A 127,700-nucleotide genomic window follows, 5' to 3' on the forward strand; every position below is an offset into this window, starting at 1 on the left:
TGAGGTGCTACTGTGAGGCGTTAGGCTGTTGGAACATCCATTTATACCTTTTCTCGCGCAGTTAAACTATATCTATAACAGTCTTCGCGTTTCATCAACTGAAAATGATAGCATGATTATGTTTGGTTGTAATGCTTCAGTGTGCCTTTAGTTTACGACCTAATCTAGGTGAATGGGTGGCCTTTATTTTACGACATAAACTAGGTGAATGGGTGGCCAGTGTCCAAGGCGCTGCAAACAAATCTTGATGGACACGTGATCTTGGACACGTGATCGCGTTCCGGTCCGCTAGACTTTGTTTCAAGGTTATTCAATAAGGAAATCGGTGCTTACGACTTCAAATTCAACGATATAAACTGTTTCATTGGTTTTGTTTTATGAAAGACACGATCATGTTTATTGGCCGGGATAGTCTGAGACTTGCATCGGCTCGAATTTAGTTTCACGATTTGTCAATACGATATCCGTAGTACTTTTCACCACCAAGAGGAAATATACCCTACAACAGAGACGGGCATCACTGATATTTATACTCTCTGGTTACGTACAGAGATGATTAATTGTGGCTCTGATATATTTTATGTCGTTTTATTGATAATTGACATTTTGACTATTAGTAATTATATTTGCTTTAAAAACTTCAAGACTGATTGATGCATCACCCACGCTACTATTGTGGTAAAACCTTCGCACAGATTTATATGGAATTGTATGTGCAACTCCTGCATATTTTGACCCGGTCCATTGCACAAGTACCCAGTATCCTGCCCTTTTCTAAATATATAATAGGGTTTTGAGACTCAAGGTACACGTAATTATTGCACAACGGAAGTAATTCACCAGGTGTACAATAACCTTTGGCAATATGTATGTCATTTGAATTAAAAGGAAATACCACACGTATATGCTCATTATGCTCTGAATGGAACATAATTGATTTTTAGAGTCTTCTTAAGCTTCTGAACGTAATTTCAGTCACAGTTCTCCAAGAAAAAACATTCTCTGTTTCATTTACGCTATTTCAATGCTTGGTACTTTATCTTTGGATAATTGCTCCTGGGAATATAAAATCATTAACTGCTATAGGATAGTGAAAAAAGCAGACAGCAATTTCCGCTGGTTTATTGCCTCAGTTACGTACCACCACGCAATTGCATCCCAGATGCAAGTCGCTGACTATAACGGAAACAGCAACTAAAAAATTTTACGTTCAAAATCGCAGAACAAAAAAAATACGAATCGATACCATTGGTCAGGATTCCTGTTTCATTTTCCACTTAATACCCTGCCGGTGTCGCAACCAAATCTCATTACTCTCACCCACGCAACTGGGTCCACTCCTGTGATGAAGATGAGTTGTATGTTCACATGGGTAGTCAAGCGCAATAACCAATTCTACACTAACTGGCAATACATTGTGTCAACAATAACGTTTGTGTTCTTATGTAAGCAATGTCATGGGAAATGGTGGATGCTTTGTTCAAGGCATAAATCACCTTCAACAGAGTAAATGTCCGTCATGAAGTCAGGGCCGGCAATGTGTAAACTACATTATGATTTCATTGCTTTGGTACCCTAGTATCACACGGCAGGGCTGCTAGGTCTGACGATGCAGGAGTCCGGTGTCTAATGCCATTTTGTCTGGAATTATTGTCCCTTCAAATGTCTGATGTTTGTACTCTACTTTACATCTAGGAAGGCAGACAGAAATGCTGTCCACATGAAGCTACCTTTTAATGTGTACATCTCATTTGATTGCCTCGTAACACTTCGTAAGTAGAGTGACTGACTGAGTATGTTTTACGCCGCTTTTAGCAATATCACAACAGGGGACACCAGAAATGGGCTTCACGCATTGTACCCATGTGGGGAATCGAACCCGGGTATTCGGCGTGACGAACGAACGCTTCAACCACTGAGTCGCTTCAAAATTATCAAGCGAGTCACATACTGTGTCAAATGACTCATTTCAATACTTATGTCAGCTCCCAACAACACAAGTTAAATAGATATTCTATATTTCCTCCATACTATAAATATTCCAGTATACGTGATAAATACAGGCGTTACATCAAGAACAAAGTCAGCGATGGTTGAAATCAACAGAAGCAATTATTCATAAACATTGTTATTACAATGACATTCACGTTCTTTGTTTGGGCGGAAGAATATCTGGTTCAGACGTTTGCTCGGTGATGCTGATGACACGGGTTCGATTTCCCACACGGGCCTAATGTATGAAGCCCATTTCTGATGTCCCCTGTCGTGATATTCTTGGCATATTTATAAAAGCGGCGAAAATCCAACTCACCCTTTATGTGGTGAAAATCATCTGCTGCCAAACGTGTTTCAAACGAAGAGGCTGTGTAGCTCAAAGCATCAGAGATGAAAAATGTATTACATCCGACTTCCCAAGGTTCTGCAGGTTGGTCAGATTAAATAAATCACGAATTCTATTTAAAAGAGGGGGGTGGGGGCGCTCGTTCTTGGATGTTGATTTGACAAAACACAAAATCATACTTAGCAACCCAGTTGACGTTTGTACCCCACTGATGTTCTTCAGAGTACACAGGGGATGATCCTATGCGTGCAAGCCGAGCAATATCAGCAAGCGTTTCAGGTTCCAGTAAGTCCCAATCACCTCTTCGCCGTTACCAGATCTGATACAAATATACCCAGACAGTGATAATCTGGCCTATTTCTAGCAATTACTATGGGTGTTCGTCAAGGGATGCCTTGCATTTTCTTACAGAAATATCGTGGTGATGTTTCTAACATTTCATATTCTTGCCCATACATACATAAAATATTCATTTCCTCACCGATTTCTATCAAATATGAAATATATATTAATCATACCATATGAAAAACAATAAACGGTTGCAAAAATCTTTTTCCTATTTTCAAAAAGTATTGTCCAAACAGTTATTCGCACCCCTGTGGCTTGTACACTATTGCTGTGTCTCTTACTTAATGAGAAGGACTTCCAAAACATGTGTTGTTTGTGCTTAACAGTGTTGCATTTAGCTGAATGTGTTGCTATGATGGCTAATTAGGGGTGTTGTTGACAATACAAATTCAAGTCGCTAGCGTGTGCAGTTCGTTTCCATCTTAAGAGTACAAGGTGTCACCTATTATTTGTGATAATATTTCGCAATGTATGACTAACCGGATAGTTGTAATAAGATTGCAGTGTAATTCTATTTACCTCTGAGGTCCCATGTGCGTTAACAAAGACATAATCAGTGCGCTAATTACCTTATCAAAATATGTCAAATGAATTTGTGTCTACAGTAATAGAATCCATTGATAACGTTTTCCGGTTGACAGGATTGACCATTTTGTTCCCGATTTAGTTTCAGAGATTCTGTTGATCAAACGTTGGATTAAGAAATATGGATGATGTCTCAGACGTTCATGGATTGTGCATTGACATTTGCGCCTCCTGTGTTACAGTATGCCAGGTAGAAATGCTACGAGAAACGTTATGGGATCTTAGGCTTACGTGAGTTTTGTGTAACAGGACCCACACTTTCAAAAATTTCAATGGCTTTTTCACATACTTTTACTATCACAGGTTTCACTATTACTATCACAGACGTGACAGATTTCACAGAAACCGGCATTTTGAAAGACTTCACTTATACTGCCACTGGTTTCACTATTACTATCACAGACCTCTGGTATCACAGAAACCGTTTTTTTCCAAAGATTTCACTTTTACTACCACTGGTTTCACTATTACTATGACAGACGCGACTGGTATCACAGAAACCGGTATTTTCAAAGATTTCACTTTTACTACCACTGGTTTCACTATTACTATCACAGACCTGACGGGTATCACAGAAACCGTTTTTTCCAAAGGTTTCACTTTTACTACCACTGGTTTCACTTTTACTACTACCGGTTCACTATTACCATCACAAACCTGACAGGTGTCATAGATACCGTCTTATTCATAGATTTCACTTCCAAACTGCTGGTTTCACTATTGCTATTACAGACCTGTTTGGTTTTAGAGAAACGGGCAGTTTCACAGATTTCACTTTTAGTATTGCTTGTTCTACTCGTAAGTCTTTAATGTCAATAGTAGTATCTCTAACCGGTGAAGATGCAATCCCGGTTTATACAATATTGCAAACGGCGCCGTTAATTTTACGTTTCTTTCTCATCAAAAAGAGTCTGTTTAGTATGAACAATTCCACGTGTCCAGACAATAGTCTTGTGTGACTGTATTTCTTATTGGAACAGGCAGTGATATTGCATTTCTCAGGAAGTCATTGTCCGCAAGTCTGGTGTATCGATGGCTGTACGTCAATATAACGAGAGATGTTACCATAATCCCTAGAGGTGTTGGAAAGTCAAAGACAATATTGCCAGTCTCTCAAGCGATTTTACAAATAGGGATAACTGTCAAACCTCATAGCAACGGTTTCACTGTTAATTACAAGTACATGCTTCAAAGAAAATGCTGACTGAGACATTTTTTCACGAAAGACTAAAAACTGTGCACTTCAAGATTACCAGAGTTTCAAGAATTATGCACTTTCAGTTTACTGAAGTATGTACAGCGTACTGAGGTGGTAACAAAGATCATAGCTTTCACGTAGGAAGCGTCGTATGGTACTTGGTACGAATTATTTAACTATCCTCCTGTGGTATTACTGAAAGACCAGGTAATGAGTGAGTGAGTGAGTTGGGGTTGGAGCCACATTCCAGCATTATCACAGCAGGAGACACCATTGCAGCCATGAGGGGAATCGACCCCGGTCATCGGTGTGACGAGGGAAAGCTTTACCCACTTGGCATTCCAACCGTCCAGAGGCTGAGTTGCACTGAAATGTAGGATGGTGTAAAGAAGCAAGTGATATAAATAGAGCACGATGAAATTAATTGTGTGCACTCGAACATCTTGAAGTATCGCACCAATCAAACCATACGTTCCAGTGAACATTGGCGTGTCATTTGTTGTTGTAACTAATGTCCGTTTTGGAACTATTTTGTCGTTGTTTCTATAAACAGCATGCCATCTGGCCTTTTCTATCCAAATGTCACGGTTTTTGCTTCTTCGTCCGCAAATGCTCAATTTGTTGAGAAATCATACGAGTATAAGAGCGTTTGTTTCTGCCTTACAAATACTAAAGACAAGGGCTGTTGTAAAGGAGAGAATTCTATTTCGGTCCCAGTTAAAACATGTAGTTTCTTTTTGGAAAGGTATTTGTTCACACTACCAATTTTAGTTCACGATACCAGAAGGCTATCGATATTTAAGTGACAATTTTTGTAACACCTTGTTCTAAACACCATCGCTCCCAGAATACCAAATGAAAAGTCCCTGACCACCGTTAACTAGAAAATGAGGCAAGTAAAAGCATCCGAGTATGGTTTTACACCGCCTTTAGCAATATTCCAGCAATACCACGGCGGGGAACAGCATTGGGTTTCACACACTACTCATGTGGGGAATCGAACCTGGGTCTTCAGCGTGACGAGCGAACACTGAGACTACTAGGCTAACCATTGTCCGTCAGAGAAAAGATAGTGCATGAAGTAGCACCGCATGAATTTGAGAAAGGAAACAGAGGGCATATGTCAGAATGTGTTTAAGGGTTAAAGAAAATCACGTCTGAGGTAATTTGCTTGACCACACACATACACCAGACAGTATAATGGTTAAGGTGGTTAAGATCAGAAATTTACCACTAAGTATGCCATGCACGGTGGGAGCGTTACTCTCCTGGGTCAAGCAACATATATTCACAAACAATAGTTGCAGTTTGTCTGAGTGGCCGTTGTTACCTTCTTGGGCAGGAGACGCGTACCTACTTCCCTAACATCTTGATTTGACAGGCCTCTTTGATTCTATCATAGTTGCGTCAGTGGAAATGGCTATTTCACCATCATTCAACAATCATCGATAAACCAGCAGCTCGCGTTGTTTATCCACATACCATCAATTTACGTATTCCTTAAATACACATTTAAGCATACACAAAGCAGCACTTTCAGTTATGTGTGTGTACGTCCATTTACCAACACATTAGATAATATTTGCACACATTCATATAGCAACACCCTGTGCGTGCATGACTGTTCATATACCAACACTTTATATGTGTACGTTGTGTGTGTGCACATTCAATATTATTTGTACACATTCATAAAGCAGCACGTTCTCTTCTACGTCCCTAAACTACTACCAAGGTCCTGTCATCGCCACCCCACCCGTTCTTTTAAGAAACCTACAGGCCTTATTAAGAACATTTCAAACAGACTTTATTAACTTATACCGATAACATACATGAACTTCATTCTTTTCCCTAATCATACAAGTTACATTATGTTTCCTTTTAAATTCTTCGCCGCTCAAAACAGGTCTCTAGCATTTTCTCCAGAAAGTTGTGTATTGCCTTGGAGAGCTTGATTCAGCACCCAGCGAGACAAATAATGTCCACTCGTCCAGCTGAACAACATCAAGTCATTGCGCTGTGACAAAGCAGCCGTGATGGCTGTTTTCCCCGTCACTGTTCTTATTCGGAAACTGCAATTTTCCACTGGCCTCTAGTTCTGCGTATTCCTTCTGTCTACGCTTTCGAGAAACATAATTTTTGACGTCTGTGATAAGTCCCCGGATGTAATATGATGACACATGAATTTCCGCTTGTCGTTTCGCTATCTTCTTTGACAGTACGCAAAAACCATTCCCGAAATAAGTACGTTTTTTGCCTTTTAGATTAATCAAGAACTTAATAGTGAAGAACGCTCCTGTTATCGAAATGATTCTTGCTGACCAAGGTTCCTCTGTTAGAATCAATATTTTGTTGTCGGTAAATTTCTGCACCATTTTTTATTCCTGTTTTTATATCTCTGTCGTGCTTTGTGGAAACGTTATATCTTATCGGTGGTTTGTTAGAGCCCGGCGATGGCAAATACCACAATATGCATGATGTACAACGGTCTTTCACTAGTAGTAGTAGTAGTAGTAGTAGTAGTAGTAGTAGTAGTAGTAGTAGCAGCAGCAGCGGAGGAGGAGGAAGACGAAGATTAGGGGTAAACGCCGTCTTCGCTTCCATGGTACATGTACAGGTGCCGTAGAATATGATAATCGTAACATTGTCTAGATAGTCCCGTATACATTCTCAGACTCATCGATGTGACCTTTAGTTAATCCATTTAGATCGTATATCATTGAATTTTTTGTCATCTTTGACAATAATATGATTGACAAGAATCATGAGATACATAGCCAATATGCGGACTTCGCCTGCGAAATGTCACGTTCGCGTCCCAAGTACCATGTTGTACGAGTCCTTTTGTTCGAGGTGCCTTAGCTTTGCTATCTTTCAGTCCCTGACCTGACTCTGGGAGAGTGCCCTGATTGGCTCCCAAGAACAAAGCTCTCCTCAGTAAAGCAGAAATGCTGGAGAATCTCCTTATTCTCTAAAACGTCTTGGGTGGCTTTGATTTTGCATCGTCCCCTGGGCAAAGCTCCATTCTGGATTGACTGAAAGGGGGACTTTGGTCCTGAGCTGACAATGACCCTGATCTGCCTGGAAGGCCAGGATAACGGTACCCTATTTGATAGATTAGGGGGAGGGGGTGGGGGTGGGAGGGGTGGAATATTATTATAAATGACGACACTAAAATCCATTCAACTTTCGATTCGAAATTATTTCCGACAGATGCGAAAAATATTTCACATGAAAGGTTTTTAGGTTTCAAGAATAGAGATTTCAATCATTTACCCACAGGGTGGTTTCTTTGATCTTTAACAGACTCTGGCTGGAGAACATTTACGAAGAATAATAGGTTTTGATCAACATGTGTTTGTTGTTTAACTCCGCACTCAGCAATTTTCCATTTATTTGGCGGGGGTTTATAGATAATCGAGCATGGACCGGACAATCCAATGATAGACATCATGGGCGATGTTATATGTCATCCACGGCAGCGCGATTAGCCACCCGATAGTGTAAGTCGTCTCTTACCTTCAATGTTGCAAGGTACCTAAACGGCGCTCAAGAACAGTATTTAACGAGACTGACCTGGTCTGGAATGAAGACTAATGTGAACGAACAAGTCACGGAGTGGTCTTTAATAGTTTGGGCAATAAATCTTAAAGGTCACTGCGGTGGACATTAATAATTAGCTCTGAACATTAACATGGAGAATCGAACATACCGTCTTAAACAGCGCTGCTTCGACCGTACTAAGCCTTTTCATCTTGGATTAATATCCGATGACCACAAACCGACATCGACAACTATGTTTTGAGGACACGGTTTGTGTTGTTGTGAGTGAGTTGCGTTTTGCGCAGCACTCAGCAATATTCCAGCTGTATGGCGACGGTCTGTAAACAATCGAGTTTTTACCAGACAATTCAGCGATCAACAGCATGAGCATCGATCTATGCAAATGTGTCTCTTTTCGCGACAGGTATGGGTTATGGAAGACCAATTCTAACCCGGGTCTATCTTTCACCTGTAAGTTGAACGACAAATCCGTGCTGCATAATCCATTATTACACATGCAAAATATTTTTTCTGCTACAGAAAATAAATTAATGTAACAATAGTAGCAATTACTTGACACAGGTGGCTACATTATTGCGCTCGGTAATATCTTCATCGTCTGTCCAACCTGCTCTGAGACTATTCCCTCTTTGTCAATACACTGCGGGTGTTTCACAGACAGACATATGTTAAACGCCGGTCTTTTTCCGATTTTTAAATGATCTCAGAGTGTATTTTGATAGAGGTTAATTTTTCAAGGCATAAAATCATTTTTGCTGGTATACACTGACCAGCAAATGAAACGCAACTATGTTTTTTTTTTATTCAAACAGAAAAAATGAATAGGAATGCTTATTTTTTAGATTTCAGCATACTGCTGCGTTCATATTTAATCAAATAATGGAAACGTATAGATTACGTTCCGCACAATTAACTGTCTTCGCAATAAAATCATTTATCCACATGGTAATTCGCAACTCATGATATTTAAGAACAGTTGGAGTGAGTGAGTATTGTTCTACGCAGCTTTTAGCAATAGCTTATAAGTTGTATATAAACTGATGCACCCCAGCATACCCTCTTATGTTTGGAAACGGTATAAGAAACGGTATAAGAACCCATACCGAAACGTCGCGGTTGGTAAAATACTCGTTAACTAAAAGTTAATCGTCCATGAAGTCGCTGAAGGACCATTAATAAAACTAACTTTGGCATTTTTCGGTAAAAAGGAAAATAGCTGTGACAATTAAATGGGTGCATCTTTCAAAATTAGTGATGCAAGTAAGTGTTCGTGAGATCATAGTTGTCTTCTGCTCGGATGAAAGACTTTATTAATAAAGAATTAATAACTATTGTTACGGTTAATAATTTGCCGTGACAAAAGATGTATGAAATCCCCCCCCAGTAAACAGCAAAACAAACACTGACAAGTCTAAAATATTCAATATTATGTACTGAGCAAACAAGAACAAGATACAAAGATTCACAATAGAAGTTTCTAGTACAATGCTAATGTTTACCAAGGGAAAACACACCAAAGGGAGGCAACTCTAAAGCGCTACCTTAAAGGCATGCCGTCAAAACACAATTACCGTGATACGAAAGGTGATCCATAATAACTATCATTCAAAACTCTAAACATTATGACCAAAAATAACTATCACTTAATCAATAATAATACAAATTACAGAAAATACACTATCGTAACACTATCGAATAACAAAAAATCGCCATTTAACAGTGCAGAGCGGCGTCTGGTGTGTTTTGTTTCTTTGTGTAAGAAAAAAACTTGACTCGATCCAGTGACTGCATTCGGCGCAGTCAACCCTTACAGTGAACCTCAGTTGTATGGTCTTCGTTTATTCTGGGTTAAGATGTCATGTGTCATCAAGGTCAGCGGTCAAGGTCCGCGAGTCTGACCACCTCATCCCATTAGTAGCCTCTTACGACAAGCATGGGATGCTTATCACCAGTTCTAACCCAGATCTTCATTGGTCTCAGCAAGTGTGATACACGGCAACCCTAAATCTATATATAATGATCGACCCTTCCTCTGAATTTGCAGCAGTTTTGTAAGTCAAATAATGCTTGTGTACTTACAAATGTCATGAGTGACATGGTCTTATCAAGTTTTGCCACAACAGATTGCCTTTCCCTGACGTCAGTCGTCTTTACTGTGTTTAAGTAAAGTAATTATAGTCTACTTTCCTGATATTTTGCGGAAGATTTTAGTATATGGATACAATTAAATGTTATTTTTGCCCTATCAGGCCTTCAAGACATGTTCCATTCTACGCACCCAGTAATTGATAAGGTAGCCCTCTCTTGGTTTATCTAATCACTTCAATCTATCTTTTCTTGCGACGTTTCCTCGTTAAACAGTCACGTCCACGCTATAATGGGTAAACTAAACCTTGTTAAGCATAATTAAACACCACGATGGACGTCAGATGGCTTTATGAGGAGAAATATATACATGTTGCTTATGACTGACCTAAATTGACGGTTTGACAAGCCCTCATTATAAGTAAAGTCATGGTGTGAAAGGAGAGGGTGTCGTGACCAGCTGTGAAGTCACAGACTCACCAGAATGATTTGTTTATCAAGGTCCCTCATTTTTCTCCGGAGGCAGGGCATATATTTTATGGGGAGAAACAGGAGAAGGCGCTCCTTGTCAGGGGTTCAGTTTTCTTTTTTTAAAAGCGAACTTCAAGTAAGTAACCTTTCCTGACTAATTTTCTACTTGACCAGATTTTATGACACAATGTTTGATGTTAATGTTTACCTGAGTTTTTATCGAAGAGTGATAAATTTCAAAGAACGATAGCTCTAAATTCCTATTATTGAGAAATGTAATAGCTACATTATTAGCAGATATGAAATGTAATCCAAGTTTATTTGCGGTTTGAAACCATAAGTGGAAATTATCTAGTAGTCCACGAATAAGTAAGATATCATTATTTGATTGCCCGAAATGAAAACCGACTTGCCCCGGGTGTCGGACGATGGGATTTTTGAACCCCTGCTTGTTTGTTTGTTTCTGTTTGTGTCAAGAGTAACGCTTTTCTCAACAAAATTCCAGGTATGTGATGTCTGTGAATAGTCAGTAAGTAATGTTTTACGCCGCTTTCAGCAATATTCCAGTAGTATCACCGCGGGGAACGCCAGAAATCGGCTTCACACATTGTATCCATATGAAGAATCAAACCCATGATTTTTTGCTTAACCACTCGTCCTATCCCCCCCCCAGTTTTTTTTAACATACAACCGAGCCGGACTAGTCACGTGTGAGTGATAACGTGAGTATCATTCCACCAGGGAGACGTTAACAGGTTGTAGATTATCCCTGATTCTACGCATTTTGAACACGATGACAAACATTAACCTGTTACCGATCCTCACAACCTGATTTAGTTAGTCGCATCTAATCACAAACATTGGTCGCTGAAGATCCTTTATAATCCGAGACGTCAGTAGTTTAACAGGTGGCCCGTGTAGCAGAAGCCACGATACAGAAATTAAAAGAATTTAGTCTTTGATCATTTCTCTTTACTGAGTAGGTCCCATCATGACTCGTCGTACCAAGACATGTTATAAGCCATTGGTTTGTGTGATCCAGATTAATAACGAAGCCGGGTGTTGTGCCCTTCTACACAATGCCTATGATGAAGTCACATAAGCTCCACCCACTCATGAATATTTATTATTTGTGTGCACTTAAGACCATTCTGCGTTCAAGGTCAGAACAGCTTTGTTTAAACAGTCGTGTCCACTAGATTACCACCCTTCATTAATTCTTTGTGAAGGTGTCCACTAGATTATCCTGTCCACTAGATTATCCTGTCCACTAGATTACCACCCATCATTAATTCTTTGTGAAGGTGTCCACTAGATTATCCTGTCCATTAGATTATCGCCCTTCATTAATTCTTTGTGAATGTGTCCACTAGATTATCCTGTCCACTAGATTATTGTGTCCACTAGATTATCCTGCCCACTAGATTGCCACCCTTCATTAATTCTTCATGAACGTGTCCACTAGATTATCCTGTCCAGTAGATTATCCTGTCCAGTAGATTATCCTGTCCACTAGATTATCGCCCTTCATTAATTCTTTGTGAAGGTGTCCACTAGATTATCCTGTCCACTAGATTATCCTGTCCACTAGATTATCCTGTCCAGTAGATTATCCTGTCCACTAGATTATCGCCCTTCATTAATTCTTTGTGAATGTGTCCACTAGATTATCCTGTCCACTAGATTATTGTGTCCACTAGATTATCCTGCCCACTAGATTGCCACCCTTCATTAATTCTTCATGAACGTGTCCACTAGATTATCCTGTCCAGTAGATTATCCTGTCCACTAGATTATCGCCCTTCATTAATTCTTTGTGAAGGTGTCCACTAGATTATCCTGTCCACTAGATTATCGCCCTTCATTAATTCTTTGTGAAGGTGTCCACTAGATTATCCTGTCCACTAGATTATCCTGTCCAGTAGATTATCCCCCCTCATTAATTCTTTGTGAAGGTGTCCACTAGATTCTCCTGTCCACTAGATTATCGCCCTTCATTAATTCTTTGTGAACCTGTCCACCAGATTATTGTGTCCACTTGATTATCACCTTTCATTAAACCTTTGTGAACGTGACATACCGCTATCCTGTTTTTTGTTTTCATTTTATTAAAATGGTTTATCAACACTGAAAATAACATGCTTGTTCCGCCAGTCGATCACATTTAGTCAATCACTGTTCGTAACTCATAAAAGATTAAATTTGATTCAGCAAGCGACAGTTGGATACATACTGGACAAAAATAGGGATATATGCAAATTTTGAAATTTTGGATCATGATCTATTTATTCATTGGCACACTGATTAAGTACCAATCATAAAATTACCAATATCCCTAACTTATTTAGTCCAGTATAGTTTGTAACGTTCCTGCTATATTGGTCAAAAGAAAATATAAGTGGGTTTGTCATTGCGTGAAGGCAAATGATTACATTGCAGATCAATTTGGACACATCTAAACTTTATAACTTAATCCATCTCATGAAAAGAAATTCCTTTTAAATCCGTTAAGCACAGTACAATCCGAGCATATGTTGCCATGTCCCGTTGTCTGAGTCTGTCAATGCAGCTGTCGAGTCTTTGTTGATAGAAAGTCAATAGTCCCTTAACATTGTCACTTTTTATATGTTTACACGAGGAACAAACATTAAAGAAGTTAAACCACGACTGACGATGTGACAGTCTTTGAACAAGTGATGAGATGGAAATAACATTCAAGAAACAGGTATTGACTAAAAACACAGTTTGTAAGTTATACGCATTACGCTTCTTTCAGGACAAATGCCAATCTAGTTATTTCTCTTGGTATAATGTCCATCTATGCATCGTGTATACTGAACAGCAAAAAGAAATGCAACACTGGCTTTTGTAAATTTAAATAGACGGCATAAACATTAAGTCTTACTCTTATGAGATCATTTTTTCGGAAATTGCAAATTTACAAAAAAATTATGTATTTATTTATTTTATTTAAATTTTTTTTGGGGGTGGGGGTAGGGGAGCTGTTCAGTATAGACCTCGATATATGGTGTAATGCCCACATATGTTGCTAGATATATGGTGTATGTGTACATGCCGTACTTCTCGACATTTGGTGGGTGAGTGAGATGGGTTTTCGCCCCTTTCAGCAGCATTCCAGCAATATCACAGCAGGGGACACCAGAAATGACCTTCACATACTGTACCCATGTGTCAAATCGAACCCAGGTATTCGGCGTGACGGCTCAACGCTTTAACCACTGGGCTTCCCCAGTGCCCTGAGATTTAGTGTATCTCGTTAAACTGAATGTCTCGACATGTGGTGTAACTTGAAATACTGAACATTATGCATCTTGCGATGTGGATATCCCGTTCTTTGTGTATCTCGACATATTGAGTATCCATGAGTGTCGAGAATCTCGACCATATCACCATATTGTGTGTCTCGTCTTATTTTCCCCTTATTTTTTCAGGGCGATGGCCCGAATCAACCACCTCACTTCCTCAGCATTTTCAAGAAAAGGGTCCATCATGTTTCACAGCTATGTCATGATCTAACACTGCGTCTCTTAAAATGTTTAATAACTACTGGTGTGTTTTCAGACAATGTACCTATTCCTCTATGGTACAGTAAATAGTGAGTGAGTCTAATTTTACGCCCCTTTTTGGAATATTCCAACAGTTTCCCAACGGGGGACACAAGGAATGGTCTTCACACATAGTTCCCATGATGGGAATCGAACCCAGGTGTTTAGCGTGATGAGCGACCGCTTGAACCACAAGGCTACCTCACCGGAATCTTGAGGATAGAGCGTTTGTCCGAGGTTGGATCTCGGTCGCGTCAATCCAAAAGACGTCAAACGATAGTACTTCTTGTTATCCTGTATAACACGCACCTGTTAATCCCCGATATCCAGTAAATACTGGCATTATCTGTAAATCTGGTCACATTGATTTAATAGACCTTTAAGTGTGTGGGGTCAATATTTCGAACATTGTGGAGATCAATAACGCTTAAAATCTGTGAGTTTCGTTCCGTCTGTCAAATTATTTACAGCCCAACTCAGCCATGATTAAATATAAATCACTAACGTACTGTGAGCAATGGTCACGTGACAGTGGGTTTGGTTTTACACCTTTTGGAGACAACTGTACAGCGATAGAGAACAGGCAACTTATTTTTTATATATTTGTTTTTAATCAAAATCCTATTTCCAATTTTATGACGTATAATTTGAAAAAAATCCCTTTATCATCATGTACGTCTCTTACACTCGAAACGGTGACGTGATTGAATTATTTCTTGTAATTCTAAACATTGCTGTGTCCCATTGTGCTCGACCCTCGCGCCAAGAGGTTTAATAATGAAAGAACCCCTTCCGTCGGAACATCAAATGCATCGCGTTCCCTCAATTTACCTGATCTGTAGGAGTGAGTGAGTTTAGTTTTACGCTGCACTCAGCAATATTACAGCTATATGTCGGCGGTCTGTAAATAATCGAGTCTGGACCAGACAATCCAATGATCAACAACATGAGCATCTATCTGAGCAATTGGGAACCGATGACATATGCCAACCAAGTCAGCAAGCCTGACCACCCGATCCCGTTAGTCGCCTCTTACGACAAGCATAGACGCCTTTTATGGCAAGCATGGGTTGCTGAAGTCCTATTCTACCCTGGGACCTTCACGTGTACTGATCTGTAGGAAGTGAGATCATATGATTGATATAGCATATTAGTGATATGTGTTATAGAATGGAACTGCAGTGTAATGTGATTACACGATGCCATTTAGAAAGTGGTCAAATGCAACATATGTCATATTTGGGATTTCACTTAATCAGTAAAGTACAAAATCTAGTACTTTTTTGGTCGAGTCCCATCCGTGATTCGAACCCGCACCCTCAGAGTCAGGCACCTAATCGCCAGCACACAAAGTCAGTCGCCTAGCCCGCTCAGTCATCGCGACTTCCATGTGGAAAGTGAAATCCCAAATATGACGTTTTGTGAAGTATATATTGACTGGAACTGATTAAAAATTGATTGGTTGTTTCCGAAAATATTTACTCATCATTTGTAACGATGCTGACCTGCACTGGAACCCAACAATGTTGGGGTTTGTGAACATTGTTGGCGACGGTTTTATGAAATTTGTTTCTTTTCTGAAAATGTTTGCTAAAGTTTCATATGTAATTGTAATATACTTGACAAATAGAGTTCTACCAAACTGATATTTTGAAACACGTTGAATATACTGACAAGTCATTTTTTATCGTACTGTTATCCCCAAAAGTACCAAAAAGAACCTGACTTGTTCTCACCAACATCATGCATGCACGTCTGTAACTTTGACGTCATAGAGGCGATTACACGCCATTGACCACTGTTTACATTTACATTTATCTCCATGACAACACAGTGCTTTCAGATGTCCTCGGTGTGATGAAGACACCAAATCGGGTAGCATGTTCCCTTGAGGTGTAGTATTTCATCTGTGATAAATAACAAGAGTCATTACTCTCAACGTCGAAACGAAAACGATAACTTAACGAGATGAGAGGCTTGGAGACGGGATAACAGCTGAACTGACATATCCGACTGGACATGACACTTTGTGTTCCTTGCTTTTTCCGGTGATTCATCGTAACCCTGAATGAGCCACTGAAACGTCAACTCGAAGCTCTTGCTCTCCCATAACAGCTCACTGAAGTACGGTATTGCTAAAACGCTCTTAACTAAAAGGTGGATATAATGATCTATGCTACCACTGAAACATGGAGCATTATTACGAAAACGCTCATACCGAACTGTCGATGTGACGAGTTTTACATATATATTCTATTTCAATGCGTACAAATATAGTTATAACGAAAATAGTGATCACTTTAGTTCGTTATAGGTCTAGTGTACTGTACTGTATAAAAACATGCACGTTACTTAGGAGGGCGTTCCCCTATATGCAAATTGAGGTCATTTGTCAGGTCATGGCTCATCTAATACTTGTCAAGCAGTATAACTGTTTTTTCTAAGTCCCGGAACAAGCAAACATGCCCTGCACACCCTTTCACCCTAAGTAACGTAGTAAAAGCGTAAAAAAAATCAAGCATTTCGAAAGACTGTTAGGTTTTGCCGTAGGAAGCTGTAATATATCAATAAGATAGCAAACCCGCCGATTTCTATTGAGACAAAAAACGTCATAAAAGACGCAAAAATTAAGGGATTGAATGCCGTTAATATTATATTGGTTTTTATTCACAGGAGGTGACTATCCGCACCGACAAAATTAAGCGTACTTGTTGAAGCATACGGTGGCGCCGGTGGGGAAATGAATTAATACATTGCACCGTGTCAAATTGAAACTTGTTTATGCATCATATTTGGAGCATCAGGCATCAGTCTGGTAATGGTGACGTGGCCTGTCATGGAGTGGGAGAAAGAGAAGGAATTAAACACGCCAAAACCAATTTGCCCATCGTGCCTGTCTATCTTCAGGACGACTGCATGCAAAACTCACTTGAGTGTGGTGCACTATCACGTGAGAGTGGTGTTTTTGTCTGATAAGACATACTATGGGCCATACATAAGTATGCGTGTGCTGCTCCAGTGTTAAGTGAAAAGTCGGGTTTCGAGTGTGTGGAGTGTAAAATGGTGATTTGAGCAATCCTCCTTTCACATCAAGACAGGTGACGAAGTAAGCCGAAAGTGACACCGGTCCTAGACGTTCATGAGATAAGAAGAGCATAGTCAAACCTAGAAAACTAATCAGGCTACATGTGCGATTCAAACTCACAGTGACTATGCATTTAACTATGCAAATATGTTTGAGTGGCGTTTCTAGAAAATGGATATGCCTTTCAGCACGTTCAGGCACAATTAAAGAAAGGTGTTAAAACTCATCTTTACCAGAGGAATTTATATTCCGGTGATATGATTTGACTACAATGAACATGATCAAAGTTAAGGGGGGATATGGGCGGAAGTCTTTCCCAAGCATAGTCGCCTTTTGGGACAAGCATGGGTTGTTGATGACCTTAACAGACCCTGGATCTCCAGTTAACAATGTTGTTCCTTCACCACTGTATCTGCGACCTTTCAAAGAATTTGAAATTATTAAGTACTCACCTCTCTTCTGTTATGGCAATTGTCCCATATACTTCTCTGATGTTTAAATGAGACAAAGTAATCCGCCCATTACTTGAATCAGGAGCAACAAATGCGAGATTTGTCGCAAATCTGTGGCGAATGTTTCGTCAAAATATGAACGGAGATACTCCAAGTGACTTGACAGAGCGAGCTTGTGCAGCACGTGCAAAATCGAAAGGCCTGGTCCGTCACCTGGAACATACACACGTTCATATCGTGAAGTTCATTCAGTGTTTGGATAGAGAGATAATTGCACGTTTGATAGGTGTTCGGGCAGCTGGGCCCATTAACACCTTACCTGTCATAAAGGGTTGTTAATTTATAAAGTCGTAAATCTGTCACACGCTTCAATATATCAGCAAGAATATGACATACTGAACATTACTGCGAGTGATATTTCGTGAACACAACAGACCAATCAAGGAGAAGTAAATATTTAGAGATGTAAAAGATTCCATGAACGCCTTACGGTTATTTACATATTTTGGGCAATACAGTAAGTAATAGGCCACATTGTCTAGCTGATTACACACTGTGCAATTTACAGAAATATCGTAATTAATACAATTTAGATAGGCACCAAGACCACAATGCGCAATGCGAAGTCTGGTTAAAATCACCTCTTCTGTGGGGGTACTTCTGCAAATTTTGACTTGTAAGTTGCAAAAGGCTCGATGTCATAAAGATAGCGTCCTTTTAAAGATGAGGCCCATCTTTGTTGCCATTGTGTCTGAGCATGGATCAGAGTTTGGAGTTCAAGACATCTTCTTACCATAAAGAGAAACGTTTGACAGTCACAAATTTAAAAGGCTAAAACAAAACCTTGAAAATCACATTTTTTTTAAACAAAAATCTCAACAATTTTTGGAAGTGTATTGATGAATGGTTATACACATAATGATGCACATATAATAATAAAACGCTACATATAAATGGTTTTACACGTATGTCACTGAATGAATAAACACACTGTTACATACAATGACGAATGGATAGACAACCTTTCAAAGAAATTACGCATGTGATTGACGGGCGGAAGAAAGAATATACCAGCTTGACGGAATTCTGAAAGAAATCTGGACCATTTCCATACAAAATCTCGAATTATCAATTAGGCTCTTCCCAGAAACATGTCTTCACTTATTTTATTATATTTTACAAAAGCCCTAAAATATGGATATTTGGACTAACATGAAGAACCCTGGTTTATGTGAGAGTGAGTCTAATTTCACGCCGCTATTAACAATATTCCAGCAATATCACGTCGGGAGACACCAGAAAAGGGTTTCTCATATTGTGCCCTCATACTGGGGTAGTGAAGAGGAGGAGGCGTAGGAAGGAGTGTTGACGTGGCCTAGTAGCTGAATCAAGCTAATTAGGGATGTTCCACAAGTAAGTGAAGAATCAGCCCTCTTTTGATAATATATAGATTACTTTAATAATCAACGTCTTTACCTGCATTAAAATTCAGAACTACTAATCATTGGTTACCAGCTGGGATTGGTCCTGGGCCGAACATTTCCTCTGCGACCAGCAATGCCGACACAAAGTTTCTGTAGCCCAATTAAAACAGTTTTATTGTTTATGTGCATGTGGGTTTTTTCTCCTGGCAAACATATAATCGAATATGAGGGCCAGAAAATGTGGAAATACATGGTTTGACAACCATAAAAACGTAAGGCATCTTTCGTTATGTGATCAAACAAGTCATCAAACGACGAGTTTTAACTTCTATCCTAACTATCTCAACAACTGAACTAATATACATTCGAAGAGAAATGTTAGACGAAAGACTGCCTGACTGCTTTATACATAGCGCCTAATGACAAGCACTTGTGCATGCTGTCGGGACTGTCATTCACCGCTCCTTAAATCTGGTTTGATTATCATATACAGCATTTGTCAGAACCATATCCGTGCTTGGGGCTTCCACCACAAGTGCATCACCTACGGTCTTCTCTTACAGTGCTGAGAGACCATGTAGCAATGTTTCCAACAAAAAAAATGTTTATGGTTAAACGTTATCATACGGGTCTTCCGTGGAAGCCATGAGCACGATTGTCGTGCTTGAGAATCACAATCTATAGCCGGTTCGAATCTGTGACTTGAACGGACAGTCATAGGATTCTGGCACAGATACAGACCGTCCCTTATGGTTTTATTTATTTCATTGTTTTGTTTTCACAACCCTGAACTTATATACCGAAAACAGATACAAAACATGCTGAGTGCATATAACTGGTTCAAAATATCTATCATTGCTCAGTTACAGTAAAATCACCTTACAAATTTCTAAACCATGATTATCCAGAAAGTGTTTGGCAAAGACACAGAGGGCTCTTGAAGCCACTTGGTCAGAATAAATGTCAATATCTGTGTGACCACCATGAGCATCAGCTTGCAGTGGTGACCCATAGAAGAAAGGGGATGTCGAATACTGCCTTGAGGAATGTTTGGATACTTTTGCTGAAGGGCTGTGTGCAATATCTGGAGTGTCTGAGGGGGCGTATTACGTTGGTGTAAGCGTCGATCAAGAGTATTCCATGAAAGTTCAGTGGGGGAAAAATCGGGTGATTGAGAAGGCCAAGGTAACACCTGAACATTGTTTTGCTTGAGAAAATACTGTCAAACACGTGCAACGTGAGGTCAAGCATTATCATGCTCCAAAGATCAACTTTTGATGAAGGGCGACGTGACGTTGAACGGGCTTCAGGCTAAAAGTATGGCTTCCCATAGCTAATTGCGCCTTGTCTGGTCAGAGATTCGGTGGGTTGGTGTGTGTCGTAAACAATTTATGCAATGAAGAAAACATTTTATAGAGTAAAACTTGTCAACGATGGACAATATAACTACATGTATTAGAATATCACAGAAAAGAATATAAAACTATCATGTAAAACTAAACATTTTAATTAAAGAAACTACACAGTATAAAACACGGGCTCCAGACCGCCAACAACTGCAGGCAGATCACCATGCTCCAGATCATGTAGTGCGGGAACGGAGATGTCTCATCCTGGGCGGGGGTGGTAACTCAAGATCGACCGGACCTGGCTCTGTCTTCTTGTACTGGGTCCATAGATTTGAGATGGTCTGTCTGGACCCGCTGAAGTGGCTTGCACCTTTAATGCTGCGATGCTCGTTCTTGTAACGGCTGATTGCGTTGTATCGTTGAATTTTTGTCAGTCTTGTCATTCTCTTGTCTTCTGTACTAGCTTAGGGCAATGCATGTGGAGTACCACTGATGATTTCTAAAGCCTACAGTCATATGCTTTAACTCAATGTGATTTCATGATGCATGTCGCATTTCGTGTAGGGTGCGTTTTAGCGATTCACTACAGACGTGAGTGTAACTTTACTTTTTTGGTCAAAGCTTCTCTTTTCAAACGTTTTGTCGTCGGCAACCATTCCCCACACGCTGGAATTCAACATGGTTTGTGTCAAATATTTTCCTAAAATTCAATTTTATCCTAATGACAATTTCTCTCTTTTCTTCTTTTCTGTTTTTCTTGGTCAAACTTTTGAGACTGAACGGACATGAATTAAAACTAAAGACTATAATCTATACCTAGATTAGTTTTCTTTGTGTTATACATTTCGGTATAGCTTCTTATACAGGCTGACCCGTGAAGATCCGGAGTAGATAAGGTCCTCAGCATCCCATGCTTGCCACAAAAGGCGACTGAAGGGATCGGGTGGTCAGGCTCGCTGACGTGGTTAACACGTGTCATCGGTACCCAATTGCTCAGATCGATGCGCATGCTGTTGATCACCAGATTGTCTGGTCCAGACTCGATTATTTACAGACCGCCGCCACATCGCTGGAATATTGCTGGGTACGGCGTAAAACTCACTCACTCACTCACTCACTTTTGTGACGGTTTATAGGCTTTTATAACATATATACATATCCTTCAAAGCGTTAAAAGAAGTAATATCGAAACGTAGCTACTGTGCAAATAAATAAGTTGATAGGTCATAAACCTTTGTATCTCTCTCTCGGTAGGTAATTTTACACATGAATGAACAATGTCGTGCCAATGTGCACTTGTCAGAGGGGTATGCAAAGTAGTGATCAAGACTATACGTTGTCCGACTTCCATGTTTGGATTCGATCGCCTACTTTAAAAGTTGGTGATAAGGTGCCCCAGTCTGAGAGTATGGGTTTGAATCCCAATAGGACTCTAGAAAATACAATCCCCACTATCATATATCTAGAATTATCCATGTGGTATCAATGGAACCCGCGAAGATCCGGGTTACAATTGATCTTCCGTTGCTTGTCGTATGGGGTGATTAACGACATCAGGGATCGTAAACTTGGTTGGAACACGTCCTCGTATCCCATTTGTGCAGATCGCTGCTCATGCAGTTGATCGCTGGATTGTCCCGAGTATTTACAAACCAATGCCTTATAGCTGGAATATTGCTAAATGCGCCGTAAAACTAAACTCACTCAGTCACCAACGGACATAGAAGACGTAGATATGATCGCAGTGAAATATAATACAATAATATAGAATACTTCACCGTTACTTTAACCTATACAGTGTCCCTTGAAATAGACACGACTTTGTCGATCAGTTTGACTTATTAATTATGTTTCCATGGTGCAGACAATTGTACAAAAACTGTCTAATTCACAGAGAAGACAATAACCGGACACCATATGGATCTGGATAATATGATCAATTCAAATATGGATGAAGTAATAACATGAAAGAAACAGCGTTATCAAAGTATTTTGTTCTATACATGTTGCACATTATTCTTTGTGTCATCACGTGAAACTTCCGGGCTTGGAGGATGGATGAAATATGAGGATGATAAATGGTAATATCCTCTGACAACTAAACATATTTTCCAAGCAAAATCCCAGAAAACCTTCCGCCATTATATAACATGCATTATGATCAGGTAATATTACTTGTGGAATTCATTAATCATATTTATCTACAATATGGTTTCTAGTTGGTAGGGAAACTTCTCAAAGTGGTAGTGTGTGTCCCTGGTGGAATGGGGTTTTAGGGTAGCTGTACATCGGTCTTCTGGGTGGATTGAAGTAGCTGGGTGTCTTCCTGGTGCAATGGGGTGTAGGGTAAAATGATTTCATTTAATTTACTTAAATATATATTGGACACCAGCGATTTTCTTTGACCTTTACTTTTCATTTAAATATGCTACTTTAATTTGTTTCGAAATGACCCGACAGCTTAGCAATGATAGTTTTTAAAGTACATTTTATATAACGATAAGTGCAGTTTGTTTATTTTAAGATTCAAGGACGTTTGGCTGTCGTTCCTTTAAAAATCGGTCAGTGATTACGTCATGAAATGAAACGAAAACTTAAGAGGGCGTTTTTCTTAAATAATAAATACGAGAAAAGGAACGCGTGTTTCACTTTTGTCAGGGATAAAAAGCTTTCTAACGGAATTTGTCCAAGAAAACAAAACATAAAAAAGAATTTAGTTTACCATATTTTAAGCTGTACCTGTAAACAGTTGTGAGTCGGTTAGTTTTTATTAGTATGCCCAACAGCGAATAATAAGTGTAAATATACACTCACAGTGTGCATTCGTGGAATGTACTATCATTCAAAAAAGATAAAAGGATGTTTAGCAGGACACAATCAATCCGAAACACCTTTGGCGTACTGTATTGTAGAATCTGAGTTAGAAATATTGATAACAGCGGCGTATAAAGTCACCGCACATCAGTACAACGGCCGTCAACGACTCCATATGATTTAAAGCTTCGGCGTTTTTCACACTGTTCATATTGGCTTAGATCCTACTCCACTAACACTCTATGGTGTGATCATTTTGATGAGTCTCAGAAACTCTGATCCCGAATCAGAACACGCACACACATCACCACCACCAACAATAATAATAATAACAACAACCCCATCGGAGTTCATACTGAATTATAGTCACCTTTGAACCACATGACACATTTTCATTGGTTAACGAGCTGAGATAATAGTCTTGTCGCGTGGTGCTTCTCCGTACGATCCGTATCGTGATACGGCATTGTCGACATTTTGTGCATAACATGTAGCCATAACCGTGATGGTAAGTTGTCTGACGTTGTTCAATAGGTCACTAAAAACCCGTAAACAACTAATCCAAGTCATTTATGTTACAAGTAGAGCTCAATAGATACAGAACAACTACCCATCAACCAAGTACCTACTACTCACCCTCAACAAGTTATGTATGTTTTGTGTCAAAAATACAAGAGACAAATGTGATAAGACACTTGTCACTGATATATGTAAAAACAACCCGAATATCGATATAAAATTACACGAACTGTGTATCGTATCGTGCAAGGCTTGCCAACGATGCACCGGTGAAACGTGACATCCCTAATAGATACTCAGCATATGTTCGTCTCCAATCAGCTAACTCAGTAGCACTGGAATCCTTTCAGTATTATTAGATTCATTTCCGTTCAAAATTTTCTGATACCTGCATGGTCACTTCATGGAATTAAATAGGAAATTATTTTGAGGCCCATCGTTCTCTAATGTGAAGGGTCAGTCATACCGTGGCATTTTAGGTCTGTCTGCTTCCATGCGCTGCATACTTCCTCATGTCAGTGGAGGAGATTCAAACTGGTAATTATCAGTTCTGACCTTGGTGGCTCCGCCGCGAAACCTTTCTTGCAGCTTACTTAATCACATCCAATGATGCAGATGTTAAAGAGACGCTAAGTAGTGCTTGGTCAGGAGAAGCTGTGCGATCATCCCTAGGCATCTTAATGAGGCACGACTAAAATGGGGAATTTTACAGCCGCTTTGTAGTGCATGAAGGGTGAGTGAGTGTGGTAGGATTTGACGTTGAACAGTATTTTTGATATGAGCGTAAATAGAATACGAGGTCTCGCGAGAGTTCATTCAAGATAGCTGCTGTTCTAGTCATTGCGTGTCCCCAGGGTAATGATTTTGCTCATAAGTAGCTGTCAATGATATGGACTGTTTGTTCGTTTGTGTGTTTTTTAATGCCGATTTCAGCTATATTCCAGTTATATGGTGGCGATCTGTAAATACTCGAGCCTGGAGCAGACAATCCAGTGATCAGCATGATGAGCATCGACCTGCGGAATTGAGATACAAGTGTCAACCAAGTAAGCGAGCCTGGCCACCCGATCCCGTTGCTGGCGTTGCTGAAATGAACCCATTACGTGGGTTTGCTGAAAACCAATTCTGCCCAGGATATATATTTACGGGTTGAGATGGGGTGAGATGGTAGACTGATAACATCAGTTTTAAAGGTGTTTCATGGACGCAAGTTCTTAATCGGAACTGTACTTTTGACTTTTGACATCTATTTCCTTTTGCCTGCGGAAAAGGTTTCGAACCATTTGTTTATCTGATTTCACGGTCTTTATTGAGTAATGGCTGGGTTAAAGAAACATTTCATATGGTAAACTCTCCGAACATGGAATATTCCGTGCACTACTCTAATGAGAAAAAACACAATGTTTATCGACATAGTGAAATACAAACTTTTTAAAGCTCTCATAAATGGCACTGTCTGAATGTTGGGGAAAGATGAAATCGACATGTTCAAATACACATTGATCAAACTTTGAAACTTAATGAAAGTGCCGATAGACACGAAGTGTTTTTAAATCAAGGATCTTTAATAATTCTTTAAAATTTCCCTGATTAACACGTTCTTTTCGCATCACTGCGAATGTTCAATTTCGCTTTCACTTAATGTTTTTCACTAAATATTCCTAATATTTCTTGCACCCTCTACCTTTTCTTATGTAAAATCTTCATGGTTCTGATGTAAAGGGATTTGTTCTATTTGTTTTTCATAGTTATCGATTTTGAACACGCTTAAGTTCTCATTACTGTTATAGAACATGCATACTCACCAAATTGCCTTAAGCAGTTCTCTTCCGCAAATTCATCACATTGAAAGCGTGTCATCTGCCATTCAGAAACTCATTCACAAATTTAGCATTTTAACATGGTCATTCGTCCATTTGTGTTGCTCATATATAATTCCCCTACATTCGGTGCAGTAGCAATAAATGCATAACAGTAAATAGTAAATACTAAATGCATAAATGCATCTGTCCACAAACGACAAATGTTACTTCATTTAGTTTATTAAGAGTTTAGTTCCATCTTGGGTGGGTGAAAAGTTTCATTTGGAATAAATATATCAAGTGAATTTTTTAAATCTTTATCTTTAAATGCTTGGGAGGCCAGAGGTATTCATCTATTCATCCACAAGTTCTCGTGTTTTCCCTTGGAAATACAGAGAAGCACTTGCATTGAAAATTTAGGATTTGGATGTGTTTAACATGGAGTAACGTATACCTCCTTCATAAAACGTCGTCATATTGGTATCCACTTCCTTTATTTCATATTTAGACTTTCTTTCAACCATTCGGTTTTGTTACGTCGAAATTAAACACAAACGAGAAAAACGGGCTTTGATACCAGTCTGGTTTATGATATTTGCTTGAAAACAGTTTTGACATTGTCCATGACATTTTACTGTTTTTCAAAGTCCATTTGGAATCTCATTAAGGTATGTCTATCGTCGTTTTGAGGCAGATTTTTTATCCATTTGATATAATTGCTGTCTCGCGTGCAAATTGTGTTGAAACAAATGCAAGGTCAAGTTCTGTAAGTCCTTTCACTTTTCTATGCACACATGCGAAAATTGAATGGAGAAAGAGTATCGCCTTGTCTACACCCAGTGTATTGGGAATGTGAAACACTCGAAAATAAAGATACCAATCGCTTTCCTGTAAATAAACACAATATTAACCGAAGACAAAAACATCATTTGCACAAATAAATAAATGGAAGGGTTTCAGTACGTGTCAAAAGTCAACATTTCAACACTGAGCAGATGACGTGCTGTCGAAGATAAAGACGGATCTCTCTTCCTGGAGGTGTTGTCAGTTTACGTCATTGGGGTCAAGCTCCCGACAGCAACCCTCGTGCGACTTCTACTGGCAACAGCAATCATCGATCCATCCGGACACAGGAACGTAAACTCTGAACAGGGTTAATAACTCGACTACATTCCTTCCTTCTCCAACCATCCTGCACTATATCGGTGAAAGTGGTGGCCTCAGTATTTTGCCACAGTTTGATTATTACATTATATAAAGAAGATTTTATGTTATGAACTTTTTTTTATGTACTTTTAAGGGATTGCAATAACCAATAAATATTCCAACACCAGCTTACAACCGCACCTACCTACATCAGTCTACGCCCTTACTTTCAGAGAATTAAGATACCAGAAAATGCGATAAGACTCTCTCAGTCAATTCTGGTATCAGCGCGTTGTAGGATTTTTCAGATCTTTCTAAGTGCAAGTCTAATTACAGCTTACTCTCACTGAATATCACATTTCAATGCATTACACCTGTAACTTTTCCATAAATATCGATAAATCAGACAATATAGCCCGATACAAGCACCTACCATATCGTCGATAGTCTGTTACGATTCACATACGTAGTCAGTACAACACACAATATCCCTTCAAGAAATTATGAATGCAATTCACCTTTCGTGATGTCTTCAACAGAATATTTACAAACATCGTTAAAGACTTGTTTTTGCTTGGCTCTGGCATGTTGTGTATCAAATTGTGATATGCACAATATAAACAAGTCATGCTGGTGAATATTTCCCTCAAAAAACAACTAAACTGACAAACCTTATGGATGACGATTTCTTTATTACGAAAGTGCGACGTTTCGATACAGATTCTTGTCTGTATCGAACGTCGCACTCACGTGAGAAATTGTTAACCATAAAGATTGTAAATTTTGTACTTCCCAGCTTCTCTAAGAAATAATCCTCTGTAAGTATCTTACTCGTAAACATGTTTTGCAAAATGGACAGTCCTCATTCATAAGCATACACGGCATTGTCATAAGGTATTACTTAATTTGCTTCACAAAAATACTATTATTGAAATATATCTTGAAATCTTGAAACTTAAGCAATATTATGATATGAACCATTTATCAATTCACTGATATTCCACAAAATATGTATGACTAAACATTCGTATTAGCTGCCCTATTTCCATGACACATAATATTCATAGCAACCCCACTCTGCACTTTACATAAATCGGATCATTTATCACACGTCACCATCGTCATACCAGTTCATCGATAATCTGGACTCTCTCTACGTCGGCCCATCAATCAGGGGGCACTTATTTACATCAGAGCTGCAGAGAGGACTAATTCAAAGGCACTTAAGACACATTAAGAATTGGAGGAATCACGATAAGAAACAGAATGGAGTGCTGCTTCATAACGTTTCATTGTTCAGTCCAACGAAATCGTGATAGACAGTTCCACTGTGACTTATTGATGACGTTTTCTACCGAATGAAATGACAGTCACATATCAGCCTCTATTAAGAATGTGCCTGAGTGAGTGAGTTTGATGTGGCGCCGCTTTTAGCACTGTTCCAGCAATATCACGGCGGGCAACAGAACAGGACTTCCCATATTGCACCCATATGGGGAATCTAACCTGGGCCCAGTTTCACAAAGTTCTCGTAGGCATAAGACCTCGTAACATTTCTCGTAGCATTCATTCCTCCTATAATGTAAAGTTAGGAAGTACGGATGCAACGAGAAAAGTTAGGAAATCACAGGCTCACGAGAGCCTTTTGAAACGTGACCTTGGGTCTTCGGCGTAAAGAGCGAACACTTTAACCACTAGACTACCCCATCACCCCATGAAGAATGAGCAGTTGGATTTACAGTTCACAATGAAAAAATGAACAATACGTCTCTAACACTGAGAGACCTTACACGGTCTCTTTCTTTCTTTCATGTTCGACGCCGCACTAGGCAATATTCCAGACGGCGGTCTGTAACATATAATCGAGTCTGGACCAATCAGCCAAGTGACTGACATAATGAGCATCGATATAAGTAACAAAACGATTCAATCCATGATTCATCCAGGTCAGCGATCATTACCATCCCACCCCAGTAGCTTTCTGTTATGACAAGTACGGGTTACTTGACCACTGGGCACGAATGTCATCTAAATTGTACAAGGCATGATGTTTAAATTCCAATGACAGCCATTCTACCTGTGGCATGTACATCACAACCATACAGACATGCCCTAGCGTATACTTTCTCTTGTCCGTAAATGTACACATCTTGATTGGAGAAGGCAGTTATGTGCTACTAAGTAAAGCCATGAATGCATTTGTTCTGTATAAGGCTTGAATATATATCCAGTTCAACATGTGAAATGTTGCCGAAAACTAATCGGGTGAGATGTTAAATGAATATTAACTGAGAACATTCCATAGTATGTTTGTGGTGGGTGAGTGAGTTTAGGTTAAGCAACATTCCAGCAATATCACGGAGGGGTAATAACTGAAATGGGCTTCCCACATTGTACCCATGTCGGGAATCGAACCCGGGTGTTCGGTGTGACGAGCGAACGCTTTAACAACTTGGCTACCTCACCAACCATAAACTAAGAAAAGGTTCAAACACTTAACAAAATGATAATAGGATGAACACATTCGTTTCATTTCCAAGATCCCGGTGTTTGATAGAAAGCTCAAGCAACCAAATTATTACTGACATAAATGACGCATCCCAAAACGTCAGGTACAGAAATTCAACGCATCGGTGGTTCCAAGCATCATGCGGCACAGACATCCTGTTGACAGGTGCCCAGTGTCCCATTGCTTATTGCAACATGTCAAAATGTGATTGACCTGTTTATGACCTCGCTTGAGGTCATCAGGGTTTGACATTCAGGACATAACCATGTAAGGAAATCAGTTCAGAATCCCGTAGTTTCTTCATGTCTAACGCCGCTCCCTAGAATATTCCGGTATGATGACTCCGGTCTCTAAATAACTATGTCGGGACCATTCTTACTCATGTGCATACACTAGCTTTGAAAAGCATCTTTACTCACACTGCAACATTTCAAGCTATTACAAGTAAATTTATACCAAAGACGTGTTTATTACCTCGCATTTACATGATTATACATACATATATTTAAAAGGTCAAACAGAAATCAGCAATGACACCAGGTGTTCGTGTAAAGGGTGTCCCACTACACCCGACACTCCTGTGCTAGTGTGTAAGTAGATGTGCGTCAATCTGTCTATCATAGTATGGTCAAGCATCATGTTCACAAACATGTCATATTCAGCAGATTTCGTGCGAAGCCCATTTCCGGTGTTCCCCGCCCTGGTATTGCTGGAATATTGCTAAAAGCGGCTTAAAAATAAACTCACTAGATTTCTCTGAATGCTATATCTGAAATATTTCGAATGACTTTACACGAACGTGGTTGAAAGGATTATGTTTGCGTGCACAATGAGCCTTTGAAAGCAACTGAACGTGATCGCACTCATAAACAACTGAGAAAATAAGGACTGAAATTCATTTAATTAAAATTAGAATTCTTGGAAACATCTCACTGATCAGAGAAAATATTTTCCTATTAAGTTCGTAATGACGGATAAATGCGGTTCAACAAAGGTGAGGCGTGTTCTTTGACATTTTAAATACCTTTGTTGACTGCTGACAGAAACATTTTTATTTGTTTTATCAAAGCTTTTGTAATATATTTGCTGAGCCCCGCAAGATCTGTATTCATGTAGCTTCTTCTAAAATATCACCGTATACTTAGAAATGTTTCATGATTGTCTGATATAACATGGGTAGTGGTTCCCCTCAGATTCAGAGAGGGCTCGGTAACTTCTTCGAGAAGGGACCCGTGGAGGTCAGGAGTAGAATAGGCCTTCAGCAACCCATGATTGCCACAACAGGTGACTATGATTGTCGAAAGAGACAATGGTCAGACTCGCTGACTTGGTTGAGTCATGTCATCGGTTCCCAATTGCGCAGATCGATGCTCATGCTGTTGAACACTGGATTGTCTGGTCCAGGCTCGACCGAGCCATATAGCTGAAATATTGCTGAATGCAGCGTAAACCTAAACTCGCTCACACAGTCACCAATGGATGTAGAAGACGTAGAAATGGTCGCAGTGAGTTATTACGAAGTTTAAATACTTCACCGTTACTACAACCTATATAGTGTCCCTTAAAAAAGACATAACTTTGTCTGTCGGTCGAACCCGCATTTTAAATATGTTTCCGTCATGCAAAAAAATTGTACAAATTGTCCAAGTAACTGAGAAGACAATAATCAAGCACCATATGGATCTGGATAATTTTATTAATTCAAATATGTGAGGTGTAAGACTAAACTCCCGATTTTCGCCTCTACGATGAGCATAGTGGCTTTTATGGCAAGCATGGGTTGCTGAAGGCCTGCTCTACTCCCGTCCTTCGAGGGTGTTAGGTAATTGGGCACGTATGTTCCTGACGCATGAACTAATCATTTAAGCCTGACTGAGTCACTGACGGTTTAAGTATTAGTGAAATAAAGTCACTTTTGAGTAGGGCTTCCTGCGATTTAAGACAAAAACCCGTCCGGCATATGTAAGTCAACATGACGAGTGAAAGAGAATTCACACTGTCAGTGATGATCCCATCTTTGAACATAGCAATGAATAAACAAATTTGTTTTCAAATATTCTGTCGTAAGACATTATTTGGTTCCGACAAAATCGAAACACTTCGAACAGTGAGTGTTCATAGTTAAAGCCACGTTTAACAAGCAGCGTCTTTGGCTCATCGCCCGTGCTCGTGAGTCAGTGATTGCATTATGTCAGCAATATCACGGCGGGCTTCACACATTATACCCATGTGGGGAATCGAACCCGGGTCTCAAGAGTGACGAGCGAACGCTTTTACCATTAAGCTACCCCACCGCCCCACATGTGCTCATGAGCTTCACCAAAGTGTGATTACACAATGCCATTTAGAAAGTGGTCAAATGCAATATATGTCGTATTTGGGATTTCACTTTCTTAGTTAAATACAAATTCTAGTACTTTTTTGGATTCGAACCCGCACCCTCAAAGTCATGCACCTAATCGCCAGCACACAAAGTCGACCGCCTAGCCCGCTCAGCCACCACGACTTCCATGTGGAAAATGAAATCCCAAATATGACATACATTTCACCAAGGTGGTAAACGCCTCAGACCTGCATTGCTTCGGGATTTCCTCCCACGTCAAGCAGACACATTGACACCTTTCAGTTCCACTACTGGTCCCAACGTTTAGTTCTACCTCTGGACTTACTTAGATAGATGGCCGACGCCATGTTTATGTGTGAATTAATTAAACTGAATTCCAGAAGAAAAGCGAACATTGCAATTTTTTCTACGACTCTCAAGTGTCGTTACGTCTGACCACGTCTGTGACATTACTACAAAACATATATATATAAATAAATAAAGATTATATGTATTTTCATGTTGCGGGCGTCTGTGCATGTTTTCGCCAGAAAGCAATGTATCGCACGTGTTACAGGATTCACGTTTCTTTTAGAACTGAGCATATATTCCATTGTAGGGGACTATATGCATGACGACACACGAGCCCTGTGGCACTTCGACTGCGGTAGGCCTATGACAAGTATGGTCGTTGCGAACAACTCAGTTACGAACATCTCAGTTACGAACATCTCAGTTATGAACACCTCAGTTCAGTTACGAACACCTCAGTTCAGTTCTCAGTAGCCTTTTCCAACAGGCCCCTACATACCACACCATACCTCAAAACTTTCAAAAGCTCACTACATTGATCCAAGTCTTTAATCCCTGCTAAGATTCAGCTGATGTTCTGTTCGAAAAGCCCAACGACTAATCAACTTGACAAGTTCAAAAGTTCAGCCCTATCAGACCTACGGAGTTGACATGCGTACGTATCTGTCGCATTTAACCCACTGATAAATCATGCTGTCTGTTTGATGATGATTTAAACAGCTGCTTATTTACCATTCATTACGCTTGCTACAGGACCATGTTCTTCCGGAATACGCATTTTTTAGATGTAATCTACTCCATAAACACTATTGATGGGGCTACAAGGCTGATTGACCTATAAAGGTGTCGACGACAAGGAAGGAACGTTAGGTCAATGGAATGGTAGTGTCTTTTGTTTCATGGAGATATCTATTATTTGATACTTATTATCTCAGCAGGTGGAAATCACAAAAGTCTAATTTTATTACTTCGGAAGCATGATCTGATTCTTTCTGAGTCGAACGTTCGAGTAATCTTGTCTGTATTTCAATCACTCTTTTCTCTAAATGTCAATTTTTTCCCGTACATTCCAAGATATTCTGGTTCGACTTCGACTATTTTCATATATTGAATTCATATGTTGTTCTTCTGTAGTACCAGTTTCCCTTCAGGATAAAATATGTTCATCCCCAAAATCTGTTTCTTTCAACTAGTCAGGTTCAATCAAGTATTTTCGATCTCTCATGACATTTCGACTGAAGTAGAATCGTATTAAAATAACATCTTAATGCCTGCTATCTCGGCAATCAAATCTGCAGTCACCGAATTGCAAGTCACTTCAGAATGATATTTCATCCTAACAAACAGAGCATTGGTTACCAGATCGTTAAAGTGAAAATTCGCAAGTGTTTTCTAATCATGCAACCTCGAAAAGGTCAACAGAAGGCATTCCGAATGAAATGTATGGCATGTACGACTGGTTCCGTCACATCGATCGTCAATCTCTCGCTTCATTTGGAAAGACATTTGGAACGAAAGAGACTTTCCATAGCCTATGGGGATAACTGCCAATCTCGGTCATTCATAAAAACATTTACGAATTATCATTTCCATGTTTCAATTTCGATTAGAAAGGAACTTTGTCAAAATATTTGTCAAAGCATGATTTGGAATTGAAGATGCAAGTTTGAAACTTGTGCCATGAAGCTCGACAAAGCTGCTTCCAAACTGGCTTATGCTAACTCTCTGTTATTCATTTCATTGGACGGTTGAAATTCGCGAAAAGTCGTTTCGTCTTGGCATGACCCGTATGGAAAGGTTTTTGCAGCCATGAGGTCATGCGTTTGGTTTCTTGTTTAAAGCCCCACTCATCTGCTTTCGAGTTATATGGCTGTGGTGTGTAAATAATCGATTCTGGACCAGACAATCCAGTGATCAACCTTATGAGCGTGGATCTAGACATTTGGGATTCATATATCAACCTAGTAAGTGAGCTAGACCACCCGACCCCGTTAGTCGCCTGTAACGACAAACATCGGTTACTGAAGATCAGTTCTAAACTTGATCTTCACGGGTCTCAAATGGACAAATAGAAAAAGGGATGAAAGTCATATACATGGACCACTGGAAATCAGCGATGACACCAGGTGTTCATGTAAAGGGTGACCCGCATGGAGCCAGCAATTGGTATACGATGATATGTGTCAACCAAGTCACCAAGTCTGAACACCAGATCGCGTTAATCGTCTTTTACGACTAGCATGGGTTACTGAAGACCATTTCTAACCCAGATCTTCACAGGTATGCAGTAATACAGAACTATTGCATTAGGAAAGAGAACACTAATGTTCCTACATATGTGTTTGATTTCATATCGTTATACTATGGAATCCGAAAAAGGTACATTGTCGCGTTGTTGCCCTCTCAAAAAGAAACAAAATGAGGCAAACAAAAAATAAACAAAGCGAGACAACGCGACAATGAGACAACGCGACATTTCGCCTTTTTGTCGCATTGTCGCGATGTCGCATGTCGCATGTCGCGTTTTAATTATATTTTTCTAATCCTCCAAAGGACGACACGAGACACGAGACACAACGACAATTTTCAAGGTCCAAATATGTCTCGCTGTCGATTTGTCGCCCTATCTGAGTACAAAAAAGTCCAAACATTTACTAAAACGCGAAACTACAATGCGACAACGCGATATTTTCATGAAATGTCGCGTTGTCGCATTGTCGTTTGACGCGTTTTAGTCAATATATTATAATATATACTATGTTCATTATTTTGATAAAGCTTGACATGTCGACAATGTCCCATCTCGGATTCCATACTACACTGAAAGGTGAGTTGAACAGTGTAAACAGTCATCTGTCAGTGAGCGGAGTATTTATTAGAAGAGCATAATTTACCGTATGGAATGTTCTACAGCTTAATAAGTGCGTTCGATCAATGGCTAAAACTATAAGTACATAAAACTATATACATTGTCCATTAGCGATCATTTCTCATTGTCAGACACCTCCCAGAGAGAAAGAGCACAGTACAACATGCCCCTAACGAATGGAATTAAATTACACCTGAATATAATGTGTTCACCATCATAATGTACACGTTCAAACAAGAATAAACAACCCCCATGTCGATAAGACATCCATCCAGTTAATGACTTCCAACCACAAACAAACGTATTTAACCTGAAACCTCACGCTGACATTTAGCTTCGATGGCAGGTGAAAATGATGAGTAAGCCCAATGTTACAAACGCATTCGGTCGGGAAAGAGTCTTGTCAAAGAAATGGCGAATAATTACCGTTAGTGATGAAGATAATTACCGTTAGTGATGAAGATAATTACCGTTAGTGATGAAGATAATTACCGTTAGTGATGAAGATAATTAACGTTAGTGATGAAGATAATTAACGGCTGGATACTTCTTTTATGAGCTGCCTGAATTTCGTCTCGGTAACCTTGACCCAATTTCATAAAGTATCTACAGTTTGGGCCAAAATAATACCAATAAATCTCAATCTGACTCCAAACTGGTTCAGCATCAAACATTCATTTCAACGCAGAATGTAATGAGAACATCAGACCAACTGTGGAAAAAGGAGTCATAACTTCTGTTTCCAAAATAAGAAAAGTTACTTAACAAACTATCATCAATTTGGTTTTGATATAAAGCCGATGCTATACTATTGTACTTTCATGTCGACATACTACTCAGATTGCGTTAAGGAGCGGGATCGTGCATATCAACCGTTGGCTTCGGCAAATATATAGTCTGTATCACAGTCTCTGAACCACATAGTCTAGCGATTATACTAGCTTGACAAAGATTTGGACTAGATTTTGCAAGATATTTTATACTCTTTAAAAGTATTGTTTACACATGAACTGATGTATTGTAGCACAAATTCGTAACGTTGAAATGATTATTATCATGCGTTCAATAAATTATGAAACTCGGGGTGAAATAGCAATTTCTTATCAAAACATTACACCAAAACGCAGCTGTTCACACGCACGATATTTGCACGTGCTTTCCGGCAATTTGATCAATGATCCTCGTGCGATTAATCTGCATAAGGTTTGCTGTTGTTTCGCCCAAGTTAGTGGAGAACTTCATGTTCGTTGTAACCACAATGGGTGTTTAATGTGAGTCCAAACTTTTGATGAGTAGCATAGAAATCGAGCACAAAAACATTCAGACGGGATATTTTCAAAAATTGATACCTATTTACCTATATAACCGTCGATTACCACATAAACTTCCTGCTTAATGAATTATTTTATTTACAAGTTTTAATGTTCAAATATTAATTTGAGTGAAGACTAGTGAAAGACCGCACGGGAGGAAGAATATCTCGTATTATGTAAACTTGTTTTTGAGTATTTCGAGTTTTCAGTCATTCGAGGATTAGATAATAAATCCATATACATGTGCATGTATTTGGAGTGCTGACTAAGCCCAAGTGTAGCTCATTTTTAAGCACTGATTACAGCATTATTAAATAACCCCGAAAAAAATGAAGAAATATGTGTGCTTGTATGCAAAATAGGCATTAGCGTTCGTATGTGGTGTGAGAACATTGGTGAGTGAATGACTTTAGTGTTTCGCCACACTCAGCCTGATCCAATGATCAACACCACGAGCATCTACTCATTTGGGACACGACGGCATGTGTTAACCAAAGTCAGCAAGCCTGACCCCCCATCTAGGCCAGGAGATTTAGATCCCCCAAAGAGGGAACCCCAAACAAATTGCAACAGAAACAAATTGGTTTGTTTCTAATTCAGACATACCTAATGCATCACATACTAAAAGTCTTAATCAGTCCAAGCTGGTAAACATTATCAAAATTAAGGAAAACTATTAACTTTCCTAGTTCTTTTGTAATAAAATTGAAAGATTATTATTATTTTTTTTTTTAAAATACCTTGAAACTGTATATCTTTTGCATCAAATTCAGTGAAAGGTGATAAATTCATCTTTAACATGGAATACAAGTGGTATTTTTTTATTTTGTCTGAAAAAAAAACAACTTAAGGAATAAAAATATTGTTTTACTATCATAATTCCAAGAGATGTAGAACTTGTCTCAAAAATGATTATTTTCAAAAACGTTCTGGGAATATATTAGCAAACAAACATTTTTTTGTCCTGTTAGTCGCGTATTACTACAAGCACGGGTTACAGAAGGTCAATTCTAAACCGGATCTTCCCGAGTCTGATGAGAGAGTGAAAAAGAAAAGAGCTTGCTATCTCTTTCTCTGACATCCCCTTGGCAGCCAACACTACGACGGTCAAATGACTGACCTGTACGTAACATTGATCCGATTTACCAAAACCTCCATGATACCTCCAATGCCTTGTCTTGTGACAGTTTGAACACGAACATTGTTCGGATCAAATCCCGATACAAAGGATCAGGAGACATAATTAAGAGGGCAGGCAAGACACAATTATCGTGGAGTTGTAACGAGAATGTCTGATCGTACACCGGACTCTCGTCAGTGCGACGGAATCTTTTATACCATAGTTATCGAAGCGTTCCCGTGCATACAGACGGACAGATCGTATTGCGCAAGCCAAGCTGGTCTCTGTCCAAGTATATGATATTACAAATACATAATACATGATAAAGTTCACGATCGACAAATACATTAAATGTTGCTCCTTGACTGAAAAGCTTGATATGCACATTTATTTAATGAACACTGAATATTATTTTTTTAAATATAATAACTGCATATAATCATAAATGGAACAATTTTTTCAAATGTTTTTTCTTTAAATGAATAGATCCCAAATGAGAGTGCCATGGACATTGAAGTAAAATGTGAAGTTCATCTTCTAAATCTTGAGAATAACAATTCATATATAGAAGTTTATGCGTCGGGATTTACTACTTCTGTATCTACTTGTTTCAATCTGTTTCAGATGTATGGGATTATAATCTTATTTTTCTTAGAGCATATTTGCGTTTCCAATTTAGAACATTAACTAAGTCCACTTCAAAACCAAAAGTTTCCTTAAATTACTTGTGTAACTGATAAGTGATGACAATAAGTAATAAATTCACCCTCTAAGCAACATCTAGAGTTGTATTATTGGTCGGCTTTCTTGCCTGAGATAAATCTGTGAAGATTGTGTTTTATGTCAAAGCAGATGGAAAAGATATCAGTTTAACGAAGGTTTTCAGGGATTTGTCTCCCGAAGGACAGACGCTGAGTATATTCCCAATGAGTACACAAGACGTAATTCTGTACAGCATAACACCGTAATGGATGCACAGAACGTTCACATATCTGTACACAGTTGTATGCATGTCTTCACAGAGATACCTAAATTAAATAAAATACATGTTCAATAAAGAAGTAATTCCCATGACGCTGTTGGAATCTTTATTTGTAGGGGTTTTTTTCAAAAGGACACAACAGAGGAAGTTGTGTGAAAAGAAATACCTTGAAGTGTTATTTGAAATCGTGTATTGAATTAGTTGGTGAAACACACTTACATTTCCTTCATTGCTTCCAAGAGGCACGTTCTGCTTTGTAAAGCAGTGGGTCAACGGCGCAGGAAGACAATCCCTGATAGGTTGTATGGTACAACATGCGAAGAATTCGTGTACAAAACGTAAATAAGTATGGAAGTCACAAACAAGTAGTATGATTGGCTTGCCGTGTGACTAAGTGATAAGTATGACACAAGGATCAGGGATTGATATGGATGTGTTTGCGAGCGGTCCTGACTAGTGATTGATCACTAACTATGTACTATTTGACAGGGACGGTCAGTTCAGCTACAGTACTGCCCAAAGCCGAATTGCGTCTGAAAACTTATATTTTATCAAGTAACGCATTCACTAATGTATTATACGTTCAAACCGGCATCTGGAGTACTTTAGTTCTGTATCGTTTGTTGTTTTAGTTTCTGTATCGTTAAAACGTGTTGGATCATACAGTCAATATCATTAAACCATGTGGATCATGGGAATCTTGCTCACGCTCGTGTAGGCACTGGATCATAGGTTCCATGATAATACTGTTAAACCCCATGGATGACATAGTCAGTCTCCAGTGACCACACGGTCCATGCTGACACAATTACACCCCATGGATCACACGGTCCATGCTGACATTATTCAATCGGTCCATGCGGGCACTATTAAACCCCATGGATCACACAGTGGATGCCAATACTTTAAACCTCATGGATCACACAATCGATGCCAACACTATTAAACCCCGTGGACCAAACGGTCCATGTTGTCACTATTAAATCCCATCGACAGCACGGTCCATGCTGTCACTATTAAACCACGTGGATCACACAGTCCATGCTGATATTGTTCAATCGGTCCATGCAGGCACTATTAAACCCCATGGATCACACAGTCGATGCCAATACTTTAAACCTCATGGATCACACAATCGATGCCAACACTATTGAACCCCGTGGATCAAACGGTCCATGTTGGCACTATTAAATCCTATCGACAGCACGGTCCATGCTGTCACTATTAAACCCCATGGATCACACAATCGATGCCAACACTATTGAACCCCGTGGATCACACTGTCCATGCTGGCACTATTGAACCCCGTGGATCACACTGTCCATGCTGCCGCTATTAAACCCCGTGGATCACACTGTCCATGTTGGCACTATTAATCCACATGGATCACAAGATCGATTTGTTAAAAAAACGTAAACAAGCATGGAAGTCACAAGGTCGATGCTAACACTATTAAACGTCGTGGAATGACGTTGTATTGGTGATCAGATGTCATTACGACCTTGAATAGTACAGCAGTCACCTAAAAGCAATGATGGTACTCGTTTCTGTTCACCCCTGTACCTGACACTACTAATACCTATTACAACCTCCAACGTCATAACCGCATATCTCACGTGTCCTGCCTCGCATCGTTGACGTCGGGCACGTCGTCGGCCCTGGGGCACCAACATGGCGACCGACATAAAACTGTCCTGAAAGTGATTTCTCTCATTAATCTACACACGTGCGAAGTGTCAAGACTCGAGCTTACGTTTCGAAGACGTTCCTCAGAAAGCCCGCAAGCAACAACACCTACCTTACTGGTCAGTATTGAATAACGGAACTATGAATGGGCTGACATTTAATGCTTTGCTTCAGTGGGCGACGTTTGTTTTTCTTGTCGCTGAAAATATATTCTCAGTACTTGTGGAAGGACTGAGTTCCTTCTCATCATCGCATTGATTTAACATTTTTTAAAATCAGTAATTAATCTACCATTACTTTCGGGATAACTTTAAATCTTTTTTTTTTATCTGTTCACATGAAGTTTTTTCCATATGTTCAATGGACATTTTAACACATGGTGATAATCGATTATTCAGTTTCGAGTCATTTAAGTTAAGTTGCATTGCTTCCAAGTGGTGCATTCAACTATGTATGTTGAATTGTATTCTGAAATGCTCTCAAAGTTTTCATACTCACTCATACTCACGTGGACACATAAATCACTTCTCAAGAAATAAACTATAAGTTACATTTTCTTTACAACTGTATAAAAACGTATCTTATATATCATTTAACAGCGGCCAGTGTCCTCGAGTACCATGATGCGCGTCTTCTACCCACACATCGTCTTCGTCACCTCTGTAGTAATGATGTCAGTGGCAGAAGAAATATCATTCACAGAAACCGAGAGGATCTACATTGAATATATAAATGAGAAATTTTGCGGGCAGGACCGCATGTGTTCGAAATCCAACGTAACAAACAGTGGAACTTGCCGCATCTGTCCAGGCTGCCACTGCGATGATCAGTGCGACAAATATGGCGACTGTTGTGCGGACAGGGCTTTGGAACATTTGGGAACCCCAAATTTTCACCCGTCTCGATATCGATGCCACAGCAACGCCTTCAAACTCATCTATGACAAGAAAGCAGGGTTCTCGTTCCATTCAATCCAAAAATGTTCCATCAGAACTGATGAGGAGCTGGTGAAACTTTGCGAACGTCCGGATCAAAACATCACTTCATGGATTCCTGTTGAGACAGAGACGGAGTTGTATCGGAACCAGTTCTGTGCTGAATGTAACGGTGCTACAGACTACCGACTCTGGTCGATCAAAGCCCAGTGTACCCAGCTTGTTTGGTTGAGGCCTGGTATGACCTCCCAACAGATCATACAGACCTTCATTGACGACATCGGTTGCGCCATCTTCCTACATCCACCAAAAGACACGAATATGAGGCCATGTTACACTCCCATCGAGGAGATCACATCGTCATGTAACATCACAGGCAAATGGCAGGAATATAATGCTACAACAGAAAACAGCTGCCTTGGGTATTCCGCCCCGATTCACCTATTCGGCGAAACCTACCGGAATGTCTTCTGCTATATGTGTAATCATGGCGACCTGGACGATACCTTCCTCCCAATGCCTAGCTGTCCGTTCGACATCCCGTACCCCTTTTCTGTAGTGATGGATCCCGAGGCCATCAAGATGCAGCAGCAGACGACAGCTCTGTCCTGTGAATGTCCAGCGGGAATGATATATGACAACAACACAGTAAGTACATAAGCGCAACGAAAACATTTCCACATCCAAATGAAATCTTTGCTAAAAGATGGGTCTATTTAAAATTCCCGATTGTACTTTGAGCATGTGTTGATGAACCCTTGTCAAATAGGCATGATGCAAAGTTTTCACATGTAGCACCTTCGCGGGTGAATACTGAGTTAGCTTGGTATTTTTGGAGAGGCCTCAAAGTAATTCAGGTTTTGGACGTTCTCCAGTTCGCTTACACAGAATTCGTAGAAAACAAACTAGAAGTCACAGAAATGGACACATTTCTACTAACCATTGCAATTTTAGGGAAAGAAAAAACACATTGGATCATTATAAACAAAGCCATGAAGGTTGGGCTTGTCACCTCTAACATATCTGTAGAACTATTGATGAACTAAATACATCAATACAGTCCCCTACAAAAGAAAAATCAGATTGGTATATACTCTCGAAGTTCCAAGGTAATGCACAGAACCAAAGACTATGGGCGTTTTGTTCACTTTTGTTCTATAAGATGACCCTAATGATTTGAATAAAGGAACTACTCTTTTCCATTTCGCAAAACTTATATATTGATCAACCTGAATGCAATAAACAGCGAAATCGGTTTATAATGCTTTGAATGCCTGAATTTGTTATAAAATATATTTGATTTTCGTTTCATTTACTAGAAACACAACGCCGTGATTTGCTCTTGATAATCTTCAGAAACATGAAACACACAGTCTAAAGATATGTTGGTATAAGATGTTTTTATTGGATTCCAGGGGGAATGTCGTCAAATGCAGTGCACGGGTGACCGCATCCTCAGAGATGACACCTGCTTCTCAGTCATCAGGTCGGCAAAAGGAATGGTGTACCAGATAGAGGTACTCCTTAGACCCACTGCAAGCCTCGTGGTGGACGACATTGAGACGTGGCTCACCACCACTGCAGGCCAACTCAAGGACCACCTTAAAACAGTGCTGGGAATTGATTCATTCGGATTTGGACTTTTTCGATTCAGGGCTCATGTCAAGAAAGCGGCGGAGGCTTCTTCCAGCAGAGTCCCGTACATTTCTCTCCAAACAACGTTCATGATCAGCTGGGAGAGCGAGATTGGCGAGATGGAAACCAAACTTCTTGAACTGCGTGAATCAGTTTGGTCCGTAAAACTTGGTGTCTCTAATGTCACATTCATGGCTGAGCCAGTTTGGACAGATCCTGATGACAACACCACACACCCAAAACTCACCAAGGAGGCCTTAGACGATACAACAAACATATACACCCTTGATGTCGGTAGGATAATTGACTTCACAAAGACCAATAAGCCTCTCTACGTCGCGGCCACACTTCAGTGTCCCAGAGTGAAGGTCTTCCAAGATGTCGACTACACATATGACGAGGCCACTAACACAATGCAACGTGTTGGCTCCAATGAAACTATTGATATCAGTCAATTTGAACCTTCCACTAATAACACCGGTTACGTCTGTTATACGGCGATATATGACAATAGTACAACCTGCGGTGGGCCTGTAACCCTCTCGTCAACAAGTGTGTCCTCAGACACGCTCTTCTATGTCTCAATGGCATGTCTGATTCTCACCCTCATCTGCCTCCTGCTGACCTTCGTCGTCTACTGCATCTACAGACCACTAAGGACTCTTCCTGGTAAGAACAGAATGGGATTCGTCTTCACGCTACTAGCAGCTCTATTGTTATACACGTTAGGCAGTGCAAGAATTGAACAACCCAAGATGTGCATGGTTACTGGAATAGTGACGCATTTCTTCCTTCTGAGTTCCTTCACCTGGTTGTCCATCTGTACAGTCCACACGTACGTCGTCTTCAAGAACCTCCTCCTATCACGACACGCCAGTTACAGCAACAGAAAGAGGTACGTCCTGTACGTCTTCGCCAGCATCATCGTCCCTGGCGCAGTCGTTGGTGGAACCGTTGCGGTCAACCATAAGCTGAGTAATGGTCAGGACATGGGGTATGGGCCAAGCATTTGCTATGTGTCCAACTTCTATTCAGTGCTTTTCGCAGTCGGGGTTCCTGTTGTTCTCATCATGGCTGTCAATGGTGGTCTTTTCGTGGCAACAGCTCTTACCATGAAAAAACTGGCCAAGGAACAGCTTGAGCTGAAGAGCAAGAAGTCAAGCATCAGTCTGTATGCACAGCTTTCCATTCTGACAGGAATCACCTGGTTCTTTGCTCTTGTGTCTGTCTTGGTGGACTCAGAAATCTATAAGTATATTTTCGTAATATTATGCGTGGTCAAGGGCTTATACATTTTCGTCTCCTTCGTTTGTACGAAGAGGGTCTTCGACTTAATGAGGGGATGCTGCACGGGTAGATCCCTACTTGAACCAAGTTCCATGGTGACCGATGACATTAAAATGACATTCAGTGGAAAAGGACAAGGCATTGAGGAACTTGACGATGACAAAACGACTGACTACGCATCCATCAAAGAAATGAGAGATCACGAAGATTCTGAGGTCGCCAGTCAGGACGGCGTCGACAACGACATGTACAATACAATCGGGGCGTACACAGACGACGACGATGCTTCGAGGCGTATTTCCGATTGTGATACGTTGAGAGTGAATCCCTCTTGTGGCGGTGCAGCCGATACTGAACACGTTGTTGACATGCACACACCCGCTGGTGACGATGACCACTACGGACTTTTGATGAATTCAACGACTAAGGAAATTCGTAATCCTTGTAATGTAATGTTTAATCCTGTGTTTCAGTAAGACGTTCGTATTTCAATACATGTGATAGACATATTTTCAGACACTCGTTGGCATTATCCTGCGTTTGCCATTAACATACAATTCTGTGCTCCTTTTCCGTTTTGTATTTTTTTTAATATATTCATACTTTATTGTTTGTGATGTACATAATAAATGTTTTGTAAGAAAACGCGAATTTACGCATTTGTGTGCGTGCGTGCATGCGTGCGTGCGTGCACAAGAAAAGGCAAACTTCGTGGATGTGTTTGTTGGGTTACAGGCAAACCTGGCAATACTTCTGTCTTATAATGGCTCATCATCATTCTTAAAAGAATGAGTTCTTTTAAGGATACCTGCATCTTAACGATACCTGCATCAAGAGACCAAAGATTGCTGGGTGGAACTCCTTGTTCGATATAATTAGGGACCGTATATAATTTCTTTCTCATATTGTACATACGCACGCACGCACGCGTAGCCATAACCGGGTTCTGATAATACTTCACGTTAACGGATGGAGCATCAAACAGAAAAGCGACAAAGCTCTTCCCATATTCAAAAGAAATCTATGCCAAAAGCGTTTTTTGTCCACTGTCAAAATCATGAGAATCCTTTTATGAATCACTGTTCACGAGACCAGGGCCGGTTTCACAAAGGCGTCGTAAAGCTCCGAGTGTCTTAAGTTTAAATGGATGTAGGTTAGCCTAGTGTTTAAAGCTTTTGCTCGTCACACCTAAGACCGGGGTCATGGTGCTAAAAGCGGGGGAAACGCGCTCGTAGGTCTGTTACAGATTAGGAGGTACGACAGTCGTAGCGTTAAGATAGCTTTGTGAAACGGGTTCCAGATGTTCGCGAAAAGGCGAGCTCATGCTTTTGTCATCAGAGGCACCGCCCACAAACACAAGCAAGGTTGACTCAGTCATGTGCCGACGTACGAAAACAAACACGGAAATATAGGGCTGAAAGTGAAAAAAAAGATTGCACGGTCAGTTATAGTGATCACGGTTGGTATAATAAGGCATTTGGAATAGGATTCACGAGGATCTTTCTCGTAAGATCTTATGCGTGAATGACGTGAGTTGCGAATTTGAGTATAACACCTTGTTCAAGATATTTCCATTTACAAAGTAACGTGCATGTGCTGAATTAATGGAGCTATTATGCGCATATTGCGTATTTATTGTGTTAACCTCCTGAAACAACATTCGCAAGTCTATTTCGGGATGAGTTGAACTGCATCTGGTGTGTCTCTGGGAGGATTTTACACAGGCGTATGAACGTTAAAGTGAGTTAGTGAGTGAGTTTAGTTTTACGCCACCCTCAGCAATACCCCAGCTATATGGCGGCGGTCTGTCAATAATCGAGTCTGGACCAGACAGTGTAGTGTTCAACAGCATGAGCATTGATCTCCGCAACTGGGAACCGATGACGTGTCAACCAAGTCAGTAAGCCTGACCACCAGACCCCGTTAGTCGCCTCTTACGACAAACATAGTCGCTTTTGTGGCAAGCATGGGTTGCTGAAGGCCTATTCTACCCCGGGACCTTGACGGGTCGTATAAACGTAAAAACTACCTGTGCGTCATACAAGAACTGTATTTCGTTTAATTTCAGCAGCAGTATACATTAATTAAGCACTCACATATCGCTTTGAAAATGATTTGAAATGTTTTGAACAGGTGGTGATGGCTTGTTATAAATATATTCTAAAGTAATTATTAACAGCAGTTTACACTTTACTTACAACTGTTTATGTCTTTTAGCAATGTTCCAGCAATACCAAAAATATTCTGGGGATACCAAAATGAGCTTTATACACTTGTGTCCATGTGGGGAATCGATCCCAGTTCTTCGGTATGTCGAGCGTACGCCTTAACCACTAGGGTAAAAAATATGAAAGACCCACAAAATGCCAGACTAAAGTATCCGCAGTGAGGTTAATGTTTTTCCATCAAAGTTGTTTTGTAAACATGTAACTGTATTGTTTTCAAAATATTTGTAATTAAATTACTTAAGTGTATTTAGCCCACACGTCAAAACGGGTTCAAAAAAGGATATATACATACAAAACCAAACAGACGTCAGGCCGTGTGTGAATTAAGCAGCACGTGGGAAAGAAAGCGTAAAATCTCCAAAGACAGCACAAGATCGTCGTCAGGGAGAAGTCACATGGGAGCAGTGGTGCAATTTCACTCTGTTCGTGGCTCTATCCTCATAAAAAAACTTAATCAGGCAACACATTCTTCGTGGTTTTGTCCTCATAAAAACAAAGCAGGCAAAGCAATTCTGATATCAAAATAACGACACGTACCCTTTACGATTTCTTAAACCATTGCATGCTGCAATACCAGACATAAGAACCCGGGATTATTTTGACCAAAGTACGCCCTTCTTTCTTTGAGCGGCATTTGGAATTGATGCATCCTAACTGGTTAGTTGTATGCAGCTATCCTTCAAAACAGATGTTTATCTGTGCTCACCCATGTTCAGAAGTGGCATTTTAAGGTATTATCATTTCAGCACCCAGACCTGGAAACATGCTGTGCTGAGGTTGAACTGCTAAAGGTCATAACAAATGGATATCAAAACAGAACTTGAATGGAACCGTCTTTACAAAAGTAATCTGTAACAGTTTTTCAGGGGTTTCTGACAGCATGTCAGCTTGAGGTGGAATAAAGGGAAAGAGATGCATGGCCCAGTCGGCTACCAATTTGGTTGTCAAGAAAATTAATCTGAGTTAACTAGGATTCATAACCAAAATTATCTTTCTGACGTGCCCAGGACCACAACTCAAGCAAATTACATTGCCTTTGAGGTGAAACAGGGTTTAACATGGTACTTGAGAATATTTTACTCATATGACTGCATGGATGTGTGGCTGCTTGTACTAGACCAGACTTAAGCTGTTTTGTGCTGGCTTACACAGATTCCATGCTGAATACCCCATTCAGAAACATTATACTGAGTCGCTTAGTCCTTTGGTATCCATTAATGGTCGTGGATCGAAACGGCGACCTTCAGCTTACCGGGCAGACACTCTAACCACTACACCACATAGGTTGTCCACTGCCTTTGACACAATGAGTTGGACTCCAGTAGCAGGACAGAGTGAGTGTTGTTGGCTTACCCAACCAGCCCTGAAAACACCCTATCAACAAAACAAGAAAAGTAAAATATTTTGTAAAGATAACTCAAATTTTATTTACAGATGATACATGATAAATACCACAAAGACTACAGAGTGTGATGGTTTATACAATGTAAGAATGATTTCTGTGCTTCCATCCAAAAAGAACTGCCCATGTACAGCAGGGAGACTGACATAGCTGTGTTGCCAAGAGAGGCTTCACACACATATCCCAACATATATATATACACACACAGAAACTGAAACAACCACCAGTGTGTTTAAATGCTCACATGAAAATTGCAATCAGCATCAATGGTTCTGGTCGGTAGGATTCCTTTCATTCTTGTAAAATGCCAAAATTAACTGATATTTCTACACAAGATGAGACACTGACATTTGTCAGTGATTGGTTTTGCCCATGTATGTATTGATTTCTTCCATGAAATAGACATGAACTTATAATGATCAGCAATATGTTAACAAATCTAACCTGCACACAAGTATAGCAGAAACTAAACAGTATTTCTTTGCAAACATATGAGGAATTCCAAACTATATTTTCAGGTATCTAAGAGTCAAATCGTTACTACACTGTGTACACGTGGGGATGATTTAAAAGTTCTACAGTAACCATTTCCATCTCTCAAACACTTACTTCATCCTTACAGTATTTAGGAATATAACTAACATGACAAAACATTTAAAGCCAGCAAACTGACAATTAGTAATTCTAAATCAATTCTATAAATTCATCATAGTACGGTTTATTGGTGGAAAATCAGACTGCCATTCTTATGCAATTGAAAATTAAACATTGAAATATGAACTCGGAAAATATACTGTGGCATTACACAAGCACCAGTGTGTAATATGTTTCAACAAAGAGCTTGTGTTTGCATTAAATTGTTATGATCTAAAAGGAATTCTCACATAAACATTGAGCCTCTTGTCAGTTGACGAAATGCATTGCTCTTATCTGTTTTATATTACAACAAATATACATAGAATATATGCTCGATGAAAGTAATAACCTCTTGCTGCCCTAGACTCAATTTCAAAAAATCAAACCGTAACATAAATTACCCCAATCAAAACACGGTGTCTCAAATGATCTAAACCCAAATCACAGTCCCAAAGGTTGGGTCATTACATGCTGAATATCTATGTAAATGAAAACACAAATATATCCACCCTTTTCCCACGAAATTGTACAACACTGAGAAAACATAAAAGCAAGTTCTGAATTTCAGAAAATTTAAAAGTCAACACAACATTATTCTCGTTTCTTCCCATTATGTAACCTTTTAAACTCACATGACAATGTACTTCCTACTATAAAATCATCACAAGCTTACTTAAAATCTTCTGAAATCCAGAAACTGATGGACATTATTGCTTCACCAACCCAAGACACCCGTGTACACATGTCACAACACCTCAACTCTGGCTACCAGCACTTTCAGCATACACCAGCAGACAAACATTCATCCTTACAAGATCATACAGCTTATAAGCATCTCCTTATCTGGTTATCATGTCAAGAGTTGTCTCCCTTCCTAACCTGTCTTGCCAAACCTTCTTGGTTTGTCTGGTCCACTGCCTGGTGTCTTCTGTTCCACCTTGCATGACTGTTAGCACTATGCATTGATACAATGACATACATATATTCATTTTAGTTTTAACTTTATGGAATTTTTTATGAGCTGGAACGGTACCCCTTGAGACATGGGCTGTGGGCTGGTGATGTCGGGCAGATCGTTGCTGGGCAGTCTATTCACATGCTGCAACACAAGTGAGGTATTTGCGATGACTCAAGCAAGGACAGGCATCTCATCATCTTGGAACAAGGACCTAGTACTTGAAATCATTTTCTCCTGTTCTCAGCCCTACACTTCTGCTCTCAGTTGTCACAATATTTCCATGCCATGATGTTTTTAGAGAGTCGTTGGTTTAACACCCTTTGAAGCTTTAGAAGACAAAAGTAACACTCAGTCATGATCATCTATGTCACTTTATAACACTAAGATTGAAAACATTTTAAAATCACTGAAAACCAAAAGAAATGTTTCAAAACTAACAAATAGAAATGGAAACATAAATTGTCTTGCTGTGCTTCAGTCTGTAGAATAACATGTATATTTCTAAGTGAATGGAAGACTCACATTTCAAAGGGAATTCATATAGTCCAGACGAGGAATCCTGAACTTTCTTACCTTATTTACATTTGCTACTTTGTCTGTGGTAACTTTGTCATCAACCTGCATAGGTGCTTCTTCTCTCTGAAAAAGTAATGGTTATACAAACATAGACACGTATTCCTGGGCATCTGAACCTACTTTATTGGGAAGTCTGTCTTCCACATCAACAGCAGTCTCAGATCCAAGTCCATAGTATTCGACCAGTGAAGGTCCCTGGTAGAATAGGCCTTCAGTAATCCATGCTTGCCATAAAAGGCAACTCTGCTTGTTGCAAGAGGCAACTAGCAAGATCAGGTGGTCAGACTCACTGACTTGGTTTACACATGTCATCAGTTCACAAATGCACTGATCAATGCTCCTGCTGTTGATCACTGGATTGTCTGATCCAGAGTCAATTATTTACAGGCCGCCGTCATATAGCTGGAATATTGCTAAGTGTGGCGTTAAACTAAACTCACTCACTCACTCACCCACAGTTTTCCTTTCTTGCTGCAACAAGTGGGATCACTGTTGAACTGTATCCATGTGAGGAATCAAACCAGAGTCTTCAGCATGAGGAGAGACCACATTAACCACTAGACTATCCAACCATCCCAATAATCTTTCTTAAATATATACGAAGTGAAATGACTTATATAACTACAGCATACAAAATTAGAACAGACAAATACTCTTCCAGTTTCAGTAATGGAAACACTTGAGAACATTACATGAGCACTGACCTCCTCTTCCTCATTTTTACTTCTCTTCTGTGTGGTCTGTTCAATGGGAGAGGCTGGTCTCTTGGCCCGGCCTTCTCCTCCAGCTTCCAGGTCCTCACCATCAGCTGAGAGGACACCATCCTACAATCAGAGGAACACACTGGTATACTTCATGATATTTGTATGATTGTTTCCCAGTGCTGATTAAATTACTCTTCACTGACTTCAGATGAAGGTAATACTACCTGTTGTCACATTTTATATGCTGCTTCTCTTCCTGTAGTGAATACTTCAGGAACACTTACAATTTTCTTTATATTACTTAGCCTTCTTCTGTCACTGAATGTTAGCCTTTCACACATGGCTGTAGAATGTTACTAAGTTTTTGACTCATTGCTGTTTCAATGTCGCCTTTTATTTGCAGCTGCTGCTGAATCTTACTTAACCTCTTACTTGCAGCTGCTGCTACTGTATGCTATAAAGCTGTTTACTTGCTGTTGCTACTGTACGCTATAAAGCGTTATCCTTGCTGCTCCTGTAAGTTATTAAGCCTTTTACTTGCCTGTGCTGCTGAATCTTACTTACAGGATATTAAACGAGCTTCCCTTTTCACGAGGGACATAAACTTGACATGAAAGGGGAATGAGTTTTGTATCCTATTTATTATCCACGTTCTAAAAAATGAAAATATCGTTAAAAAGGAGCAATACTTTGCTTTCCTATATAGAACCATGTAACGCGGATTAATACATGATATTGGTGATTGGAATGTCAAACGCTTCACTCCAGGAAAACGTACGCTGCATAGAGGCAATGTATTTCCTATACAGCGCCTTATCACAAGAAAATAAACAAATTCAGACAGAATTAAGTACTGTAAACAGCCAAATTTGTGCGACCGTTTAATTTTCGCAAACTTTGTGTCAGACTTCATGACACGAGAATAAAAACATGCGATAATACAGATATATCATACACTCTATTCAGGTAAGTCAAAGACACAAAAACAATACAGGGGTCCTTGCTCAATCACGTGTCACCGCTGGGCTAATCTGGATTAACACGGCTCAATCACGTTCTATTTTCATTGCTCTAGCACCTAATTAAAAAGGATTAATTCTGAAATCAATTACATTAATTTGTTGTTAGATCACTTCGCATATCTGTTTATTTTATAACAGCTCAAAGGTCACGCACCTGCGTGTCACGTAAAAACATTCAGACACGCCCCTGTAACAAGATCACCTCACGAAAATAAGAAGGCGCAAAAAGGTTTAGTGTCCATCACTAATTTAAAGGTCATTCAGCCATCATTGTCAGGCTAGTCGTCATGTTGAGAAGTGTTCACAAAGAAGAAGATTATAGGGAGCATTTTATTAGGAGCGGCAAACTCAACAGCAAAGATGAATGTGAATAACAGGGAACAGTATGACTCAAATAGTTGAGCTTAATGTTCCTCATCGGAGGACGAGTTACTGTAAATAATTCGGCAACGCTTTGCACAGGATGCCAGTGACGCCTTATCATCTTAGCTTGGAATTCCCACTTGTCGAGATTCGATGTTTATGTTGAAGACTCCACCAAAAATAGGGTCTGAAAACACAGCCTACAACCTCGAACGAAGACGATTTCAAGCCTATTGCGTTCACATTTTGGGAAGTGCTTTTGACCTGTACATAAGAAACCACGGGAGACATGGCAGTGACAATGTGTTTGTGCGGGAGGACGGGAGGGCAGTGATAGAGATACAAGAGCGCCGCTCGTCTTTTGATGTTGTGTGTTTCTGTGCAGTCCTGACAACATAGATGCAGAAGGTATTCAATCTCTTGATAATATTCACAACTCTTCCAACCAATTGTCCATCAATTTTGACGAAACCAATAACTTTTACGGGCGACGCCATATTTGTTTACACTCATGAGAGACCTACTAGACGTATTTGTTTACTTATTTTTATAGATTGTTTTATTTCCGCTTTTATTTCAGAAACTTGAGTTATTATAGAATTGAAAATAATGCTAGTAACCACACTAAATGAAATAAATTTTATCTAATTCCATAGAATGTTTTCGTTTTAAATGATCTCAGGTGTGAAAACTTTTGAATGAAAATGATGAATGGAATGAGTGATGAAAGTAGTTGCAGTAATGTCAAAGTTCATGTATTAGCCAATCAAATCACTCGAATGTTACTTAGCCTTTAATGTGCAGCTGTAGAATGTTACTTAGCCTTACAAAAAAAAGGCAGTCTGTCTACAATACCAACAATGTTGCAGCCATTACATTCTACTATGAGAAATTCCCTACCTTCTCCCCATCACCCTTGGGTGTAGCAGGTGTGGTTTCACACAGCATATTCTCCCCCTCAGATTTTTGCGGTGTTAATGATGATGGTGTTTGTGACTCCTGGGATGTGTCATCATCTGTCGTTATAGATGCCTGCTTTAGGAGATCCGTGTCAGATTTGCTGGTGGCTAAACCACTAGCCTTCTCAGTGCTGGACCGTCTCAGGTTGCTTGTGCTGCTACCCCTTGTTGGGTCCTTCATGGAGTACAAAGATGAACTTAAGGATAACCAAACAAACATTCCTGCATTCAGGGATATCAGCAATAAATCTATTATGGTTTTTTTTCTCCAAATTACACAGAATGGTGACAGTAATTTGATAAAAAAAAGTTAGCCTGTAAGACCTAGACACATACCTTTTTATCTTTCCGTGCAATCTTGCCTGCTCTTTCTATTATCTCTTTGGCAACATACTGCTCAAGCTGTTTCCTGCAAACCAAATTGAGAAATGAAGCAGTTGTACAGGCCATGTGGGGCAGTCATTAAATATCACTGATGTCCCCTATTCTAAAATCGTTTGTTTGAGTGAGCCTTTTATAATATTTAAAGGTCACATATACTCTAATAGGGTACAAATGCAAAATCACTTGCTGACATCGTTATAAATGAAACTCTGTCATTAAAACTGCTCATTTCGATCTTGAATTACCTTAAATCGACCTTTATGTGAACAGTGCACAATTCTCAGCCGCACACGAAATTTCAGCCAATCAGAGCGGCGCGTCTCCATGACGTAATAGTGGGTATAGAAATGAGGGTCTGTGCAGTATTCATCTACATTTCAGGGGTTCAACTATTTCGCTTACAGGTTTGTACAAACCTGAAATCGCGAAAGCTGTTGAGAAAAATGAAAGCTATATGTTCTCACAATCTACTATCATTTAGTTTTGTCTCCTGCTTTGCCTAGTTTTCGAGTTTCAACCCTTGTTTTCATAGACGATTCTGTCAAAATCACTTGGTGTCGCTAGGTTGTATAAACCTACACGTTATTTGTCATCATTCACTTGATGCTCGGTTAATGAATTTATAACAGGTATAATTAGTGGTAACGCTACCTAGATTACCCGACAATGGCCCCCATTCTGCATTTCTTTTGTCTGGATCGATCAAAGGATTAACCGATAACATGCTGATTGATTAATTAGTTTTATGGGGATTTAAATGGGGGATTTGTCAAAAGGTAGTGTTTATGTATGTACTTTTACTAATCTATAGTGAATACGCTCTGTCGGGTCTGTGTCTATGTAAAACAACACCCTTCTTTCAAAGGATTAACCGCCAATACATTGATTGCTCATTATTGGCTAAATGAAAATTTTTTTAAAAAGAATGACGCACATTATGCAATTAGTTGTCAGGTGTGCTATCTTGGGTACCAATGAGACTATACAACAATGTGAAAAACCTGAAACAATACATCACGTTTTCGTATATTAGGCTGTTAAATGACACATCGCTTGGGAAATCTGCAGATGAATTATATAACACTTGTTTTTGTGGATATTGATGGATACATTCCTCGAAGAAGGACATTGCTCCTATAACTTTAATTTTAATATTTGCATTTTTGTTTTCAACAGAATCATTAAGTGTAATGACGCAGAGGACATACACTAGGGCGTGCGTGCGAATTATGATTCATACAGGAAAACTATGAAATGTCTACATATTACATTCCTGTTATACATTCACAGATCGCTTCTTTTTATTAAGTTTCAAAATGCATCCAAGTATGATTATAAAGCAATTAGGATTATGAGAACAAGTATAAAGATGTATATTGACAAGTGTCTACATACTGGTGAGTGAACGTTACAAACCAAGTAAATTTAGCAAGTGAAGAAATTTATCGTGCAGCATTTTCACTTCGACCCCGACCTCGCTCAGGCTATGTTACAGGTTGTGTCATGCAAACTCCTTTTGGTAATGAATAAAATACATATTTATGTAGTTTTGATTTTCTAACATGATGAGTACAATCCATACATAATCTCATTAATTCAAATGGATTTGACTTCACAATTTTCAAAAATGGCGGTGCCCTGTCTTGGGATGAATGCTATTTAAGTTTGTTTTTCACCGACTTAAAAAAGGACAATTACTTTCTACAGGTAGCAAAATATGTATTTTATTGATGGACAATAGGATTTTGCATGACACTGCTTATAACATAACAATTTCACTCTTGGAAGTGAGGTGGAGGTCAATATAACATTGCTTGCAATATAAATGTCACTTCGACCCCCACCTTGCTTCCTTGGAAGAAGTCTTTATGTTAAAAGTTGTGTCATGCAAAATCCTTTTGGCCATGATTCAAATGCATATTTAACTACCAGTAAAAAGTAGTTTTGATTTTCTAACTTGATAAGAACAAATCATAATCTCAATAATTCTAACGGACTTTAGCCAGTGACTTCAGGATTTTCAAAATGGGAGCGCCCTGTCTGAGGATGAATGCTATTTAAGTTTCCTTTCACCGACTTACAAAAATCAAAATTACTTTCTACTCGTAGTAAAATATTGATGGACATTAGGAATTTACATGACATTGCTTATAACATAACAATTTCACTCTTGGAATCGGTCAATATAAGATTACAACCTCGTTTCCGAGGAAGAAAGCATTATATCCATGCAAAATCTTTTTGGTCAGCAATGTGTAGTAAGCAGTCTTAATTTTATAAACTCGATGAAACTTAAACTCCATTTTCTATCCTGGAAGCGTGGTAGGGGGCGAACCATCCGATTTAGTATACACCACAGGCTTCCACAAAGCTCACTTCGCACACACTAACAACCAATTTAAGCACAAACTACGGAGGCTGGTGGAAATCTGTGCATAGTGACACCATCACCCGACCCCAGGAACAATTGACGGCAACACAACAATTAGGCATGTCTTTGGTGACATCGAGAAATCAGCAAAATGACGAGCTTCGTACAGATTTTCTATACATTTAACTGAAAATCGTTCCTTCTATGACGTTACGATAGGTTTCTGGCGACAGAGTTACATAACCTGTCTGCGGTTTCGTTTGCGGGCGAGAGAGAAGCAGACGGCTTTTTAGCAACTTCTAAGCGCTTGGTATTAATTAACAAGTTGTTCTTTTTTAAAAAATGGTGTTTCGGTTATGACTAACCAAAATTCTTTCATATGCAGTGATAAAAAGAGTACCTAAAACTTGAGTTTAGTGGTCCTTTACGATAACACCAAGCAACTGTGTTAATGTGAATGCAAAATGTTATTTAGAAACTGGTCAGACGTAACCTGTCATATTTGGAATTACACTGTCAGTAAAGTAGATTCAAAGTACTTCTCTTGGACCGAGGCCGCAGTGGATGAGTGAGTTAAGATGGCTGAGTTTGTGTGATGGGAATTAGGACTCCCAACTGGCATGGGATCCTGATGACTAATTCTAGCAATTTCAAAAAGCAGAAACATCAATGTATTACACAGCCATAACCTTAAAGCTACATAAAGTTATCAACTTGTGATTAAAATGATATCTGACCTTTTCACATATGTGACCTCAAGCTTCATGTCATCCTTGAACAACTTCAGATGGATGGCTTGCTTGTGAACTGAAAGTGCAACAGCTCAATTAGTTAAGCACTATTGAGAATAGCATTAAAGTATGTAATGAGGTGAGGCAAGATGGAGTTAAAGATTGCATTCAAGATATTTTACAAAGAAAGTCTCACGCACCAGTTGGGACTAAGCCCTGTTATATAGTGTCGGCTCTCAAGCAATGTTAACGAATGGTGTTTCACAGTAACAGGACATTGGGTCCTGTAAAGTTTCAGATGTCTGTCTGACCCACTGAAAATTCACAAGACCCACAGAATAAAATTAACCACACATTTCAGATTTAACATTTCTCATTATTGACTTTGAAATTATTATCACTATATAATGACACACATTATAAACATAAATTTAGAAACAGTGAACAAGTGTCACATGCCACAAATAACAACTTCAGACAAAGTTATTGTGATATATTCAGTCAGACACTGGGGCCAGCAGGTTGGGGACTTCTGTCTGACCGTTGGCAAATCTGCCGGATTTGTCAGAGGGTCAGACACTATTCGTGAACACTGCTCAAGTATCCCATGTTCAGTTTCACATGGATATAGTTTAAAACATCACATTTAGCAACATTCCTATCTGGGATTACACTTTCTTAATATAGTACAAATGCTAGTATTTTTTGGGTTGAGTCCTATCCAGGTTTCAAAAACACACCCTCAATGTCAGGCACCTAATTGCCTAGTTCTGTGGAAGTCACGGTGGCTGAGCAGGTCAGGCGACTGACTTTGTGTGCTGGCGATTAGGTTCCTGACTATGAGGGTGTGGGTTCAGAACCTAGATGGACTCAACCAAAAAAGTACAACAATTTGTACTTTACTAAGAAAGTGTAAACCTAAATTTGACATATGTTACATTCGATCACTTTCAAAAAGGCATTGTGTAAAGTAGTATAGGGAATGATAGTCCGAAAACACTTTTCAAAAACCCCTCTAAAAAGCCTCATTTACTAAATGAGGCTTTGGTGGGACTATTAGCTCTTGTTATTATTGCCCCTACTACAAAGCCACGCCATCACGTTTACCGTGACTTGGCAGGCGGTAACACTGTGCCGTACGGTACGATCAATAATTCTTCTCTTACAAACCCCCTACCCGGCCCACCCCTCAAGTAGTACAAGTTAGGTTCGTCGGCTTTCATATCCACTTTATCTATGTTGTAAGTTTTGACCGACCATATAGGATCGGTGGCTCGCTTACGGCTATCACCCTCGTGTTCCCCAGGCTGGTATAGATACCTCACTAGGGCCCTATCTGGTATCTGTTTCTCCTTCCCACGCAATGGAGCGGCCGACTCTGCAACTATTGATTTTAGTTTGATAGCGTCTGCCGGTTTCTTACCGGTGAGACGGGTGACTTCATGGTTGATTGCCGACACCACCTTGGGTAACCTCGTGACCCATTCAGTCGATCGTTTTCCAGGGGTGGCCATCTCCCTAGCATACTGATAGCCGAACAAGCGCTCAGCCAAAGTCCTATTAAATCTCTCAACTATGGCTTGGCTGCGATGGGCTCCGGCCGTGCCACGTCTGGCCTTTGTATCGTGTTTGGCTAGCAGTTGTGAAACGGCACCCATGAACTCCCGTCCGGGATCAACTTGCAGCTCTGTTGGCCAAGTCAGCGGGCTGCGTTTGTATATACGTTCTAATCCTTTGGCTACTTTGGCCGAATCTTTCGTGGTCAAGGGTTCGGCTTCCTTGTAACGACTGGCTACGTCCACTACGGTTAAGGCATACTTGTACCTCTTATCATGAGGTAGGAACAGTAGGTCTGCCTGGTGAATGCTATTAGGTATGTTAATTCCGAAACTCCTTCTAGGTACGTAGCGTGGCGCCGGCAAATAGATCTGCCACAGGGCTTGTTTTTCAAGCCACGCTTTGGCTTTCTCTGGTGATACTCGTGCCATTTTAGATAGCTTATCTACTGCGCTAGCTCCTTTCCAATATCCACGCGGGCTGTAATAAATAGCCTCAAATTTTTTCATGTCCATACGCGTATGTGTTTATACCATCAATAGCTATCCAACGTTTCGTGTCCATAGGCGATAGGGACGTCTTGTTTATAGTCAGTCCGTATATCTTATGTCCATCACTTCTAAGCGTGTTCATCTTATGCCTAAAGGTACGGGTCTTGAACAGAGCCTCCTTGAATCTGGTGTGTTTGATGTGTTGTTTCACCACATACTTCTTAACCCCTTTAGCTTTTCGGATCTCACTATTGTCGGCTTTCAATATGGAGTACATCTTAGGTCTCAAACCTATGTACTCAGCTATTGGCGTGCCAGCACACTCGTCCTTCATCTTACCTAGGACCTTTTTATTTACCGTGCTGTGTATAGTATGGGTCTTAGGATAGTCGCTGGTGTCGTATAAATCGATGTGTTTTTTCATGTCCTCGTACACGTCCTCGGTTCGAATCTCCATCAGCAGGGAATCCGTGTCAGTGTACAACACTTCGCACCTGTCGCCGTACTGTTTCTTGAGCTCGTTGTAGTAAAAGTCGTACATCAGGTGTTTGGATAAATCGAGGATACTCATCCCAACGTAAACAGGTCGGTTGAATTTTATGTGACTTTTCTTCATGTGTATGGCAACTAGGTCATCTGTGAATATTTTATTACGGTTGAATGCCGGACTGGCTATCAATTTCCTGAGCTTGTCTTCCTCACTAGATCTAACCAGTTTCACGGTTACGCGTTTCCTCAGGTTTTCCATAGTCTTACCAAACACCGAGTTGTTCATGAGCTTGTAGAGATTTTTTTCAAAATCACTGGTGGCTTTTTTTCGTAGGTCTGTGTTCATTCTGATGTAGGGCTCCATCCATGGGCTCTGGTTGAACATGAGCACCCTGTGTATTTTGGTCAGCCTCATACCCAATGACAGGTACAGCTGTAGGTTGCGATAGTGAACGATGTACTTGGTCTTATTCATTAAGTTAGGCACGAGTTTCTCAACGTCCGCCACACGACCACCTGACAAGTTATGTTGGTACTCAGACATCCAGTCTGTGTTAACCTTCATACGTTCGGGTGCAAGGGGATAGCCGTTGTGCGATGTGTGTAATTCCTTGGGATACTCTAAGTCAACTTCGAGGATATACCCTTTGTTCGAATCTGGTGCAATGCTCATAATATCAATGTTTGGTACCCATTCGAATCCTCCTGTAGGTAGATACTGGCTCATGGCCCAGCCGTACAGGTTATTTGCGTCGAGGTAGAGAATGTGATTGGTTGGTTTGTTAGGATCGTAACCTTTCACGTATTGATTATTTGCTTTCGCGTATCGTTTGGATACCATGGAAATCCCACCTCGCAAGCCTTTCTCAATGAATAGGTGCATGTCGTAATCTGTGAGCAATTCTAAATTAACTCCTGTCTTTTTAAGCAAGGCGTCCCACGACAGACCTGGGCTGGTGTAATACCATGCGGGGTCGAGTTTATACTGCTTGAAACATGTCCGCCGAAACGTCTCGAACACGTCGGCTAACAGCAGTACATCTGTCCTCAAGTACAGGTCGTGATAATCGCCAAGGTTCTTACAACCAAGTTTATTCCATACGTTAATCGCGTGCGAGTAATCGTCTCGTGAGACGGACGCCTCATTCAGCTTGCTATAAAAGCAGTCGATAGGAGGTAGTCTGGTCTCTGTGAACTTAGCCCAGCTATCCATGTACTCATATGGGTATACGCCCTTCCTCATGAGCAGGTGTCTAGTCTCGGCGTCTGTGTATCGATCTGTGATAGGGAAGGTATTGTTGGCCTTGACCAGACTGTCGAGTGACGACAGGAGGAATTGAAACGAGTCAATGAACCTAAGTCCGTTTAAGCTGAAGGAGATGTATCTCTCCATGTTGTTGGGAATGCACGATATATTACCATCGATTTTCGCGATGGCCTGCATGATCAAGTGAGAGTCGTATCCTCTCAAGTTGTGAAAGACAACGGGGATGTTTATTGTCTTAGGATTGATTTTAAGCTTGAGGTTGCACGCGTTGTGAGCGGCGCCTCTATACTTACCAGTTATGTGGCAGTGATCTCTCACCGAATCACCGTTAAGTGGTGAGTCGCACACGTGACAGTTAGTGCTACTAGCGTGAGCTAGCCTGTCGGCTCGGGTCATACGCATGGGAGCGATTCTATACAATGCATTCCTAATAATTTTTTCTTCCTCCTGTAAACACGTTAGAAACCTTTCAGCCGCGTCAGGGCCCCTATACACTACCGGAGCTTTCGTTTCCCCGTCACAACGGACGACAATGTATCCAAACGAACAGGCTATATGCTCTTGTGTCTTGTGGGTGAAGCTACCACTGGGGGGTGTGGGGGAATCTCCACCCACAACTAAGGCTTCGAAGTCGGCGTATATGATATAAGGCACAGACATTTGATTCTTGTGATTGTCGAATTTTAGGATATTTTCACCTTCCTTAGGCATGTCGACTCGTATGGCCGTCTGCCCAACACCTTGGCAATCCTCCAGGTGGGATTCTAATAAATCGGCCCGACTGAAACAGTGTAGGCATCGTACACAAAAGTGTTTTTCCCCAACGTGTTTCGACTGGTCGTGCAACAACCGGCTGAGATGTTTTATCCACGTGTAGTGATACTTTTCACCTTTTTGAATCATGAATAAATTAATAACTTGACAATCCTTCACCGGGCTGACCCTGTGTACTATTGTTGTGTTACCTTCGTGTCCAAAGACATTTATAGCCAGATTATTCTGTTTTTCTACTTTAGTGATCTGGGATATTGGGGTGGGTTCATCTATACCATCCCAGTTGAGCCCATCGTCCTGTGGATAATTAGAAGGCCTGTTCGGATTAGTGGCAGCTGGAAATAAGGCTGACCTGATAGATAACCTCAGGCAATCGTTTCCTCTATTCTTAACGTTTACTATGGCTTGTTTGTTCTTATAGTAGGGAGGCAAGGCTAGGTATGACCCACCTCTGAACGGCACGTATTTAGCTATATCTAGATAGACATTATCGATTTTATCTACAGCCCACCCGGACCCTAAGTGTGTGTAGCGTTCTAGGTATTCTCGTATCTGCTGAAAACTTGTATCGATTGATGCGTCAATGGTCTCTGCATGTGTGACGACCTCTTGTTTACCTCGGAAGTAAGGCTGAACATACTCAGTGGTACTCCCAACCTGCTTATCGAGCGACATTTTCACTGTGATCTGAAACTTGATACTTCCTAGATTATTTAGTTCCTGGTTGACCTTATCAGCTATCAGAGGCTTGATATCTGTAATGTCTATGTTTCTATCAACACGCATGCGCCAACCTCTCAAATAATTGCCTACGGCGTGCTCAGTGCGCACGAACTGTAGGTCAATAGCTCTATTCTGTCGTAATAATTCTAAAAGCTGTGGTTTTCTCATACGAGAATACCCGCCTAAACCCAAATCGTGTGCCTCGGCTTTCAGTTGTTTTACAGTTGGACGTGCTACTGGGGCATGTGATAACAATGCGGTTAACCCGGCTTTCCCCAGTTTTGAATAACCCGTGTATCCAAGTTGTTTCGCTTGAGCTTTTAACTGTTTTACCGTAGGAGGGATTTCTAAACCTAGTAATCTCAACAATGCTGGCTTCCGCATTCTAGAATACCCGATAACACCTCTCTGCTTTGCGGCCCGCTTGAGCTCGCGCACAGTAGCCATAGTGTTTACACCTAAGAGAATCAATGTCTAATTGGTCGGCAGTAACTCTTAAAAAATATTTTCTGGTGGCCGGGTACAATTCTAGACATTCTGTCAAATCGCCCCACGTACCTGGTAAAATATATAGTGTGGCTGTTTCAATCCAGTACTCGTCTTGGGTATAGTATTCCTTGTATTCACTTATACTCGAAAAACGTTCTATATGGTATTGAGACGCGATATCCCGCTCCCATTCGAAGGGGCGAGTATACTTAACACCCTCTTTAATCCATACCACGTCCACTATTATCTTAAATCTGAAGCTGCCCCATAAGGCCAGTTCATATTTGAATATGTTTTCCACAGACATAGCTATACGTAGGTGTGTATAATCTCTAATTGGAGTCTATCTTGAGCAGTCGCCTACGTTCTTTTATGTAGCCTTTTTTATTCTCGTATATGAGTTGATGTCTGACTACGTTCGCTCCGTGAGCTTTACATAAACAGTAGTGCCCTTTAACCCCGATACCACACACAGAACACGTGTAGTTAGGACTTCCCATATGGAAACAACAGAACCCCTGATTCCTGCATTTCCTACCACAGGCCTCGGTCTTCCCCATAAGTATATATTCGCATCGGTATGGAGCGGGTCTCATGTTTACTTATATAGGTATTTTAGTTTAATTGCTTAGCAACCAACGCAGTAGCTGCTATACCCAACACTATGAAGCCCAGTTCACGATTCATTTGTCCCTTGGATGGTGTGTAGTACTGAGCGAGTGTGGGTTTATTGAGCGGTTCCAATTGTTTACCAGTTAGTAGATAGTATTCTTTCATTGCTTCATCGACATCGTTGAATGTTTGAACGGCATGGTTTTCACGCGTGAGTTGTTCGTTAATAAAATCGATCCTCTGGAGGCGTTTTTTAGCGTACTCAGCCTGTGCTCTTTGTAATTTCTCAGTAGCGAGATCGTGTCGCTTCCTTTCTTCCTGTATTTCAGCCGCGTGATCATCTCGTAGTTTCGAGAAGAGGAAATTACTCCCGGAAAATGCCAGGGCATTCACTAACGCCCCACCAACCATCATAGCTATCGTGGCCATCCCTATATTTATTTCATTATATTATCAGGTATTATTCCTTGTTTTACTAGGATGTCTTTTGTGGCCATCGCCATACCAAGGTTCATTATGAGCATACCCATATCCTGCAGGTTGAAATCTAGCTTGATAGTTGGTTGTTTAAGCACCATTTTAGTCAACCGAGCGTACCCTACGGCTAGACTGGCTACCACTGTGGCGTGGTATGCGTCGTTGACGAACGTTTTCCCCTCAGACATTATGTATATGATATAAAATATTAAAATTATAACATGATATGCGGGTCTACCATGGGGGATACCCCCATACCCCCACTGTTGTGGGTGGGGGGCTCACTGTTGGGTGGTGGCTCACTGTGGGAGGGTACCCCCACGTATAACCACGAGATAGCCAAGGCAGCAGTTACGCCTACAGCCAACAACAGTCGGGTTGGGTTGGCCACTTTATGTTGGTTACACCACCGTTTTTTACCGGCAGCTACTCTCTTAGGATTTTTCTGTCTGGTTACTGTTGGGGGTACCACCACTGGGGTCTCCACCGTCACCTCGGGACTCACTGTTTGGGGTGAAGGGGGTACCTCCACTGGGGTTTCCTGTGCAGCATCCATCTATACTATTATTATTATTCTTTCTCTCAAATTGACAATGTTTTGCCGTGATAATCGCCGCCGTCACTGGAGCCAACAACATACCATATTTGTGGTACAACCCGCAGCTGATAGAGCTCACGGCGTGTTCGATAAAAGGGTCTTTCTCGAGGTCTTCCCACAGGTAAAGTCGGCGCTCTGGTGGAATGGGAAGGAATTGTGATACAATACCGGTGTATATCTGGGTCATAGCCGATCCTATTGTTTTTGTCATTTCTGCTCCGAGCCGGGACTCGTATCTAGCGTACAGCTTATCGATTTCTTCGGCTGACATTTTGTTAATTTTATCTGGAGTGTAGTCTCCAAAGTAATGTTTGGCTTTGCCGCCAACAGCCAATGCCACCAGTTTCTCTCGCTTGGGGGAATCCCCCACACCCCCACTGGGGGAACCCTCCAACGACAATTGTTCGAGCAATTCCTCACACTCCATCTTATAATATAACAAGTAAGATTTAGTTTTAACTATATAATACCCGATACAAACAAAACACAGAGAAATGAAGGTTAAGTTGCACACGACAAATACTTCAAATATCATAGCTTTGCTTAGCTTTTGCTTAGCTTTGCTTAGCTTTAGCTTAGCTTTAGCTTAGCAAACTATATATGCTACTGGTTGGTCGGTCTTTAGAACGAGCTTAGCGTGTTTAGTTTCAGCGAGCTGTTTCTTCACCCGTTCCCGTTCTAATTTACTCATCACATCGTTCTCTCTCAAACACTCCTCGAACGAATCCCTGTCCTTGCAGTGAAATAAGGCCACCCATCGCGTCTGCTCCCTGAGGTCTTTCAACACCGAGTTGAACTTCTGCGTTAGCACCCAGACGCTGTGATTTGCATGACGGCCGGAGAAGGCCAGGTACGATAGCATGTCTCTCTTTTTTGTTATCTCGCGATTAGCGCTGCAGTCGTCCAGTATGAACAGCGTCGGTTCCCCTTTAAATTTCTCGTGAAGAGCTTTCAACCAGTCCTGCAGGCGTGTTCCAGGGTCGATTTTGTGTACGTCCGGGTCCGTCATCACCCAAGGTCGCGCGTACGTTTTATTCATGCTCAGAGTAGGGCACATGATAACGATGTTATCGAACACATCCTTGTAGTAACCCTCCAACATATCCAACACGAAAACGGTCTTCCCACAGCCAGTCTGCCCGCATATGATAGCGCAGTGTGGGTCAGTGGGTAGTTGTGGGTACCCCTGGGGGGTGTGGGGGTCTCCCCCACTAGTAGATGGCTTGCACGAATCTCCCATTGTCTATATTAAGTTGCGCGTCCATAATAACGTACAGATATAATTTCAACTTACCAGCGGTTTGAGCCTTCTTAGTAATCTGGATGGTTATCCCTTCGCTGCCGTTATCTATACGACGCCCGCTACCGTGCAGTTTATCATCATCCGTGGATCGCATGTCCAACCATAGGGCGTACTTGGTGGTCAGGTATTCACCGATCTGCACGGAGCCGAGGTCCAGGTCCTTTGTTATGTAATCCCCCACTGGTAGCTTTTTTATCTCATCCCACTGCTGGTGTGGTCTCATACCATGACTGAACAGCTGGTTGGGCACGCCCTCGATGGTCACTTCCACCTTTTCAATCTCGGGGTTGAAAAACTTCTCGCTGTCCCTCCGGAATGGATCGTAATCCTCCACGGGGACGACCAGGATACCTTTCATCGATCGCGCCGGCACGTTCAGGTTGATGTTCCACACAGTGTGGCTCTTATCTCGCACGACTGATCTATGCCTCAGTACGCGATCGTACAGGATGGCCATCTTCCCAGAGTACTGACTTCGAACCTGCCTGGCCAGCTCCGGGCTAGTGACCATGTCGAACTCCAGAGAGATGTTGTCTATGGCATAACTGGCCTCATCACCGTTCGGCGTACGCACTACTTTGCTATAGTCGTTAAACGTGAGCTCGTATTCAAGCCTATCACCCAGCGCGGCCTGGTAAAACGGCGCGTGTCCCGTGAGCAACTCGAAGTCGAGCGGCACGCAGAATCGATTCCCGTATGCTAGAGCGATAGCCTTTTCACCGTCCGATAGCTTGTCTTGCTGGTCTGTCGTGAAGACGTATCCTATGCGCGCCCGGGTTGATTTGCTGATACCCTGGTACACATCATTGACTCGTTCTCTCTCACTTTTCCAGAGATCCTTGTAGCAGTGAAACACGTCGCTGTCGTCGATGCTCAGTACCTCGTTACCGCTGATCTTGACGGTCGTTTTCTTGATGATAGCTCGACCCACGTTCCGCACTAGCTCGCGTTTGTCGTTGTCGGAGGTCAACGTGATATTGAACGCCAGTCGAACAGTGCCTGGTACAATGAGGTCATTCTCACCAAGGTTTGGAAATCTAACCAGCAGAGTTTGGTTCTGGTCTATCTTGCTGGGATTGTTGGTGATGGTCACCGACTGTCGCACGGCTCTGGCACCTAATGGCTCTCTCAATTTTCTGAAAGGATCTAATTTTCTACCGTACATTGTTATATATAAATAAAATATATTTAAATACTAATGGATGAAGACATACCTATGGATGATATGCGGGGCGCTAGTGCCCAGGTATACGATGATGAGCAGGAGACCTCATTTACTAGTTTGCCATTGAGCCAACAACTTTTAGAAACAACGGTAAATGATTATTACGAAGGATTAAAAAGCGATAAAAACTACGTTGAACCAAATGGTCGAGACTACAATAATTTTTTTATTGATAAAAAGGGTGTTCTACGTCTTAAGTCTGCCCCAGAGGTCAACCTCTTTAACAAAATCAATAAAAAACCACTAGCCTTGTCAACTCTAGCCAGCCGCAATGGTGGTGGCGAATTTATCCGTGAACATCTAAACATGTCTGATTACGGTGGTGCAATACCTAAGACCGTTAAAGAAGATCTGCAAGCTACCAGATCCCACCTCACCACTATAGATGAAATGACGCCAGAGCGTGCTACAGAAGCCTCGGACAGCATAGAAAAACTGTTGAGCACCTACTGGGACAAACCGTTACCGGGGTTTGACTTTCCGGTAAGGGAACTGTACGGCTTAGACGAAGCCGTGAAACGCGTGCGTGGAGAACTCGTGAACAACATGGGGAAACTGAACGAAATCGACGAGCACATCGCTAGGGAAAAAACCAAACTAAACGAAACTGAAAACGATGATATGAAGCGTCGTATCAATGAACGAATACGTGATTTAGAAGACGAGAGACGTACACGATTGGAAGCCGCTTCCTCGAATCGTGAACAGCTTCGATCCCAGATCAGTCGTATTCGGGAAACAATCGATAGAATACTGAACGAGGATACAACTTTAGCCAACAAGATTCGGATATTATTCCGGGAGCAAGGGGTCACCATCGCCAGCATTCTGACTGCATTGGGTTTCATTATATCAACCCTCGTGGTGTCACTGGTGGGGGGTGCCCCCACACCCCCAAGTGCCGGCGGAGGGGGAACTCCCACAGGTGGTGGTGTTAAAGACTGGATTAAAAAACTCGGGGAAGGCCTAGCTAAACTGGCTGGTAAAGCCGCCGAAGCCCTTCCCGGCATCCTGGGTAGCATCGTCTCGTGGTTGTTGAGCGCTCTGTCTAAAACTGCCATGTGGCTCAGTCAAAACCTGTGGGCAGCCATCGTCGCCGTGGCGGGTCTGGTGTACGTAGCGGCTAAGAAATCTTTAACCAAATAAGTCCCAAAGTTACCCCACCAACCACCAGGGCCGTTTTACTATCAATATGCTGCTGAGCCTGAATATGAGAGTGTGTGGGGGGTACCTCCACATGAACTTTAGGCTCCGGAGGTGGCGCCACTATACCCTTTTCACGTGGTGGGATGTGTGGGATATATGGGGTGTTAATATCGGGGTTGATACCCAACTTTTGGTCCGCCGTGGCTATGACTATTTTGTTGTTATAACCCACCACTTTTTTTATTCTCAGTTGCATATCACTCGGAGCCATGTACAACCCCACGCCGAACACGTAGTTGACTTTCGATCTGGCGTATTCTAACACGTTTTGATAACGGTTGATGGCCCGCGGGAGATCAACTGGAGAATTGATAGCATCCTCAACGTTGGAAACGAATTGTGTCTGAGCGTCGAAAGCAGTTCCCTTACCGATAATGTTGGAACGCGTCATCGACTGAGCACCCAACAGCGCCCACACGTACGTTCGAATCGAGTCGTTCAACCTGACTACCCCGGCACGAGTGAATCCCTTCGACGTGTCCAGCATGAACATTTTCCACCCGTCTGCGTTTGACTGGTCCTGCTCCACTTTCTGGATTGTGAAAGCAACACCACCTTTAAAATCCATACGATCATCCCTCCATTCATTACTCGACAAAGCAAAGTCCTGCCTAAGTATACCTCGTTTCAGTAAATCATCACTGGCATCTTTCACTGGTTGTGGTCCATATTTGGTAGGTTTAGGAACAATATCATCTAATGCATGGAAAAAATTCTCAGTACTAAACATTTTTCGTTTCATAAAGTTTGCTATTAAATCTTTCTTAAATGCTTTTACTGAGAGCCCATCGCTGTAAGGAATACCCAACCCGTGGTTCAGCCCCGGCAAACGCCAATCCGTCTTAGGGTTTATTTCGAATTCATTGCAAATACGTTCGTAGACCAGTCTATCATACGGGTTGTTTGTTGCGTCCCACGCTTTGTCCTGTGGGAGGGGGGTGCTGATCTCTTTAAGGATACGTCTGACCTGGTAGTACACGTGGAACTTGAACACAGACTGACTCAGCGGTCCACGCCGAGTGTCGGTCAATGTCACACCACATCCCGTTGTAGCGCACCACACAGCAAAGTTTAATTGATTCTGCCAGAACTGCATAGGGTTGTTGAACCAAGCGTGGACTGCCTTGATGTTAGTCACCGAAAGTTTATACTTATCGAACACATCTAAAAGCTGGGCATTAAAATACAACTCAGGAGCAACCACGATCTTCATGGGGGAGAAATCTACGTCCAGTTTAGGGTAAAACACACCAGGGGAATACATTTTAAAACTATTATATAATAAATATATATGTAATATGTACATAACACTTCCAGGAATAACGAGCGGTGAGGCCGTTCAGCTGACGCACGCGATCGATAACACGTCAGGTCAACTCGAAGTCGCACTCTGCGATATCACCTACCTACCACAATGGACTAACATTAATATCAGCAACAATAAGCTGTTCGTCAGTGGAACTCGCAGTCAGATAACTGACGGCTACTACAGCGTGTGCTCTCTAAACGACGAGGTCTTCAAACCCCTGGGAGCCGAACTCAAGATGAACGACTCAAACGGCACAGTGGTGTTAATCAACAACGGAAGAACCTCATTGAGGCTAGGCCGACCATTAGCGAGGATACTCGGTATGTCTCCTGACGAGATAAAACCAACAACAACCGTCACAGGCACGAAGTTACCCGACCTAGTACCGTACCGAGAGCTGTACATTCATCTAGGTCAGGTGAGCACAACGTATAACATTCAAGGAGGTCACCCTTCCACTATATTGAGAGCAGTGCCGGTGAAAACTGAGAAATTCAACGACGGTAGAACCGAGTCATTTTCACCACGGCAGTATAAGAGATTAACCCAGGGCAACATACCTGAGCTGACAATATCGGTGTTAGATATAAATCATAATCCTGTAAATATAGGATACCTCAGCTTAACGCTTCACGTAACATGACCAGCGCACAAGGGCCCGGAGTGAAAAAATGCGTCAATATCGGGATCTCCGACCTCGGAGACACACGCGGTTTCGACGCTCCCGGAGTAGATGGTAAAACGTACGCCTTGCAACTGAAAAACAACATTTACAAACGCGTTGAAGTCTCCTCCGGTGGAGCCCTAAGTGATATGATAGATACCACAGGAGCAACAGCCAACACTAAGTACGCCCTCGTCAACACCGGTGATGACAACTGGAGAATATACCCATCATTCGGAGGTAAACTGTTCGACTTAGATGATGTTGAGAGCACTACCGTCGTCAAAAACAAACCATATATGCTCGTCTTCACCGAAGATGACAAGTGGGTGTTGTTACCCGATAACAAATGGTTTCTCAATATTAGACTCGTCTCCCCTTACGTGTTCACGGATAACAAAGACAACCACCTAAACAAAGTCGTGAACAATGGAACCCTGCTCGTGGCTTACGTCCCAACTCAGAGACGTAGTATAGTCGTCAGCCCAGTCAACACTATAGCAGCCCACATGCTATCGAGTAAACCAGCCATACAAAACGTGAAATTGCAGTTGGTGTCTGAATTCGAAGGCGTGGTCAAGATACTAGAGAGTCTACCAGCAAACTCAACACTGTTCATCAAAGTCTACCTAGGGGAACCATCGGTGAATGATGTCGAGATCGTGAAGGGGATCAAACTCGGGTGGGTGAAACGACACCAGTATCAAGTTTGCAACGTTTACGTGCGGGTGGGTGTCGACTCCAAGACCAGTCTGCAGGGGGTCAACGTGATCGTGGAAAATAAGATATCACTAATCAATATCTTCCTGCCTGACAACATACACTTCATGGGTATAAAGTTAACCCCTGAATTATTATCAGAAAACCAGTTGGAAATTATATCATAATAGTATAATAATGACCAGTCATCATCCCAACACTACACTTAACGACCTGGGAGATACGGAGGGATTCGATCAGCCTGGTGAGGAAGATGAATTATACATCCTACACTTCAAAGACAACGTGTACAGACCGGTGCCGTTACCAGATTTTACAAAACCTAAATGGCTGATCAACTTAACACCCACCTCACCTTATATCACAATAGACGAAAATAATTGGATCACTAAGATTAGGAACAACGGTATCTGGGCCGGGGATTTCATTCCGGAGAGGGGATTAGCACACAGACAACCTGCTGGTTACGACAAAAAAGGGTTATCAACTTTCTTCGAAAATAAATTAACATTTAGTAATCCTGAAATAATAACCCCCCCTTTCACACTCATCATAGAAGTCTTCTTTACGGATTCATTCGATGGAGACCCCTCAATAGTACACCAAATTTTACCCGGGGTGTCAATACGCTGGGATTACACAACCGATTATTGTCGTATTGTTATACAACAGGATACCACGGGTCCTATAAACCACTTAATAAGCCCCAGTGGGGTTTTTATTAGAATAGGATATTTTATTAGCCTCTCACCTATTGCCCTGAATACTAGTATAGAACTTATAGGCTTCAAATACATTGATAGATTTTTAACTGAACCCCAATTAAAATATCTTTCAAAATATATATTATAGGATGGGTCTGTACCCAGTCGTAGAGGAAGTAGCGAAGACGTTGGAAACCGTAGATGGGTTCCGCTTGAGGCAGTTATGTGATGTAAAACGTCAACTAGAACAAGACCGTGACACGCGGAAAGCATTATGTAAAAAATACAATAGAGCTTTCAATATCGTGGATGGGGCTGACACTACCCTTATGGCAACCAGCATGGGACTAGGGGCGGCAGGCGTTGGATTGTTAACCACCATCGTGGCTGCACCTATAGTGCTAGGTATTGAAATAACGGCTGGGGTGACAGGGTTGGTAGGGTTGGCTCTTAAGTTAGTATCACGCAGACTTAATCGTAAGGCATTGAAACACGACGAGATCAGGGTTCTGGCCGAAGCAAAGCTGAACACAGTGTGTGAGCGAATTTCCACGGCACTCTCTGACAGTAAGATCTCAGAAGAGGAGTTTAGTTCAATCCTCTCTGAACTCAAAAAATATAACGGAATGAAACAAGATATTCGATCCAAGTCTCGTAAGTCTGCTATCAGCGAGGATGAGAAAAAAAAGTACATAGCACAGGGAATACAAAAAGCCCAGCAAGCCTTTATTATGAACACCAAAGAGATCGTAGGCGGTTCACGTTAAACTGTTTCATCGATATAAACATAACATAGCCGTAAGCGAGCCACCGATCCTATATGGTCAGTCAAAACTTACAACATAGATAAAGTGGATATGAAAGCCGACGAACCCAACTTATACTACTTGAGGGATGGGCCGGGTAGGGGTTTTGTAAGAGAAGAATTATTGATCGTACCGTACGGCACAGTGTTACCGCCTGCCAAGTCACGGTAAACGTGATGGCGTGGCTTTGTAGTAGGGGCAATAATAACAAGAGCTAATAGTCCCACCAAAGCCTCATTTAGTAAATGAGGCTTTTTAGAGGGGTTTTTGAAAAGTGTTTTCGGACTATCATTCCCTATACTACTTGTAATTATTCATCCCTCTTTTTTTGAGTGTCAGGCAGGATAAAATGAACCTGCCATCTTTTAACATCTGTTAGTCTGACTTGTCCAGTTATTAAACAACCCATTCTTTTCACCAGGCACTAACCATAAAACCTGACACTTAGCAGTTCTGAAGTTTGATAAATGTAAAATCATGCAACTATTGATGACATCCCAAGATGTGACTGATTTGTGCCTAGACATCCAGACATACTCACCAACATCAGAGAAAGACTGTATATCGAATGTGAGGTCAATATTGGCTGATGGCGTGTTGTTGAATACCAGACCAATGAACCACTTGCACATAAACATTCCTTCTCTGTAACAGGCACAAGCAATTTCATCATCTTTCAATCAACAACAATAGTCTGGCTGGTAAATACACTGAGGGGGAGACAACTCTATCAAGGCACAACTGTCTGAGGCAACTGAGAGATAATAATCTCCCATGGTTCATCTAATATCATAGATATCATTGTGTTGTCTCAAGGTTAAACAATCCACAACTTAAAGTCAGGGCAGGAAAACCATATATGCTGACATTTCAAGTCAGATGTAAAAAAGGATATAATGAATATATTGTCTAAGATTCCTTAGTATTTTGCTGCTGCATGTCAAGTAACTCACGTTTCATTGAGTGGGCCAAATGACTCTGGCATGATATGAGCAAGCTTGATGAAAGGGTTTCTTTCCAGGTTCCCGACAAGCAAACGGATCTTTGACTCAACATAGCCATGCCTGGAAGAAACACATTCAGATATACATTTCCAAACTAACAAACATAACACTTATTCTAAAGTGAAGGAATACTGTTTCATGTAACAATCATTTCCGTCATCATGGCCAAATAAACATTCTACTGAAAATAAGAGTAACTACTAGATATTTCAACTGTGAGACCAAGGTCACAGCCATCAAACTACAATCTGCATATTGTCTGGTGAATCAGGTTTATTATCTAAGGAATCGTGAAGATCCAGGACCTAGATTTTTTAAGCTCTCTTAATGCTAAGATAGTTGTAAGCTAATGTTAATGTTTGGCACTTTGACTATCCTAGCGCTAAGAGAACTTAAAAAATCGAGGCCCGGGTTAGAAGTGATCTTCAGTAACCCATGTTTGTGGTAAGAGGCGACTAACGGGATCGACTGGTCAGGGTTGCTGACTTCATTGTATCCCAGCTGAATTGATCGATGTTCATGCTGTTGATCACTGGATTGTCTGGCCCAAAGTATTTACAGACTGCCCCCACTGGAATATTGCAGAGTGTGGCAAGACACTAAACTCACTCACTTATTAATTAATGTAGGACTGGAAGCAGGTTCGTTCCACTTACTTAAACTGATGCCATATCGACATCACCACACAATCTACGGACTGCTGGGGGGGGGAACTTACCATTCTAGATAGTGTTCCTCTTCTTCTGCCCTTGCAACTAGTACAATGTAGTGTCTGCAACAGAAACATGAAGCATGTCACTTCTACACAACCACATAAGGGCATAACAAACCAGAAACATCCATCACATAATTACAAAATGTGGATGACAAAATAATAGCACCTACTTATATTTCTGGAAGAAGTTTGAGGGAGTGAACAGCTCTGACCAGTCTGCCTTTCCTTCATAGATCTTTGTCACAACTGCAAGACCTGGAACAGTGAACAGAGGTACTTCATGTACTTCAAGTGGTGTAAGCATACCATCACTTTCCTTGGCAACAGTTATATTTTGGAGCCACAGTACCTTAGCAGTCACATAATACAACAAGGAAATGGACATAAAATACTTACTTCTTACCACATAACCACAGACAAGTCACCATTATTGCTTCTGTTCAAACATGTATGTTCAAAATTAAGCAATATGAGATTTACACACATAGGTTTGTTTGGTTTTTTTAAATCTAGTAACCCCCTGAACCATAACTTTCAAAATGGGGGAAAAGGTCCTATGATTTTCATTTTTAGCTTATTTTCATTGGCTTATTGCAAAACACTTCTTAATGGTGAGTTGATCCTCAGGATATCTTGATTGAAGAGTATAAATTAGGCATGTCTTAGGATACCTACCTTCATGGAACTCATCATTCATGATGGCTCGTGTGGAGTTTGTCACGTTGTATGTGGAATTCTGCTGGGGGTAGGCTGGGGTGATGATGGGAAACAGATGAAACCGGTCAGAGGGGTTCACCTGCACAACAACAGGTGAGGCTCAAACAAGGGTGTCACATCATTTCTATTTCACATTATAAGCTCTCCTTATTTGTTATTTCACAACTTGGTAAGCAGTAATCTAGCTCCATCACGTATAAGGATGAGCAAGTATAGTTCCAAGCTGTCTTTAGAAATATTTCAGCAATATGACGAAAGGTAAAGCAGAAATGGGCTTGCCACACTGAACCCATGACGGGAATAAAGCCTGAGTCATCACTTTAACCCTTAGGCTACCCCACCACCCACATGATAAGGGTGGTCAGACTCACAGACTTGGATTGACACATGTCAACATATCCCAGTTGCATAGACTGATAGTCATGCTACTGAACACTGGATTGTCTGACCAAATTATATACAAATAGCGACAATACAGCTGGAATGTGTGACGTTTAATAACAAACAAACCAACAAACACAACCGGGACCAGTAAATATTCATACTTCGGTCAGACAAGCCAGAGATAGCATTTTCTTAAACAACACTCAAACAGTGAGAGTTATATGCTTTGGCTTTATTCTAGCTGTATCAATGCACACCAGCCCAAAATTCAAATCATTAACTTAATTCTCTATTCAGAGCTCCAAGTCACTTCTAAAATACATTATCTGACTGATTCTATGTGTTACATGAAACAAATTTCTTTGTCACACTCATTCTCCTACCTCCTTAAATACTTCAGTTTTTCATATTACAAACTAAGGTTAACATACTCGAGGATCCCAAATTGGAAAACCCAGTTTGTTTTCTGTATCAAGAGGCTTCAGAAGAACAGGATTTGGCCAGTCCCTGGAAAAGTAAGACAGACATCATGTAATGCCATGATGATGAAACAAATCCTTACTTCACTCACAACACTAATAAATCGATATAGGATTGATTAAGCCATGTTAAAATGATAAAAGGCAAAATGGACATTACTCCAACTGTGTTCTGTCAAGACACTGGCAAAATGGGGATGGGATCCCTCAGCATAAATGCATGGGGGTCATTTTCAAAGTTTATGGGGCATTGCATGAGTTTGTATAAATATTTAAGCCAAACATGCAGTTTCCCATGCAGAATCACAATTCACAAGTACCATTAGTCATATACAATATGTATCGCACGAAATCTTTCTCAGATTTATCATGTGCATAGTATTGCAGCTGCAGCAACATCCCATATCATACATTTTTCAGCCTATGCAAGGTGCTTATAGTGAATTTAACTTCAGTAGGCAGTGAAAGTCAGGACATATACGTGGAAAGTGGATGCACTCAATAATCGCCTTGTTCCCATATTATACACCAATCAACAAATTATTGCAAGAATACATGCAACCCCGCAGAACACTATAAAATTGAACTCACTTTAAAAACATATTCTTTGAGTTTTGAATATAGTTCCTTTTCAACATTAGGTTGATCCTTACTAGTGGTAAAATGCTGCTTAAAATTAATAGAATTAGAGTCCAATGTACAATTAACCCAGGAGATGTAGATATTAGCGATGCAGAAACATGCACACATACCATTTGGAGAACACAAGGAAAAACTTATGTACAAGAGTAGCAGGTGCTGCCTTGGGATAAAGTTGACACACCCGGGCTACCAGCATGGCCCATGACACTCCACCCAGATAACCAAGGACATTGGAGTAAATACCCTTCTCTGCAATAACAGAACCAACCACCATTTGGCATTAAAAGTATTAACTCAGGGATAAGACTGAATAAATGTATAACAAAACTGTCACAGGTTTATCATTTATTTCTACGCTGTTGATAATAGTGCAAGCAATCAGTGAATATTTTGTCGGTTTCAGCCAAAAAGGGATCAGTTTTTTAAATCAAAAGAAAATGCTCGATGATATTTAATACTGCACTCCTCACATAGATATATCTTAATGCCTGACCTATGCTTAAAAATCATGAGACTACCTAGCGTCCTGAAACAGTTTGTATGAGTCAACTGAAAGTCAACATTTTTCTGCCTAATGATGCATAAAAACAGAACTTACTTTTTGCCCAAAGTTTAATTGCACGAAGTGTCATTCTGAAGTTTTCCTTGTTTGACACAAGATACAAGATCTCATCAGTGACTCTGCAACCTGAAGCAAATGTATGGACCATGTTAACACTGCAAAGTTGTCTACTGTTCTACACAGGAAATTCAACATTGCAACTTAAATTGGGTTTTTATATACTTATCCTATCTCAAGGTATGCACTTTACTCTCTTCATTCAACACTGAGTGGAATAATGTGAACTTTTTTCCCTTGGTCCTTCCTGCCCATCCACCCGAGCACTCCATGCTACCCTCATTATGAGACAGCTGCCTAGTTGTCATGCAAATTATGCGGTATCCACCACTAGCTACCCATGTGACTTTCTCCAAATCATCATTCTCATTCTTTGAGCCGCTGTGTACGATCAATTTTGGAGAATCTGCGTAATGGGGGAAATGGGAGGGAATCCATTGCACATGAAAGGATAAGTATATAAACGTACAAATTACATTAAAATTTTCAAAATTTTAAACTTTCCTATCGCACTTATCCAGACAACAGGATGCAGATACCCTAGGTCTTGACACTGGGAAGAGTAGCACGGTGTAGACTGAAAATTACCATTGATAGTGATGCACAAGGGAGGCCTGTTATAACTAGCTCAACACCTACGCCTGAGATAAGTTCTCCCAAACTCCTTGGCTTACTAAGCACAAGACCTCCCATGGAGATGGGTGTTCCTGAGCTATACGGTGTTCAGACGCAAAGTCCAAAGGAGGGCGCATATCAGAGAAAGCGGATGCCACTTCAACACGACTTACAAGGTACCTTCTTAAAGTAAAGTCGAGAATTCAGAATTGCAAAAATAGCAAAAGGCACCTGTACACCACCAGACCAATCTATGAGCCACGTCTGGTGCAGAAATATTGAAAGGTTTTACAGTTTTGCTCCAGAATAGAGCACTACCATCAAATTCAGTCAAAGTCAAACTTGTTGCCATGGAAATGCAGAAATATAGTTTATTCAGAATTCCAAAACTACCAAAAAGTGCCAGTACACCACCAATTCTATCTATGTGCCAAGTATGGTTTAGAAATACAGTGCTTTCTGTCCAACTCGGACTATGTCTTTCTCTGATTGCTGAATGTACTGGGCTGAGCTAATGGTCCTGACATAAACCTTGTTTATAGGAAATTCCTGTGCAACTCGGACCGCTGTCTCATTTGGACTTTTTAGTCGTTCAAAAGGAAGTTTGAATTAGACAGGGTGCACTGTACTGAACAGTTGTAAAGTTCTTCCCCGGAAAGGAGCACACTCACCAAATTCAAAGTCAACCGTGTAGCCATGGAAACACAAAAAATACTTTACTCTGAATTCCAAAACTAACAAAAGAAACCAGAACACCACTAGACCAAATGACTAAATGTCAAGTTTAAGGAAGAAATAATCACAGATTTTGCAGTTCTCCTCTGGAAAAGCACTACCACCAAATTGACTCAAAATTGTTGCCAAGGAAACATAGAAATATATTTTCTTTAAAAATCCAAAACTACCTAAAGGCACCAGTACCAGATCCATCTACGTGTCTATTCGTTTAGAAATAGTGAACAATTTTGAAGTTCTGCTCCAGAAAAGACAAATGTACACAGATGGATGGACAGTGAGTGGGTAAGTTTAGTTTTACGCCGCATTCAGTAATATTCTAGCTATATGGCGGCGGTGATGGAGGCAGACAATTGGGAACCGATGACAAGTGTCAACCACGTCAGCGAGCATGACCACCCGATCATGTTAGTCGCCTCTTACGACAAGCATAGTCACCTTTTATGGCAAGCATGGCTTGCTGAAGGCCTTTTCTACCCTGGGACCTTCACGGGTCGACGGATGGACAGACACACAGACACACAGAGTGCATTTTAATACTCCCTGCAAGAGACGTTGCAGGGAATAAAAATGTTGAGCTAAGCAAAACACGTTCATGTGCGACAAGAAAAGAGAATGATAATTCGGAGATAGTCACGTGGGTAGCTAGTGGTGCATGCTGCATGCTTTGAATAACAACTGGAAAGCTGTCTTATAATGAGGATAACATACGAGTGCTTGGCCAGATGGGCAAAAGAGGCCAAGAGAAAAAGGTTTCTATATCATTGCATGTCATTTACATCGAATCATGACAAAAATAAAAGTGCATACCATGAGATAGGACAAGTTTCTCCAGATACACCTTGAAGTGAGTCACTGAGTTTAGTTTCAGGGCTGCAACGACTCACCTACATCTCAATTCAAATCCATTTTCAATGCTGGACTCTCAATTTGATTCTTCGGAAAAGTAAGAACATTAGAATTAATCTAACTCCCTAAATTTACGAAACAAACCATATCACACTGAAAATGTTTTCAAAGCTATGACTAGTAAATCAGGAATGTAACTGACCTTTTTCAAACAAATTCAATATGGTGTTTGAACACAGAAGAGCACTCAAATATTGAACAGAAATAGTGATAATGGTTATCGAAAATCAAAACTAAGGGGTCACATGAATTTTTGATTGACTGAACTGAATAACAAAAACCCTATTTAGTTCATGCCATTGTTTGCAATATTCCAGCGATATCACTGAGGGTGTCAACACACCATAACCATTTGGAGAAATGAACGTGGGTCTTTGACGCAGAGATGCCAACCGTGAGATCAAATGAAAGCAGAGTCATGCCTTTCCCATGTCCTGAAGGTGCGAGTTGGGGGTGAGCATTAGAGGGGCTTAAGCCCCTTTTAACAGGATCGGGTCTGGGAGGGCCTTCCCTGTGAAAATCTTTAGATCTGGCCTGGATATATGCAATTACTAGGCATAATTACTAGATCACACTTAACTCAAAGGAACATGTTTAAATGGCTATTAACTAAAATTCTTTCAAACATTCAAAATTTAAAAACATATTTGTTTTTTTAAAAAAATCTTAGTTTTTCTATAGACAAATCAGGTTGTGGATTTTGTATTTGAAATTGGGAGTCACTCCTCCATAATCAGAGTGGTTGGCATGTTTGGCATGCAAACACTAGGCACCCCACCATACCAATACACCTAAGAGCCATAGCATATTTAACTATGTTATCTTTCACATTAGAACATCATCTGACATACCATTGAGACTACGGACACTCTTCTCATCCAGATTCTTCAACAAGTTCTCTTCCCTAAGATCAATGTCCTCTGGAATTGTTGGGAGGGCAAGGCGGGCAAACAACATGTCCAACTGAAACAGATATAACAAGTGTAAGCAGAGAAATGAAACATCCTGATTTTAATGATTAACTGCTACTGTTATACGGTGCGTGACAATTGAAGGAAAGAAACTGAAGAATGGAGACTAAAATTATCCCATATGTGAATAATGACCTATTTCCTGAATATATTATTGCATGCTGAAAGTCCAACATTATGGCTTCAGACTGATTATGTTGATGCAACACTTACCTCAATCCCATCGAAGGTCATTTTGATTACAGGAACAAAGGCTTCCTCAACAGCCTGCAAGGAATGTCTTGCTTGTTAGTATCAAATTTGGTTAAACTTGAAAAACTTGTGAAACCATACATTCAGATACTTAGAAGGCTAGCTGCTTGTATTACATATACTGACAAAAGATTTATGAGAACGCATGCATCATGATGCCTTTTAATAGTATACATATCACACTAAAACCAAATGTATTTGAAACGTGATGGTGATAAAATGATACATTTTAAAATGCAGACTTCTGATATTCTGTAACTGGTTCCTGCAGAATAGTTTTTGTTGTTTGTTTATAATGCTTCACTTGGCAACATTCCAGCAATACAACAAAAGTACGTAAATAACAAAGTCTATACTAGTCAAACCATTAAAAGACATAAATGAATATTATTCTATGCGACTGGGTCATGACGGCATGCATCCACCAGGTCCATGAGTCTTGCATCCCAATCGATGTACATGTAGTTACCTCTTACAACAAGTGACTAACGGGATTGGAAGTCAGGTTTACTTGAACATGGATAAGACAGCTACTGGTTGATACAATGTGCAATATTCAATGCAATCATGCAACAATGGCATGCAGGCAATCAAATCATCAATCTTGACTAAGCAGTCAATATAAGTGACTGTTTAGAAAAGGTTAATAGCAGCCAATCTGTTGCAAATTTATGCATTATCAAAGCCAATTCTTCTCACCCTTAGATCCTTGACCTCAGCCTGCTGTTTCACCAGCTCAAAGAACGAGGCAAAGAAGTCTGATCTCTCCACATGTCTGGGGGCCACACACAGTGTGTCTATATCAGCACCTGCACAACAAGACCATCATCATAATCATCAGTTACACTCAGCTGAACATGTGGTCCATCAAAGGTGACCAATTTCTTATTCCACTGCTTTAGGTTATGAACATAGAGATTTATCTTAGTTGCATCTTCTTGTTTAATTCTGGACACAATGTTTCGGGGCTTGTTCTAGCCCCATCATCAGGGAACAACAGGGCTAGAACAAGCCCCTAAACGTTGTTCCAGAATAAAACATGAAGATATAAGTACAGTAACCCAGAAAAATCTATATGTTCATCACATAGCATCTTCTAAAAAGCCAAAATAAAGCATCTGGTTTAGATTACTTACAGAAACATGTTTGGATAACAATGGTTATCTTTAAGACAATGGTGTCTTATTAAGTCTCAAACAAGAACCATTACTGCAGAGGTTTATCTAAACCTCAGAAGCTTGCATCTGGCCTAAAATCTGCTTCTAATCTCTATAAAAATTGAAGTAGGACACTGAAAATTTCCAAATGTATGTTAATATCACTGTATTACATACAATAAAATATATTGAGGTGAAAAGGTAAGTATCATCACAATCAAGATTACCGCATTTACTGGTGGTTATAAGGTGTTAGCCCAGTGAGATGCCAAACCTCCCGTTTAAACACTCACTCTACTCACGTAAAATAACAACAAAAATACACCAATTGCAGCTCATCTATAGTTTTCTACACAAAAGTTGATGCATGCAAGTATTTGGGTTCTTGTAACTATGTTAAAAGGATTACCTTTTGTGTGAACCCCTAATCTGTAAGATCCAAATGTAAACACTTTTCCGCCAAAAGTGTCAATTTTATTTTCGGGAATATTATTCTGGAAAATAAAATAAATATTGGGTTCATCTCAGTTAATCACTGTCATCATTAATAAATGCAACACTTCAACAATATCACAATAACATGCTACTATTATCATACATAACAATCTTTCTGATCAAACAAGTAGATAATCTTAAGCAATTAAGTTACTGTGCATGAAGACATCAAATCGACATTTGGTATGGGTATTTTTCATCATCTTATCTATCCTCATAAATTGATACAAATCAGCAAATATTATTCCATCGTATCCTCCAGTTCTATAAAAAAAAAAAACCTCTCTGCATACATCTTCCTGAAGCAAGGGAGGTAACTGACTGTAAGCAATAAGTTTCCTTCCTTGCCAAACTAAGCTGGCATTCTGTGGTTTGAAAGCTTCTCTAACAGTGGCTATCATGGGGTATGTACATATGTAACCAAGACCTCATTATATCTGTTGAACTAGAAATCTTACCTTTTGCCTACTGACATCTTTGATCCATTCACGAACCAAGTTATTGATTTTCAGTAGAACTTCCATGCTGTAAGTATATTAAGTATGAAGACTTAGTTGACATCATAATTCTTTCCAATGTAATACAAACAAACAGCATTTCCATATAAAATGTATTTCAATACACAATTATTCATAGAACTGCAGAAAACATGAAGCTCCTGACTTCCACACAGCTGAAATGATTACACATAAAATGAAGCACTTTCTAATTAGAAATATATCTCCTGCTGTTCAAGGATATTACCAAATCAGGAAATGACTGAAAAACTCAAGCAAGGTTTTACGTCTGAACATATCAAAAATATTAGCTGCAAAAAGACAACGAAAAGTATTATTTTTCCTACCGATGTGCCAGTTCCTCTTCGCTCTCGAAGACTCCAAAAGGCCGAAGAGTTTCCTCCAACTTGGAAGAAAGCTCTAGGTCAAAAGCTTTTGGTTCAGCCAGGCTAATTGGGGAGGTGACCCCAGGGTAGGGATTCTGCCCACTGCTGACCTGGGCCATGCTGAAACACCAGTTATCAACAATACTTGTAACGGTTCTGCACAGCTTAGTGTATTAATTTATAGAATACAGAAACATGATATGTCTGGAGATGCCTTAAAGGGGCACTAGTGCAGAGCAACTTCCATGGACTGGTTGTTTCCTTTGTTATTGTTTTTCTCCCATGAGTACCCAGATGATATCCCAGAATACTTGACTGGATGGTGACCACTGCTGCGCCATATGTATGTGGAACTGATAGTTGAAGTATAGACTGATCAACAAAGATGAAGTCATTTTACTTCATTATTACGAAAACAAACAAAATACTTTGAAGTTTAATCATCTGTCAGTGGTAAAAAAAAAATGTTAGAACTGAAAAATAATCAAGTCAATGTATGTCTTATGCTTTGTCTTAAATATTTAATATCATGTTTGCATGCACTTTGAAATTAAAGTTACAAAGCTTATACTTATAGTGAATTTATATCATGACTGTAATATCTAAACATTTTATGGACTGTCAACGTGAATTTTCACACAGGCCCTATGCAAGACCTTGTTTACGTTGTCTGTAATACAGATTCTGCTGAATGCTACAACAAATAAATTAGAACAAAATCCAAATATTAAGTTTAAAACAGACTAAAGTTACAGCAACAGTTATTACCTTGTTCTGGAATGTATCCATCAATATCCACATAAAAGAATGATATGACATTCATCTGCAGCTGGTTAATAATCCTGCTTTATCTATGTCATGTGTCTTTAAACAGTCTAATATGCCAAAAAGTCCTACATCCAGGGGTTCAAAAGTCCCATCAACTGACGCCTGGGACAAGTCAGTTTCCATTTCGAGCAATCAAGTAACGATAGCTTACTTGTCCGTGGGCTACTAGATAGTTTCCACTTATGGTTTCAAACTGCAAATAAACTTGGATTTCATTTCATGTCTGCTCAAAATGAAGCTAATAAATTTCGCAATAATGATAAACCAGAGTTATCTCACTTTGCTATTTACTGCTCTTGATAATGTAATGAAATCAGGGTAAGTGGAAAATTAGTCAGGACAACTTACTTTCTTCAAGTCACTTGCCCTGAGGAAAGTGGCTTTTTAAAAACATTTTGAACCCCTGACATCGTTTCAAGTTTTTCAGTACTTTAGTTAGCCAATAATGAGCAATCAGTCCATCAATCAATCAACATACTGGCAGTCAGTTCTTCGAAAGAAGGATGTTGTTTTCACATTTTCACTTTATAACATGGTGTAGTCGGTATAAATTATTAAATCTACACATATCAATACTGTCTTTTGACCACTGTTGACAAATCCACTGTGGAAGATAAAAGTAATTAATCAACCAGTGTGTCATAAGTTAATCCTCTGATCAATGTTTGTTTTTGTAACTCAGCTGATAAACTCTCTTGCATCACTACCATGTACATATTACAAAACATGTCATACATTTGCCACATCAGACCTTAATTTTATAATATTGAGCATTTACTCCACACAAATGGGAAATGCCAAATGGGAACCTTTGTGAAATAATCTGACTGGTGTTACCGCTAATTATACCTGCTATAAATTCATTAACTGACCAACTGAATGATGACAAATGATGTGGGTTACAGCAAGGGAGAAGTAATCGCTGTATTGCCTGCAGCCTGAAAACACACATGGACCAAAACTGTTTTGAGGATACCAACAGAACTTTGTTCTTCCCTAAGAAATACATATATGCACTTGCTGTGTACTTGTGTAAATAGGTATAGTCAGTTTTCACCTAAGAAAATGTTCAGATTTTTCTACCAATAGCCAAGTTGTTGTTATTAGTTTATGGATTCAAATAAATTAAATCAGTGTTTTCATTATCACAGATAATAAACCTGGGGCGTAGCTACCCACACTTCCACATGTTTGCTATAAAAGTTGGGCCAACCCTAAATAGTACCTAAAGATAAAGCTTTCCAATCTGTCTGACTTATAACAAACAAATGGCTTGCTATTTGCATATTGGCATGATATTTTTACATAATATGGTTAAATATCGAGGCAAAAAAGAACACAAATAGAATCACCTAGGATCAGTCACTATACCATCCTGGCATTAGAAAAAACCTACGCTGTTGAGATATTTTGTTACAATCAGACAAATAATATCTGGGATATTTTCAAATAACAGCATGTGATGGGCATCCATGCTTCTCACTGTTTAGGATGAAGAAATTCTGCTTATGTGGACAGTAGCCCAATCCCAGAGACCATCACGGTCGAGGGAGCGGGTGCTGACAACTTGCAGCTTGGTTTCTCAATTTGACCGTTGGTGAGAAACATTAATTGCTCTGCATGAGTGTCCCTTTAACCATGTTAACTCTGGCTACAGGTGATAATTACTTGAAATCAAACATGGAGTGGTCTGATTTAAAATAACAGGCTTCTATGTTTATTTCAGAAGTCTGAGATGCACTGTATGAAAGAGTTATAAGGAGACATACTGATCAGCGATGCTCTGCTACATCCAGTGTGTCCCCATAAGGACTGGGATGAGTCACTGATACATCAAAATACTCTCAAGTTTGATACAGCTATTGTATCATCAACTGGTGTATTCATACAAGATGATACATGACTTCATCAAAACAGCATTATTTTAAACACATGAAAGTACCTATCTAGAGAAATATATGCAAGTATAATAGTACTACTTGCTTGTTTATTAAAGTAGTGTTATTGTTATACACAAATACCTTGAAATAAATTATATTGTACTGTGCCTTTCCTGCAAGGTGTGTGTATCGTGATTTGCATCGTATTGTAGGTAAAATATCATGACATGTATTCTATCGCAACACAGTACATCATCACTGCCCTAATACCCATACTCAGACAAATACAGCTGAAGCAACGGTGCCAACGGTGCTAGCATCCACAGCATAACAAATTATTGGGAGTTGCACACATAAATCAAGCATGAAGGTGGTAACACTCACAAGAACTAGAAAATGTTTTTCCCCAATAGAATGCCCTGGATGTCAAAGGTTCATATTTCAACACATGTTTGGACTGTTTAGGAGGCGTTAGATTTGAGACACTGGGTGTGTAAAGTTAGTAAACCATAATCCGACAGCTCCGACAATGTGACGAAAGTCCACGAGCATTTGCCGATTGTCTGCTTGCAGCATGTGAGAAGAAAATGGAGAGGAGATGTTGGGGAGCAAATCGTTTCCTTATATCGCGTCCACAAAATAACGACTGTTCAACTATCCACATATCAAACTTGGCAACAATTTTCCAAGAACGAAAATGGGAACTCACTACGAAACGCAACTGATACTCAAGTCAAATTAGATGTGTGTTCTCTGACTTTATTGGTTCCATTTATTACCTGATAGCCCTCCTTTACCACGGTATCAACTGTCCATTCGTAGAGTAAACACTTGGTGAAAGTGATTTTGTGTATTAATGTCTATTTAGCAATGTGACTAACAAATATGGCGGTATCTTTATTTCCCACATTGCATCGCGGTTTCCGTAAGTTGAAATCGCTTACACCATTTCTAAAAAACATGATACGTAAAAACAATTGTAATCTTAGGATGGAACATCAGATAAGTATAAATATCAATTTATCGTATATATTTGCTGAATATTATGCTTTGTACGATTTTACAGGATTGTCGTGGATTTATTTTGTTGGTGTAAGCGACTAGGTTAAAGGTTGCCGAGGTTATACTTATTTCGTACACACAACAATGCTCATTCAACTGCTTCACAATGGTTATCGACCTATTTGGAAACATTGTAGACTGGGGAGGCATCTTTTTGCAAGTTGCTTTCTCTAAACTAAAGACTATCTTTATTCGTTTGTTCATTCTAATTGGTGTTTTAATCACTATACTATGGTTGTCAATATTTTTTTATGCCAGTTTTTACTGGCTTTACATGCCAAGTGCTTCCCACATACGACCTGTTTACTTCAAATTCGAGTAAGTACTTCGTGCTTGAAAGTTTCTGTATATGTTTGTTTTGCCACATCTTGTGTTAGTATTTGATGTCATTTTCAAGTATTGGTTTATATCTGTGTTTTTTTAGTTAAATGTTTTGTGATTTGTTGACATATTTATTTTTGGCATTTATTCAACTATGTCTGCATTCGAGGTAAGGAAAGAGGTCATGTGAAACCTTACCCTATTTTTTGTGCCAAATGACAAGCAATTATCAATTATCTTGCGAAATGATATGGCTATTTTTGTATATCATACAGGGCGAGGGGGTAGTCTTATGGTTGAAGCATTTGCTCGTCACACAGAGGCCCCGAGTTCAGTTTGCCACATAGGTGCAATGTAAGAAGCCTATTGTGTCCCCTGCCCTGATATTGCTGGATTATAGCTAAAAGTGACGTAAAACAAAACTCACCAACTCGATCACTGTTCACTGTCTATCATGACATCATAGCTAATTTGCATACTCTCTAGCAGTACAAAGATGGCATCTGATATCTTTCTGTATGCATGTGTTATTGACCAAGTGCCTGACAATTCAGCTGACCATGTATATGTCAAATGAGTGAGTGAGTGAGTGAGTTAAGTTTTACGCCGCATTCGGCAATATTCTAGCTATATGGCAGTGGTCTGTAAATAATCGAGTCTGCACCAGACAATCCAGTGACCAACGACATGAGCATCAATCTGCACAGTTGGGAACCGATGACATGTGTCAACCATGTCAGCAAGCCTGACCACCTAATCCCAACTGCGCAGATCGATGCTCATGTTGTTGGTCACTGGATTGTCTGGTGCAGACTCGATTATTTACAGACCGCCGTCATTTAGCTGGAATATTGCTGAGTGCGGCGTAAAACTAAACTCACTCACTCACTCACTCACTCACTCACTCACTCACTCACTCACTCACTCACTCACTCACTCACTCACTCACTCACTCACTCACTCACTCACTCACTCACATACATGTCATAAGTTGAAAAGAAAGCAATGATTTAGATGAGGAAACTCAAGCAGGTATGAGGGTGCAGTTCATGTTCAATGCTCAGGCAGCTGCCAGACACTCAAGTCGTCTTTCAGTCTAAGAGAGCTTAGAAAATCTAGGCCCAGGTGTTGTCACTAGATGATGGCATGTCATTTCATCCAAACTGAGTGGATTGATGATGGTGTAGTCAATCACGAAATTGTCTGGTCTAGGCTTGATTATTTACAAAGTGTAAAAACATACTGCCTGGGCAATGAAATGACATAGCAAACATACAAAACAAGAATATTTTCATATTCTAGTATATTTTGCTTAGCGAACAATCAAATAAAACTGTATCCACCCATAATTCATTCAAGATCAAGGTGTAGCAAGGTAAGTCATAGATGACATCCTTACCTTGTCAGCTTACTGGTTGTCTTAATTTCTTTGGTCATATGGACATGGCATCTGATTTTGGACCAGATGGCATCTTGGTTGAATCAAGATCTATTTGATTTAAGCAAAGTACATTTCAGTACCCTACTCTGCAGCCTGTGACAAGCAATCTGGTCACAGGAAAATCTATATCAGTGCATGCAGTCAGTCCACAGATGACAGCCTTGCATTGTCAGTTAGTTAATATAAGCTGATCCAGATGGGGTAGCAGGGGTGCACAACACCCCTTTGTCCTGAATGTTTGTTAAATGACCGTTGCAGCTCAAGTGAAGGTTAAGTGTGCTCCCTCTTTTCTCAATAGTGGGCACCCCCAATTTCTCAAAAAGCTGTATTTGCCCCTGGTTTGGACTGCAGAATTTTTTTTTTAGTTCAGTTCAGAATTATTTTCCATATGAGTATATGTAATCATTGGTTTGAATCTGGGTTTTCTCTGAACAAGTTTATAAGATTTTGGGGTCATCATGCCAATGCACAGGTTTCAACCTACTGAGCTTTAAAGGGTCACTGATGCGGAGCAATTTCCATGGACTGGTGGTTTCTTTGGTTATTGTATTTCTCCCGCGAGTACCCGGATGATTTCCCAGAATTCGTGACAGGTTCATGATCTCTGCTGAACCTCCCATATGTGCAACTAATATTTTATGTGTAGACTGATCAACAAAGATGAAGTCATTTTACTTCGTTATTATGAAAACAAAGCAAACACCTTGAAGTTTACTCATCTGCCAGTGCTGTGAAAAAAACATTAGGACTGAAAAATAACGAAGTCAGTGTAGGTCTTTATATTTTGTCTTATAAACCTAATTAGTTCCTTGTCACATTTGTATGCATTTTGAAAGTTAATAAAAAAAACCCACACAGTCTGCTTATACTTACAGTGAATTTCTAACATGATTTTAATATCTAAACATTGTGTATAGATTGCCAACGTGAATCATATTTCACGCACACCCTATTCGCTACCTAGTGCATGTTTTCTGTAAGACGGATTCTGCTGAATGCTACAAGAAATAAATTAAAACAAAATGCATATATTAAATTCAAGACAGACGAAAGTTATAGCAACAATGTCAGGCTTATTACCTCGTTCGGGAATGTATCCATCAATATCCACATAAAAGAACGATATTCCATTCATCTGCAGCTGGTAAATAATCCTGCTCTATGTCATGTGTCTTTCAACAGTCTAATGTGCAAAAAAGCGACACATCGTTTGAGAAATTTTCACACTGGTGTACATGTATACATAATCTCACTGGTCACCCAGGACAGCACACCTGGCAAATAACTGTATGATGTCCGCCATTACATAGCCAAGAATGAGCAGCAATCAAGGCAGTGGTGGTTAATTCTTTGTAGGAAGGATGTTGTTTTTACGCTTGTACTTTATGACAGGGTGTATTCGGTATAGATTACTTAAATCTACACTCATAAACACTGCTTTTTTGACAAATCCGCTATGGAAGTAATTAATCAATCAGTGTGTTATCGGTTAATCCTTTGATTAATGTTTGTTTTTGTAACTCAGCTGATAAACCTCTTGCATCACTTACATGCACATATTACATAACATGCAATACATTTGCCACTACAGACCTTAATTAATAATCATGATAATGTTGAGTATTTACTCCAGACAGGAGAAGCGCCAAATGGGAACCTATGTCGAGTAATTATAAAGGTGTTACCACTATTTATACCTGTTATATATTCATTAACTGACCATCAAGTGAATGATGACAAATACCATCAACTGCGAGTTACAGCAAGGAAGATGTAATCTCTGTGGTCCGAAACTGGGCCGAAACTGATTTGAGGATACCAATGGAACTTCATTGTTACATAAGAAATGCACATAGGTATTTGCTGTGTACTTGGGTAAATGAGTATAATCAGGGTTTTTTTACGTAAGAAAATTTTCAGATTTCTCTACCAATGGCAAAGTCGTTCTTATTAGTTTATGAATTCAGATAAGTCAAGTGTGTTTTTTATTATCATAGATAATAAACCAGGGTCGTAGCTACCAAACTTTATGTATGATGTTTGCTATGACAGCTGGGCCAACCCTCAAAACTATCTAAATATAAAGCGTTGCAATCTTTCGGACTTAATTATGAAACAAATGGTTTGCTATGTGTATTTAGACATCATATTTTTCACATGACATGATTAAATATCAAAGTAAAAAACACAGAAATAAGATCAAATTGAATCAGTCACTATTCCATCCAGGCATCAGAAAAAGAAATACCCTGCTGGGATATTTTTTCACAATCAGATAAGGAATACCATGGATATTATTATATAATGGCATATGATGGGAATCCGGCCTCCTGACTGTAGGGTGAAGAAATTCTGCAAATGTGGACAGGAGCCCAGTCCCTGTGTCCGTCATGGTCGAGGGAGCGGGTGCTGACCAACTTGCCGTTTGGTTTCGTAATTAGGCCGTTGGCGAGAAACATTATTCGCTCCGGATGAGTGCCCCTTTAAAGCTCATACCTTGAGATATAATATTATAACTGAAATATTCTTAAAGTCGTTACTTAACTGAAGTCAGTCATTGGCATCATTATTTATTGTGTGGTATATTGTAGAAAAAAGTATCAGGCTGAGCAATTTGTGAAGCACCCTATGAATCTTCACATCTACTGGTAGATATTTACATGATCTAGAGAGATGTAATGCTTAACTTAGACCGTCATAACAAGAACAACTGCTAATATTTCAATCTAAATGAACTGGTAGCTATAAACAAAACATATTACTATATGGATAGTAACAACAGCTTCAAGTTTTTTTCATAAAGTGTAGTGTTGGTAATTGGCTGGTATCTCACAAATGATGATTGCTTCATTACCAACAAACAATCATCAAAAAAAATTGGTTACTGACATTTTTCAGATTTTCCTATTCAGATTCTTATTGCAGATAAGTAGAACATCAAGCAGCTTGCTACTTGGGGTGGGTATTGCAGAGAATTTTCATATTGCGATATATTGCAATGCAAAAACATATATTGCAATATGTATTGCAATTTATTGCAAGAATGTTTTTTAACAAAAAAACTCAACAACTCCTTATACATGAGTTATTGCTTGATGTATAAAGCAAAAACACAACAAAATCACTATGCTTGATTAAGCTTTAATAAAAACTTTTCATTATGACAAAATCATATATTTGGCATAAATGAAACAAGCTAGTAAACTCCACTCTCAATAGATCTTAGACAGCAACTTGACCTGTTCGGGACATGACAGAGATCACTGATCATTAATGAGTAAATATTTGAAATATTCAGATCCAAATAATTGCGAAACACTTAAACAAAAGTCAAGAGCATATCTTCAAACCAAACTTAACTTGGCTTCCGATGTGAAAAATGGAAATATCTGAAGATTTCTGAGTGTTACAAACTGTTTCGAATGACTGTCTAAATATCAGTTTTCTATCCGCATATCACAATACGTATCGATTTCATGACTGCACCGGTAAATACTAGTAAACTGGTAATATTGCACAACCTTAGTAATGACTGAACATAAACTTCCTGGAGTCTTCTTGAAATATTCGGTCATGACTTTTCAGTAAGTGAAGAGACTTTTCTAAGAATAAGACATGTTTTCAGGGCCTGACAACTTCGAAAATATATTCTGTAGTCAAGTGTTTCAAAGACTAAGTCAGTAGTTCCAAAATCATTTGTGTTCGATTATGAGAAAATGTGATCGATTGCATGGTTGTTTGGTCACTACAACCAATCTTCGATTATTCCAGTTAATCAGACCACCACTAATAAAGTGATGTTTTTATGCAGATTCTTACACCATTATCAAACTAAACATTGTATTTTTTATGATTTACTGACCAACTTCTAGAATGCCAATCAAACAATCAATTTCATGATTTGGATTTTAGAATGATTTTCTCACATTTCACGTAACAGAAAGCAGACCTTGATTTCCAAATTTAAAATGTTATTTGTGATCCTGATGATACCTTTGCCCATGGGATGTTTTAGCCATTCAGTCATTGTTTCTATACCACAAAAGGACACAGTGACATTAAACCAACCAACAACTAGCTGTTGCCTGGATGGTTGTGTGTTTGAACTCAGTGTGACTCCATGCTCAACTTACACAGACATAGATCCATGTGTGACTTCTGCTTTGTTGGATAACTGTGTTAACTTATGATATTAAAACCCCTCATGACTTTTAACTTTAGATGCATGCTTCGTTATGTTAAAACTTTAGAGGCAACTTAAAACCAAATGGCATTCTATTTGGTATGAGATGCTGTTGAAGGATGCCAATATTTTGTGCTTCAGCGTATGCCCGGAGGGAGCTGGGATATGCACATTCCCACAAGCTAACCTGACATTTGGAGAGGATGGCAGAGAAGAAGTAAGTTATGTCAGTCTATTTTACCTCAAAACTGTTTGCTATTCTTATCATCAGATATGTTGTGATCCTAGCCCGATGGTGATCAGCAAATAGCAAAAAGATGGTCGGTTGGTTTGTTCCTGATTTATTGTGGTCAGTTCCATAGATGGCACAAGTACTGATTCTGAAGCCACTTCTTGATATTCGTCACAGTGATAATGGTAATTATCTACTAGAGCTGACTATCAGTGGAGATGTTAGAGTTGTGACATGCATATCATTTGGTTATTGATAAACCTTGGAGTAGTAACCTAAAGGAAACAGGCAACACAGGAACAGAGAAGTCAACATATTTGATATCAGTGGTGAGTTGTGACGCATGTTAGCATGTGGTAAGTGCTGAAGCATGTGAGGTATTCCATCTTAAGTACAAGTTTTGGTAAATTGGAACAACATTCCACTACAATAGTTTATGTAAGATATTATTGATGAGACAATGTTTGCATTGATTATCATTAATAGTTCTTCCCATAGACATTATTCTCTATCTTTTAGCCAGTTCTGGTATCCAGTGCATTATGTTTCCATTCTAACATTGTAAATATTCGCAATCGTATCTTGTTTTGGAGACATATGAAGGTGTGGGTTAAAATTGGTCTTCAGCAACTCATACTTGTCATAAGAGGTGACTAATGGGATCGGGTGGTCAGACTTGATACATGTCCTTGTTTACTAATAGTGTAGATCTTGCTCATGCTGTTGATCACTGGATTGTCTGGTCTAGACTTGATTATTTTTTAACCACAGTCATATAGCTGAAATATTGGTAGGTGCAGAGTTTACCAACGAGCCAACAAACCAACTTTGCATTGTCACCATCTCTTTTACCACTTTTATAGCAAAGTGATAACAATGCAAGTTATGGATTTTTATTGAAGATATTCAGGCTCATATAAACAAGCTCTCAATGTTATTTTCTCATTAGAACACTTTGTTAATGAATTATTTGCATGCCAAAGGTTTCCTGAGTATCAAACAAAGGAGAATGAACTTATACGACAAGACAATAGTGACTGTTTTTTAAGATACTGGTAGATTTCAATCAGATGTATCACCTTTGGTTGATATTGCCTCTGAGTGAGTTTTGAAAATATAGTTTAACTGTATTAGATACTTACTTTTACCTTTGTCCCCATTCTCAACATCTCAAGGATATATGTCCTGATAAATCTCTACCATACCCTGGATGCATCTGTGGCTAAATTTTATTACCTCCCTTGGCTGACTTTTATTTTCAATCAGGTGTCTACACTGGGAAGTTGATCATACCAATCACAATTCCCTTTTGTCTTTGAATTATCTAACCAGTTAGACTTGGCAACACCATTCATGCAGAGCAACTCTGAAAGAGGTAGAAGGAGTTCTTGCATATATTTTTTTAAAGTTTCAAAATTGTCAATTTGTCAGCATGATTTCCCCCAAATCTGAGTTGCACTGCGAACAAACCTTCATAGCTGCATCATTGTCTTTGATGACAATGACAAGTTTGGTTGTAACGGTTGCTTAACTGATTGGCTTCTGTGACAAGTGGAGCCAGCAAAGGGAGCTAAGAATCATAGATGCATCCAGGGTGTTGTGTAGATTTATCGGAATGTACGTACCCTGGAAATATCAAGGATGCTTTGTCTCATTCAGACCCACACGTAGCCATGATAGCAAATGAGTACAGAATATATAACAGAAAAGGATGATCCAGTCAAACAGAAGTATACATTGAGACCATTAAAATAGTTGTAGTACTTTGGACTTAGTGTACAAGTGATGTAAGAATGACAGAGACCCGAGCAACAGATACTAATCATGATGTGCTACTATTCTCTCCCAGATCCTCCACAAGGGCCAAGCTTACAGGATATACCTGGAGCTTGAGATGCCGGAGTCCCCCACCAACCGAGGTACAGGTAAAACTCGTCTTTCTTGTTAGCATGTCTTCACCCTTGTATGTAGGTAGTCCTACAAACATGTAGTTCTCCACCAGTCCTACTATCTTGCTGCCAAGAATCTTGTATGTAGTTAGTCCAGCAGATGTGTAGTTCTTCAGCAGTTCTATGATCCTGCTGACAGTCTTTTCCTGTATGTCATTGTTGGTTAACCTAACTGTCCTTAGGTATGTCATTGTTGATTAACCTAACTGTCCTTAGGTATGTCATTGTTGGTTGAACTAACTGTCCTCAGGCATGTCATTATTAGTTAAACTAACTGTCCTAAGGTGTATCATTGTTGGTTGAACTAACTGTCCTGAGGTATGTCATTGTTGGTTGAACTACCTGTACTGAGGTATGTCATTGTTGGTTGAACTAACTATCCTCAGGCATGTCATTGTTGGTTAAACTCCTTACTCCTTGGTATGTCCTGGTTACTAAGCCTCACTGTTCACAGGTATGTTCATGGTGCGGCTACAAATGTATGATAAGAAGGGGACAGTCATACAGCAGTCTGACAGAGCCGTGAGTTGATGTGCATGTTACAAATCCAATCTGTTACTGATCCAGCCATAAGAGAGTAATCAGTAGATATTCAAACAAATAAATGTTAAGTATATATTATTTTGAACAAACAGCTCCAATCATCTGTGTACACTGACCGTTGAGGTGTGTTCATGGGAAACATAAATGTAATGGAGGACTAGACATTTGGCGTATTTCATCAGGTGAAAAAGGAAACACATATAGTAATTACTTCCCCTTTAAGGATAATCAGGAGAAGAAATTCATTTTAAGGAAGGGATTTATCTCAATCTGGTTAAAAGCCAACATTTGGTCCTAAGTTTAATGCAAAAGATCTTAGCAAATTTGAATTAAACATTTCCCATTTCAGTCAATATTAGTCCAGTTACACTTAATTTATGGCTTTGTGAAGCTAATCTGTATTCCACAGGTAACAGAACCAATAAGTGACAAGAAGTTTTGATGATTTGTTTTGCATTATTGATTTTGAATGCAGTCTCAAGAACATTCTTGACAAAACTCTGAATTTAAGAAAATACGAACTTTATAAACATTCAAAATATGAACAAGATACTGATTTTTTTTGCCATATTTACCTGACATGCTTAGGTAGAAGCTTCTCAGTAGACGAAGAAGCTTCAATAATGTATGTTTTAGATGTTGATTATTAAGGAAGGCGGTGATGAAAATCTAAAAGTTAATCTATCATGGCTAATGTTCATTAAGCTATTCCCAGATATTCCCAACAGTGTATGTCTGAAAGATGAGGATTCCTGATTAACATGGTCTGGATTATAGAGGTTTAACTGTTTTGACTTCGTCCTAACCAGGCTATCCTGCACTATCGGTCAGTGCTGCTCAGGACAATGTACACACTGGTCTTCGCCCCATTCTTCCTGGCCGGACTTGATGAACAGAAGCAGGTGGTAGACATTGAATTGTTCAACCACTATGTAGATGATCTAGTCGATTCTGCTGTCGGTGCTATCATTCAGATACAGACCAAGAAGATAGAGATATACTCCTCCAAGATAAAGATCTTTGCCGATTTTACTGGTCTCAGGTAAACCTGTTTGTTATAACCTATTGTTATGTGATAGTTATGTTGGGAATTGGTTAGAATCTCATAATTTATGATTAGTTCAACACAACCCATCAATCATCAAAACTAATTGGTTTGCATCATTTATCAGATTTTCCTGTTATGTTTATTAATTCACAAGTTTTGAAAAAAACAAGATGTAGTTCATTAGGTTGTTTTTGCAAATTCATGAAAATGCATTTGCTAATTTCACATCTTTATAAGATGACTAGTATGTAGGAACATTTCCTGGAATTTTTAAAATGAATTCAAATATGACTCAGAACGGGCTTCTTGTGAAAATGAAATGTAAATCTAATGAAATTTTGAAAAATATTGTTAATGCAAACAAGCGTTCCAAAATTGTTGGTATTCGATTATGAGAAAGCATATCAATTGCTTGGTCACTGCGGCCAATCTTTTATTATTTTTATCAATTGGACAACCACCAGTGGTAGTAGAACAAACAAGAGTTTATGGTTTAGTATTTCTTTTTAATTGGTTTCTGACCCTACAAGGTGATTTCTTTATCGTCAGCAAGGTTTCCTGAGAAAGATCATTTTCACATTGACAGATGTACTTGGTTCCTAACTTGCTATGTATGTGGATGCCACAAATGTGGTAGGATTGCATAGGTGAACACTTCACATGGCTAGAATATCCCTCGAAACATCATGTTCTGCATGTTACAGAAGTTGACATCCTTAACTTGTCCACCTTTTTCCTTTCAACAAACTGCTGGATGATCATAGCCAATGTGTTAAGAATGGGCTTAAGAAGTTCGTAGGGCTATGGACAATTTCGAGAATAGCCAGCTTGCTGTAGAAAATCAAGTGGTTGCATGTTATAACCAGATTACCATTGATAACAGAAATCTTATTTGCATACTTAAATTTAAGCTGGTATTTGTTTTTTCCAGGTATTACATGTTCTACTGGCCCAAGTTCAGCGCTGTGAGTGGCATCGTGGGAAACTTCACATTCCTGGCATTCATGGCACTGTTGTCATGGTATCAGTACTCTCAAAAGGACACGGTGGAGGAGGAGGAGTTTGTTCCGATGATGCGGAGGATGTCGCTCGATGTGAGACGACAGAGAATCCGAGAACAGTTAGAGCGAGAGAGGGGAGGTGAGATTACTGAATCTGTTGATGTTGTGCATGTTAATATTTCAGTTTCTATGTCAGATACAGATCACAGAGCATGGAGGTATTTGTATGTTGTTTGATTTAGTATAAGGTAATGATAAGGTACCACCTTGACCTGCTTTAAATGTAAAATTTGATAACTTTAAGATATTGTTAGAAAGATTTTGCTATTTCTTGCACTTGCAAATTCTCAACTAAGATATGATCTGATACAGATATTTGACCGAACTGTGTGATAAAGATCAATGTTTGGAAATTTTAAAGAAAATGAAGGGACATGTCTAAATGTAGGTACATGTATGAGACTTTTCTAACAGGTGTTGACATCTTTTCCCACATTGACTAAAGCAGTCTCTTGTTACACCTATATCTGGTGATACCTTTCTCGTCTGTCGTACAGAAACTGAAGCAAATGTGTCCTAGAAAGCCAATGTGAGTCTAGAAAATGTGGCGAGTCTAGATATCCTTAGCTTCAGATTCTCAGGGCTCCATTTCATTATATTATTTATTTACTATAAACATTTTTCAGTAAAATGTGTTCATTTCAGACACTAGTTGTTAGTCTAACCCCTACTGTGATATTGATGTAATATTGCCAGAAGCATCACTGAACCAAACTCACTATCCTCTTTCTGAGTTCTTGCTTGTCTCTTTCCTGCAGCAGCAGCAGACAGCTCTTCCCCAGAAGATGAGGAGGAAACAACTGTGAAATCATTTGTAGAGTCACATGACTATCAAGGATCACATGACTACCAAGAATCACATGGCATTCAGGATGAGAGTCTGGGAGAAATGGCCGCTGTGGAAGATGATGACATAGTTCTGATGTCATCTGATGTCATGCTGCCAGGAAGCGATGATAGCAATCGACTCAGGTTACGACGACCAAGCAACATAGAAGCAGTTCTTTGAGGGGGAAAAATATATGATGTTTGAAAACTGCCATTTGTCATTATAATTTAGATAAGACAGAATTCAGTTTTATTGACAAAGATTATAGATCCAGTGAAGATCACTTTTGATGACACATCAACACAAATACATTAACAGCTCTTTTGGTCTCCATGGTGTGAAGCATGTAAGCAGGTTATACATAAACTGGGATGGATTCCTTGAATATTAGTAGAGTGAAACAGTTAGCCAAGCATCTTTCTGATCCAAAAATACTGCTGTAGTGTCTTCCAATGTTATTTTGAGTTTTATTTTACATCACATTGGCATTATTTCAGCCATGTAGTGACAGTAGTTGATTCAAAGAGTATTTATTTAAGATAATTGTCTCACTTCTTGGATCTGCTTGTGCAATTATCAGTCCATTCCTATGAACCTCTCTGAGATTATGACCATAATTTTTGCCTTGAAGCTCAAGAAGGCCGGGTACAATGTGTAAACTGACAATATGTTTAATGACATGTTATGTTTAAGTGAAAGGGAGAAGCTGCATGTGACTTCAGTTCATACCTTGTAATTATCTGAAAATTGATTTCATTTGTAAATGAAACCTCATACATCAAAATGTAACCTACTTTAAATGCAGCATAGCTTAGTTATATGTATGTTTGTGCAATGTTTATGTATGATTTGCCAGAGTATGACATGAAATGTGTGTACGGTTTGACTTGATGTTGTTATGGAATATTTTGACTGTGATATGATTGTCAGTGTGAATTTTTCAGAAGACAAATGTATTTTTATGATAATACCAAAGGGATACTGTTTGTATCTATTGTTTGAAAGAGAAACCACTTGTAGTTTTTGAGAATGTTTGTTTTTGGGTGCTGAAGTGTGGACTGGTCTATATTTCTAATATGCACATCACTGGTACAATACACATGCATTTGTTGACAGAATGTTGCTAGAATATGTTTCTTTCCTTATTGTGTAGAGTTAGTGTTCCAGTGTAGATAAACTGTTAGTTTGACTTGCACTAGCAATAGAGTGGCTTATATTTGAGTTGTTTGATCCCCATACAGGAATTTATTTCACTGATTGGTGAATTGCGAAAATGAAAGTAAAGTTACACAAGTTTTCAACTTTAAACATTTTTAACAACAGTGACATAGTTTTAAACTGACAACCTCACTGGGACATTCCATAATGACTGTTAAGCTACACTGTTGTCTATAAATTTGGACATGCATATAGTCATGTATCTGCAGAAGGAATAATTAACCAGTCAGTACAAAAGCCATGAAACCATGTGAATCTGTTCATTCCTCTTTTGAAATCAACCAATTCAAGTGATTGTGAGTACTGTGCCTGCTTCCAAATTGCTGCTTTTGCAAGCAGTGTTGTGATTGGTCAACTTGTGTGAGCGTGTGATGTATGATGTGTGATTAACTGGCCAACTGCACAAGGTCCAACTGTTTGCTTTTAATTCACTTTCAACTGTTTTTAACTTTATATTTTTAGATTATTTTGTCAGTATTGTTTTATGTAAATAAAATGATACACAATTTGGACATTTAGTTATGTTTTCAGAAAGCAAGTAATGAAAATGAAAGAGGATTACAGACTGATGATGTTTTCTCTTTTTCGGACTGCACCATATCCACTGGGTTGCTACACACTTACATTGTTGTGCTGATGACTCGCTTCTAATGACCATTCAGGAACATGTAATCCTATGCATAGTTTGGTCTGCAGTTGTATAAGTAAAATACAAGTGCAGTCTTGTACAAGCAGAGAGAGACACACACATACACGCTGAAAAAAAGGCAAGAATCTTACACTTAACATTTGAACCTATCACATTTTTCCCCCACTGAAATCCATGCTTGTCTGCAACTCAGTTCAAAGTATTGGTTTTTCAAGATAAAAAACAACGAGAAATGCTAAGATCAGCATCTTTGTGTTGGTATACTTTGGAAACATTTTGTCAATAGCCTGGTTTGACGAGGTCATTCTCAGTAACTGAAACATGGAATATGGAGATGGTAACTGAAGTGCTTCAGCTGAGTACAACACACTGACATGAAACTAACAACATCACACAGTAGACTGGATCCTATTATGAAAACAGAATTATGAATGTTCGTTTATCGAAATGGGTTTTCGTGATAAAAAGATATCACATCATGATGAACATTGGGTGTAACTTGAGTTTGAAAATTAGTTCCATAATAGACTAAATTCACAAACAAACCTGAATGTTACAAGTATTTGAAAAAACAAAATGAGGCAAATATCATGGTAGTGTGCTGTGTTTGAAATTAATATCAGTCCTTAGGCCCAAAGCAGCTGGACAAACAGCTTCTGTTTTCTGAAGGTCCTTAGGGCCAACAGCCTTTTCATCCCCAATAACTGAGAGTATTATTTCCATATTCAAATAAAAGACCTATACATTCTGATCATCACCCACATGTTTTTTTATGGTTCTGGGTCCTTAAGACGTGCAGCTTTTCAGGGATAAGGGCAAATGCTGATGGTGTTTGTCCAATTCTCAGGAATGCTTAAAGGGGCGCTGATGTGGAGCTATTTCCATGGAGTGGATGTTTCTTTTGTTGTTTTTCTCTCGTGAGTATCTGGATGATATCCCAGAATTCGTGACTGGTTCTACCACTGCTGCGCTACCCATATGCACAACATGATATAGTACAGACTGACCAACAGGGATGAAGTCATCATTATGAAAACAAATAAAACACTTTGAAGTTAATCATCTGCCAGTGGTGAAAAAAATGGTTAGGACTGAAAGATAACAAAGTCAGTGTATGTTTTAATAGTTCGTCTTATAACCTCGTCCAGGAATGTATCCATCAATATCCACATGCAAGAATGATATTCCAGTCATCTGCAGCTGGTATATGATCCTGCTCTATGTCTTGTGTCTTTCAACAGTCTATTATGCAAAAAAGTGACACAACGTTTCAGAATTTATAACACTATAGTTTCATTGGTCACCCTAAGATAGCACACCTGTCAACTTATTGGTCACCCTAAGATAGCACACCTGTCAACTTATTGGTCACCCTAAGATAGCACACCTGTCAACTTACTGCATTATGTCCACCATTAATGAGCAATCAATTAATCAGGGTAGTGGCGGTTAATTCTTTGAAGGGAGGATGTTGTTTTTACACTCGCACTTTATGACAGGGTGTAGTCAGTATAGATTGGAAGTAATTCATCAATGAGCGTGTTATCGGTTAATCCTTAGATCGATGTTTGTTTTTGTAACACAGCTGATAAACCTTCTTGCATCACTTACATGCACATATTACTTAACATGCAATACATTTGCCACATCAGACCTAAATTTATAGTGTTGAGTATTTACTCCAGACGAGAGAAATGTCAAATGGGCACCTGTCGGGTAATCCAAGTGGGGTTACCACTAACTACACCTGTTATAAATTCATTAACTGACCATCAAGTGAATGATGACAAATAACACATGTAGGTTTATACCATCAAACGCAGGTTACAGCAAGGAAGATGTAATCTCTGCGTCAAATGCAGTCTGAAAACACTTTTGGGCCGAAACTGTTTTGAGGATACCAACGGAAGTTTGTTGTTACATAAAGAAATACATATAGGCATTTGCTGTGTACTTAGGTAAATAGGTATAATCATGTTTTTCAGACATTTTCAGACTTCTCTACCAATTCAAATAAATTAATTATGTGTTTTTATTATCATAAATAATAAACCAGGGGCGCAGTTACCAAAATTTATATATGATGTTTGCTATGACAGCTAGGCCAACCCTGAAAACTATCTAAATATAAAGGTTTGCAATCTTTTGGAATTATATGAAACAAATGGCTCACTAGCTACGTGCCTCTAGACATCATATTTTTACATGACATGATTAAATATCAAGGTCAAAAACACAGAAATGGGATCAAATTGTATGAGTCACTATAGCATCCAGGCATCAGAAAAACACTACACTGCTGGGATATTTTATTACAAACTGACAAGGAATACCTGGGGTATTTTCAAGTAATGGCATGTGATGTCATCCTCACTGTTTAGGGTGAAGAAATTCTACTAATGCAGACAGGAGACCAGTCCCCGTGTCCGTCACGGTCGAGGGAGCAGGTGCTGACCAATGTGCAGCTTGGTTTCGTAATTAGACCGTTGGCGAGAAACATTATTTGATCCACATCAGTGCCCTTTAAGGACTCACATTGTCTCCTTTGAAGGTTTTCACAAGCACAATAAACAGTTTTGCATGATTTATGTTTCTTTTGGAACAGAACATAATGAAATATGTCAAGAAAAGCTTCACGTGAAGTAGGTTTTAGATGTTTAAAAGATCCATCAAAGTTAACAGGTTGATTGTAACATACAACAATTCAATCCCGTTTTTTCAAAAGAATTTTATTACAAAATATACACAATTTTTTTAACAAATCTTATTCATATAAGTATTATCAAAACAAACAGATTCACATGACTGTCAACAAATTTGAGAATCATTTCCTGACGCATTTCCCTCATGAGGTGTGTTGTTCATATTCGTGTTCATGAAAGGGTGACACACAGTGAACCCATATGGGTAAGTCCAAGCAGGTGTATGGTATGACCAGTAACACTAACTATGCACTTTTACTGAAATCTGTCTCATTACCCTCCACTTGACACAATTTGCTTACATTATTTACTATGCTAACGATAAACAGCCACAATAATGACTTTATTCCTCGATCTTAAATGACATCATCACTCTTCCCTGAAGTCACTACAGACTCGCTACCCAAGACTGCCAGTTCCACATTCCCATTGGAGACATGCCCACCCAATGCATATTTGAAACTAAGTTTAAGGTTGTATTTTGTTTGTATGGTTGCTAAATCTGAGAAACAGCACAACTACTCTAGCCTGCTCTAGTCTGCCCTACCTCAACCTTGACATTAAAGGCACCAGTCAAGCAGACTGTTTCTAACATCGATGGTCAGTACAAGAGTCAAGATGGGTGGGTGGGTGAGTTTAGTTTTACGTCGCACTCAGCAATATTCCAGCTATATGGCGACGGTCTGTAAATAATCGAGTCTGGACCAGACAATCCAGTGATCAACAACATGAGCATCGATCTGCGCAATGGGGAACCGATGACATGTGTCAACCAAGTCAGCTAGTCTGACCACCCGATCCCGTTAGTCGCCTCTTACGACAAGCATAGTCACCTTTTATGGCAAGCATGGGTTGCTGAAGGCCTATTCTACCCCGGGACCTTCACGGGTCACAAGAGTCAAGAGTCATGTGTTTCATACATCCTGTGACTCTGAGATTCAGACAGAAGATTGATGCTGTACTGGTCCCCATTTCACAAAGAGTTGCTTTTAGCAATATTCCAGTAATATCATGACTGGGGACACCAGAAATGGGTTTCACACATTCTACTCATAAGGGGACTCAAACCCCGTCTTCAGCATGATGGTCGAACGCTTTAACCACAAGGCTATCCCACCACCGTGTATTTCACAAACAGACCATAGCACTATGACTCTTATAACCCTATGTTAATGTATGGGAGTTCCAATCATCTTAGCACTGTGATCTTTTAGTTCACACCAGCCAGTAGGACATATTACCCGCACACATGTTCCAGCTGTACTGCTGGCTACGTAAGCTTGTACTTGTTGAAGACTGTGTACTTGTAGTACAGATGGCCAGCTGACACAATGAGACCGGCACAGTATCCAATCAGTGTCCCCAAAACACAGCTGATGGGCCATACCTGAAAAGGGTGAGTGAGTTAGGTTAGTTTTATAACGCTTTTAGCAAAATTCCAGCTTTTTGACAGCAACAGGACACCAGAAATGGGCTTCATACAGTGTACCCTTGTCGGGGTCGATGAAATGTAAAGAATGGAAATTAACCATTAGGCAACCCTACTGCCCTCACAGGCAAAGAGGATGAGTGTTACATAGAAGATCAACTCACACACAATCATGGAGCCAGATCACAAAATGGTAACCAGCCAAGCGCTGTTTTAGTATTTGTTTATTATTAACTGCCAATTTCTGCTATATGTTGATCTGTAAAGAACTTAGTCTGGACCAGACAATATTGTTATAGAGTGAGTGAGTGAGTGAGTGAGTGAGTGAGTGAGTGAGTGAGTGAGTGAGTGAGTGAGTGAGTGAGTGAGTGAGTGAGTGAGTGAGTGAGTGAGTGAGTGAGTGAGTGGAGTGAGTGGAGTGAGTGAGTGAGTGGAGTGAGGGAGCAAATTTAGTTTTATGCCGTACTCTGCAATATCCCGGCGGCAGTCTGTAAATAATCAAGTCGGGACCAGACAATCAACAACATGAGCATCAATCTGCACAATTGGGAGCCAATGGCATGTGTCAACTAAGTCAGCGAGCATGACCACCCGATCCCATTAGTCACCTCTCACGACAAGCATAGTCACCTTTTATGGCAAGCATGAGTTGCTGAAGGCCTATTCTATCCTCTGACCATCACGGGTCTGTTATAAAAAGTATGAGCAAGGACGTATACAATGGTACTGTTTAAACAGCCTCTTTCAACAAGCGTTAGATACTGGAGAGTTGAATTTACTGTCACTTTAAACATTTTATTAAAAAATCTCAGCCTGTCAGCTCATTTTTAGAGGAACCACTACTGATAAAAACCCCCATCCTCCACCAACCTGCCATGGCCTGTCCCAGTCCAGGGGGATAGGAAACGCCCCCAACCATGCCCCCACAACACTAGATATGGAGGTGATGAAGACCACAGACTCCTTCCCCAGATCAGGGCTGAAATATACAAAATATACCTGAGATATTTGTTTTCAGAAAATATACTCTATATGCATATTAACTGGTAACGTGTTGAAGGAGAATATACAACAATGAAAACTATTTATTCCACATTAAGGTGTATGGGCTGGTTATTAAAGTAATGTATACAATGCTACAAAAATGGTTTTTGGCAATCATTTTATAATAATATATTTAAGAAAGTGTTTCATACCATATATCACATAAACCAAACTGTACCTATCTTGACCAACAGTTGTTCAAGAGATTGCTATCAGAAAAGTCCTTGTTTACCCTAAAAAAAACCCGCAATGTACACAGTTGTATGAAACAGACCATAACATGAGCCGAGTCACAGAGATTTTCATGCATTGCATGGGAAGGGGTCATCTCATAAGGTAGTTGATCACTGTACGAGTACCAAACGCCATGCGCACATAAATAATTTCAGGAGATGATAGTCTGAGCGCATAGTGAACTGTGAAAGAGTGTTACATTGCTGACAATGTATGTTATAGATAAGTGTAGCAGTGTCAAAATGTAATGCTTTGTTTAGTTTTGAATTATATGTCTTTCCATTGTTTTGTGTTGTGCTGGTATAAATTAAATTTACTTATAGATTAATGACAGGAAAACTACTGTTGTGTTGTGTTGTATCTGGATATCAAACCTTTGCAATCAGCCCAAATGAGCTCCATGGGATTGAGCTCACATTGCCTGACTGGTGAACAGAGGACAAAAATGACCATGTCGAAAAGCCAGGTCATCTGTGAGGTACTGGACTGTTTTTGTGTTATGCTTAATCTTCTGTAACAAACTGCACCTTGGTTTCCGATTGTTTGTAAGGCACATTACAGGAAGATATTCCTGCATATGTGCTTTAAGGCTACTCATGGTGGGAGTAATGGTGCCAGGAACCCATATGTTAAGGTAACTGGCGTTATCCATAATAATGATGCTTGGTTTGTCTAGGCAAGGCAACTGTTGGTGGTCAAACCAGTCCAAAGAATACCTAACCATTCATTTCATGGTGATAAAAGATGTCTGTGTGCTTTGCCCTGAATACAAATACATGTTGGACGTGACATGTTTATGGTGTCTTTTATTCCTCTTGTATTTTGGCACAAGTTGGTGGTATTTTCCATTCATACAACTTCAGGACAGCTCGTCGAATAACACTTTCATCAAAACTGTCCAGCTTGTGTTTCCTACCTGGCTTATTATTGGTTACTGGTTTCGAGACAGCCCCACCATAAACTTCTTTGCAACCCCATATACCTGGTTATATGACAAGCCCAGTGCACAACTGGCCCTATAGTACACCCTGTCATAGCTAACAAATGGTTTCCCTTTGTCTCTTTCAAGATGGAAGTATTTAATGACGTTATGAACAAGCTTTTCTCTGTTGCTATCCATGTTGCTGATGCAGTGCTTGCAGCATGTGATTGCGAAGTGCATACATACATATACCGGACATATACATATACACAGGATTATTGTGCTTTATAAAGCCTACACATCTCCCACACAAAACAATTGATATATTACACATTTTCAAGGCCTCAAAATGCAGACTGATTTCAGGTTATGATTTGAAATAATAATCTATCCTACTCTTCAATTCTGACCAGGGTGCAAGGTCAATTGCATAATTAAAGTCTGCTTCTTATTAGTATTGTCTGAAAATAAGAAAATAAGCAGTAGTTTTTCCGTCTTTCCCCTCTGTAAACGATATTACTGCATCGGTGATATCATTAAAGCTTGAAATCTCAACTAGGTAGTTGTTACCTCAGGTGATATTTTATATCAGCCTTTTGATGACATTTCAGATGAGAAAACACAAGGCAATAACCATTTTTGTGGCATTATTTACAGTACTATAGAAGGATGTCAGTTTCATTATTTCTAAAAAATACCTGCCAGCTTGATGTTACGATTTTGTGACCCTCTGAATCTGCAAGTTAACCTATAACATTTCCAATCCTAAAGATTGTACAAAGTAACCTTTGTGCTGAGACTACCATAAGTCTATGGAGCTCTGGTCACCTACGTGCTAAGATCGCTTTGTACTCTGAACTTTGAAAGATAACTCTTCCATTCTGGAAATAGTCTCTTGTCCATGATAATTCTTTCACTAATTGCACAGATATTGTATCTTGTCATAAAAGGCAAGATATAAGAAAATTATGAATGATGTTAAAAGTGATTGAAATATATTGTTACGAGGGAGGAAAACATTCATTTTCAGACCACAATCCCTAAATACTAGTACCAGACAAACACAACTGGTACACATGACCTAAGGTCTTTAACACCAGCTGTCAAGCATATCATTTTGTGGAATACAGTACACTTCAAATGAACCAGCACATTTTGTAGTGATACAAGGATTCTTCAGTCAGTCAGTGTAGTGATACAAGGATTCTTCAGTCAGTCAGTGTAGTGATACAAGGATTCTTCAGTCAGTCAGTGTAGTGATACAAGGAATTTCAGTTTGTACATGCAAAAACCTGCACAGGATGCAAGTATATGTACCTAAAAATTATTGAGTGCTGTGTTTTTGGTGCAGATACTATGGATGTATGAAACAGAATATATGAAATACCCACAGCAATAAAATGACCAACTACTTTATAGTTCATATATATAACTGAATTGATTTTCTATTGTGATGTTCTTTACAAGAAGCTTTGAAGAGAATATATTATTATCATATATCTTTGACTGTTAGGGTAAAAGTGTATAAATAAAATGCCTTACTTGGTGTGGGCAAACACCCTAATCCATGTGTTGAGATGAGGGCCAAGGAACATGCATGCTGGCAATACAGATGTTGTTGACAACACCAGGGCAAAGTGGAATGTCTCAGCTGTTACCCTGAATAGGAATAAACATGAATCAGGGATTTTGAACGAAACTGTGATGCCTTATACTAAGCATAGATGGGGATCATCAGCATTAGTATCTTCATCATCATATTCATTTTTCACAAGGATCACATGCTATTTCTCAGTTCGTCATACAGCTTAACATTTACAGACTCAGAGGTGCATAAATATCTAGCGAGTGAGTTAAGATTTATGCCAGTTTTAGCAATATTCCAGTGGAATGACATCAGGGGACACCAGAAATGAACTTCACACAAGGTTAACCCAATTCCCCCTAACCTGCCTGACCTTCACACACTCTGTTTGAATCCTTCGTCAAGTAAAACCAAATCTGTACAAAAACTAAAACAGTTCACAGTCACCATTCAAACAACTTGATCTCAAATATGTTCAAATAATATTTGTTAAGGCAAAGTGTTCTTGTTATGAACACGTAAAGATAAAACTACAAAATTAGCAGTAAAAGTTGAAATAGAGGAATCACCAACTGCACAAAATCACTTTACTATAAAATATTAAAAGCATCTAATAAGATATGGTGCACCTACTCTGTGAATGGAGCTCCGTACAAGACTGCTACAACATGGAAGAGGAGCACACTGGCCATAAACAACCCAGCCCCCTGAACAGCATGCAGGATCTGAAGCAGGAAAGACGTGGCATATAGTATTAGTATGTGAAATTCATTAGGGTTGCATGCTTCGTCTCTCTCTTGGTTGTCGGATCTGTACAATGTTAATTCTATCTCCAACTATATTGGATCTCTAATGGTTGTAAAAAATGCAACTTTAAAAACAGACCTTTTCTAAAAGTGTCTAGAGACCAATCTACCTCATGTCATAAAGCCTTTATAGGTTGCTCAGTATACGATAAGAAAGCAAGTGATTTGTGACACCGTGGTGCTTGCAGTACATACAGTACTGATTTATCTTCAAGCTTATAAGTAGTATCCAGCACTGCTGCTGTGGAACAATGCCCTAAACACTGAGTGAGTGGGTTGGTAAGTGAGTTTGTGAGATATTAGTGTGTTGCAGTATAGAACGTTAACTGGTTCTTAGCAGTATGAATAGCAGAACGTATTTCAGTTTTGGAATTTTGGAATATTACACTGGGGAGGGACTCTCGGGGGTAAGTTTACTTTGTAAAAAGAAATTTTGCACTGTTTATATCTACAAGAATGACTTGCCTTGAAATGTTTGCTCTGCTTTGTCGCAAACCAAAACAACAGTTCGCTCACTGTTATTATTCCACAATAAACTAATGTCAATGGCAAGGGTTTTTGTATCAAATCCAGGGGTCCCTTTGAATTAGCAGGGATGTATACAACTGATAAAAGAATCACACATATCAAGACATTTGTCAAACTTTGTTTAAACACCGATTGTTTTGACATCCCATGTCCAGCCATGGACGCAGCCATTTTGCCAAGGGAGGTAAGTCACTACAGTAGAGTTGTAGCATTGCAACTGTTGCACACTGGGTATTAGCCGCTGGTTCCAAATGAGTTGTTAGTACAGCGGTAATGTCATCTAAAATTGTAGATTGCTATGTGTAAATATTATTGTCAAGCATGCACACACTGCCATTCCTTCTGAAAGTATGGAAGAATCTTATCAGAGGACGGGAGAGGGTGTATCAGTCTTATACCCCGCTCCCCACCCAAGGCTCCCGTCTCTGGATTTTGTATTTTATTTCACCAGAGACCATGGTCTCTGATTTCACCTATCTAATTTTGTTTAATTATTTTTTAGGTAATATTATTTATTTATTACATGGTCTGGCTCAAATGCGCATTTTGTCATGAAAAGCACGGATATTTTGATTATTGGAAGATGCGTAACCTTGTAGTTTAATTTGGCAAGAAATGCAAGTGGACCCGGGTTTTTTTGTAAATAACTCTTCATCCAATGAGCCAGTCGATCTCAAACTTTGCAAGTGGATGTTTTGTCAGACAACTAATCACACTGTAAATCACTGAGTTTATGCATTTGTATGAAACAATCTGTCTATGTAACTGTCAACAAAATAAACAGCAGTCTGGCAGAACACAGACTGCTTGCAGAGGGAGGGAACCAATGACCTGTAACAGCGGCAGTGTTGGGTCAGAAAGGTCAACGTTTCATGCCAAACTACATGGTTTCGTATCTTTACAGAGGGTGGTAACCGAAATTTATGACAGTCATCGGGAATGTTCTGTATTTTCAGTTAAAAACGGTAAAGAAGCTAGCCAGGATAATATGTGTTTTAATTAATGAAACACAGCCTCAGGCTAATGTTACACTTATTCCATACTATTGACCGATACAGCTTGTAAAATGCTGATTTCATCAAAATTTTAGGGGGGGAAAAATGAGGTTCCGACGAGGCTCGAACTCGTGACCTTCTGCGTGTTAAGCAGACGTGATAACCACTACACCACGGAACCCGCTCTATTGAATGGTGTGTTCGTTTCAATAGTCTTGCGTTATCTTTACTCGTTCTGCATTTCTTGGGTTTTCTGATAATAATAGAATGTATATATACTAAGTTTCTTCTAATTAATACTGTATCAATGCATGCTACTTCAGCCTCTTGTCAAATATTGTCACGAAGACGCCATTCGTGAGAAGTCGTGCTTCCCCGGAATGCTTAGGAAATGTCCGTATGTCACGGAAAGAAGCGAGTGGGAACGGAAAGGTTCTACGGGATTTGCGCAGGCGATTTTCCAGCAGACTGGGTTCTGTCTATTAAGAATTAGTACTTATGCAATCGCAATCGAACCTTTAAAATCATTTCCAAATTGTCAGTTTTACCAGAGATAATCAAAAACAGGACTAGGCCACTTGCTTGCTATCTTTACCATTTGTACTAATTAGCGTGTGCCCTATCATGCTCCAGCGCACACAGCGATCGACTTTTGTCGTTCCCAGCGCAAATTCGGCTGCGTTTAACAGTACTTCAGCCATTTTATTGAATCAGCCGGAATTTTACAATGAATGAATGAATGAAAAAATAAATGAATTACTGCAAGAATTAAGGGCAAGAATTATATTTGAATGGATGAAAAGATATAGAAAAAGAACAAAAGAAAGAAATGCATATGTGAATGAGTGAAAGAAAATAATATATACAACTGTGATACAGATCTCTCACACACCTCAAATACACCCAAAGAATTTTTTAAAATTGTGAAACTATTACTTGCAAACACCTTTCACCTGATGGTGTATTACCCTCATAAAAATTAAAGGTGCGTGTGAAAGAGATTTTTTGCGCAATAAGTAGAAACACTCAAATAACGCACATCAGATGGCGAATCAGATGAGGTCGGCTATGTGTCATACATTTCACACACCTCAAATACACCCTAACAATTTTTAAAGTTATGAAAAAGGAAAAAGTGCCAAATGACAAAACTGCAAAAATCAAAAGGGCCAAAGGAAAGTCAAAAGGGCCATGGACGTAAGTCAAAAGGGCCAATCTTTTAGAAAACAGTAAAATTATATAAAATTATTATATGTTGCTGCAGTAGTTCTAATTCTAAGCATTTCTAAATTCACATTTCAAATTCAGTTCAAATCCATATCAAAATATATCATCATATCAAATATTGTATGCTTCAATTTCTGGTCCACTTCAACTGTTGAGTGTATGATGGTCACACTATAAATTATTACTTTTGTTACTAGTAGCTGTTTACACTTTAATATAAATGCAAAAAATAATAATAAAAATTAATGTAATCAAACATAAAAATACATATATTAGTTTGTGTGTTATAATGTTCCTTTTTAACCCGTGGCCCTCCTCACTTGAGTCTATGGCCATTTTCACCTTCCTTTGGCCCTTATGACCACAACCCTTTAATATACCGAGCAAGCTAAGCTGCCGCTACTGGCTACTCTGGTCATGAGACGACCCGTGGCATACGGTAACGGTCTTTTCGATAAGTGGCCATTCCTCCTGTTAGAGCTTCCCTGGTTTTACACATGTTGATGTCTTATCTATTAATAAAACTGTGTCATGTTTTTACATAAAATTACAAGCGTAAGGTGTCTTTGATCGGTTACAGAAAATGCGTCACCTGAAGTGTACGGAAATCTGAAAGTAAAGCCAGGAATAGCAATAATCATCAGCTAGAATCTGTCAGCTTGGAATACATTCCGTAACTATTACGAATAAATGTTTTCTGGTTTAAACGAATCTCTATTACAGCGGAGATAGGGTTTTACCTCATCAAAGACCGCCGTCTGTATCCATATCATACTGCATCAGGATGTGATGAGCCGCACACCTGATCACATTTAGCGGTACGCGTCTCTGTAATTAAAAGGGTTATCTGTCGTGGTACTATGACGTCACAATGACGTGACGTCATAACAATCACTCCGACATCGATTCGGTAGCCAACACGCTTGAGTTTTGCTCACCGAGATTTCTTTCCGGGAAACAAGTGTTGAACATGACTTACTGTGGCCGCGACTGGCTCCGGGGGGCAAGAACAGCTCCAGGTTTGTTTAGTTTACAGTTAATGTAATGTTTAAGTAACTATTTCATAATGTTTTTGCTTTCTTTCTTCTTCTACCGCGGCCCTGGCAATATTCAATCAGATAAGTCGTGTGATGGCTTTGGTATATACCTTAATTAACAAAGTTAACTGAAGTTGAAAACAAGATTTTGTACGTTATAATTGTTAGCGGCAGGTTTGAATCTGAAAGGGACTAATAATGACGGTCGACTCATTTCACCTTCCAGAGATTCAGCATCTGTTCAACAGTGAACTTCTGGATGAGTTTGACTCCATCCGCCTTTGGCTCCAACAGATCCGAAGCGCCATCCTCAAAGAAAATGAGGTAAGCACTACAGCATTTATGATTTAAATGTTTTAGAATGTCATTCATTCTTTCGAAAACGCTTTACTCTGAAAAAAACTGTGGAATATGAAATCAATGTACACATTCTGTATTACAGGTGACTGAAAACAAAAGAGGCAAGCGAAATCTGTGGATGTTACAGAGAGAGGTTGATTGTGGCTGGACACAAATGTCTGAACTTTTCCTCAGCAATGATCGCCACCTCAGGATGCGAAACTCGCTCATCGACATCCACAACGCCGTCACTACGGCAGCTTGTCACTACAGACTCTCGCGACTTCTCCCACCACCCATCTTTGTCCAAGGAGAACTGGTACCACCGGCTCTGCCCCCAAAACCTGGGAAGCTCAGGCATTTCATCACCAGTGTCCGTACAAGACTGGCATCTGCCGCCTCCAAAAGCAAAGTGAAACCCATGAAATGTCATGTAAAGGACACATGTGGACACAAGTCTGTGTTTGTTCGTGTTGTTCAGTATATCAGGAACATCACCAATAGCAAGAACCGGGTTCTCCCTATGTGAAAAGATACACATGTGTTGTGAAATCTATTTTGATGTGTATATACTGAATGTGATTTGTTTGAACTTGTACATATTGTCTGACGTTATACAGCTTTGTAAATCATGAAATTGTGAAACTGTAAAAAGCTATTAAATCATTTTGCTTCCAACTAGAAAAAAACTTTAAATCATTATTATTGTATCATTCCTTCGACCGAAGTAGGTCATAGCCAGTTTGGAAAAGGCAGACATTAAATGGAATGAGTGAAATATGAAGGAGTTTGTTGTCGGTTTCCTTTTACGTGCAAACAGCTGGGCAGTCGTGTGTTGAGATTCCTACTATGATTGAAGTATGTCTAGCTTTGAGCCTTTTCTACGTGCATGTTCAGGACCAGGTATGTATGTATCATTGTGTGTTTACGCATGATGATGTAAAATTGAAAGGTGCTACATGCACCTGATGGAAAAAGTGAATAGTAAACTTCAAGTAATATTTCAACTGCAATCACTTCGAAGAAATTATGCTACAGTGGGTTGCAGAAAATGTTATATTTAAAAAAAAATGGACATTGTCGTGACGTGCAATTGATTGTCAATCCACCAACCAGAGAAAAAGAAACATGGAGAGATTTCCAGAAATTCACCCCACCGACACCGAAACGTTCAGTGAAGATGACACACACACATAATTCGACAGCAACGAATATCTCTATGCGTACTAATGTACTCACACATTGAACATCGAAGCTCACACATTGAACATCGAAGGACAGCTTGGGGAGTAAATCGTCGATGCTCGTCATCTCTGAAGTAAACAAAACACAACAATTCGAGATACACTGAAATTGGTGAATTTTCACGTTTCGTCACTGAACGATCATTGTAAATTCAAACTGTTGACACCTGATTTTACAGTCTCGAAATCATCGTGGCCGATCAGTCAATATGGCCTATATTCTCTACATCCTACTCAATACAATACAATACAATACAATACAATACAATACTTTAATGCCTTTTCAGTAATTTATTTCATCAGCATAGCTACTGATACATTAGAGAGACATAATTCATGCATAACATATTGATATAAATTTTTTGATTTCATACTTGGTAAGAGATGTATGGTACTTGGAATAAAGGAGTTTTGGATATTATTGAACAGATAACGTTCCTTTGAAGTAGGTGTGGCAGAAAAGAAAAACAGTGGTTACTGGTAACACCACCATGTCGCCTACACCATTATGTCCAAGGTTCATGCATTCAGAAATCCTCAGAAAGTCGGCTCGTAGTGTATAGGATTCACTATAACGTTTGACCACTAACATGCTTAGATTTAGCGGTACGCATGACATTTATGAAACCACTTACCTCCCGTGCTACTATGACGTCACAATGACGTGACGTCATGACAATCACTCCGACATCCACTCGGTAATGTCAACAGGCTTGAAGTCTGCTGTCTGAGTTTTGGCGAATCTTTCCTTGAAACAGGTCTTGAACATGACTTATTGTGGCCGCGACTGGCTCCGAGGGGCAAGAACAGCTCCAGGTTAGTTTCAGCTTACAGTTAATGTAATGTTGAAGTAAGAGAAAACTGTTTCATAATTGAAATCAGGCCCCGATTTCTCGACGTAGACTGAAGTCTCAGTTTTGACTCCAGTTAGAGTTATTACTCACATTTGAGAAAAAGCATTTCCCCAAATGAATTGAAATTGATATTATACTTAAATATAGGAGATGCTTTGAGTTTGATGGATAGATTATTTAGGTTTTGGGGACTTTTTTATTTTAAAAAATGCAGTTGAGTTGAAAATTCAGCTCTTTCAAATTGTCAAACCCAGATTGATATTTGAGTAAAAATCTCTTATTCAAACGCGGTACTGGCTATATTTGGTCAGACAGGTCATGTGATGGGTTTGGTATATGTATTAAACGATGGAGAAGGGGTAAAGTTAACTCAAATTGAAAACAAGGGTTTTTTTGTTACGTTTTTATCGTACGCGAAAGGAAATAACCGCCCGTATTTTCTGTAGAAAGAGTTTATTTTTAAAAAACATGTAAAATCACTGTGAATTAAGACGAGCCTCTCATCTTAAACAGTTTAGTTAACACCCTGTTTGTCTTTGTGGCAGCAGGTTTGAATCTTAAAGGGACTAATAATGATTGTCGACTCATTTCACCTTCCAGAGATTCAGCATCTGTTCAAAAGTGAACTTCTGGATGAGTTTGACTCCATCCGCCTTTGGCTCCAACAGATCCGAAGCGCCATCCTCAAAGAAAATGAGGTAAGCACTACAGCATTATTTAGGATGTTTTGACTGGAAAGCATCTGCATCGCACTGAAATGTCAATCCGTCAGGGACACATACCATTGAAACGCCTAGGGCTAAAATTTTATCAAGTATATGTATGTTTTCAGAACGTCATTCGTCTTCATGTACATACATGTAGGTGTATTAAGTCTGAAATTGTTAACGGAAACTCAGTTTACTCTATGTATATGTTTTGTATTTCAGGTGACTGAAAACAAAAGAGGCAAGCGAAATCTGTGGATGTTACAGAGAGAGGTTGATTGTGGCTGGACACAGATGTCTGAACTTTTCCTCAGCAATGATCGCCACCCCAGGGTGCGAAACTCACTCATCGACATCCACAACGCCGTCACTACGGCAGCTTGTCACTACAGACTCTCGCGACTTCTCCCACCACCCATCTTTGTCCAAGGAGAACTGGTACCACCGGCTCTGCCCCCAAAACCTGGGAAGCTCAGGCATTTCATCACCAGTGTCCGTACAAGACTGGCATCTGCCGCCTCCAAAAGCAAAGTGAAACCCATGAAATGTCATGTAAAGGACACATGTGGACACAAGTCTGTGTTTGTTCGTGTTGTTCAGTATATCAGGAACATCACCAATAGCAAGAACCGGGTTCTCCCTATGTGAAAAGATACACATGTGTTGTGAAATCTATTTTGATGTGTATATATTGAATGTGATTTGTTTGAACTTGTACATATTGTCTGACGTTATACAGCTTTGTAAATCATGAAATTGTGAAACTGTAAAAAGCTATTAAATCATTTTGCTTCCAACTAGAAAAAACTTTAAATCATTATTATTGTATCATTCCTTCGACCGAAGTAGGTCATGGCCAGTTTGGAAAAGGCAGACATTAAATGGAATGAGTGAAATATGAAGGAGTTTGTTGTCGGTTTCCTTTTACGTGCAAACAGCTGGGCAGTCGTGTGTTGAGATTCCTACTATGATTGAAGTATGTCTAGCTTTGAGCCTTTTCTACGTGCATGTTCAGGACCAGGTATGTATGTATCATTGTGTGTTACGCATGATGATGTAAAATTGAAAGGTGCTACATGCACCTGATGGAAAAAGTGAATAGTAAACTTCAAGTAATATTTCAACTGCAATCACTTCGAAGAAATTATGCTACAGTGGGTTGCAGAAAATGTTATATTTAAAACAAAATGGACAATGTCGTGACGTGCAATTGATTGTCAATCCACAAACCAGAGAAAAAGAAACATGGAGAGATTTCCAGAAGTACACCCCACTAACACCGAAACGTTCTGTGAAGATGACACGCACATATAATTCGCTAGCAACGAATATTTCTATGCGTACTAATGTTTTGTGGAAAGGCAAACTTAAACAGGCAGTTGGGAAAGGATACCTTTTCAACCAGTTAAGGATTCTTCAACGTCACGTTACAATGGTAAATAGAGATGTATAACATTTGAAACTGGGGGACACTAATACCAGACTGTACATACTGAACAGCAAAAGAAACGCAACAATGCAATGCATGTACGTTTTATTTGTTCCAAAGAGAATCGATAATGTACCTCCAGGAAAGAAGGAAGCCATGATGACAGTGTTACGTTTGCGGTTTATTTATTTATTTATTTATTTGTTTGTTTGTTTGTTTGTTTGTTTGTTTGTTTGTTTGTTTACTTACAAGCGGAAATTCGGTCTAGTCTCGACAGGATTAAGCCAGACCCTCGATAATGCGTACAACCGGTTTGTTTTGGAAACTGAACATGTTACAAATCATACCTAAGAGGCAGAAGTCGATATCTTCAAATTTATCAATACGAATTGTCTCTCGGGTACGTTTAATTAATCAATAAAAAAAAGAAATCTCTGCCCAAATCAGTGACCATACTACGATTCTTTATATCGTATGGCATGTATGATAGTTAAGTACTTATCGATACTTCACGTGAACGTATGTTGGTGGCATATACAATAAATAATCGCGTTTGATTGGTAATACATATTACGTCGTACATTAGCCGTACATAATTTACTTCAAGGCCAGTCACTCCTTCCATTATAGAGTTTAGATTTTGTTAACCATAATTCAGGCAATAACCGTATTGACGGGAATATTCATGAGAAAATCTGGTTTGATTATCAAGCAAAGCTTCGCTTTTGTGGATACCTCGCCAGTACAAATACATGTATAACACAAACAGAACACACAAGACAAAAAGACAGAACGAAATAGACAAAGTGAAATCAACTAAACTCTTAACATCACATGTGTGCTGAGAATTGTAATTAACAACTCGCTTGCAGTAAAGTGTCAGTACTTTTGTTAAGATAATTGCAATTTATTATTTGGATTAGACTGTTTTATCGAGTCGTGTCACTGCAGCCAGGGATAATAAGCGCGCTCTCTCTCTCTCTCTCTCTCTCTCTCTCTCTCTCTCTCTCTCTCTCTCTCTCTCTCTCTCTCTCTCTCTCTCTCTCTCTCTCTCTCTCTCTCTCTCTCTCTCTCTCTCACGCGTGGGATGAATGGCATTGAGCTTTGGCTGGGGCAGTAGAACTGCATTGCTTACATTAAGTGGATCGCTCCGCTTCGGTCATCGATGGATTGAAACTTTTATTTGGCGTTGGGATGTGAAATCATTTCCGAGAAGGTCTCTGCAACTGATAATTTTGTCACAAAATACACTTACATCTCATCCCAAACGTGACCGGGTGATCAAGATGGCGGGAACAGGTTTGCATTTCATGTGCTCTGAGCCTATGACTGCCAGAAGCCTACAAAAATGAAACTTCATCCCATATAATGACATCGGTTAGCACAATAAGGTACACGAATCATGCCCAGAACATCAAACCCTCAAAAAGAAAATAATAAAAGAAAGAAGAAGTCATCATCCTCGACTAGCACTACTCGAATACCTGTGACACGTCGGCAACCGACACGACAGCCATTTTAGCTACGTTGGAGCAGATGGGTGCACGTTTAACTGGAGTCGAAGCAAGTAAACGATTCATCAGTGGTGGTTTCGATAGATGGACCGCCGATGAAGTAGGTTTAGAAGAGGATCTACAATCTCTGATGGATAAGGTGGATGCGCGTACGCTCGAAATAACGCGCCTAAGCGACTACCTCCTCGCTCTAAGGGTATATACAGTTGATCTATGGTGCAGGTCCACTTAATATGTACTGGTATCCCTGAAATAGAACCCCAGCCTACCCTAGAGCATTGGGACAATGTACGGAAGGGATCCATTAAGGAACACGTACATGTAGACTGTGATAACACGAAGTTTAAGCGTGTTCACAGGATCGGAGCTAAACAACATGGAGGAACAACGAGACCACGAGCCCTCATCGCAAAGTTTATATACACATGGAACAAAGACACGGCAAATGGATCCGCTCGTCGACTAAAAGGCAAACCTTTCAGTGTCATGGAAGAGTTTATTGATGAGGTCGCCCAATACCGAAGTGGGGTGCTCATGGCCCTGCTGATAGGGGCCCGGAGACAAGGTAAATAGGCCTGCATTGCCATAGATAAACTATATGTTGACTGCAAACTGCAAGACGTGTCCACCCCCACCTCCTTACAGACGCCCAACGGTAACCGCCACACGCAGGACAGACACGGTGGTCAAAACCAGGGATGGGACTCTCAGTGTGTAGCTGACAACTCTGACGCTAATGTACCTGACTCAGTACGTAAAGATCCAATATAAACCATTCGTTTCAAGAGGATAGTCATCCCATGTCGCCAGCACACGTTGATAAACAATGCCTTACTAGTGATGCATCCTCCTTCTATCACCTTATCTTATGAAAGTCCAAGCGAGCTACTTGCACCAATCATCACAGATGACAAAAACATAAGTGGCAGTAAGAGTAAATGCCATTACATATGTTTCATGTAAACCGCCTAGTCCATGTCATATTATAACCTTCTCCGTGGCATCAAAAGAGTGCATTCATGATACTGATTAATGGAATCAAATACAAACATGTCTACTGATACTTTCAGCAATACCAATGCTGATACTTACTTACCAACAATAACCCTTTCCATAAGGACAAGACAAATATTGATGCAAGTTATGAAAAGTTTTATTTCTCTGATAAGGACGATCTAATTCCTGATTTTGAGAAAACCTATGCTATTGTTGACAGGTTGTCTGCGTGAGTTTATTTTTACGCCGCAGTCAGCAATACTCCAGCTATATGGCGGCAGTCTGTAAATAATCGAGTCTAGACCAGACAGCATGAGCATCGATCTGTGCAATTGGGGACCGATGACATGAGTCAACCAAGTCAGCGAGTCTGACCAACCAATCTCGTTGGTCGCCTCTTACGACAAGCACAGTGGCCTTTTATGGCAAGCATGGGTTGCTGAAAACCTATTCTACCCCGAACCACAGCTTGTCTGAAGTAGATGAGGCAACAAATGTAACTGTATTTGGACATGATGACGACGAAGATGATGTTGACAAGGCCGAGAAAGGTGATGGTGATGTTGTTGTTGTTGTTGTTGCAGCTGCTGCTGCTGCTGCTGCTGATGATGATGATGATGATGATGATGATGATTGTATTAGTGTAATGCATACTGAACCTGAATGTGTGTGGTCTTAGAAAAAGACATGAATATAATGGATCTGTGAAGCTCATAGAAGACCATGATATCATAGGTTTTCCAAAACTAAAACCGACTGTTTTGATGACATAAAGGCTGACGGTTATGACATATATGTACAGCACAGAGTGAATGCTACGGAAGCATAGTAGGGCCACGGTGAAAATTTCATTTGATGACACTACCTCCTACGACTTATTATCACCTACGTAGGACATACTATCTCCTACGACTTATTATCACCTACGTAGGACATACTATCTCCTACGTAGGACTTAATATCTTAATATCTAAATATATCAAGGTTCAAGGTTCGGATTATGAAGTGTGGTTATTAAATTGAGAAATGAATGGTTATGCAGGACGTTGGATAGTAGAAATGCACGTCAATGCATATTTATGACACTAACAAAGTGTTAATACACAGTGTTAGTGTTAGTGTGTGTGTGTTAGAATCTGAATCTACAATATGTGCACTATGGACGATGTTTGGCGAATATTATGACCTCGTCACTTCTAACGATGCACGCATATCTGGCCATGCAGTGTTTGAAGCTGCCAAGTCCTGGATTGAGACTTTTCTCTCTTTGGCTCCTCACTCTGATGGCTATCAGGAAAGGAACATTACTCCCTACATACACTGCATGGTCTACCACGTTCCCAACATGATTGACAGGTTTGGATCCCTTAGGCCATTCAGCTGCCAAGTTGTGGAGAAGACAAATGATGAAATAAAAAAGATTCATCAGAGAAAATCTCAGAAATGGGATGCCACAGTTGACGCGCTGACCATTCGGAAGAGAATGGAAGACAACAGTCACTTAGCTAGAGAAAAGCGGCCTTACTGCAAAAGGCGACTTGAGTATTGGAAGGAAGAACTTGCAGAGGCACGACAGGCCAAAAGGGCTAAGATCGTGAGAGAAATACACGATCAACCGTCTACACAGGTTGATCCTGAGGAAATGCCTCTGGCTGAGTTACGGGACATTCTAAAATCGCATGGCATTCATTCTAAATCAAAGAGCAGAAAGGTTTTGTTGGAAAAAGTTAAAAATGTACTGTAGATATTAATTAGATGAATGACATGCGTTGCACCCATATGCGCGTACTTTCATGCATTGTATTTTCATGTATTAGAAAGGCAGTGGACGTTTATGTGTATGTGCGTGTTTGATGAATCTCAGCAATGACAGAGAAGGGAATAAAGTTTCTGATATGAAGTTCTCGTTATGACACGTCCTCCGAACGTTTTGCTTGTCTTCATATGAGGCTAGGTTGGATCAGATATAACGCTCGTTTGCGGTGTACTTTTTCGTAATTGTGTACAAGTTGACTTGACTCTGGTGGGAAAATGTTGAATGCAGGGTAAAGCAATACGGAATTGCAAAAGATTGTCATTATACTTGTTTGTATAAGTATAAGCATATAACTACGCATAGACTGCCACCGATGGACACGTTTGTGGACGCAGATTATGACTAATGTGCAACGACCTCTGAAATACCCAGCGCATAACAAAAAAATCTAACGAAGTGCAACATGTAACAGTGAACTAACTGCAACGCGTAACAATAGGGCAAACTGAACGCGAGGCAGTAAAGTAAAATAGTCACAGTTCCAACACATGAAAGTAATATTCATACTACCCATCAAAAGTCTCACTACTATATGTTATATATGTATACATGGTTACAACGAAGCTGAATTTCACCACCAACTTGGGGGAAACAACTGCAAATCTTATGCAGATTGACTGCACGAGGATGATTCATCGTACTGAAAAGCACGTGCAAATATCGTGCATGTGAACTGCTGCGTTTTGTGTAAAGTTTTAATAAGAATTTGTCGTTTATCACCGAGTTTAATCATTTGTTGAACGCTTGACAACAATCTTGTCACCGTTACGGATTTGTTTTGTTATACATCAGTTCACGTGTAAACAGTACCTTTAAACAGTATGGAATATTTTGCAAAAGTTTAGAACAGTTGATTGAAGTATGCATCTACATTTACACTAGCGAGTCTCAACTTTTGATGGGTAGTATAGTTGAACACACTAGTCTAATGGTGAAGGAAACAGTAGACTCTTAGAGTAAATGAAACACATGATAGTAGACTCCAATGGTAAATATAACACACAACTGTAGGCTCTAAACGTAAATGAAACACATGGCTGTAATCTCTAAAACAGTGACTGAAACAGTCAAAAAGGAAATGGTTTCCGTATCTGGGGGAACTAAGTTCACCATTTCAGATAATTATATAACAACATATATCGACAGGAGATACTAAGTCCTACGTAAGTGATAATAAGTCCTACGTAGGAGATAGTAAGTCCTGCGTAGGAGATATTAGGTACTAAGCCCTACGTAGGAGATACTAAGAGATAAGTCCAATGTAGGAGATACTTAGTATCTCCTTCGTTGGACTTAGTATCTCATACGTAGGAGATATAAAGTTCTACGTAGGAGATATAAAGTCCTACGTAGGAGATAATGAGATAAAGATTTTTCACCGTGGTCCTAATACGCTTCCGAAGAATGCCGCTAGGAAGCCTGGTGGAATTGGAGTTGACATCAAACTTGAATATGGAAAATATGTCACAATATTAGAAAATGATTACAGATTCATCTTATGGATAAACAGAGAAAATTGGTTCATATACACCAAGAAATGTATTTTGGCATAGTATATCTACCATCCAAAGGTTCAAAATATGTAAATAATGATGTTTTTAATGAAATACAACAGTCACTTTTGTACTACCGATCACTTAGCGTTTATGCTATCTTAATGGGTGACATTAATGCACGAACTAATAACATGAAGGACTTCCTGTCATTGGACAAGCATGTTGATGATGACTACGATGTGGACCTAGACGAAATGAACACTGAAATAAACCCTGAATTTATGCTAGATGATCTAAACTTTCCTCGAGATAGAATTTCTCAAGACGATGACAGAGGCAACAATTTGGGATTTGAACTGATCTGACCATGTTTATTTGTAATGGGCGATTAGACAAGGATACGTCAATAGGTAAGGCAACGTATAAAACAAGTCTGTTATTGATTATGTTATTGCGTCCCCTGTATGTCTATCATTTCACACAGACTTCGAAATATTTGAATTCTCACCTCTATACACAGATGTCCACTGCCCTGTCCACTTCACACTAAAAGCCACCACGTGCAGCAGTACACCCCAGTCCGTTATTTATCCAATACAAGGGCAAAACCCCCACATTAGTGAGCCAAACCATTATGACACTGAAATATCTACTGCGTTCAGCCAAAACAGGAAAATGGAAAGGCTGTTGATGACATCGCTTCTGACATAGCGCACGAGCTAGTAGATATTGCACGTGATACGTTCGGTGTAAGGAAGACTCATGCTAAATTACACAGGTCGAAAGCTGGAAGAATAAATATGCCCTGGTTCAACACTGAATGTAGGAATAAGCGTAGAAATGTTCACAAAGCTAAAACTGACATTAGGAAATTCCAAACTACTTTATGTAGACAGACGTTTTGTGAAACGTCCCGTGTTTGTAAACCATGTATGGATAAATGTATTAACATAAATTCTAAGGAGACAACTTACCAGTGTAACATAAAACATTAAATAACATTAAACATTCACCAAAAGAATACTGGGAGATGCTAAATGCGGGTGACAGCGAAAAAATCAATGAAACGAATTGTGACGATGAAGTCCTCACTGAGAATGACGATTATGATAACTTTACGTTTGATACAAATATTCTCAACGTCACCATTACAAGTGATGAAACTTCCTTTGCAATAAAGAACAACAAATACATAAAGCATCTGAAACAGGTTTAGAAGAAAATGATTTTATAATTGACGCTTTAGAAAAGATAATGCCACTTCTCACTACTTTCTTTAACCTGATATTAAATTCCGGGATTGTTCATGGTTGTTGGCTTAAAGGCACAATTAAACCTATTTATAAGAAGAAAGGTGAACCTATGGACCCAAACTCATATGGACTCATAACCATATTAAAGTGTCCTGGAAAACTATATATTTACTAGCATTTTAAGTATAAAACTTTCTCAGTTCGTAGAGATAAGCAACATTTTATCCCCGTCCCAGTCTGGTTTTCGTAAAGGTTTCTCTTTTTGGTTTCTAACTTAGAAGCAAAACTCAAAGACCATTATTTGCAAAAATGGCGATGTGAACTAGTTTGAAAAATGTTCGAAAACTAGTTCTAGTTCGAAAGGAAATATTACCAAAATATTAAAGAATATCAAAATACTAAATTTATACATAGTTCAAGTCATAGATTTAAGTTATCAAACCACAATTTACCGATAGAAACAGGATGCTGGTACAACACTCAGAGAAAATAGGCTCTGTAAACTTTGCGATTCTCCGGCTGCTGGCGAAGAATTCCTCTATATTTTCAAATGTGAAGCACTTTTCCAGCAGCGGGAGATGTATAAATAAAACATTTCAATAAATGACCCAACCTGTTTAAACCTAACGGATATTTTCAATAAAGAAAACAAAACATTTGAAAAACCTCGCTAAATTTCTTATTGAGTTGTGAAATGCGTTGAAATTGTAAAGGAATTGTGATAATAATACTTTATCTACATATTCTAGTATCCGCCTTGATTGTCTAATGGAGATATAAATTTTGTTTAAATATATTCTCATGTCAATCAATCATTAAGTGTTTTACGTCGGCTTCTGGGTGGGCCAGTGTCGCCGACGGTGTGTGTGTGTGTGTGTGTGTGCGTGTGCGTGCGCGCGGGGGTGGGGGGTGGGGTGGTAAATAATGAATATGATTTAATAAAGGATAAACCACCATACCCCCTAAAATGTCAATGAAGGGGTGTGAACCTATGGGTTTTACAGAGACTAAGAAATGTTCTGATTCTGACACAGATGATATTAGTTGTTGCTACATTAACGTGTTACGAGTCCAACGCATAATCTCTTTTAATCTCTTTTGTGGAGATCCAAAATGGCCGTGCACGCTATATTCAAACTATTAACAATCAGTGTAGTTTACAAAGAGATATTGTTTTTCAAATGTTGTTTTAACCACAAGCCCTGAATCACCTCCACACCTTACCGATAACCAATTTCATTGTTTTCTGGTCTCGTCCATTCGGATGGAGATGTTAATACCGTCTCCATGTACTGAGACGATAGCACCGATACTGGGTATATAACATCAGTGTCGATGGACATCAACCAACATCATCAAATGATACGTCATCATGTCGACTGCAGCACTGCCACAAGATCTGTGCGTCTTCTGTCGCAAAGTGTGCCGTCCACGACAGCACTGCCTCCAATGCGACTTCTGTTTCAACTGGCAACATCGTACATGCGAGACAGGTAAGTACCGCCCAATAACGATCATTTTGCTAGTGCTAGTGTTAGAAATGCAATAAACACGGTATCTCATGACAACGCCCAACACATACGGAAACCCGACGCCAAACGCGAACTTCTTGCAAGGTCATATAACGCTGCGAATGCCATCTCTCATCATTCGCCATAGTTTCTAAAATAATATATGTCATGCTCTCTGTGTATAAAACACTGTAATGTATTAGAGGTGATCGATTTTTTAACTTAACGACAATGTATATGGTAGGGATGCTGATTGCTGTTAACGAATACTGTGTTACTGGTGTCATACTTTCTATGATGCTAAAATACATCACGAATATTCACTGAACGTTTTCCATGTACAGGTTTGACTCAGGCATTCTACCGTCAGCTGGTGAAAGGGGAGGCCACTCTCGATAACTGGCCATGCTATGTGTGCAGGTTGACGCAACATCTTCCTGCAGTCGCCATCACACCGCTGGATGAGGTTACGTCGGAGACGACGCGAGAGGATGGCAGCACTTCCGTCCCCACAGCCACAGCTTCTGCTTCAGTTCAACGAGACGACTTGGTAATCTCTACCGTCCACTCTATCGTAACAGAGCCGACGGCAGATGAAGACGACGACGGTCCAAAGTCGCCTGATGACGACGATGTGCCTTTGTGGCTGATTTCATCACCATCGTCTGCATCATCCACATCAGCATCACCAGAAGTGACCATCGAGGACCAGATCAGCGTGTTGTACCTCGAGGAGTCCCCACTTCCCCTGCCTCCGTCGACCACGCCCCGATCTCCGTACATGTCGAAACTCGTCTGCCTCGATTCATCATCAGAAGAGGAGTTGCGCTCATACCTACCGCCCTCACCTCACCACACGACCCTATCAACACCCCGACTTCCGGCCTCCCCGACGCCGGAGTCCCAGCCCCAGTGGTCAACTGCAACGGACTCTCCCCTCTCTTCACCTTGCCCCAACACTCCAGAAAATCAGTGTCCTCCATGTCAGGCGACGTGGTCTTTCGCTACCGACTCTCTTCTCCCCACACCATCTGCCGTGACCCCAGGAACCTCCAACCAGTCAGACATCACGTGGTCTTATGATGCCGATTCACTGTACCCGTCTCCATACCCTGCCACCCCAATAACACCTAGTCAGGTATTTGTCAGGAATGACAGTTGCGCCTCTCCATCGCAAGCATTGTGTCTGCACGTTGATGATGGAAATACCGGCGAGTCCGATTCCGATTCCGATCGTGGATCCGCTTCCGGTTCCGGTCTCGGCTCGCCACTACGACAGATTCGGAAGAGGCTTATTGAGGAGCTCAAACTGTGATCAACCCTTACCTGTGAGATGCTTGTGGCTCAACAAAAATGTTGACGCCTTCTAACCAGCAAACAACGAAGTATCTTCTTCATGAAACATGACTACGTGCACCGAAAGTATCTTCGCATTAGCTGGTGATGGTGCATGATTGTGTTCTACATAAAATCACTTGTATCAGTAAAGCATTAATTCTTTACCCCAAACCTTCGAAAATACAATAAAGTTTACAATACAATATGCTGAGTTTATTTCGTTTATTTTTTTCACGTTCATGATTCTATTCATTGATTTTTTTATCAGCCAGTGGGTATATCCTCACACTGTCGGTCTGAACACTGACTTAATTTATCGTTTCATTCAGTACACCTAAAGTTCTGGGACAGAAGTTCCCGAGGGCCATACAGACAAGTTTATTCATATATCGACCACTACGTACATACTGAGCCCAGACTCTGGTGACCTTTCAGTGTCCATGCTGATATTTGTCTGGTCAGTTAATCATAATCCAGTTTAGTAATCGCCATTATATCCCATGAAACCAAGTTATTTAATGCGACGCTGATTAATAGAAGACCATCGGTAGTATGAAATGTGCCCCCGAAAGGTGGGAGGGGGGTAAATTAGGATACAGAAATTATTTAATGAACGACCTTTTTAATATTCCATAGCTGACATTTTACAGGAGACAAGTTATTTTTCAAGACGCATCAGTATTTACCAGATAAATACCACGTGTCTCTATAATAGTTTGATTAAATTCACCTTGTAGCCTGTCTATTTTGTGGCTGGTAATTTTATTATCCATGATGTCAACCATTATTATGTAGTCAATATTCATCGGGGTCAATATTCATTACCCTCCCACACCACTATCCCCACATTATATCTCCCCGGCATGTTATATGAAGGCATATAGTCGACGCCTATTCCGTCTGTCCGCACGTAATTCTTGTTTTTCCTGAGAATAACTAAAGACCCATTCAATAGTTTTGAACGAAACATGTAAAGTTGTGTCTTTTGCTATTTAGAGATATTTGGTGTTGATAGTTTTCATGATTCCCATGAGAACAATTCAGATTTAGTCGCAAAAGGGAGGGGTGGGTTTCGTCTCGGGAGCACAACTTGAAATCCTCTCAAAATCGTTTTACAAGACTTAGCAGACATATCAAACAGATCTTGGGCATTTATATTTTTCATGATTTCCATTTAAGCGATTTGGACTTATTCTATAAAGATCTAGTAGGAGTTAGTTGGACACAACATAGCAGATTCTGATAACTTTCGGTGTAGTGTTACAGTAACACAATTATCAAAAATGCAAATTCAACTTACAATTTCGAAAAATATCGCGATGAAAAAACCCAGCGAAATCGAGGTTCAAACGATTCACTAGTTTCGCCCCAGCTGATGTGAAAAGTGCTTTCAACAGCTATGTAG

At 39.8% G+C, this 127,700-nt stretch overlaps 6 protein-coding genes and 1 non-coding gene across 9 annotated transcripts; 4 read left to right on the forward strand and 3 right to left on the reverse strand.

Annotated features, from left to right (window-relative positions):
• The first annotated feature begins 39,910 nt into the window (after positions 1-39,910).
• LOC137294454 (uncharacterized) lies at positions 39,911-44,272 on the forward strand. Its single transcript, XM_067825474.1, has 3 exons — positions 39,911-39,982; positions 40,463-41,446; positions 42,214-44,272. The coding sequence occupies exons 2-3, from the start codon at positions 40,484-40,486 to the stop codon at positions 44,194-44,196; spliced, it is 2,946 nt and encodes a 981-aa protein (XP_067681575.1). The 5' UTR covers positions 39,911-39,982; positions 40,463-40,483; the 3' UTR covers positions 44,197-44,272.
• A 3,078-nt stretch (positions 44,273-47,350) lies between these two features.
• On the reverse strand, positions 47,351-85,706 carry LOC137293497 (poly(A) polymerase type 3-like). Its single transcript, XM_067824071.1, has 21 exons — positions 85,533-85,706; positions 82,007-82,165; positions 81,621-81,687; positions 81,077-81,161; positions 80,210-80,319; positions 79,472-79,525; positions 79,139-79,250; positions 76,008-76,097; positions 75,520-75,658; positions 74,720-74,795; positions 73,863-73,983; positions 73,358-73,442; positions 73,191-73,244; positions 72,422-72,532; positions 72,010-72,113; positions 56,061-56,130; positions 52,905-52,977; positions 52,510-52,743; positions 50,225-50,344; positions 49,518-49,583; positions 47,351-49,085 (listed from the first exon to the last, which is right to left on the reverse strand). The coding sequence occupies exons 2-21, from the start codon at positions 82,162-82,164 to the stop codon at positions 48,972-48,974; spliced, it is 2,043 nt and encodes a 680-aa protein (XP_067680172.1). The 5' UTR covers position 82,165; positions 85,533-85,706; the 3' UTR covers positions 47,351-48,971.
• Positions 85,707-85,839: 133 nt separating this feature from the next.
• LOC137293779 (seipin-like) lies at positions 85,840-99,150 on the forward strand. Of its 3 annotated transcripts, none has more exons than XM_067824513.1 (7): positions 85,840-86,133; positions 91,902-91,977; positions 93,842-93,917; positions 94,396-94,463; positions 95,294-95,526; positions 96,464-96,672; positions 97,352-99,150. In XM_067824513.1, the coding sequence occupies exons 1-7, from the start codon at positions 85,922-85,924 to the stop codon at positions 97,600-97,602; spliced, it is 1,125 nt and encodes a 374-aa protein (XP_067680614.1). In that variant the 5' UTR covers positions 85,840-85,921; the 3' UTR covers positions 97,603-99,150. The 3 variants fall into 3 exon arrangements, with proteins under 3 accessions (XP_067680614.1, XP_067680613.1, XP_067680612.1); XM_067824512.1 differs by having other exon boundaries at positions 85,852-86,133; positions 93,842-93,911; XM_067824511.1 differs by having other exon boundaries at positions 85,859-86,133; positions 97,358-99,150.
• Positions 99,151-102,002: 2,852 nt separating this feature from the next.
• LOC137294774 (phosphatidylinositol-glycan biosynthesis class F protein-like) lies at positions 102,003-108,724 on the reverse strand. The gene is made up of 5 exons (XM_067825885.1): positions 108,477-108,724; positions 107,839-107,930; positions 107,163-107,279; positions 104,291-104,399; positions 102,003-103,378 (listed from the first exon to the last, which is right to left on the reverse strand). The coding sequence occupies exons 1-5, from the start codon at positions 108,708-108,710 to the stop codon at positions 103,262-103,264; spliced, it is 669 nt and encodes a 222-aa protein (XP_067681986.1). The 5' UTR covers positions 108,711-108,724; the 3' UTR covers positions 102,003-103,261.
• Positions 108,725-109,642: 918 nt separating this feature from the next.
• Trnav-aac (transfer RNA valine (anticodon AAC)) lies at positions 109,643-109,715 on the reverse strand. The gene has a single exon. It is a non-coding gene; the product is annotated as a tRNA-Val (tRNA).
• Positions 109,716-111,731: 2,016 nt separating this feature from the next.
• On the forward strand, positions 111,732-112,666 carry LOC137295097 (uncharacterized). The gene is made up of 3 exons (XM_067826386.1): positions 111,732-111,780; positions 112,025-112,122; positions 112,241-112,666. The coding sequence occupies exons 1-3, from the start codon at positions 111,732-111,734 to the stop codon at positions 112,664-112,666; spliced, it is 573 nt and encodes a 190-aa protein (XP_067682487.1).
• A 1,482-nt stretch (positions 112,667-114,148) lies between these two features.
• On the forward strand, positions 114,149-115,590 carry LOC137295096 (uncharacterized). The gene is made up of 3 exons (XM_067826385.1): positions 114,149-114,197; positions 114,836-114,933; positions 115,165-115,590. Exons 1-3 carry the CDS (start codon positions 114,149-114,151, stop codon positions 115,588-115,590), a joined length of 573 nt encoding a protein of 190 aa, XP_067682486.1.
• Positions 115,591-127,700: the final 12,110 nt, after the last annotated feature.

Source organism: Haliotis asinina, chromosome 8, assembly GCF_037392515.1.
Source record: "Haliotis asinina isolate JCU_RB_2024 chromosome 8, JCU_Hal_asi_v2, whole genome shotgun sequence".
In the NCBI taxonomy this organism is placed as follows: Eukaryota; Metazoa; Mollusca; class Gastropoda; order Lepetellida; family Haliotidae; genus Haliotis; species Haliotis asinina.

Coding starts and splice junctions, on each gene's coding strand:
- LOC137294454 (XM_067825474.1), top strand. CDS start 40,484: ATGATGCGCGTCTTCTACCCACACATCGTCTTCGTCACCTCTGTAGTA. Junction 41,447..42,213: donor TGATATATGACAACAACACA/GTAAGTACATAA, acceptor ATTGGATTCCAG/GGGGAATGTCGTCAAATGCA.
- LOC137293497 (XM_067824071.1), bottom strand. CDS start 82,164: ATGGCCCAGGTCAGCAGTGGGCAGAATCCCTACCCTGGGGTCACCTCC. Junction 75,659..76,007: donor AATTAAACTTTGGGCAAAAA/GTAAGTTCTGTT, acceptor CTGTTATTGCAG/AGAAGGGTATTTACTCCAAT. Junction 73,443..73,862: donor GAATGATGAGTTCCATGAAG/GTAGGTATCCTA, acceptor TCACTGTTCCAG/GTCTTGCAGTTGTGACAAAG.
- LOC137293779 (XM_067824513.1), top strand. CDS start 85,922: ATGGTTATCGACCTATTTGGAAACATTGTAGACTGGGGAGGCATCTTT. Junction 94,464..95,293: donor TACAGCAGTCTGACAGAGCC/GTGAGTTGATGT, acceptor CGTCCTAACCAG/GCTATCCTGCACTATCGGTC. Junction 96,673..97,351: donor GTTAGAGCGAGAGAGGGGAG/GTGAGATTACTG, acceptor TCTTTCCTGCAG/CAGCAGCAGACAGCTCTTCC.
- LOC137294774 (XM_067825885.1), bottom strand. CDS start 108,710: ATGGCTGCGTCCATGGCTGGACATGGGATGTCAAAACAATCGGTGTTT. Junction 107,280..107,838: donor TACGGAGCTCCATTCACAGA/GTAGGTGCACCA, acceptor ATTCCTATTCAG/GGTAACAGCTGAGACATTCC. Junction 103,379..104,290: donor ACTGGGACAGGCCATGGCAG/GTTGGTGGAGGA, acceptor CACCCTTTTCAG/GTATGGCCCATCAGCTGTGT.
- LOC137295097 (XM_067826386.1), top strand. CDS start 111,732: ATGACTTACTGTGGCCGCGACTGGCTCCGGGGGGCAAGAACAGCTCCA. Junction 111,781..112,024: donor GGGGGCAAGAACAGCTCCAG/GTTTGTTTAGTT, acceptor TTCACCTTCCAG/AGATTCAGCATCTGTTCAAC. Junction 112,123..112,240: donor CCATCCTCAAAGAAAATGAG/GTAAGCACTACA, acceptor TCTGTATTACAG/GTGACTGAAAACAAAAGAGG.
- LOC137295096 (XM_067826385.1), top strand. CDS start 114,149: ATGACTTATTGTGGCCGCGACTGGCTCCGAGGGGCAAGAACAGCTCCA. Junction 114,198..114,835: donor AGGGGCAAGAACAGCTCCAG/GTTAGTTTCAGC, acceptor TTCACCTTCCAG/AGATTCAGCATCTGTTCAAA. Junction 114,934..115,164: donor CCATCCTCAAAGAAAATGAG/GTAAGCACTACA, acceptor TTTGTATTTCAG/GTGACTGAAAACAAAAGAGG.